Here is a 142,304-nt window from a genome sequence, read left to right on the forward strand (position 1 = left end):
CTAACTCCCTTTTTTATGCACAAGCCCTTTAATTCCATGGTTCTACTGTGAGATACCCTGTGGATACACTCCCAAGAGAACAAGTGTCTTCTCACACACACACACACATACACACACCCGCCCAAGCTGGAAACAAGTTAGTGACTCCGAGCCAGACAAACGGATGCCAGTGCACCACGACCGTGCGATGGTTAAAGCAAGGAGCGGGATCTCTCGGGTGAGGGCACAAGACCTCAGGGACGTAGCAAACGGAAACGCAGCCAGGTGTGTGTCGCTCCCCCTCTTCGTGGAGGAACGACACAGGACCCTGCGCTGTTCTTTTGTCTGCTCGGCCCTCCCCGGGTTTGCTGCTGGTTCTTCCCGGGTTGGCTACCATCCCTTCCACCTCCGTGGAAGGGCGGTTCCCCTTAGCCACTTTCCCCACTTCCGTGGGGGAGCGGCACACCGCCGGCCGGCTCTCTCGGGGGCTGCACAGGTGTTCCTTCAGATAGATGTTCCCCTTAGATGTTCCTGGTGCATGTTGTCTCTCTCCTCCTTTATAGTCCTCTTCACCAATCCCAACTCTGCTACCCACACGCTGAGCACGCTGCTCTCCTCCAATCAGGAGTAGGTCCTACAGTTTATTGGTTGAACTGGAGGCAGCTGTGTAGAAGCTGTTTCTCCCTTCTCAGTGCCATATTGTGGGAGAGCAGATGCATAGAATAAGTCTTAATTCCAGTAACTTAGTCTAGTCCGAGTTGCTCCCCACAGATCCCCCTTTCTTTTTATTTTTGGCATTGATACACGCCTGTCTTCGGTGCCCCACGGCACACACTCTGCTCTGCTTGCTAGAGTTGCCCACAGGTGCTTACAAGCCCTATCAATCAGGCAAACCGAATCCGGGTCCTCTCTTCGCCATGTTGTGAGGAGGTTTTTAGGCGCTGATGCGTGCCTGTGTTCGGTGCCCTGCAGCGCATGCTCTGCTCTGCTAGAACTGCCTGCAGGTGCTTACAAGCCCTATCAGGCAAACCGAATCCAAGCCCTCTCATTGCCATCTTGTGGGGAGACTTATTGATGCTAATTCGTGCCTGTCTTCGGTGACCTGCAGCCGCCCACAGGTGCTTATCGTCTTACTAATCAGGCAGACCGAATCCAAGCTCTCTAATTGCCGTGTTGTGGGGAGGCCTTATTTTTCCCTATTTCTCTACCTCCAGGCATTCCTATTTCTCCTATTTTACTTCTATCTGCCAGCATTCCTATTTCTCTCATTTTACTTCTAAACTTGTTTCTCTTATCCCCGCGGCTTCCCGGCGCCTGCCCCGAGGCTGCTTCTCGGTGCCTCGCCCCAAGGCTGCCTCTCGGCTTCGCGCGCTCCGTGGTCTCCACGCCCTTCGCGCCCGCACCACAGCCTTCGCGCCAGCCCCACGTTCCCTATCTATTCACGCCCCGTGCTCTCTCCCCATTTGTGCCCCGCGCGCTCTCTCTGCGCACAGCGGCTTCCGCGAGTCACACAGCCCAGCTCACGTTTCCGCCACCGGCATTCAGTCCAAGTTCCCTGGGCTAACCTGGCGAATTCAACCTATAGCTTACGTTTCCGCCTTATGGTTTGGCTTCCCGTCTTTTGCTCCCCGGGCTAATCTGACGGATTCCAACCTGGCTTACGTTTCCGCTTCTGGTTTTAACTTTTCGCCCCTTATTCCCCGGGCTGACTCGACGAATCCCAAGGTAGCTTTCGTCTCCGCCTCAGCCTGCCCCCATGGCTTCATCCTCCCTAACATATTTTTCTCTACCCGGTATGTTTCCCTAACTTTTCTTCCAACAATATTCCCCTCTCATTTCTCCTGGCTTCTCCCCACAATCTGTATCCGAGTCTAAGTTTCTTCTAGGTTTCACTTTCACTTTCGATCTTAGAGATTTCTCCCAGCTTCCCCACCATAGTCCATATCCGAGTCTATGCCTAGGCTTTCAATAGCTTCTTCCGGCACCTTTTCCATCCGGCTTTTCCCTAGGCTCTTTGCTAGTCTCTCTTCTCCGGTATTTTCCCACTTCTTCCTGTTTCTTCCCTCCTAAGTTTCCTATCCAAGTCACGGCACCATTATGTCGCTCCCCGTCTTCGTGGAGGAGTGACACTAAACCCTGCCTAGGCTTCCTATCCGAGTCACGGCACCATTATGTTGCTCCCCCTCTTTGTGGAGGAACGACACAGGACCCTGAGCTGTTCTTTTGTCTGCTCGGCCCTCCCCGGGTTTGCTGCTGGTTCTTCCCGGGTTGGCTACCGTCCCTTCCACCTCCGTGGAAGGGCGGTTCCCCTTAGCCACTTTCCCCACTTCCGCGGGGGAGCAGCACACCACCGGCCGGCTCTCTCGGGGGCTGCACAGGTGTTCCTTCAGATAGATGTTCCCCTTAGATGTTCCTGGTGCATGTTGTCTCTCTCCTCCTTTATAGTCCTCTTCACCAATCCCAACTCTGCTACCCACACGCTGAGCACGCTGCTCTCCTCCAATCAGGAGTAGGTCCTACAGTTTATTGGTTGAACTGGAGGCAGCTGTGTAGAAGCTGTTTCTCCCTTCTCAGTGCCATATTGTGGGAGAGCAGATGCATAGAATAAGTCTTAATTCCAGTAACTTAGTCTAGTCCGAGTTGCTCCCCACAGTGTGGAATCATGCAGACGGCGTGCTCAAGCATATACGTTTACATGTGGACATGCACGGCCTTCTTTTCTGGAGGCATGTTCAGGAAACTTCAAGAAGGGTTAGGGACCAGGAAGGCCAGAAAGACTGCTGACCCTCCTTCTAGATCTTTCTGAACTGTTCTCACTTTCTAAATCATGCACAGGTATTTGTTTCATTTGAAGAGTTATGGAAGGAAGGAGACTGGCAGGAAGCAGTCCAGTCTCCCCAGGCCCTGGCCGCTGGGGTGATGCCCCAAGGGCAAGTGATTGTGGGGGGAGGGCTCTTCAGCCTCACTCTCAACCTCCTGCAGGGGGCGCTACTGGGCAGGGCCTTTCTCTCTGGGAGATTGTGTCTTTGTGCCAGAATGGCCCCGAGGACTTGAGGACGCCTTCTGTCCTTGGACCCGGAACTCACGAAGGCAAAGTCTTTTCACCAGAGACGTTCGGCTCACGCCAGCAACCCAACTATTGAACACCTCTGACGAGGCTCGCCACACCAGGCCTAGGGAAGAGCAGTTTGGTCCCTGTCCCCGGGGACAAGGTCAACACCCACGATGCTCACCGCTGCAGGGCTGTGGGGGTGCTGCAAGCCAGAGCAAAGTGGCCCAAGCCACAGGAAGGGGGAGACCCCGAATGGCCCGAGGACAGGTGAGCTTCCTGGAGGAGGCAGTCCCAGGCCGGAGAACAAAGACTGGGAGCAGAAGACACACACGGCCTGTGCCCGGAGGGAAGGAGCAGGAGGTGCGGAACCCAGAACACTGAGGGACGAGGGAGCGGTGGGCAGGAGAGCGCCATGACGTTAACCATGAGGTTGGCGCCACAATGGTGACCGGAGCTGGGCCAGAGAGAGCTGAGCACAGACAGGGGCTGTGCTTAATTCTGTGGGTTGGGGTACAAGGGTCAGAGCTGAGTTCGAGGCTCACGTCGATGACGGGTGGGTAAACACCAACGTCCAAGTCCAAGTGCCCAGGGAGTAGGTGCTGCTACAAGGGGCAGGGAAGCACTTGGACAGCAAAGTCTCCCGGGGCTGGCCTCAGACAGAGGACCATGGGGTGGGCTCAGGGACAGATGCAGAGGGTCTGATGGGGCACCATCTCTCAGCCTCAGCTCCCTCCCTGCCCGCCTAGAACCCGGAGGAGGGCTCCCTCCTCTAGCTGCTGTTTTAGATGGCTTGGGGCAGCTGCCCCTAGAACCCCAGCGCAGTCAGCCATCGTGGCTATCACGTGACAAGTAACAGGCAGTGCAGTCTGCGGGCAGGCATCTGCAGCTTTGCTAAGGCTGCCAATTGGGATGTCAGCCTCTCATCACAGTAACCGGGGTGGCACCCCGGCTCTGCTTGCAATCTGAGCTCCCACTAATGCAACCCTGGGAGGCAGGGGGCTGGCTCAAGTGCTTGGGTCCCTGCCACCCCAGGGCAGGGAGATGTGGATAGAGTTCCAGGCTCTTGGCTTCAGCCCAGCCTAGCCCTCGCTGTTGCAGGCATCTGGGAAGTGAACCAGCAGACAGATCATTTGATCTCCTCTCTCTCTCTCTCTCTCTCTCTCTCTCTGCCTTTCAAATAAAAATGAACAAATAAAAGGCAGTCTACAACTTCGATCAGAGAAGTGACCAGGCATGAATGAGCTTCAATATCAGTCACCTAAAAAAATAAGAGGATGGAGGCTGGCACTGTGGCATAGCGGGTTAAGCCACTGCCTGCAGTGCTGGCATCCCATATGGGCACTGGTTTGAGTCGCGGCTGTTCCACTTCTGATCCAGTTCCCTGCTAATGTGCCTGGGAAAGCAGCAGACGAAGGCCCAAGTACCTGGACCCCTGCACTCATGTAGGAGACCCAGAAGAAGCTCCTGGCTCTATGGCTCCTGGCTTTGGCCTGGCCTAGCCCTGGCCATCATGGCCATTTGGGGAGTAAACCAGTGGATGGAAGATCTCTCTCTCTCTCTCTTTCTGTAACTCTGCCTTTCAAGTCATAAATCTTTTTTTTTTTTTTTTTGACAGGCAGAGTGGACAGTGAGAGAGAGACAGAGAGAAAGGTCTTCCTTTGCCATTGGTTCACCCTCCAATGGCCACCGTGGCAGGCGTGCTGCAGCCGGCGCACCACGCTGATCCGATGGCAGGAGCCAGGTACTTCTCCTGGTCTCCCATGGGGTGCAGGGCCCATGCACTTGGGCCATCCTCTACTGCACTCCCTGGCCACAGCAGAGAGCTGGCCTGGAAGAGGAGCAACCGGGACAGAATCCGGCGTCCCGACCGGGACTAGAACCTGGTGTGCCGGCGCCGCAAGGCGGAGGATTAGCCTAGTGAGCCGCGGCGCTGGCCAACTTGGGCTGTCTTCTGCTGCTTTTCCTAGGCGATTAGCAGGGAGCTAGATCCAAAGTGGAGCAACTGGGGCTTGAACCAGCACCCATATGGGATGCTGGCATTCTAGGTTGTGGCCTAACCCACTGTCCACAACACCAACCTCATTGGATCTGGTTTCTGTCCCTGTTCTGGCCATTTGCTGTCTATGCAATCTGTAACACGTGGCTCCTGTGACTGGCCTTTTCACTTAGCACACACAGTCACCCTTGTAGCGTGGGTCATGATTTGATCTTTTTTATCATCAGATGCTATCCGATTGTGTGACTAGCCCACTTGTCATTGACCCATCTGTCGGCTGGTGGACGTCTGGGCTGTTTTATGAGCATCCACGTGCAAGTTTTCTCATCTCTAGATATGAACCCATCTCATCCTCAGAAAACTTACCAAGTACGTAATGCTGTCATTGCTGAGGCTCGGAGGGCTCCGTTAACCTGCCTGGGATCACACAGCTTGCAACGCTGCAGCACGAGAGCACCCTGCAGTCTTGCAGGCCTGTAAGCGCAGTGCACGTTCAGGGCGGCTGAGTGGCAGGGCCTGGGGCTGCAGAGACTCATGGTGTGGCTGCCTACTGGGAGACGGCGACTCTCGTCTGCTCAGAGCTCTGGGGCTGGGAAACAGGTGGGCAGGGTGGCTGCAGTCGGTCCCCAGGTGGACATAGGTGGTGTCGGCTGCAGGGAACAAGGTGCCACTTCTGAGGGATGGAAGAGCAGACCCGGGGCCAGACAGACTCGAGAAGCTGCAGAGAACTTCCTCTTCAGAGAGGCAAAGAGGACGTTCACTTATTTTTTATTTTTTATTTTTATTTTTATTTTATTTTTTTGACAGGCAGAGTGGACAGTGAGAGAGAGAGACAGAGAAAAAGGTCTTCCTTTGCCGTTGGTTCACCCTCCAATGGCCATTGCGGCCTGCGCGCTGCGGCCGGCGCACCGTGCTGATCCGATGGCAGGAACCAGGTACTTATCCTGGTCTCCCATGGGGTGTAGGGCCCAAGCACTTGGGCCATCCTCCACTGCACTCCCTGGCCACAGCAGAGACCTGGCCTGGAAGAGGGGCAACTGGGACAGAATCCGGCGCCCCAACCAGGACTAGAACCCGGTGTGCCAGCGCTGCTAGGCAGAGGATTAGCCTAGTGAGCCGCGGCGCCGGCCCTATTTTTTATTTTTTAAAAAGATTTATGACTAGGCCGGCGCCGTGGGCTGACACAGGCTGTGCTGTGGGCGGCCCCGCTCACCTCCGCTACCATGCCCCAGACACACGGGTGTTCTAGGCCTTGGTTAGGTGACCTGGCCTGGTCACCTCCCCCTTGCTCTGCCTCTCTCTGGGCCCCTCCAGTCTGCTGTCCACACTCCAGCCCCATCTCACCCTTCCGGTCTTGGCCTGAGGGTCACTCTGCCCCAGCGCGCCTGCTCTCGCTCTTCTAAAGGCCGCTCTGCGTGGTCCCCTCCTGGCCCAGGCCATCTTATTAACTCATAGCTGTATCTTGTTTTTTCCGCTGCCCCACTCCTGGGGTGGTGGCTCTGGGTCAGCTGTCAGCGCATTGCCCAGTGCCTAGCGTGGGGCCTCATGCATGGAGGTTGTGGAAGAAATGAGTGCATCTGTGAATGAATGAATGAATGAATGAGCAAATTCGGGAAAGTGAGGGGGGAAAGAAAAAGAGAGTGGGTGCTGTCAGTGCCTATGAGTGAGTCCCTTCACCAGGCCCCGCCGGAGAGGGCCGTCTTCTGGGAGGGAGCAGGCCACACCCACAGCTGCTGCCTCATATCTGGGCAGTTCTGAGTCACCCAGGGGAGGTGGAACCATGAGGTCGTTCCCGCGGAGTCAGAGCTGAGAGGTGATTCTGGTGGCTGCCAGCTATGCCAAGGAGGCCCAGGAACAGGATAAGCAAAGAAGGAAGCCGGGCGCCAGGGGGAGTCCCGGACCTCGCTGCCTGGCGGAGAATGGAGACAGGCGGGAGGGTCTGTGCCTGAAGAGAAGTTTCCAGAAATTGACCGCAGCAAGCAGGGCTCCATACAGCTCATGTTCCGTGTCAGCATCAGAGGCTGTGCTCACTGGGCGCGGCCATGTGAGCGTTCTCTGCGTGGAGAGGCCTGGACTGCCTTCCCTGGAGCCGACCAGAACCATCTCATGCCTGCTCTGAGCTGCCCCCAGGGCGCTGCCCGGCAGCCACCCGGTCACTGCTGCAGTTGCTGTCTGTTCCGCTGCCCGTGTTGTTTTACGAAAACAAGTGCAGGGTAGGGGAAAAAAGAGAAAGTGCCTGTGTCCGGGCTACATGGCACCATTTTTCTATGCTTTATCCGTTTGTTTCTAAGTTGGAAATCTGTGGCTGGGCTTTGGCCTCAGCTGGACCTCACTGGATCTCAGGGTCTCCTACCGACTTGATGCTAAGGAAAGACAACAGCATGAAAGTAAATGCTGTCTGTTTGATGGAAGTGCACATCAACCTTGTACCTCTCAGAATCAGGGTCACTACAGAAAGGACCCCTTTGTTGTCTGCATAAATACAACCTTGAAGCAGGGCACATGGCTGAATTTTGGTCCCCACCTTACCCTTTGTCGCTCCCCGTCTTCGTGGAGGAACGACACAGGACCCTGCGCTGTTCTTTTTTCTGCTCGGCCCTCCCCGGGTTTGCTGCTGGTTCTTCCCGGGTTGGCTACCGACCCTTCCACCTCCGTGGAAGAGCGGTTCCCCCTAGCCACTTTCCCCACTTCCGCGGGGGAGCGGCACACCGCCGGCCGGCCGGCTCTCTTGGGGGCTGCACAGGTGTTCCTTCAGATAGATGTTCCCCTTAGATGTTCCTGGTGCATGTTGTCTCTCTCCTCCTTTATAGTCCTCTTCCACCAATCCCAACTCTGCTACCCACACGCCGAGTACGCTGCTCTCCTCCAATCAGAAGCAGGATCAGCTCCTGCAGGTTATTGGTCAAACTGGAGGCAGCTGTGTAGAAGCTGTTTCCTCCTCTCCCAGCGCCATATTGTGGGAGAGCAGATGCATAGAATAAGTCTTAATTCCAGTAACTTAGTCTAGTCCGAGTTGCTCCCAGTTGCTCCCCACACCCTTGGCCAGATGTCCTTCTATAGTGTACAAACTGCTCAACTGTACAGTGCTTCCTGGGATGCAACAACCACTTACCATATATAAGTTTCTTGCTCTACTTCTGCACAGTTAATTTTATACACATTTTCAGATTTATAAAAGTAGAAGGTTGGGGCTGGCACTGTGGCTTAGTGGGCCAAGTCACCGCTTGGGGTACCAGCATCCCATATCGGGGCCAGTCTAAGTCCTGGCTGCTCCTCTTCCAATCCAGCTCTCTGCTATGGCCTGGGAAGTCAGTGGAAGATGGCCCAAGTGGTTGGGCCCCTGCACCCACGTGGGACACTTGGAGGAGGCTCCTAACTCCTGGCTTCAGATTGGCCCAGCTCTGGCTGTTGCAGCCATTTGGGGAGTGAACCAGCAGATGGAAGACCTCTCTCTGTCTGTAACTCCACTCTCTTTCTCTTTTAAGATTTATTTATTTATTTGAAAGTCAGAGTTACACAGAGAGAGGAGAGGCAGAGAAAGAGAGAGAGGTCTTCCATCCTCTGGTTCACTCCCCAGTTGGCTGCAACAGCTGGAGCTGTGCCGATCTGAAGCCAGGAGCCAGGAGCCTCCTCCAGGTCTCCCACATGGGTGCAGGGGCCCGAGGGCTTAGGCCATCTTCCACTGCTTTCCCAGGCCATAACAGAGAGCTGGATGGGAAGAGGAGCAGCCAGGACTAGAACTGGCGCCCACATGGGATGCCAGCGCTTCAGGCCAGGGCATTAACCCACTGTGCCACAGCACTGGCCCCGAACTTCACTCTCAAATAAATAAAAGCTCAAAAAAAAGGAGTCTGTCTAGATACAGTATTTCCTATTCATTTAGTCTTTTTTTTTAAAGATTTATTTTATTTATTTGAAAGACAGAGTTACAGAGAGAGGTAGAGACAGAGAGAAAGGTCTTCCGTCCGCTGGTTCACTCCCCAGATGGCCACAATGGCTGGAGCTGTGCCGATCTGAAGCCAGGAGCCAGGAGCTTCTTCCGGGTCTCCCAAGCGGGTGCAGGGCCCAAAGATTTGGGCCATCTTCCACTGCTTTCCCAGGCCAGAGCAGAGAGCTGGATCGGAAGTGGAGCAGCCAGAACCAGTGCCCTTATGGGATGCTGACACTGCAGGTGGCAGCTTTACCTGCTGCGCCACAGGCTTGGCCCCTTGAATGTGTCTTCTGAAGGCGCTGTACACTAAAGTGAACCATGTCAATATGGGGAAGTATGCCCAGTGCAATTGAATTGGCTTTTGATGAGTCAGCTGGCACCAAGTAGAAAAGCTCAAGGTCACCCTAGCCACCTACAGCACCCCCAGAGCAACAGACCCCCAGAGAGCCTTTGGAAGGACTGACGGCGAGGGACTAAGAGTTGGTGGAATTCTTCCGGGGTTGCCCAGCAGTCTGAGGTTCTGCCGCTGTCCTCAAGGGGGCGCCACCTCACTGGGCAAAGCTTCCCGGGGCTCCCGGGAGCAGCCGAGGTCATTTCCTGCTGTGGCATAGCGTGGAAGAACCCTTAAAATCAAGTCTCAGAGGCAGCCCCGGCATGAACATTGTCAAATCCATCTTTAAAGATTTTGCTAGAAGCCCTATGCCGATTCACTTTGGTAAAAATACCAGAAAGAAAATAAGATTAATACATGTTCCTCTTCAGCCTGGGCTTTCCTCCTCCTTCGAGGTTCTGAATCAGTAGAAGAACCGAGCTGTGAGGAACTGAAACCTCCAGGGAGGGAGGGGTCAGTGCTGCGGCACAGCATGGTAAGCTTCCCTCTGAGGCGCCGGCATCCCGTGTGGGCACCGGTTCGAGTCCCGGCTGCTTCACTTACCATCCAGTTCCTTCTGATGCACCTGGGGAGGCAGTGGGAGATGGCCCAAGGTGCTTGGGCCCCTGCACCCACCTAGGAGACCCAGAGGAAGCTCCCAGCTCCCGGCTCCCGGCTTCGGCCTGACCCAGTCCAAGCTGTTACAGCCATTTGGGAAGTGAACCAGCGTGTGGAAGATCTCTGTCTCTCCTCCTCTCTCGGTAACTCTGCCTTTCCAATAAGTAAAAATATAACTCTTTAAAAAAAGAAAGAAATTCCAAGGGAAAGTAAGCCGCACTCGAGGGTGAGCACCGAGGCTCGCTGGTGGGGGTCCCAGGTGGCACTGGCCGCTCCTAACACAGGCAGCATGGCCTCAGGGGCTTCTCTTCAGGAGATGAGTCTTTCCAGAGAGCTCCTTGGCACAAGTCTCCCTGGCTGTAAACAGACTAAGTGTTCACTCTGAAATCAGTCACCAGCAAACTACAGTGAATTAAGGTTTGCCCCGGGCTGAGGAGCCCACCGTCCCTGAGTACTTGTCCACTGGGCAGAGGGTAAACGCCTGGAAAAAACAAGAACAAACAAAACAAACCAAGATTCTATGAGCAGGAAAGAACGGATGTGAGTAGGCACAGGTGAGATCTGCTACTAATAATGAAACATTTCTTGGAGATTTGAAATCAAGGGGTGTAATAGTGATTGGTACAGAAGTGCTACCTGACAAGGGAAAAACCACAGTGTTTTCAGAGGTGTGGAAACGGTAGCCATTTGTTTGGTTTTTGTCAGCGAGTCTAACATGACCACGCTTGGCTGGAGGTAGCCTGGCTCCTCCACTCCTCCTCCTCTGTGAGCAGCAGACGTGGGATGGCAGAGGGACAGGGGTCAGCCACGTGAAGCCTCTGCCTGCCTCCTGCCTGCCAACGTCCCGCTGGCCAGGGCAGGTCTCATGGCCACCATGAGCACGAAGGGGCAGGAGAGTCCACTCTGCCCACTTAGTGGGAAGTACTGCGGAGTCCAGCGGCCGAGGGTGTGGATCCAGGATACATGGCAGTCACCAATGCCATCTTCCGGAGGGGAAAGCAAGTATTAAGTGAGAAAGAAAAACAAGGCACAGGCGTCCAATCTAGGGGTTAGGATGTCAGCTACGGCACCTGTGACCCTCATCAGGGGACCTGGGCTTGATCTCTGGCTCCAGCTCCTGACTCTTGCTTTCTGCTAATGCAGATCCTGGGGCAGAGGCCATGGCTCAGTGACTGGTCGCTGCCATCTGCGTGGAAGACCTGCCTTGAGTTCCCAGCTTCTGGCTTGGAGGCATTTGAGGGGTGAAGCAGCGCGTAGGAGATTTCTGTCTCTTTCTGTTTCTCAAATAAAAAACTCCATAAGTTTTAAAGTGCAAGACAGCTGTAAAATACTTTTTGAAACTTCACTTTAAATAGTCAAAGCTTTCTTTTAGAGCATAAAAGAATTTGGGAACGTTCAGGCATATATAAACATTTAAAAAGTGTGTGTGTGTGTGTGTGTGTGTCCACGTGTGCACACATTGTCAGAGGTCTCGAAGGCAGACTTGTCCAGCTCGGAATGCCACCACAGCCATTTTGACATTAGGCCTCTCTGTTGGGGAAGCAGTTTCCACTTTCATTGTCCCCTCCCCCCTAGAAAGCCCCTGCCTGTACTGAGGAAATAAACAAACCCACTCCCTTGAGAACAAATGGACTATTTAGAGCAGAGACTCAAAGGCAGGCAGTGGAATGGGGAAGTTCAGAGCAAAGAAAACGGAAGGCTTCTGGTGTCTGCGATTGGCGGTTGTTGGCGTGGGGAAGTTGGAGGCAGGCTCATTAGAAATGGGGCATTGTATGTGATTGGCCCTGAGCTCGCAGCAGCGACAGCAAATACGGAAACTGGCCGAGGCCTGACCCTCCTGGCTGATTGCCGTGGAGGCTGAGGCATGGCTTCGGGACCACTGGCTGCAGAGGTGGCGGGCCAGAGATCCACAGTCACCCAGGGCTGGCCGCTGTCCCTTTGTGTGCTCGGTCCCTCAGGGCCCAATTCCCCAGCGTGGCATAAAGAACCCTTCACACCTGGCTCCAGACGACCTCTCTGACCCTGCCTCCTGACATCAGTGCCCACGCTGTCCACAGGACACTTGGCTCCCGTCTCCCAGCCCCGCACGGCTGGGCCTCTGTGCTCCCAGCACACGGCGTGTCTCCCTTGCTCACCCCGGGCCTGCACACCTGTCTGGTGCTTTACACCTGCTGCTCCTTGAGGGGCTCACCCGCCCTCACCCCTGCGCCTTTCCCAAGCTCTTTTCGTCCACCTTAGCCGGTTCTCCCCTGTGCAGAACTGATCATCCCTTTCTCCACATTCACACAACGACTCATGTGCGCATGTACTGCGGAGGGGAGATCTCAGGAGGCTGAAGGATTTGTACCAGTTCCCCACCCTGTGCGGAAAACACCTTGAAGAGAAGCATTGTGCTTTCAGCGTGCCTGGTGCAGGACTTGGCAGGTCGTAACAAAGTAGTGTCGTAACGAAGCAGTGTCGTAACGAAGGTTTTGCAAAAGGAGGGAGGGAGGGAGGGATGGAGGAAACTTCATAGGTAAGGCTGACGGATAAAATGCAGGACACCCAGCTAAATCTGAATTTCAGATGAATAACGAACAATTTTTTAGTATAAATATGTTCTGAATATTGCATTGTAGTTTTATTCTAAAAGGTTGCGAGGGACATACTTACGCTAAAATACCACTTGTCGTCTCTCCATAACAAACTCAACTGAGCCTCCTGCTTTCTTGCTTGCCAAGTACAGCAGCTCTCACCACAGGGCAAGGCCTGCCCAAACTCAGAAGTGGTGTGGCCCTGAGGTCAAGGGCAAACCTCCCCGGAGCACGCTGCGGCCAGTGGACTGAGCGGCGAGCCCGCAGGTTCCGGCTTCTTCCTGGAGATTGCCACGCAGGCTGCCAGTGGCCCAGGCAAGAAGCTGGAGAGTCCCGGAGGGGGAGGAATGCAGGAAAGGGCGGTGAGACGGCAGGGGGAAGGAGACTTGAGGGCCCCCAAGCGTTCTTTTCTAATTTGCAGGTGGGAAGATGGGAGTGCACTCTGTACGGGGAAGGCCTTCTGTGGCGCAGCAGGGCGAGCAGAGAGGCCCAGGACAGGCAGCCCAGGAGCGGGCCCAGGCTGGCCACCGTGGGCTCGGCCTCTCCTTTGGACTCTGCTCCGGTGAGGATGTGTGCAGCAGGCTGAAGGTCTGGGACAGTGCCGTTATGTGGAAATGTGCTCTTTGCCAAGATGATTAGGGACTTTGAGATGAGATACATACCTGTGTGCGCCTGAAATCCACTGATGGGGCCTGGAGTACGCAGCCTGCCTGGTCCTCTGGGCACACACAGGAGACGGCCAAGCCCCGCTTGCCTGCAGCCTCTGCGTAGGTGGCTCAGTGCTGCCAGCGTTGGACAGAGGCTATCCAAAACTGTGCATCAAATTTTTTTTTTAAATAAAAGACTTATTTATTCAAAAGGCAGAGTGATAGAGAGAGTGAGAGCTTCCATCTGCTGGTTCACTCCCCGAGTGGCTGCAACAGCCAGGACTGAGCCAGGCTGAAGCCAGGCGCCAGGAACTCCACCCTGTGGGTGGCAGGCACTTGGGCCACCTTTCGCTGCTTTCCTATGCACATTAGCAGGGAGCTGGATGAGAAGTCAGCGGCTGGACTCCAACAAGCGTGCCAATATGGGATGCCGGTGTTGTCAGCCGTGGCTTAACCTGCTGCACCCCCACAGCAATGCCCCCCGCCCACCCACCCCCCTGCAGATTTTTTTTTGGCAAAGCAAATCAGTGGTCTCCAAGTAGGGTGCTCAACAGAACCCACTGGGCTATGGGAAAAATACTAGAACTATGAGGCTAAAAAAATAAGAAAGCAATTACACTATTCTAATTTGTTAAGATTCAGATTGGCAGCCGGCGCTGCGGCTCAACAGGCTAATCCTCCACCTGCGGTGCCGGCACACTGGGTTCTAGTACCAGTCAGGGCGCCGGGTTCTGTCCCAGTTGCTCCTCTTCCAGTCCAGATCTCTGCTGTGGCCAGGGAGTGCAGTGGAGGATGGCCCAAGTGCTTGGGCCCTGCACCCGCATGGGAGACCAGGAGAAGCACCTGGCTCCTGCCATTGGATCAGCGCGGTGCGCCAGCCGCAGCGCGCCGGCTGCAGCGGCCATTGGAGGGTGAACCAACGGTAAAGGAAGACCTTTCTCTCTGTCTCTCTCTTTCTCACTGTCCACTCTGCCTGTCAAAAAAAAAAAAAAAAAAAAGATTCAGATTGGCACTAGCTATTTCCTTTTGGGTAAGGCAGGTCCTTAAGGGCTCTCCCTTGTGGGGGACCTGGGGTGACCTCACTGTTTATGTACCAGTGGGCAGGGGAGGCTGAGTTTTTCCAGTCCACGGACACTTGAGTCAGCGGATTCACAGCATGATCAGTTCCAACAACACTCATCGCTATGAAATGGAAAGCAGCTTTAAAAGATTAGTATGGAGAGACTGAGGATTAAAGACAATACTGATAGTAGAAGTCTCAGAAAACAAGAAGAAATTTGCAGAGTTTAGGTTACTAGTATGACTGCTGACACTCTCATTCTGTATCAGCACATTGCAAGGTAAAATCTGAGAAGTTGGGCTGGCACTGGGGCACAGCGGGTTAAACCTCTGTCTGCAATGCCAGCATCCCGTATGGGCACTGGTTCGAGTTCCGCCTGCCCCACTTCTGATCCAGCTCTCTGCTAATGTGCCTGGGAAAGCAGCGGAAAATGGGTCCAAGTCCTTAGGCTCCTACTGCATGTGGGGATGCAGATGTAGCTCCTGGCTTCGCCTGGCCCAGCCCTGGCCATTGAGGCCATCTGTGAACCAGCAGATGGAAGACCTCTCTCTCCCTCTCTCTCTCTCCCTCTCTCTCTCCCTCTCTTTGTAACTCTGACTTTCAAATAAATAAACAAATCTTAAAAAAAAAATCTGAATTGTCCCTTGCCCCTCCCCCAAATTAAAATGATCAAGAAAGATGAACTTCTATCTGCTGTCATTAATGATGAAGCTCACATTTATTGTACCTTGTGCCTTGGAATATTAGTTATTCACATTACAGTGTCATCAAAATTAACACATAAAATACCACACTTGTCTTTGACTCATCAATTCAAAATGTCTGTTTAATGGAACATGCATGTGATACATGTGTAAGTATGCATATGTTGGGGATGTAGAATGAAAATTAGGGATTTCTGTGGCCCAGCTGTGTGCTCTCAAAGCTCAGGTTGAGACCCTAATCCCCAGCGTGCCTGCACTGGAGACGGGGATTTAGATGAGTAAGGTTAAAGGAGCTGATGAGGGTCGGGTCCTAATGAACAGGATCAGCGGCTTCCTGGGGAGAGGAAGAGGGAGAGGCTACTCTCTCTATGCACGTGTGCGAGGAGAGGCCCAGGGAGGAGGCTGCCTGCAAGTCCGGAAGGGCGGCCTCAGCAGGACCTCACCATGCCGGCTCCCTGGGCTTGGAGTGCACCCTCTAGACCCATGAGCAATACATTTCGGGTGTTGGAGTCGTCCAGTCTGTGTAATGTTGTTACAGCGTCTGAGCAAGCGAATACAGGCACACACGATCGAACATATTTGGGGACCACTGAGGACTGGGCCGGTGCGGTTGACAGGCAGGGACAGCTCCCATCAGTTCTTGCTTCCCTGCTCGCGTGCATTTGGGGGCCTCCTGCCCTAGGACTCTGTGGCCTGGCCGTGCGCTTTGGCCTGTGGAACAACAGCTCCTGTGTTGCAGGTAGAAAGTGCTTGTGAGTTGGAGCCACCTTTCTTTCTACTGTGGGACCTCCTGGTACTCAGGGAACAAGCCCACCGTGGGCAGGTGGCTGCTGACACTCCCAGCTGAGGCTCAGGATCCTGTGCGAGGCTGTCCCAGACCACCTAGCCGGGACCTGTCTGGCCCGGGTCACCCACCGACTTACAAGAAAAGCACAAATGTGGATTGCTTAAGCCACTAGGTTTGGGGGCGGTTAGTTCCATGTAGTCCTGTGGGGTAGGCACATCTCAGGATCTTTCACCCAGCTCACATGCGCTGTTTCTAACAAACGGATGATCAGCGGATGAACTGACTTTCAGTAGTCCTCCCAGCTTAGTCATTTGCATTTCTAGAGCCCAGAACAGGGCCTGGCACACAGCAGGGCACTTCAAAGAGTTTGTGGAAAAGCAGAATTAAAAGACAAAGGTATTTTGGTGCAAAACAATTCTTTTCTTTTCTTTCTTTCTTTTTTTTTTTTTTTTTTTTGACAGGCAGAGTGGACAGTGAGAGAGAGAGTGAGACAGAGAAAGGTCTTCCTTTTTTGTTAGTTCACTCCACAATGGCCGCTGTGGCCGGTGTACTGTGTCCGGTGCACCGCGCTGATCTGAAGCCAGGAGCCAGGTGCTTCTCCTCGTCTCTCATGTGGGTGCAGGGCCCAGGCACTTGGGCCATCCTCCACTGCACTCCCAGGCCACAGCAGAGAGCTGGACTGGAAGAGGAGCAACCAGGACAGAATCTGGCGCCCCGACCAGGGCTAGAACCCGGGGTGCTGGCGCCGCAGGTGGAGGATTAGCCTATGCATTTTCCATGAACTTTTTAAAGACCCTTCGTATTAGAGGGACAAAACCACTTATTTGTTGACTGGATGAAGGTAATGTAGCAAACGTGTTGAATATTTTCCACGTGTGTTTACACCAATTGTTGTACTTAACCCTTTGTCCAGAATGTGAGATGGGTTCCATTTTAAGATGGGGTAGGCTTTGGGAGGTTGGGTCATTTGCCCCAATTCAGACCCCCAGAGACAACCGCGCAGGGATTGGACCTCTCCCATACCGCCTGCCTCCACGGCTGTCCCTCACATAGCCCGCAGTGCTGCCGTCCTACACGGAATGAAAGTTAGAAATGGAATTGTCAGAGCCCCTCTGTTGCTTACGTCATCCTTAGTTTGCCAGGCCCCTCCGGACATGCAGTGGTGGCTGGGGTCTGCTCACGTACCTCTGAGGGCCAGATTTCTTGTGATGGTGGCAGCTGTGGGCCCTGCTTATCAGGGAGAGGTCACCCGTGGAGGTCATGAGAAGGGAAAGACACACAGCCTGGGAGCTGGTTGCTTTCAGCGCCAGTGCCTGGGAGGGGAGCCAGGGTACTGCTCCAGCTTGGGCTCAGTGAGAACTAACTGATGCCAGTTGCAGTCCCTGGGACCCAGGTGGTGCCCATTAAGCAAAGAAGCAAAGCCAGCTCAGTGGAGGGTCTGTGCCAGGCAGGTCGGCAGCCAATAGCTTTCCCTGGTGGCAGCCTGTGTGAGGCCTACAGTCTGTCTGTGTCCCTCCTGCCCGCCAACCATCGCAGGTGTACAGAAGATGCACAGAACGGACTAGCCAGGTAGGATCTGTGCACGGACCCCACGCTGGACCATGGGGCTTTGCTAGCAACCAGATCCTGTCCAAGGGGCAAGCGGACTCTGGTAGTAGCTGGGGGGTGCTCAGCGCTTTCTTCCAGCCAGTCCGTAAGGGAGGACGCCCTGGCTCCCACGGCTCCCACACTGTTATTTTCCACACAGCACACCATTATTCTGGTTATTTTTTTTTTTTGCACCTTTATTCACTTTATCAACTCTCCCCCACTGGACAACAAGTTCCTTGAAGGTAGACGTCTTGCCTGTTTTTTTTTTCTATGTGCTGTGAGGGTACTTCAGAAAGTTTATGGAAAAATGAAATTAAAAGTATGACTTTCTTTGGTGCAAAAACTTTTGTGAAGTCTATGCATAATTTTCTCACGATATGCATTTTCTATGCATTATGAAAACAATTTTGCATAATAAGCTATATTTTTAAATTGCATTTTCCACACACTTTTTGAATTACCCCCATATCTCCAGCATCCGGTCATACAGATGGTAAATGTAAAATGAAAATATCTTAGATGAATTCTTGAAAATATACATCTTTGTATGTTTTATATATACAATTTGTATATTTTGTATATACATTTTTGTATATTTTGTTATTTAATAAATCAGGAAACTGAAGTTGTAAATGTTGGGTAACTGGCTTATGGTTACACAGCAAATCTTAGGAACTAAACTCTAACCCAGGTTCCACTGACTTTGTACCCTGAGTGAGCTTTCCCCAAACCCTGAAGCAGGGACGCCCCTAGGAGAGGTAATCTGAGCAGGCACAAACGAAGACTGTCCTCTCTTGCAATGTGCAGTAGTGAGTTTTCCACTTGCACTCGTCAGCTTTTCATTCCTTTCACTAAAGTCCGTGGGAGCTGCTTGGGAAGGAAGGGTTCCGGGCTTACAGTTCGGAGGGTCACAGTCCAGGATAGGAGCCCCAGCGGTCAGGCACCTGTGAGGCCAGAGGACGGTGGAGGGCCAGTCCCACGGTGAGCCAGGAGGCAGGGAGGCGCTGGAGGCGCGGGAGGCGTGGGGAGCGTGCTCTGCCTGTGTAGCCAGCCCTATCATGGGAACGATCTCCAGAGGACCTGAGGTCTCCTCCTTCCAGGCACCATAATTAAATCAAGTCTCCAACCTGAACCCATGCATCAGCTGCTTTTTGTTTTTGGACAGGCAGAGTTAGACAGTGAGAGAGAAAGAGACAGAGAGAAAGATCTTCCTTCCGTTGGTTCACCCCCCAAATGGCCGCTATGGCCAGCGCGTTGCGCCGATCGGAAGCCAGGAGCCAGGTGCTTCCTCCTGGTCTCCCATGCGGGTGCAGGACCCAAGCACCTGGGCCATCCTCCACTGCGCTCCCTGGCCACAGCAGAGAGCTAGAGTGGAAGAGGAGCAACCGGGACAGAACCGGTGCCCCGACCAGGACTAGAACCCGGGGTGCAGGCGCTGCAGGTGGAGGATTAGCCTAGTGAGCCACAGCGCCGGCCCATCCAATAGCTGTTAACGTAAGACTTTTGTGTTTAAAGTTTGCATGAGCTTGGGGAACCGAATCTTGTTTAAATCATAACACTATTGCTGTAATAAAATACCTGAGGCAGGGTAGTGTATAAAGAAGTGTACGTAGCCCCCAGTTTTGGAGGTTGGAAGTACAAACAGCGTAGTCCTGGTTCTTCCGAGGGACCCTGGGCGGCATCACGTGGCTGAAGGCATCTTGGTGGGAGTGTGTGCAAAAGGCAGCGATCATGTGCGGAGACCGGAAGCAGAAACAAGCAGGGGCCCTCTTCTGTGACCACTCCCTCTTACGAGAACCACTGAGGGTCACCTTTCCGAGGACAGTGTCTCAGTGACCTAGGCAATACCTACGCGGTCCCACCGCAAAGGTTCCACCACGTCTTAACATCACCACGCTGGAGACTGGGCTTCCGATACAGGAGGCTCTGGGGGACGCACTCAAGCCATACGCAACCATAGCTTAATGCAAAGTCATTTCCTTTCCACTTATCTCTTTGGTCCTGAATGTCTCAAGAAAATAATCTTTCCATGAAACAGCAGGCCTCAGGCTCAGAGCCAGACTCTCAAATTGGGTTTGGCTGGGAGAGGCAGAGAGCTTGAGCAGGGTGGTCTAACGAGATCACGTATGTGGTCGGCGCTGCGGCTCACTAGGCTAATCCTCCACCTGCGGCGCCGGCACACCAGGTTCTAGTCCCGGTCGCGGCACCGGATTCTGTCCCGGTTGCCCCTCTTCCAGGCCAGCTCTCTGCTGTGGCCCGGGAGTGCAGTGGAGGATGGCCCAAGTACTTGGGCCCTGCACCCCATGGGAGACCAGGATAAGTACCTGGCTCCTGCCATCGGATCAGCGTGGTGAGCCGGCCGCAGCTGCAGGGGCCATTGGAGGGTGAACCAACGGCAAAGGAAGACCTTTCTCTCTGTCTCTCTCTCTCACTATCCACTCTGCCTGTAAAAAAAAAAAAAAGAAAGAAAAAAAAAGATCAGATATGTTTTGCTCAGGTAGATGAATTGGAGGCAGGCATCCCAGGGCTGGAAACGCAGTTTCGTGATTATCAGGAACCCAGACTTCTACTCTGTGGCTCTGGCACCATTATGCAGACTCTGTTTTATAGCCCAAGATAGCTGCTGCAGCTCCAGACATTATGTTCACCAGCAAGGGAAATCCCTGCCTGTGTTTTTTAAGGACCTGAAGGATCACTTCTTGGAAGTCGTATGCAGCAATTCGGTTTATATTCCTTCAGTCACCAGGAGGATTGAAGAATGAAGGAACAAAGGGATACCAGTCATTTTGTCCCTAAAGCCTGACTTTCACACGCCCATGGACGCCTTGCACTTGGCAAGGCTGCCAAGCTGGAGGCTTCGCTCGTAAGATCCAAAGTGCTTGGTTGCTGGGCAGGTCGTAAAGTGGGACCTGCCTCATGGCTCTGGGTCCAAGGCTGATGAGGACAGGGAGGCACTGTGTATTGGGCCTTGTGGGGGAAGATAAAATTTCCTTTTCTTTCCAGGGGGTGAGGGGGGTGGGACAGCTCATGTGCTGCTAGCCCGTGACCCTCCCCCACCTGGTGCCACCAAGCCCAGTGAAGGGGGAAGGTTCCCTGTAGACCCTGCAGGAGGGGAGCCTGGTGCTCCATCCTGGTCAGATGATGCCCAGGCCCTGGACGCGCCGATTTTTGGATGGGCCTCAGCAAGCAGGAGAGAGGAGGGCTGGAGAGAGACAGCAGGCAGAGAGCAGGCTGGGGCAGGTGCTTATCACGCATGTGTGTTCCCCAGGTGTACAGGGTGCAGCTGCGCAGGCATCCAGGTGTGATCACTGTCCCTCCCTTAGATGTTCTCCCAGGTTCAGACTCCACCCTTTGGGAGACTCCTCCTTGCTCATTTCCTCCTGGGCCACATCTAAGGGGAGTGTTGAGTTTGCCACACTTAGTGCACAGACTGCCGAGGTCCACTTCCTGCCTGGGCAGTGTTGGGGGTCCATGCGTTGTTTGGGTTGTTTAATGCGTCGACAGTCAAAATCTTTCCTAGTACAGAGTCGTTAATTCTGGTGATCAATGTCCCCATTACTAAACACAACAAGTGCATTCTGTATGGTTTTAGTTGTTTGGTATAGAAGAACAGGCGAGATTAATTGATAATGACACTTTGCATAATGTGAAGTACTTTTCCCCCATAGAATCCCTTTGTTTAGAATATTACGGGTAAGACAGAGAGTCCGAAGGACAAAGTGCTGACTTGCCTAAAGTCACACAGCCAGTCTGAGCAGAGGCAGGACCAGAACCCAGGTCTCCAGATTTACAGCCCTGGAAGCTCTCTCATGCTTGGCTCTAATAGGGAGTGAACAGACACAGCAGTTACCAAAGGCAGCTTTTTCTTCTGGTGCTTTTAATTAGCATATATGAAATACACTGCCAATCTAATTTAATTATAATTAGGTAACCAGAAGGCTGATTATGTTGTAAATTTAGATTAAAGAGCTGTTGTTTTCAATTAGGCTTGATTGTAAAGTGCTTTGACACTTTTCCCGGCCTCAAGAAAAGTTCATTATACAAGTAACGTCCCACTCACTTTCATTTCGCGCCCCCGCCAGGCCTGGGGTGTAGTAACTGGGCTGGCCGAAGTTCCCAGGCCCCCCCGCCCCTGGTCTGGCGCACATTTGGACCTGGTGCATGTCCCATTGGCTGCAAGGGGCACGGATGCTGCTGCGATGTTGAATGGGGTATTTTCAGCTGCATGTAATGGAGGATCCAAGTGAAAATGGCTCAGTCTCAGGGGACTGAAAGTCTCACATAACAAAACGCTCCAGAGGGGTCAGCACTGTGGTGTGGCAGGTGAAGCAACCATCTGCAGCGCCGGCATCCCGTGTGGGCACCAGTTTGAGTCCCGGCTGCTCCACTCCCAATCCAGCTCCCTGCTAATGTGCCTGGGAAAGCAGTGGAAGATGGCCCAATTGCTTGGGTCCCTGCACCCATGTAGGAGACCCGGAGGAATCTCCTGACTCCTGGCTTTGGTCTGGCCAGTATGGCCACTTGAAGAGTGAACCAGCAGATGTAAGACTTCTCTCTCTCTCTCTCTCTCTCTGAGCCTCTGCTTCTCCCTCTCTGTAACTCCATCTTTCAAATAAATAAGTAAATCTTTTAAAAAAATAAAAAATAAAAGCCTAGAGATAGGGCAGATCCAAGGTTGGTTAATTTGTTTTTGAAACATCCTAATGCCCCAGACTTATTCCGTCTTCCTGCCCTGCCAATTCCAGCGCCTGGACTTCCTGCTCAGGTTGTATGATGGTTGTTGCGGCTACAGATTCTCCCATTGCCCAGGAGAGAACATTCCTTCCTTGCATCCTTCGGGCTCCAGGAGACATCTCATGACTCTAATCAGGATCGCAACACAGACCTCTTCTGAAGTCAATCACTATTCCCAGGGAATCACTATGATTGCTTTGCATAAATCAAGATTCATGTAGTAGGCCGGTGCCACGGCTCAATAGGCTAATCCTCCGCCTGTGGCGCTGGCACCCTGGGTTCTAGTCCTGGTTGGGGCGCCTGATTCTATCCCGGTTGCTCCTCTTCCAGTCCAGCTCTCTGCTGTGGCCCGGGAAGGCAGTGGAGGATGGCCCAAGTGCTTGGGCCCTGCACCCGCATGGGAGACCAGGAGAAGCACCTGGCTCCTGGCTTCGGATCAGCGCGGTGCACGGGCTGCAGTGCGCCGGCCACAGCGGCCATTGGAGGATGAACCAATGGAACAAAAGGAAGACCTTTCTCTTTGTCTCTCTCTCTCTCACTGTCCACTCTGATTGTCAAAAAAAAAAAAAAAAAGTTCATGTAGTGAGTTTTTCCTGGATTTCTCACAGTGCCTGATGCCTGCCTGCAAAGTCTGTAGGGAGAGGGAGTGGCTGTAGGCTAGGCTACCGAAAATCCTCATCTGCAACTACTGAGGCCACTCGAGGCAGGTCTGCTTGGACCCAACATGATGAGTCTGCAGTAAGATGACCAAGGGAATCCAGTTGCAAATAACTGATTCTTGACTCTCCATCAGATATCTTCCATCTTGGTAACCCTTGTCATTGGCAAGGTAAGGCACAGTCAGCCAAGGAGAAAGAACGGGTGAAAAAAGGCAAAGAGAAACCCATCTAGAATTTGATGAAGGAGGCGAGTTGAGCTGAAGATGAGAGACGTGCATGTGGCTGTGGCGTGATGAACACATTCACCACTGAGATCTGCCTCTTGGAGGAAGGGTGTCACAGAGCAGGGGACAGACCCCCTGTCAGCTACCCTCCCACGGTCATCCCGGGTCGGTATAGCTCTCTGGGCTGACTCCTGCTGCTCCCTTGGAGCAGGCTGCCTCCAGAAGCGAACATCCTCCTGTTGGCCAGCTGCCTGCGGCTTCCCAGGGCCACGTGCTGCCCTGGTCAGCCCTGCTTCTCTTTCTGCTGCTCTGGGTGGCCCACTTCAGACATGGACAGGCCGTGAGGTCAGATTTCCTATGCTTACATTCCAGCTCCTCTTACCTTGGACATGGGAGTTTCCTTCTCCTCTCTCTGAGCCTCAGCTTCCTCATCTGTCCAGACTCTTCCTCGTAGGTCCTGGTGAGGACTGTGTGAGATAACCTGAGAGAATGCTCAGCACAGTGCCTGTCATGAAGTTAACATGGACTGAGTGCTTGCTATTGTCATTAGCATTGTTAGTGCTCTTAATACTACAAGTATTAAGACCAGACCAGCACTGGTTTTAAGGGCAGTTCTGAGTCTGGAAGAAAGGCAGCACATGCTGGATGCAAAAAGCCCCTGGGGTGGGCAGGTACTTAGCAGGTGCACAGTAGCCATTTCCTACCTTCCCTGACTTAGAATCATACAGCCACCTCAGATGACCTGCCCACTTGCCTTCCGATCAAAAGAATGATGATTAAACTGTCCCCTCAGGGGCATTGTTCCAGGAGACAGGTTCCCATCTCGAATGGCCTCTGCTTCCTCCCAAAATGTGCTCCTCCAAATTTTGGGACAGTTGGACATAAGATAGTTGAACAATGGATCCTCATAGTCACAAGGCTCCTCCATTCTCAGAAAGCTAAAATTACCATAATTGTCCTAATACTCCTGGACAGAATTTTGTTGCCTTTTGAACTTTTTTTTTTCTTTACGTAAGTGACCCGTTGATGTCTAGTGAATGATGGAGATCAGCATCCCAGATTGCCTCACTCCTAATGGTTTCTATCTGTGCCTAAACTTTATTAACTTTATACCTTTAAAAAAAAATCACCTGTATCAGTTCATCCAGTTCGCCATTTCTACTCGTTTGCATAAGACAATGAGGCAAAAACATGCAATTTTCATAAACATATACTGCTGACCAAATAAAGACTGAGATGCTGCCAAAGCTGCCCTATGGGTTGGCGGGAAGCACCCCTGTGCCGATGGTGGGAGTGTCTGGGGTTGCAGTGTGGAAGGCAGTGTGGGTTATGATGCAGGAAAGCGCTGGTTGTGTGTGAAATGAATGAAGCTGAGACTCGTCTGTGTCTGCCTCTTCTTAAACATGACAAGATAGATACCAACTCTTCCCGGGGAATCGGTGTGGCCATAGCAGGCTCCCTGGCCTCTACCAGGACTCATTCATTGACAGTGTTGGTGCCAAGCTCATGAAACATCTTGGTCCAACCACCTGGAATGCCAATGAGAATTTCCTGGATTGACTGGCCATGAAGAACCAGGTGTCTTGTGCTCACTCCTGCCAACCACGGACATGCCCATGACACCTGCCAGTGCTGACTGATGGCAGAGGGCCAGTCCTGCCTTGCAGCCCCATCCAGGGCCTCCCTTGTAGGCCACAGCTGACTGTATTAGGCCCAGGTACCCTCTTCCTCTAAGACTCCATCAGGACTGGACACACAGAGCCACTCAATGCTTTCATCATCTAAAGTACTTGCAGTGGCTTTTTTTTTTTTTTAAAGATTTTATTTATTTATTTGAGAGGTAGAGTTACAGACAGCAAGAGGGAGAGACAGAGAAAAAGGTCTTCCTTCCGTTGGTTTACTCCCCAATGGCTGCAATGGCTGGAGCTGTGCTGACCCGAAGCCAGGAGCCAGGTACTTCTTCCTGGTCTCCCATGCAGGTGCAGGGGCCCAAGCACTTGGGCCATCTTCTATTGCTTTCCCAGACCACAACAGAGAGCTGGATAGGAAGAGAAGCAGCTGGGACTAGAACCAGTACCTGTATGGGATGCCCACGCCGCAGGCAAAAGATTAGCTTACTGCACCACGGCTTTTAGTAGACTTTGGAATTCTCATCTCCATACTTCTCTGACACAATCTTTCACTCCTTCCCACCTTTACAGTTTCCCTCACTATGCTTTCTAGAGCCTTGTTCCATGATCAGTAGATTTTTAAAAAGATTTTATTTATTCATTTATTTAAGAGGTAGAGTTACAGACAAGGAGAGGGAGAGAGATGAGAAGGGTCTTCCATCTGCCAGTTCACTCCCCAAATGGCCACAACGGCCAGAGCTGAGCCAACCCGAAGACAGGAGCTTCTTCCAGGTCTCCCTCCTGGGTTCAGGGGTCCAAGGACTTGGGCCATCTCCTACTGCTTTTCCAGGGCACAGCAGAGAGCTGGATCAGGAGAGGAGCAGCCTGGACTAGAACCGGCACCCTTATGGGATGCTGAGGCCACAGGCGGAGGATTAACCTACTGTGCCACAGTGTCGGCCCCAACCAGTACATTTTAAAATACATTTTTTCTCCAAATATCCCCTCGGGGTCCTTGCCTTCGCTCAGGTATCTTCTGAGCGCAGCCTGTCTGTGCTCTCTCAAGGGAACACTTGTTTCTCATACCCTGCATTCCTTCCAAAGGGAGGTGGTGCTGGTGCCCTCCTTGTTCCCACACCTGCTTTCGTCTCATTCCTCCCCTTTCCTCTTGGCAGTTCCTTAGAGGCTCGCTCCTCACAGGGGCTGTCTCCGGGCCTTCTGGTCATTACCGCCCGCCTGCTCCCAGCTCTGCACCCCCTCCGTGACTGTCTCCGGGCCTTCTGGTCATTACCGCCCGCCTGCTCCCAGCTCCCCCCACCCTGCCGTCACTCTCAGGAAGGCATCTCCACAACCATGTGGGTGGCCCTTGCAGTCCTCTGGCCTCTTACTTCCCTGGCGCCTCACGAGGTCCAATTCTGATATTTGTAGAAGAGTGCCAATAGGCTCATCTGTTTGTCCAAATGGTATAAAGGTCACACACCCAGTAATACATTGTTAACTAACACACATCCCATCCTCCTTTCTTGGCAATATACCTTTAGATGATAACAAAATAAAAAATACCTGTAAAGTTACAGCCAAATACCTAAGATGGCTGAATGTAACTATTACTATATATATATATATATATATATATATATATATATATATGAGCTTTTGATGGGTGGCAAAATCCGGATAATAAAAAGTCATACATAATTCATAAGCCATATTTACTTCAAGAAACTTAATTTTCTCACCTTCTTTTAAGTAAATTACAAATTATGTTGTTATAATCAAGACTTTCACATATTTTGTGTTCTGTGGAGGGTAACTACAAAATTAGACAACATTTCTGGTGACATGGTGGTTCTTGGGATGTTTTTCATTAATTTCCAAATAGAAGAACTATGTTCTGCTCAGATCAGAGCCACTAGAAATTGTTAATTAATTTCTTAAAGCAGTACTTAGATTGTAAATGAACCATGAATTTAATAAATCATGCTCAAGCATTTTGATAGGGATAGACTATAAATGATCAACTTTTGTCACAGAAAACAACAACAAAAATTCATTATGTAAATTGCTTCCACTATCATGAGCTTCACTGTCTCTTAATGTAATATTAAGATTCAAACAGTATTTTTAAGTATTTTTCTTTCAAATTCTTCAAGGTTGGGATCTAAGAAGAAAACTGACAACAGCAGCATCTTATTCAATTTGCTAAAATATTACATTTTGATCTATAATGGTCAAACTAGTTTCTGTAGAAATTCAGGGACTTTTGGAGAAATTGTATATGGATCTTCATGGCCATGCAAACATAATCATGCCAACTTTTTTAAATCTTTCTTAAAGATAAAAATGTAATTTTAAAGAATAAAATAGACAAATTCTGGTTTTCTTTTGTAAGCAACAGTTCACACCAAATTCTTTAGTGCAGACACTAAAGTAATTTCATTTCCCACAAAAGACCCTGATTTACTCATGTCTGAGGGTCTTCTGTTGTTCCAGTTAACTCTTCCAGCGCATGTCATCTATCTTATCTAAATTAAATCGATTGCTTTAGCACAGCAAGTAGCTCCTGGGCCATTTATTAGAACACAAAAATGGACACTTGGCACAACTGGGAAATGATCCTTTGTTATGCAAGAATCTATCACATTGGTGCCAAGCGGAATGGATTTGCAAAGTTAATTAATTTGTTTTCTCTCTCAGTTAAATGTTCTGTGCACAGCCGGTTCACTGCCTTGTGTCACCAGTAGGCACCACCCAGAAACCTTCCTGGCGTCCAGATGTGGTTGCTTTTTGTTCTGAGGACACAGAGTGCAGAGAGGCACTTCCTGGGAGCTCAATGCGGTTGGTCTTGAGGGTGAATGTTGAAGACTACGGTTATGCTGTACCAGCTCTGAGCACTGAATCCCAAATGATAAAGGTGCCTCTTTGCCCTTTGATAAATTGTGTGTGTGTGTGTGTGTGTCTGTGTGTGTGTCTGTGTGTGTGTGTCTCTGTGTGTGTCTGTGTGTCTCTGTGTGTGTATGTCTGTGTGTATGTGTCTGTGTGTGTCTGTGTGTCTGTGTCTGTGTGTGTCTCTGTGTGTGTGTCTGTGTGTGTGTCTGTGTGTGTGTCTGTGTGTGTCTGTGTGTGTGTCTGTGTGTGTGTGTCTGTGTGTCTCTGTGTGTATATGTCTGTGTGTTTATGTGTCTGTGTGTGTGTGTCTGTGTGTGTGTCTCTGTGTGTGTGTGTCTGTGTCTGTGTGTGTGTGTGACTGTGTGTGTGTCTGTGTCTGTGTGTGTGTCTCTGTGTGTGTGTCTGTGTGTGTCTCTCTGTGTGTATGTGTCTGTGTGTGTGTGTCTGTGTGTGTGTGTCTGTGTGTGTCTCTCTGTGTGTATGTGTCTGTGTGTGTGTGTCTGTGTGTGTGACTGTGTGTGTGTCTGTGTGTGTGTATGTCTGTGTGTGTCTCTGTGTGTGTCTGTGTGTGTGTGTGTCTGTGTGTGTATGTCTGTGTGTCTGTGTCTCTGTATGTGTATGTCTGTGTGTGTGTCTCTGTGTGTGTGTGTCTGTGTGTGTGTCTCTGTGTGTCTGTGTGTGTGTGTCTGTGTGTGTTGCAGTACAGAGCTCCCTGAACTGAAGCTCCAGGCCCAGCAGTGGCCTCTTTGAGTGAGGTCTTCACACGTCTAAGACTTTGCCTCCTCTCTCCCTTGGCCAAGCACTCCCACAGTCCCACTAAACTGTCTGTATTTTTGGTTGCAAACAATAGAAACCAAGGCTGGTGCTGTGGCGAGTAGGCTAATCCTCTGCCTGTGGGAGCCAGTTTATATTCCAGTTGCTCCTCTTCCGATCCAGAAGATCAGATAAATTTTAATAAACGTAAGTCTGCTTACAGACTGGGAAAGCAGTGGAAGATGGCCCAAGTGCTTGAGCCCCTGCACCCACATGGGAGACTTGGAAGAAGCTCTTGGATCCTGGCTTCGGATCAGCTCAGCTCTGGCCATCATGGCCATCTGGGGAGTGAACGAGTGGATGGAAGACCTCTCTCTATCCCCTGACCTTGCTTAGCTTCCGAGACCAGATGAGAAGGGGCATGCTCAGAGTGGTATGGCTGTAGACAGAAAACCTCTCTGTCTGTAACTTTACCTCTCAAAAAAAAAAAAAAAAAAAAAAAAAAACCAATTCTATTTAAGGTCCAAGAGGAATTTATTGGAAGGACAATGAATTGCTCACAGTATCATCAAGAAGGTTGGGAAACTTGGCCTGGATCCAGGCAGGATCCATGCAACGCTAGGCCGCTAAGACAGCTGGGGTCCCGCCTGGGGGGGGAGATAGGCTGCTGAGACAGCTGGGGGTCCCGCCGGGGGGGGGGGATAGGCTGCTAAGACAGCTGGGGTCCCACCTGGTGGGGGGATAGGCTGCTAAGACAGCTGGGGTCCCGCCGGGGGGGGGGAGATAGGCCGCTAAGACAGCTGGGGTCCCACCTGGGGGGGGATAGGCCGCTAAGACAGCTGGGGGTCCCGCCTGGGGGGGGATAGGCTGCTAAGACAGCTGGGGTCCCACCTGGTGGGGGGATAGGCTGCTAAGACAGCTGGGGTCCCGCCGTGGGGGGGGAGATAGGCCGCTAAGACAGCTGGGGTCCCACCTGGTGGGGGGATAGGCTGCTAAGACAGCTGGGGTCCCACCTGGGGGGGAATAGGCCGCTAAGACAGCTGGGGGTCCCGCGGGGGGGGATAGGCCGCTAAGACAGCTGGGGGTCCCGCCTGGTGGGGGGATAGGCTGCTAAGACAGCTGGGGTCCCACCTGGTGGGGAGATAGGCCGCTAAGACAGCTGGGGTCCCACCTGGTGGGGGGATAGGCTGCTAAGACAGCTGGGGGTCCCGCGGGGGGGGATAGGCTGCTGAGACAGCTGGGGGTCCCGCGGGGGGGGGATAGGCTGCTGAGACAGCTGGGGGTCCCGCGGGGGGGGGATAGGCCGCTAAGACAGCTGGGGGTCCTGCCGGGGGGGGGCAGTCTGGTTAACATAACGTACTGCTCTGATGCTGCCCTCCCTGTGAGAACCGGGCTCTCAGATATCAGCAGTCATTTCCAGCGATTCCTGCAGCCTTGTAGGACTCAAGTCCCTCGGCAGGAAGATCTGATTTGGCTGAGTATAGGTTGTGTGTCCTTGCTCTGATCGTGGCATGTGGGGAAGGAATGTCTGGCACCCTGACTTCCTGCACAGCACTAGGGAGAGGCTTGCCGCTCACCAAAGCACACAGCGCGTGGATCTGTCCAAGTAGGAAGGGAAACAGACAAATTCTGCCACACCTGCCGCAGGTCTTGTTCCCGGCAGCGTCTGCACTGCCTCTGAAATCGTTAATTTGAACATTCTGCCTTTTGGATAAGAGCAGTCTTGCTAGTGTCCTGCTAAGGACAGGCATCCCTGGCAATAGCTTTTCAACTTCAAGAAGACCACTCGTCCATGAACAATACTAACTTCTCCTTAGCCATCAGCCCTGTTTTTACTTAGCTATCCAGCTTTGGGCTCGTGGCTTATTTAGCCTTTCCATTACTAACTTAACTGGCATTCCACTGCGTGTATCTGGTAAAACTCTGGCTTTGAAGAGAATATGAGCATCCAGGCCAGAATAAGCCACCCCTGGAACCCATTGCTCCCTCCCCCTCAATATTTAATCCATCATCAAGTACTGTTTATCCTAATGTCAAAATAAATCTGCAGCCTACCACTTCTTGCTGTGTCTACAGCCACTCCCCTAGTCTAAGCCACAATCATCACTTGCCTGAAGTGTTGCCATAGCTTCCTAATAGGTCTCTGTTTTCAGTTGTTCTTTTCCTACAGGCCTTTGCCCTTAGCGCAGTTAGATGCCCTTAAAAATTCACTTCTCTGTCTCATTTCCATTCAGATAGAAACACAGAATCCTCAACAGGATTTGCAAGGGAGTGCATAACCCAGCCACGTCCTACCTTTCTGCCTTATGCCATGCCCTCCTCCCTTCACACCACTGGGGATCTTTGCTTTGCTTTCAGTTCCTAGATGATGTCAGTTGCCTTCTGCCATGTTTCTTGTTCCTGGAATGTTCTCTCCCCAACCCGCTGTCTGGCTAACTTCTACTCAGCCTTTCATCTGAGCAGAAGTGTCGTGCAGAGAGCTTTTCCATGACTCCCCCAGGTACAGTGATTTTCTCTGTAACTCTCTCACAGCACCTAGTTCTTTCCTTCATTGTTTTTCATTACTGCAATGACATACCTGAGGTAGGAGTCTAACTTTATAAAGGAGAGAGGTTTATTTCCTTCATGGTTCTGGAGGTTCAAGGGGATGGTGCTAGCATTGGCTCAATCCTGATGAGGACTTCATGGCGGATGGTGTCACAGCAGTGGGAGCATGTGTGGAGGGAAGATATCACGTTGCAAAACAGGAAGCCAAAGATACTGGAGTCCCATGTAATCCTTTCAGGGCCATGGCCCAATCCACCTAAGGACTGACTCCCAGTGCCGCTACCCTGGGGATCAAGCTCCCAACACATGAACTCTTGAGGAACAAACCGCATCCAGGCCATAGCAGTAGTCCTTGTCATGCTTTGGCTCATGTGGTTAGTTGTTTAATGCTTGCTACCTCAAAGAAATGGAAACTCCACAAAGGGCAGAAGTATTTCTGTCTTGTATACTGTTGTAGTCCCAGCAGAGTGCTCAAATACAGAAATATCTGTGAATGACTGAGTGGAAGGGATAGGCCTGCAACAGGCTGTGGGAAGGAAAGCTTATCTTTCTACAGCTTCCTACAGCCTCGATTCATTTCTTTAGCTTCTAAATTTAGCAGGTTTATGAGAGGATGTGTGTCATTATATGTTCCCCTGCTAGGGTGGAGTTTAGGGTTCAGATGCTAAGATGTGTATGAAGGGAAGGACCAAAATCCAATGTCAGTAGAAAGAAATACCAAATAGAGAAGACTCCCCTAAGTAGCTGCAGTTCTCCACTGTAGGCAGTGATCTCGGCATGCAAGTATTGAGCCTTGAATTATTTACATACTTACAATCCTCTCACCTTCGAATCAAGATCATTCCAATAGTTTTGCATTTAGACTTTCAACTGCATTATACATTCACAAATCATTTGTCAGTTCTTTTATTTTTTAAAGATTTATTTATATGAAAGGTAGAGTTATAGAGAGAGGGGGAGAGAGACGGAGAAAGGTCTTCCATCTGCTGGTTCACTCCCCAAATGGCTGCAACAGCCGGGGCAGGGCCAAGCCAAAGCCAGGAGCCAGGAGCTTCTTCTGGGTCTCCCATGTTGTGCAGGGGCCCAAGCACATCGGCCATCCTCTGCTGCTTTCCCAGGCACATTAGCAGGGAGCTGGATTGGAATTTGAGCAGCCAGGACTCACATATAAAACCACATAAAGACTAATTTTTAGTGACAAAGTTTCTAAACCTCCCCATCAAAATTTTAACTACTTAAGACAATCAACCACATTTGCATTTTGTAATTAAATGAACATCAACTATGTCTTTCTTGATTCTAATCAGTATATATACAACTTAGGGTAAACATATTGATTATGGAGGTATTTATGAAGGGGAGGAAGTGAGGAGGTTGGGTGAGGTTAGGTGGTAGCCAGGCTGCAGAGGATTAGTTACCTGGGCCTGTATAGAGCATTGTTGCTTGGCTAGGACCCTGGAAACCTCCCAAGTTGACCTCAATATCTGTTCTTATATCCACCCCTTTCACTCTCAACCAAGCTACTTAAGAAGAGACCGATGCCACTCTGGGTTCTGGGGTGGGCCTTGTTTTCCAGGCATAGCACCATAATCCTGTCCAGTGAAGGGCTCTGGACCCCTGGTCCAGGTGCTATGTGTTTGGTTCAGAACTGGGCCAGTGGGACACTGGACACTGAGAAGTTTGTTCAGGTCTCCTGGGAAGAAATTGTCTCATAACAGAGAGCTGGAATTCATGGGCCCTCTCAGCTGGATACTGCTATTTGTGAAGATAAAGCTGTTGTATGTTCAGTTTTCGTAAATGTTTCACGCATTCTTTAAAGGAGTGTATATTCTGCAGCTGTTGGAGCAATACCCCATACACATAAGATGAATCGTGTTACTCAACTCTTGTAGTCACTTAAAGTCTTCTTCCATCCCTTGATCTGTGTGCTTCCCACGGCTGCTGTAACACACGGCCACAGAGGGTAGCTCAGTGCCACGGAAACGTGTTCTCTCACAGCTCTGCAAGCCGCCAAGCTGGAAGTCCAAGTGTCGGCAGTGTCACACACCCTCTGGAGGCTCCAGGAGAAAGTACATTTGTGTCTCTAGCCTTGGGTGGCTGTCCCCCCACTGCGTGTGTCCCCCCACTCCTGCTTCTGCGGTCACATTCTCAACTCCTCTTGGTGTCTTCCCACGCATCTCCCTCTGTCTTCCAGGGATATTTGTCATTGGAGGTATGGGCCACCCAGACAATCCAGATGAGCTCAACTCAAGATATTTAACTATATCTGCGAACAGTTCTCCCTCAACCCCCCAGATAAATCACATTCACAAGGTCAGGGATTGGGACATGGTTGCATCTTTCCAGGGACCACCTTCAACCCACTGCAGTTTGTCAGGGCTCTATGTGAAAAGTCACCCCCAGTGGCTCCTTTTGTACTTCTGTCATTTTTTTGCTTCATATATTAAACAGCCATGTTATGAGAGACACATGTGTGACTCCTGTAACCTTCCCTGTGTACTGGACCTTTGGCTATGTAGACACTCCCTCCCCCTTTTTATCTCCAGTCATTCCCCACCCTTTCCTGTCCACTTAAGAGTCTGCTGACAATCAGTTGGTTGAAAAAAAAATATAATTTGTCTGCCTTCTTCCATCTCTATTTTGCTAGGTGTGGACTTTTTTTATTTATTTGTTTGTTTGAGAGTTATATATATAGAGACAAAGGTCTTCCTTCGGTTGGTTCACCCCCTAAATGGCTGCCATGGCCGGCGCTGTGCTGATCTGAAGCCAGGAGCCAGGTGCTTTTCCTGGTCTCCCATGGGGTGCAGGGCCCAAGCACCTGGGCCATCCTCCACTGTACTCCCGGGCCACAGCAGAGAGCTGAACTGGAAGAGGAGCAACTGGGACGAGAACCTGGCACCCATATGGGATGCGGCACCACAGGCAGAGGATTAACCAAGTGAGCCACGGCGCCGGGCCGTAGGGGTGGAATTCTAAGGTTTTAATGCTTTTCCCCCTCAGCATTTCATTAATTCTCTTTTACTTAAAGCTGTTTTCACAGCCTCAAATGTCACAAGGCAAGGGAATTGAAAACATGTGCTGACTCAAAAAACTGTCATTGGTTAAATCGAGGCAGCGTGGCCTGAATTAAACTCCCCCGAGTGACTTCCGGAAACCTTCCCCTGAGTACGGTGGGGACGAGGGACGGTGTCGGAGCGCGGAGCCCGCCGTGGACACTGAAGCCCATCAGACTCCCGGATGCAGGGACCCTTCCCCGCGGAGCTTCTAACAGCTGCTCACCGGCAGCTAGGAGTTCCACCCACCTCTCCTACCCTGCTCTGTTAGCTTGCAAATCCAAGTTTACCCGAGGAGTGGACACACTTGCACGAGGCAGAGTCTCCTTCCTCGGCCCTCGGCTCTCCCACACCACCCGCGGCGTCTGGGGACGTCTCATGCTAAGGGTTGGAGTCCGGGTCTCTGTGCACAGGGGTTAAAGAACCAGAACAAACATCCGCGAGCGCCGCATTTTTCTCCGGCCGCCCTGCCGTGATTCGGGTTTTACTCTCGGTTTCGCGGCTCCGGCTCGTGCGGGCTGAGGATCGGGGCCCCACCGTTCATTCTCTGCCACTCGCGGCCCCGTATCTCCGTCTCCACGCAGAGGCCCGGCTGCAAGGCCCCGAGAATAGGAGACAAATACCAGAGACAGGCCGACCAGCCCTGCTTGGCCTCATCTCCCACAGCCCGCCCGGCTGCTCGTCGTCCTGGTAACCAGAACGCGCGTGCGCAGCCGCACTGTCTCGTCACGTGAGGACGGGCCAGGGGCGGGGCATTGAGTTCGGGTCGGAACCCGTGGCGCCACTCGTCTCAGCGGCCGGCCCGCCGAGGCGGGGCCTAGCTCGGGCCTATAGCGTGGAGCTGACTCGCAGCTCCCGCCCCCTTTCGCTCGGCAGTCTCTCCGCTACTCTCCCGCCCCACGTGCCCCGCTGGCCGCTCCCCCAGCGCCCTTTCCAACTGCCTGCTGGAAGCTGCTGTAAAATGTCGTGAGGGCGCCTTCGCTTTACGGTCGCCTCTCCCAGAACGAGCGCCCCGGAGCGCCCACCGCCGTCAGCCTGAGCGAGTCGGCCCGGCGCAGAGCGAGAGGCCCCGCGCTCCGCTGCCCTCCTCGTCGCGCCCTTTCCGGCCCCGGCGATGTGAGGTCGGGGGGGTGGGCTGCGGTGCCCTCTGGCCCAGGGCTGAGACGGGCTGCAGGTGCCTGTGAGGCGGGCGGGTGCCGGGGCCGGCAGGATGGAGGAGAGCATGGAAGAGGAGGAGGGAGGCAGCTACGAGGCGATGATGGACGACCAGAACCACAACAACTGGGAGGCCGCCGTGGACGGCTTCCGGCAGCCCCCGCCGCCCGCGTCGTCGATGCCGGCCCCCGTGCGGGAGCCCCCGGGCGGACACCTGCTGGCGGCGCCCGCCGTCTCCGTGGACAGGAAAGGCTCCAAGGAGGGGCTCCCGCTGGGCCCGCCGCCGCCGCCGGAGCCCAATGGGGTGATCATGATGTTGAAGAGCTGCGACGCGGCCGGCGCCGTGGCCAAGGCGGCCCCCGCCCCCACGCCCAGCTCCACCATCAACATCAACACCTCCACCTCCAAGTTCTGTGAGTCCCGCCGCCCCGCGCCCACCCCGCGTCGGAGCGGCCCCGCTCTCTTTGTTGCAGGCCCGGGGCTGCCCCTCTGCGCCCTGCCCCCTCGGGTGCTGGCTGCAGCCAGCTCCTGGGCGGCCCTGGCTTCTTGAATTACCTGGCCGGCAGAAGCTGCCTGCTAGGCACGCAGCCCCGACTTCTGCAGACGCGAGCCGTGTCGCAGCCGCTGTCTCTCAACCGCCCCCCCCCCACTCCCCTTTAAAAGTTTGACCCCCAGAGGTGAGGGGGTAACGAGGGCTGCGCGGCGCCGTTCGGGACAGGCTCGTGTTTGCAGCCCGAGAGAAGAAATGTGGCAAGTTGTGTTCCCGGGCTTTCAGCCGGCGTGCGTTAGACAAGTCGGGAAATTTCAGAGTTAGCCTGGGCGTGCGTCTCGGGCTTCTCCCTCTGCGTGCACCTCCGTCGTCGCCCAGGGAAGTGGCTGAGTTACTTCCCGTTGCAGCGGGAGCTGCGACGTCCGTTCTGAGCCGAATGCCGTGCAGGGGCACCTCTCGGAGCCTGCACGTCACAGTAAGCCACGGAGCGCGTGTCCAGCTCCGTGAGCGATGGGCTGCAGGCAGGGAGATTTAAGGGCCACGTCTGTGTCGTGATTGGAAGTTGTCCCCGGCTAGGCTGTATGCGTCTGTAGCCAGGGAGAGAAGGTATTCTTGTTCAGAGGGGTTGCTGGTGGGGCTGGGGTGGTAAAATAAGTGTGCCCGCCATAGCCAGGTTTCCTCTGTCGTGAACCGCAGGTTTTCAGTGGCACCTGTAAACTTCATTTCTTGACTTGTATCAAGCTGTACCGGTGCTTGTTCAAGTAGCTGTGCAGACACCTGTAGTTACAACCTTACACAGGTTTGTGTGTGTACAGCACTTACCCATTTCCACTTGCTTTAAAAATACTGCTTTAGTCAAAGACATGGGTAGGTATGGGTTGGTAAGATTTGCATATGGTTTTTCTCGATTTGGCATCCATGAGAATCACATTTGTGTCGCACAGTCTGTGAGTGGAAGGCTATATTCTGAAGCCAGACCTTGTGCGAAGTTAAGGGTGACTCACCTCAATGCGAAGGAAATGGGCTTTAATGCTTAAAATGTATTCAAAGAGTTCAACAGCATAAACAAAACCCAGTGAAGCTGAGCACAAAAGGTTTTGTCAAACAAAAAACTGTCCTTTGAGGAGATTAATTTAGACAAACCTCTGCTAAGCGTGATCAAGAAAAAAATGCAAATAAGAAATGGACTATAACTACAAATATCAAATTAAAAAGTCTTTTATAAATTATAGTAGGCTAATAACTTCTGACACCTAACGAAACGTGTAATTCTTAGAAAACTATTAATTGTGAAAATTGGTATCAGATGAAATAGCTTGTAAACTGAAATGGTAAAGACCTCCCCTTTCAAAAATGCTGAATCTAGGCACTCTGACAAGTGAGTTCTGTCGAAGTTAAATACCACATAATTCTTTTAACAAGTTCTGAAGGATGAGAGAGGATGTCAGGCTCATTTTATGAGGTTAATGAAGTCTTGATTCTAAGACTAGATAAGGACAATAGAAGAAGAGAAAATTATAGGTCTGTTTCAGCTTATTAACATAGAACTGAAAGTCCTACACAGAGTGCTAGCTCATCAGAGCCAACAATGTGTTAAAAGAATTGTGATCCATGGAGTTTGTCCTAGGAATCTAAGCATGGTTCAGCATCTTTCTGTTTATGTAATTCAGCTCATTAATAGACTAAAGGAAAAGAATAATTATCTCAGCTGATGCTGTAAAATCATTTTAACACCTATTTATGGTAAAAACTCTTAGTAAGCTCAGAATACAAGATATCTAGCTAAAAGTCATTACCAAAACCTACCACAAATAGTAATACTTACTGAAGAAATTTGATAGACTTGCTTTAAGGTTGATAACAAGATAAGAGTGCCCCCTGTCACTACTGCTGTTAAAAATGGTAAGGGGGTGGGTTGGGGAGATAGGACAGATGCAGTAAACCTCGTATGTGTGGATGTGATCACTTACCTGGAAAAACCATCAATCCAGAGAACTAGTAAGAGTTCAGCCCGAGGGGCTGGTGCTGTGGTGTAGTAGGTTAAGCATCCTCCTGTGCCGGTTCAAGTCCCAGCTGCTCCACTTCCAATCCAGCTCCCTGCTGATGGCCTGGGAAAGCAGTAGATGGCCTGAGTGCTTGGGCCCCTTGCACTGGGATGGAGACCTGGAGGAAGCTCCTGGCTTCGGATCGGCCCAGCTCCAGCTGTTGTGGCTATTTGGGGAGTAAACCAGTGAATAGAAGAATTCTCTGTGTGTCCTTCTCTCTGTATGTAACTCTTCCCTCTCAAGTAAATAAATAAATCTTTTATAAAAACCAAAAAAAACCCAAAAAGTTCAGCCAGATTACTGGGTTTAAGGTCCATCTACAAAAATTAACAGCATTTACCAAACTAGTGGTAAACAACTAACAAAGATAATCAAAAGTAAGTATAATAATAGCAACAAACTGTAAGCTCTAAGAAATAACCTAAGAATACATAAGATCTTTAACGAGAAACTTTTTTTTGATGATTTATTTATTTGAGAGTCAGGTTAGAGAGTCTTCCATCTGCTGGTTCGCTCCCCTATTGGCCACAATGGCCAAGCCTGGGCCAGGTGGAAGCCAGGAGCTTCATCCAGGTGTGCCATGTGGTCCCAGGGGCCCAGTTACTTCTGCTGCTTTCTTAGTTGTGTTAGCAGGGAAAGAATGTCAGTCTTTTCCATTGTGATGTATACTTTCAATTTTAATGTCATCAAAAGTACATTTGGTTTACTTTTACAGACTTGGCCGGCGCCGCGGCTCACTAGGCTAATCCTCCACCTGCGGCGCCGGCACACCGGGTTCTAGTCCCGGTCGGGACGCCGGATTCTGTCCCGGTTGCTCCTCTTCCAGGCCAGCTCTCTGCTGTGGCCCGGGAGTGCAGTGGAGGATGGCCCAAGTGCTTGGGCCCTGCACCTGCTTGGGAGACCAGGAGAAGCACCTGGCTCCTGGCTTTGGATCAGTGTGGTGCGCCGGCCGCAGTGTGCTGGCTGCAGTGGCCATTGGAGGGTGAACCAACGGCAAAGGAAGACCTTTCTCTGTCTCTCTCTCTCTCACTGTTCACTCTGCCTGTCAAAAAAAAAAAGTACATTTGGTTTACTTTTACAAACTTAATAACTTACATCTAAAACTTATGGCAGGTGGAATAAAGTTTGTAAATAACCAAATCAATGTAAAAGATTTCTTTTGGTAGGGGCTTGCCTTAATCAGAAGGTAAGGTAATGTTTCGCGGCTATTGTAATAAAAACTGGTATAAATTCAGTAATAGAAAAATAGGTCATGGGAACAAATGAGAAGGTAGAGGCTGTGTGTCTGGGAACTTAAGTCAGATGTGGCATAGATCATTGGAGAAAGGAGTCATGTTAGGGGAACGGCTCATTCCATGGAGGAAAGAAAGGCCACCATAAACAGGATGGAGTCTGGATTCAAGACCTGAATGTGAACAGAATAACTGTAAAGTTGATAGAAAATGTCATAGGAGCTCTTTTCTTAGGATAAGGAAGGACTTATCAAAGGTTCAAAAGCTTACAAAGGTAAAACTTTAATGACTTAGATATAGATTTTCATTCAGCTAAAAACAGATGAAAGGATGAGAGAGGACACTTACTACTTCTGCAGTTGACAAGCGATTAATGTCTGCCTAGATAAAGCAGCTGCTCATCAACAGTACGAGCAGCAACCGCTGCGGAAAATGGTGGTGGGGGCCGGCGCTGTGGTGTGGCGAGTAAAGCCGCCGCCTGCAATCCCGGCATCCCATATGGGCACCGGTTCGAGACCTGGCTGCTCCACTTGCAATCCATCTCTCTGCTATGGCCTGGGAAAGCAGTACAAGATGGCCCAAATCCTTGGGCGCCTGCACCTGCATGGGAGACCCGGAAGAAGCTCCTGGTTTTGGATGGGCGCAGTTCCGGCCATTGTGGCCATCTGGGGAGTGAACCAGCAGATGGAAGACCTCTCTCTCTCTCTCTCTCTCTCTCTCTCTCTGCCTCTCTCTGCCTCTCCTCTGTGTAACTGTGACTTTCAAGTAAAATAAACAAATCTTTAAAAAAAAAATGGGTACTTTATAGAATAGGCAATCCTAACAGGCATAAGAAGTGATGAAATTATTATTATTGATCAGACTTGCAAATTAAAAGGAATGGAGTGCCTTTTGCCATTGGTTAAATTGACAAAAATTAGAAAGCTGGAAGTGCCATGTGCAGGTGGGCACATGGGAACATGGGAAACAGCGCCTGCTGTCCGGGATAACAAGTGGACTCTGAGATGTTGAGAGACCCAGAGTCTGAGAGTATCACAAACGGTGACTGCACCTTCATAGCCCTGACGGTGAAGATTTGCCCTAGACCAGGGTAAAAGTAGCTTTTGCTGGCCTTTGTTTTTGGAATAGAGAATAATTTGTTACCTTGATGGATACTTAGCAGGGACAGGGTTGATTTGTTCTGGAGAATAGACCATATCTAAAGCAATAGCAATTACAACAGGAGTCAACACTGTGGTTTTCTTTCTTTCTTTTTTGCTTTATATACGTATGCTATTTGAAAGGCAGAGAGATGATAGAGATCTTTCATCCACCAGTTCACTCCCTAGATGCCAGCAACAGCCAGGGCTGGGCCAGGCCACAGCCAGGTGCCCAGAGCTCAGACTTCATCTCCCACATGGGTGGCAGGAGCCCAAGACCTGCACCATCATCTGTTGCCTCCCAGGGTGTGCACTAGCAGGCAGGTGGAGCCAGGACTAGGAGCTAGGCACTCTGATATGGGATAGAGGCATGCCAAGTTGAGCCTTAACCACTGGGCCAAATGCCTGCTCCACCACATAGTTTTTTAAAGATTTATTTATTTATTTGAAAAGCAGAGTTGAAGAGGTGGAGAGAGGTCTTACATCCACAGGTTCACTCCCAAACGGCTGCAGTGGCCGATCTGAAGCCAGGAGCTTGGAGCCTCCTCCATATGTTGGCACTGCAGGCGGTGGTTTTATCAGCTACACCTCAGTGCTGGCTCCTTTAAGATTTGTTTTGGGGCTAGCGTTGTGTAATAGCGGGTTAGGCCTCTGCCTGTGATGCTAGCATCCCTTATGGGAACCCGTTCAAGTTCCGGCTGCTCCACTTCGGATCCAGCTCCCTGTTAATGTGCCTGGGAAAGCAGCGGAAGATGGCCCAGGTGCTTGGGCTCCTGCACCCACATGGGAGACCCGGAGCTCCTCAGGGCTCCTAGCTTTGGCCATTTGGAGAGTGAGCCCGCAAATGAAGGGTCTCTCTCTGTCTCTCCAACTCTGTGACTGCCTTTCAATTAGAAAAAAAAAGAAAATGGGAGTTGGCGCTGTGGCCTAGTAGTTTAAGTCTCTGCCGGCAGTGCTGGCATCCCATGTGGGCGCCAGTTTGTGTCCTGGCTGCTCCTCTTCCTATCCAGCTCTCTGCCACAGAGCTGGGAAAGCAGTAGAGGATGGCCCAAGCACTCGGGCTGCTGTACCTGTGTGGGAGACCCGGCAGAAGCCCCTGGCGGGTCGGCCCAGCTGGTGAAGTTCTTTGTTGCCCATTTTGGCCACTCAGTGAGACTTCTGTTTGGGTTTTCTGCATTATGCAGGTCAATAATACCTTTGTATACTACCTGATTGTTTTTCCTAAGGATGCCCTGGCTGGCCACCAGCAGAGCAAGCTGGTACCTCTGTGGCCCTGCCGCCTGCTGTAGTGCTCATACTCTTTGTCTGGACACTGAGTGATCATGTTAAAATCAGGGTGCCCCGTGAGTGCAGTGTTGCCCATCTAACTCAGCATGCAAACGTCAACCACTGTAGCATTTTCCCCCAAGATATTAGTGCATCCCTTACCAAATTATTTCTTAATTCCTTGGTGTGAGGGGCCTTCTCAGAGCATAGTTTAGAGTAGATATGTGTGTGGGAGAGGGGGTTGGGTGTGATAAAAACTCTGTTGTCACTGTCTTTGTAACTATGAAATTAATTCCTCCACACATAAGGAGTTCCTGGTGTCTGGACCTCTTTCCTCCCTCCTTCCTTGGCTCTTCCTCCTTTTCTTCTTGCTCATCTTTTTTCTCCTTGTCCATTTCCTCCCTTTATATCCCTTCCCTTGCCTTCCTCTCCTCCATTTTCATCCATGTTAGGTACATCGTTTGCTGAATTTTGACCTGTGTAACTGTCTGGTCTATGATTTGATTTTTGTCCCACTTGAAACTAAAAGTCACCCAGCCTGGTACCGTTACTACAGGATGCTGGCAGAAGCATCACCCAGAGGAGCTACATGAGAATCACTGTATGTGCATCCGTTTCTCTTACCCCCACGTCCCACAAGGGGCTATGACCAAAGTCATTCTCTGTCAGGAAACAGGTTTGTGTTGTAGCTGAAGAGCGCTGAACTCAGGGAATCCTTTGCTTTATGAAAGCAGTGAGCAGACCTACTCTTGTCCAGCGGGAGGTGGACAAGGATTTTAAGATTACCAAGTGCAGAAATGGCCCAGGTTTAGGAATTTTTGGGGGCCAGCACTGTGGTGCAGCAGGTTAAAGCCTAGGCCTGCAACACTGGCATTTCATATGGGCACTGGTTCAAGTCCCAGCTGATCCAGTTCTCTGCCATGGCCTGGGAAAGCAGCGGGGGATGGCCCAATTCCTTGGGCCCCTGCACCCACGTGGGAGACCAGGAAGAAGCTTTTGGCTCCTGGCTTGGGATCTGCCCAGCTCTGGCTGTTGTGACCATTTGGGGAGTAAACCAGTGGTTGGAAAATACCTCTCTTTCTCTCCCTCCCTCCCTACCTACTCTGCCTCTACCTCTCTCTGTAACTGTCTTTCAAATAAATAAATAAATCTTTTGTTTATTTATTTGAAAGAGTTACACAGAGAGAGGAGAGGCAGAGAGAGAGAAAGAGGTCTTATATCCGATGGTTCACAACCCAGATGGCCGCATTGGCTGGAGCTGCGCTGGTCTGGAGCCAGGAGCTTCTTCCAGGTCTCCCATGTAGGTGCAGGGGCCCAAGGACTTGGGCCATCTTGTACTGCTTTTCCAGGCTATAGCAGAGAGCTGGATCGGAAGTGGAGCAGCCAGGTCTTGAACTGGCGCACATACGGGATGCCGGCACTTCAGGCCAGGGCATTAACCTGCTGTGCCACAGCGCCGGCAAAATAAATCTTTAAAAGGAATTTTGGCTGGCGCTGCGGCTCAGTAGGCTAATCCTTCGCTTGCAGCGCCGGAACACCAGGTTCTAGTCCCTGTCGGGGCGCCGGATTCTGTCCCGGTTGCCCCTCTTCCAGGCCAGCTTTCTGCTATGGCCCGGAAGTGCAGTGCAGGATGGCCCAGGTCCTTGGACCCTGCACCCCATGGGAGACCAGGAGAAGCACCTGGCTCCTGGCTTCGGATCAGCACGATGCGCTGGCCGCAGCGCCGGCTGCGGCAGCCATTGGAGGGTGAACCAATGGCAAAGAAAGACCTTTCTCTCTGTCTCTCTCTCTCACTGTCCACTCTGCCTGTCAAAAAAATAACAAAAAATAAAAAAAAAATTTTTGGTCAGGGCCTTTCATTCTTGGTACAGCAGTGGTGTGTAGAAGCGCACCAAGCCCTAGGAGGACTGTGCCCAGCAGTGACCACCACAGCAGTCCAGGTGTAGAGCGTTTCCTCATGCCTCTTTGTAGTCACGACCCCAGCCCCAGGCATCCACAGATCTGCTTTTTGTCACTGTAGGACTTCGCATAAATGGAATCCTATAATTGGTATTATTGTGTACTTGACTTCTTTCCCTTAGTCGTTTTTGAAATTCTTCCTCCCTGTTCTTGGATGTACCAGCAGTTTATTCCTTTTGATGGCTGAGATAGGTAGTCTTCTTTGGATACACTATACGTTGTTTATCCATCTGTTGGTGATCATTTGGGTTGTCTCCAGTGTTAGCTATTCTGATTTTTTAAAAATTTATTTGACAGGTAGAGTTATAGACAGTGAGAGAGAGAGAGAGAGAGAAAGGTCTTCCTTCCGTTGGTTCACCCTCCAATGGCTGCTATGGCTGGCACTGCGCCGATCAGGAGCCAGGAGCCAGGTGCCAGGGGCCAGGTGCCTCTTCCTGATCTCCCATGCAGGTGCAGGGACCCAAGCACTTGGGCCATCCTCCACTGCCCTCCGGGACCACAGCAGAGAGCTGGCCTGGAAGAGGAGCAACCCAGACTGGAACTCGGCACCCATATGAGATGCTGGCGCCACAGGCGGAGGATTAGCCAAGTGAGCCACAGAGCCGGCCCCGGCTATTCTGATTTAAGCTGTTGTTAACAGCCATGTGCAGGGTTTTGCATGGACATGTGAAATGTTGGCAAGTGGAATTCCTTGGTTATATGTTTAACTATGAGGAAATTGCCAAACTATTTTCCAGAGTAGTTGAATCATCTACCAGTAATAAATGACAGTTCCAGTTACCCCACATATTTATGGATTCTTGTACTGGGTAGGGGTTTCATTCTTGATATTGGCAGTCTTTAAACTTTTAGTCTTTCTAGAGGTTAAGTAGTGGTATTTAATGGTGGATTTATTTTGCATTTCCCTTTTACATGAACTGTTGACTTTTTCGTGTGATTACTGGCCTTCCTTATAATTTTATTTGTGACAGTATGATCAAATCTTTCGATTGTGCTTGGGTTGTCTATTTTTTTTTTTTTTTAAGATTTATTTATTTGGGCTGGCACCATGGTTCACTTGGCTAATCCTCTTCCTGCAGTGCCAGCACCCAGGGTTCTAATCCCAGTTGGGGCACCGGATTCTGTCCCAGTTGCTCTTCTTCCAGTCCAGCTCTCTGCTGTGGCCCAGGAAGGCGGTGGAGGATGGCCCAAGTGCTTGGGCCCTGCACCCGCATGGGAGACCAGGAGGAAGCACCTGGCTCCTGGCTTTGGATCCGCGCAGTGCTGGCTGTGGCAGCCATTTGGGGGGTGAACCAATGGAAGGAAGACCTTTCTTTCTCTCACTGTCTAACTCTGCCTGTCAAAAAAAATTAAATTAAAAAAAAAAGAAGTAGCCATTCTAAAGTGAATAATTCAGTGGCATTTAGAACATTCACAGTATTGAACTATCCCTCTATCTAATTTGAAAACATTTTGATTTCCCCAAAATAACATCCCAAACCTGTTAAGCAGTTTTCCCCATTCCTTCCCCTCCCTGCTGACACCCACCAGATACTTCCTGTCTCTCTAGGTGTACCTATTTTAGATGTTTCATGGGAACAGAATCATAATAAAGACATTTATCTTTTAAATAACTGAAAACTAGAAAGTAAGTTATTTGTGTTTCCAAATGGTTGTCGTTTCTTTCCTTTGTTCTTTCTTTTGTGTAGATCTGGGTTTCCATTCTTATTTTGTGTCCACTTAAGGACTGACTTTAGTAGTTCCTGTAGTATAGTGTTGTTGGCCTCTACTTAATTTATCTTTTGTCTACAGAGTCATTATTTTACTTTCATTTTATAAGAATTTTTTTTTCTGGATATAGAATTTTAGACATACAGCTCCCCTTAACACTGTTAAGATTTAGTCTTTCCATTGTTTTTTTTTTTGACTTGCATTGTTTCTTAAAAGAAATGACTGAATAGTCTATTCTTCTCTGTAATGTTTCCTTGTTTTCTAGCTGCTTAAAAAATTTCAGATTTTCAAATAATAAATTATTTATTTTGGGCTTTATTGTGCTTCTTGGATTTGTCAGTTTGGAACATTTTCTTTCTTTCTTTCTTTTTTTTTTTTTTTTTTTTGACAGGCAGAGTGGACAGTGAGAGAGACAGAGAGAAAGGTCTTCCTTTTGCCGGTGGTTTACCCTCCAGTGGCCACCGCGGCCAGTGCGCTGCGGCCGGCACACCGCGCTGATCCAAAGGCTGGAGCCAGGTGCTTCTCCTGGTCTCCCATGGGGTGCAGGGCCCAAGCACTTGGGCCATCCTCCACTGCACTCCCGGGCCACAGCAGAGAGCTGGCCTGGAAGAGGGGCAACTGGGACAGAATCCGGCGTCCCGACCGGGACTAGAACCTGGTATGCCGGCGCCGCTAGGCGGAGGATTATCCTAGTGAGCCACGGCGCCAGCAGAACATTTTCATTTTTTGTTCCTAGACCCTACCTCCCACTGCCAGCTACACATATTTATTTACATATATGTTACGCGTATGTTAATTACCTGTTTCTGTACTGACAGTCACTGAAGGTCTGTTCATTTTCTTTTAAAAGTTTTTTTGTTCTTTGTCTTTCTGTTTGGATTGTTTTGCTGTATTTTCATGATCACTGATCTTTTTCAGTGGGGTGCTAATTCTGCTCCTAGCAGGAGTCCAGCATTTTCGTGCAGGCCGACACTGAGTCCAGGTTTCAGTGAGGTAACAGCAAGCTGTTAGGAATGTGCCTAACTTGAGGTAGTACAGTGAATGAAGAATCTTCAAGAAGTGCTTTCCTGTTGGTAGTTTCAGTGTTATCTAAAGTTGTTTCTTCCTTATTCAGGATCTGATTCCACATGTGTTCCCAGGCTTCTGCCAGTGTAAGATACTGAAGTCTTCCAAGTTGTTAGGAACATAAGTTATCTCCTGTCGTTAAGGTTTGGTACTTGCTCCTCTGGGAAATCTGCTTCTGGCTGGGGATCTAGAGGTGGGAAAGACTACTTGGGGGTGAGGCGTGGAGAGCCTCCCTCCTGAGGTTTCCAGTAATTTGGCAGCGTCTTCAGTCACGTCAGCTTCGCCTCACGTGGGGGAGGGCTCAGAGAGTTTGTCAGGTCAGGTTTCTGACATTGATCCAAAGTGGCCTCATTTTGGGTCTCAGGGTCCAATTGATTTCACAGTCAATGCCTTTACTTTCACTGAGATGTCTAGCCTTTGAGTTTTATATGGTAATTCTGTAACCTTCAGAGTCATCCTGTTTCTCATTTTTGGCTATAACAACCCGGTTTCTATAAGAATTAAGAGATCCACTCATGGCAGTCATACGTACTCTTTGGTCTGCCATTCACTGAGCTATTCATCATATTCTTTTAAGTTTTCCATTTGTTGGATCAGAGCCCACTCCGCAGCCCTTGTGTTTTTCACTTTGCTCGTAACTACCAAAGCAGTTTGCCAAGTTGTTTTCTCCGAGAGCTTTACTCCAGATGGCCACAGGTGATAGCTTAAGTAACTCCATTGCTACATGCTGTGCACTGCTAGAATTATGTTTTCCAGTGGTTGGCAGGGGCATCATTGCCTTTGAATCAACTGGAACAGAAAACCAAAACCAGCTTCCTAGCTTTTGAGAACCTGTTTCCTGTAACTGCTTCATTATCAATACTCTACCAGTTAGAGTTCAGTGTAAGAAACTGCTTTAGGTACCCCAAAGCAAGAATGACCGAATACTGGAAATTGGGTGCTTTATAAATCATTGGAAAGGCCGAAGGTCTGGAAGTCAGCGAGGCTGGGCTGGGCATTTGGCACAGCAGATGAAACCTGCTTGGGATGCCTATGTTCCATATCTGTGGCTGCGTCAAGGCCCTGTTCCACATCCAGTTTCGGCTTCTTGCTAGTGTGCACTCTGGGAGGCAGGGGTAGTGGCTTTAGTGATTCGGTCCCTGCCGTCTATGTGGGAGACCTGGACTGAATTCCTGGCTCTAGGTTTTGGCCAGCCAAGCCCTGGCTATTGTGGGCATTTGGGGGAATGAATCCTTGGATGAGAGCTCTGTCTCTCTCTGCACCTTTCAAATAAAATGAAGAGGAAATAAAGAAGGCACTGAGGTGGTTCTACTAAAGCTTCATTCCAGGGAGCATGCTCCTTCCATTTTTGCTGTTCTTCAATTGTCACAACTGTCCCTCATCACTGAAATTGGTGGCCAAACACCAGGACTATGGCTTGCAGCAAACTTGGAGACGGGCTTTCGTATTCTAACTTTATTTCGCAGAACCACTGGCAACAGTAATATGTTTTTTGGCCTTGATTTGGCCTTCCGAATTGCACTCAAATGCATCTCTTTGGTGGATCCAAATTTGGAAAGTGTAATCATTTAGTTTAACTTTCCATTCTGTATTAGTCACTTTCTATGAAAATAACCCCCAAGGCTTAGGAATTTTCAGAACAACAAATATTTATTTCCTGTTCATCCTACATTGGTGATTGGAAGTTAGCTGTGACTCTTGTGTAGCTGTTTCCCCGATCCTACCATTCTTGGTAGAGGCAAAAAGAGTAGACAGAAACACATGACTGTCAGAGTTTCTACTCAAATGAAGGGTATCAGAATGCTGCACATTTTCATATTCCAAATATATTCACAGAGCAGAATGAGTCCTGCATGTGTTGGGGAGGGAAGCATATGAGATGGGGGTTAAGAATAAGAGGAGAAAAGGCAGTGAATGTGTGAAGGGCTCTGGCACTGACTGATGGTCCAAGCAAACTTAACACACCCAGCACAGCACTAGGATCGTCTTCCTCAGATGAACAGAAGCTTCACAGGATTTTAAATTGAACTCAGTGAAGTGAAGGGATTCTATTTTAAGAATTGACTGCTTTCAAAGTGTGCTAAAAATTGGTATTTATATTGAATGAAAGTGTTAACTGATTTTATTCAGTCCTAAATAAAGCTGTCTTTTGGTTGACGAGGTCCTGTCTGCCTTATTTGCAGAGGGTTGACTCTGACAGGTAGATCGGCTCGTATATTTAGGTCTTAGCACACGCACTGTATGCAGTATCCATGGTGGTGGTTTGGTGCCTTCTTGGTTCCCAGCCTGGCAGAGCTATGCTGGGGCAGTGCCACTGAGACACTGATTCATTGGCCAAACTTCGGGATCTCAGTGGATATCTTTTCTTGACATTTTTTGACATGTATTTCACAGATTGACTTTGAAACTGAAAGAAAGCTATTTTAATATATATGTAAGACCATGTTCCAAATCCCTGAAAATAAATGCTGTTGCTTCCTCTATAAACTATTACTTTGTAATAGACATATGCAGTCACTTTGTAAACTGTTAACTACTGTATACAAATTTATTGTTGGCCGGCGCCACAGCTCAATAGGCTATTCCTCCGCCTGTGGTGCCAGCACCCCGGGTTCTAGTCCTGGTCGGGGCGCCGGATTCTGTCCTATTGCTCCTCTTCCAGTCCAGCTCTCTGCTGTGACCAGGGAGTGCAGTGGAGGATGGCCCAAGTGCTTGGGCCCTGCACCTGGATGGAGACCAGGAGGAAGCATCTGGCTCCTGGCTTCGGATGGGTGCAGCGCGCCGGCCCCAACGCGCTGGCCTTAGCGGCCACTTGGGGTGAACCAACAGAAAAAGGAAGACCTTTCTGTCTCTCTCTCTCTCTCTCTCTCTCACTGTCTGCCTGCCTGTCAAAAAAAAAAAAAAAAAAATTACTGTTGATACTCCTTGGTTGTGTATCTTGGCAGGGCAACTGGCTAATTTTTCTTGCTACTTTTGTGGACATTTGGCTGTTAACCTGTATAGGTCTGTAATACATAGTTGCAGGTGTGCAGATTAGACGTCTGAATGGCATTTTATCCAACAAGTATCTATTAATTGTGTGCCAAGGTAATATTTTAGCCTCTGGTAATGACTGAGACACAGTTTAATGTGGAAGATGGAGAGATAGATAATTATGATACATCATGATTAAATGCTGTATTGCAGTTAAGTATGTACTTGATAGCCTAAAGGAAAGAGAATATTTTTATGGAAATGAATAGATGTGTGGTAGGAGGATAGGTGGTAGTAGGGAAATTGGACTCAGACTTCCTTGTAGAGGAGAGCCTGTGCCAAAGACTCAGAGTTGAAATTATTTTTGGAATGCAGGGTGTGAGGGAGGGAGTGGCAATGACTGAACCTGGATGAATAGAAAGGCCTAGATAGGGGCCAGAGTTGTGGCTTAGGGGATAAAGCACCGTCTTCACATAAACACTGGTCAAGTCGGCTGCTCCACTTCTCATCCGACCCCCTGCTAATTTGCTTGGGAAAACAGTGGAAGATGCCCAAGTTCCTGGGCTCCTGTACCCACATGGGAGACTCTGATGAAGCTCCTGGTTTTTGGCTTCTACCTGGCCCCAGCTGTTTGGAGAGTGAACCAGTGGATGAAAGATCCCCCCACCCCACCCCCCCCTGCCCCGTGCCTCCCTAACTCTGGCTTTCAAATAAATAAAATAAATCTTGAAAAGAAAGGGCTAGATAGTGGAGGTCTCGCCAAGTTAGAGGAAGGTCTTTCTCCTATAGGAGTGGGAGCCACTGAATGGTAGTCAGGGAGTCAACTTGGTAAAACTCATCTCAATGTGTGCATTTAGAGTAGAGAGAGAATGGGGGCCTAGAGACTAGTTAGGGGGTGGTAACTATTATAGTCCAGACAAGCGATGAGGCCTGAACAAACAGAGCTTTGCAAAAGAGGAAGTTTCAGATTTTGGAGATACTGGAGACAGAATCTACAGTTTCAGGGTGAGGGAGAAGGTGAAGACTCAGACTGCTGGTTTGCATGAGTGGGAACTGACATTGCCTTTGATCCAGATACAGAAGGAATGAAGGTGTGGGTGTGTGTCTCTTTCAGAGTGTCTGTGGAACACTGAGGTAGAGAGATGCAGAAACAATTGGTAAATCCTGAGTGTTCTCATTTCCTATGTCTTATAATGTTGGAAATCTTGAAAGAAAAATTCAACTTCAGATTTATTTTTCAGTTTCTGAGGATTTGGGATTCTTTAAACTTTGGCTTTAAAAGCATCAAGAAGACCTTCCTTTTATTATAAGTATACAGGCTTATAATTTAAAAACCCAAATTATATGAAAAGACACATAATGAAAATCAGTGGTTCCCTCTCCCATCCTTTCCCATTCCTGGACTGTTAGTAAAAGTCGGTCATTTGACTGTGATTCATTTAGCTGTTTCTTCTGTTATTTATTAACACATTTCAATTGGTAATGTTGTTATTGCTTAATGTTATCTGTTGACTTCCTGTTATTAAGATGATTTAGTTTTACACCTCTATGTGCCTTGCCTCTCCAGTTCTTTTATGTAACCAGTAAGCCACGTCTGCATTACAGCAATGTAAGTAATCACTGGAGGGCCAGAATTGTACTCAGATCACATTTTTTTCACATAGAACTTTGTTGTTAGCTGCCTTATTTGCAATTGTATAATTTTTGTTGAATTTCTTTTTAAAAAAGATTTATTTGTTTGAATAAAGTCAGAATGAGCAGAGAAAGAAATTGATCTTCCATCACTGGTTCACTCCCCAAATGTCTGCAATAACCAGGGCTGGGCCGGGCTGAAGCCAGGATCCTGGAACTCCATCTGGATCTCCCACATAAGCAGCAGGGGCACAGGCACTCGGCCCATTTTCCGCTACTTTCCCAGGTGCATTAGCAGGGAGTTGGATTGGGAGTGGAGCAGCCAGGACTCCACTGGTGCTCATATGGGATGCTGGCATCACAGGCCGCATCACAACACCGGCCCTGAACTTAACTCTTAAATTTTTTCAACAGGTTCACTAGATTCATCATGTGCTTGTCCCTGATTGTTTTTGAAATGCTAAAACATATCAGTTACAAAATTTTTTTGATCCACCTCTGAAGCTGTTTATTCTCTTGTTCCTGTTTATTCTTTAGTGCTAATGCATGGTTGCCACTCAGTGACTTCACAGATAGATTGCTTCTTTGTGTCTTCATTTTTATTGGCAAGTGTGTGTATAGAATAAATCTAATAGCTTTCTGAGAAAGATTGTGTGGATAATAAAGTTTCAGATCCTGCACATCAAAAAATTTTGCTTTCATAATTGTTTAACAGTTTGAGTACAGAGTTCTTATTTATTTTTATTTTTTTGACAGGCAGAGTGGACAGTGAGAGAGACAGAGAGAAAGGTCTTCCTTTATCGTAGGTTCACCCTCCAATGGCCACTGCAGCCTGCACCGCACTGATCCGAAACCAGGAGCCAGGTGCTTCTCCTGGTCTCCCATCCGGGTGCAGGGCCTGAGCACTTGGGCCGTCCTCCACTGCACTCCCGGGCCACAGCAGAGAGCTGGACTGGAAGAGGAGCAACCGGGACAGAATCTGGCGCCCTGACTGGGACTAGAACTTGGTGTGCCGGCGCCGCAGGCGGAGGATTAGCCTATTGAGCTGCGGCGCCAGCCCAGAGTTCTTATTTTTAAAATTTTTATTTATTTTCATTGTTTATTTGAGAGAGAGAGACAGAGATCTTCCATTCACTGGTTCCCTTCCTAAATGCTGGCTAGTCCAGGCCAAGGTCTGGAGGCCAGAATTCATTTCAGATCTCTGGTCGGGGACAGGGATCCAAGGACGTGAGCTGTTATCTGCTGCCTCCCAGCACACATGTTGGTGGGAAGCTGGGTTGAAGGAGAGGAGCCGAAGCTTGAATCAGGCACTTCGATATAGGATGCAGCACTCCAGGTGGGGACTTAACCATTGTGCCAAACACTCGCCCCTAGAATTCTTTTTTTTTTTTTTTTTTTTTTTTTTGACAGGCAGAGTGGACAGTGAGAGAGAGAGACAGAGAGAGAAAGGTCTTCCTTTGCCGTTGGTTCACCCTCCAATGGCCGCCGCTGCAGCCGGCGCACCACGCTGATCCGATGGCAGGAGCCAGGAGCCAGGTGCTTTTCCTGGTCTCCCATGGGGTGCAGGGCCCAAGCACTTGGGCCATCCTCCACTGCACTCCCTGGCCATAGCAGAGAGCTGGCCTGGAAGAGGGGCAACCGGGACAGAATCCGGCGCCCCAACCGGGACTAGAACCCGGTGTGCCGGCGCCGCAAGGTGGAGGATTAGCCTATTGAGCCACGGCGCCGGCTCCTAGAATTCTTAATAGAAAATGTTTTCCTTGGAATTTTTAATGTAGCTCCATTGATCCAGCTTATGTTTTACAGTGAAGTCAGGTGACCATTCTAACGCTGTCCTTTAGTATGTGACATTTTTTTCCCCCTTGAGAAAATTTCTGGGTATCTTCTTATTTTAATGTGTCAGTGTTTCTCTCCCATTCCATTTCTCTACTCTCCTTACTCTGGAATTGCTAATAGTCAATGTTAAATTTCCTGTTTTTATCTTCTAAATCTGTTAACTATATGAGGACACTTCAAAAAGTTTGTGGAAAATGGAATTGAAAGGTGAGATTATTTTGTTGTAAGAAATTTTGAGGGGCCGCCACGTGGCGTGGCATAATGGCCCATATGGGCGCTGGTTCAAGACCCAGCTGCTCCACTTCCGATCCAGCTCTCTGCTGTGGCCTGGAAAAATAGCAGAGGATGGCCCAAGTCCTTGGGCCCCTGCACTGGTATAGGAGACCGGGAAGAAGCTCCTGGATCCTGGCTTTGGATCAGCACAGCTCTGGCCATTGTAGCCAACTGGGGAGTGAACCGGTGGATAGAAGACCTATCTCTCTCAATCTCTCTCTCTCTCTCTCTCTCTCTCTCTCCCTCCCTCCCTCCATCCCTCCCTCTCCCTCCCCCTCCCCCCTCCCCCCTTCCCTCTCTTTCTCTCTTTCTCTCTCTCTGCCTCTCCTTCTCTCTGTGTAACTCTGACTTTCAAATAAATAAATCTTTTTTTTTTTTTTTTTTTTTAATTTGAAATCGAGTCTGGCATAGTGGTGTAATGGGGTTAAGCTGCCTCCTGCAACACTGGCATCCCATAGGGTGCCGATTCGAGTCTCTCTGCTGCTCCACTTTTGATCCTGGGAAAGCAGTGGAGGACAGCCCAAGTGCTTGGGTCCCTGCACCCAAGTGGGAGACCTGGATGAAGCTCCTTGCTCCTGGCTTTGGCCTGGTGCAGCCCTGGCCATTGTGGCCTCTGGGGATTGAACCAGTGAATGGAAGATCTATCTCTGTATCTCCCTCTCTCTGTAACTCTGCCTTTCAGATAAATAAAATATTTTTAAAAATTTTAAAATCTATTCATATTTTATTTCCTAACACCCATTTTCTGTGAACTTTTTGAAGATCTCATATATGCATGGACTTCAAAATTTTTTTCACCAAAATAAACTCATTTGAAAGAATGTTTATTTTTTTATCTACTTGAAAGAGAGAGAGAAAGAGGTATCTTTCATCCTCTGGATCACTCCCAAGTGCCCACAAGAGCCAGGGCCAGGCTGAAGCCAGATCCTGGAACTCCATTTAGGTTTCCCCACGTGGGTGGGTTCAAGTCCTGGCTGCGGCACTTCTGATCCGACTCTCTGCTAAGGCCTGGGAAAACAGTAGATGATGGCCCAAGTCCTTGGGCCCCTGCACCGCATGGGAGACCCACACCCGCGTAGGAGACCCAGAGGAAGCTCCTAGCTCCTGGCTTCCGAACGGCGAACGGCGCAGCTCCAGCCATTGTAGCTATCTGGGGAGTGAACCAGCAGATGGGAGACTCACCTCTCTCTCCCCCTCTCTCCCTCCCTCCCTCCCTCTCTCTCCCTCTCTCTCCCTCTCTCTCCCCCTCCCTCCCTCCCTCCCTCCCTCTCCCTCTCTCCCTCTCCCTCTCTCTCCCTCTCCCTCCCTCTCCCTCCCTTTCTCCCTGTCTCTCTCTACCTCTCCTCTCTCTGTGTAACCCTGACTTTCAAGTAAATAATCTTAAAAAAAAAAAGGAAAATCTTATCTCTTGGAAGATAATTATTATAGTTTAAACAAAAAGGTTCTTGTGAGAGAACTGCAGGGTGCTCTGTCTTGAATGTAGAAATTTAAAAGGAATGATCTCATTTAATTCCCAATAGAGTAAATTGCAAGAGTATAAAAAGTATTTTCCTTCAGTATTTGCATTTATTTGTATTTAAAAATTGTCATCTGACTGAAAAAAAGTTTTCTTCTAGTCTCTGATTTATCTTTGCTTTAGCATTTCATAGTCTCTCCTGCCTGAGACCATCTGCAAATCTTTGAGGATCCTTAGCTGTCTGTTCATACTTACAAGTAAAAAGGATAATTGGTAGGTTGTACTTACAGGGAACCAGGGTTAGTGTTGGGCTTCACTTAGGCTGATTGGATGCAGAGCTGCTGTTTTCCTGAGGGATTGCCAGACGTTAGGATGTGAATGTCTTTCCTCTTGGACTGTTGAGTTTCTCTGGAGAAGGGTCTTCCATTCTGAGAAAATGGGAGGGGCGGATGGAGCAGTATGTAAAGTTTATTTTTCCTGGTCTGACATTCTGGAATTAAAGAGAAGGAGTAAGGCCAGATGTTTGAGCATTTCTTTTGTTATTTTTTAAAATTTGAGAGACAGAGCATCCATCCCTCCTGTTCAGTTCCCACCCACAGTTGTCATTGCTGGGCCAGGTGAAAGCCAGGAGTTGGGAACTCCATCCAGGTCTCCTCTGTGGGTAGCTAGGACCCAGGTCCTTGAGCCATCACCCGTTGCCTCCCAGGGTGTGCGTTAGCAGAAAGCTGTTATTGGGAACAGAGTGGGACCAGGCATTCTGATATGGGATGTAAATGTCCCAGACACCATCTTATCCCCTGTTTGAGCATTTTTTATGTTTGAATTTTCACTTATTTGCTCCACTAGTTATATGCTTCACACTCCTCATGTACCAGGCTCCAACTCACTTCTCCACACCAAAACCCCTCTCTTCTTTTTTACTGTTTAGTCTGCAACCATCTACTTCCCTCCTGTTTCCAAATCTCTGCCTGTAACACATTCGTTGTATCCCATCCTTAAGTCCTGACCTTGTCAGGGTCTTGCAGGACAAGGTTAGCTCACATATTGTGGGTATCCCTCCCAGGACCCTCCTTATGCTACTGCTTCAAGGATCAAACTTTTCCTGGTCTTACTGCTGAGGAGAGATTGACTTCTTTAAATCTTGCAAGATATCACAGAGTTTAAAAATGATTGAAGACCTGCAATCAGCATAGTTTACACCCGTGTCATCTCAGTTGAGCCAATAGTATTTAGTTTGAATTTTGAATACCTTGAATTTTATGAAGTTTTAGATTAGGTAGAGTCATGATGGATGTCTTGATAGCCTTTGACCTTTTCATATATGTATTATAACACGTTCATTTCAGGAACAGTGTCAGCAGGTTCAAGTGTGATGTAATTATAGAACAGTCTTGTGTGGTAACTTTTTATGTACACATACACACTTATTTTGAAATGTAAAGAATACAGAATTGCTATATTTAGAAATTATAAAGGATATTGCAGATAGGATAGCATATTTGGTTACATTTAAAAATTATACATGGTAAGGGAAATTATGCAGAATTTAAAGCTATATGAAAATATTTGTGGTAAATATGTTGTTTTTTCATGTGGCAATGTGTCCTGAGAATTATTCTTCATTATTTCTTTAAAAAATTTTTATTTATAAAAAGGGTGTGGTAACTATTTTACAGGAACATAGATCTCAGTCTTGCCAGAGACCACTGTGGCTAGGTTTTGTGTGTGTGTTTTTTTTTAAGATAGTGATCATGAAGGAAGTTTTTACTGCTTTATTACATTTCCTCCCTTTGAAAATGTGTGGCTTTTCAAACAGTGAAGCAGTAACAGAATGTATTTCCTAGATGGATTTTACAGCGTTTTGGGTTACAGTGTACTTTTGAGGCAAGGCAAAGCAAAGTCATATAGTTGGTATGTTACAAGCCTTATCTGGACCAAACTGTTTTCTTTCTAGGAGGGTGGAGAGCATAAACCCTTAAGGAATGAGTTAACGAGAACTTATATGTAATAAAAATAAGACCAGCGTGTTTTTGGTTGTTTACTGATCTCACAGTAGACCTGGACATTTCACATTGTCTGTAGAGTTTCAGCTGAATTATGCAAACCACAACCTGAAAACCTAGAGCCCCCCCCCCCCCCCCCCCCCAGGAGAGAGACACCCGAAGCACACAGCTTTTCGAAGGCTGAGGTGTGCTTCACGGGAGTTAGCGTGAGCTGCCCTTTCCAGCTGGCAGTCGGAATGTGCCTAGGTAGGTAGGTGGTGCAGGTTTTGGTTTTTTCTTCCATTAAGGGAAAAGGCATTTAAAATAACTTGCCAACTTCTTTCACTTTTTTATAAAAACTGGCCAGTTCTCTTAGGAGCAACTTTGCATTGCTGTCTGCTTTGCTAGTATCAAGTTATATTCCTTTTGACTAAGTATTTGCTAGTTTTGTTTTTAAAATTTTTTTTTCCATTATTTAAAAAGCTTTTTTCTTTTATTTGAGCGAGTGAGCAAGAGCAAGAGTGAGAAAGTTCTGTCTGCTAGGTCACAGATGCTTGTAATAGAACTTAATCCAGGTCTCCCATGTGAGTGGCAGGAAACAGTTACTTGAACCATCACCTGCTGCCCCTCGGTCTGCATCAGCAGGACGACAGAATTGGAAGTGGAGCCAAGACTTGGACCCCGGGACTCTGCTGTGGGTTGTGGGTTCGCCACTCAGCTTCTTAACCGCTAGACCGGGGTGAACCCTGGGAATTTTCCTTTGTAAGCCCTTCCTCATTTATTTATTAGAATCTACTACCTGATTCTGATTGATTCTCCTCTTCTGCTGTGACCATTCCTTTTCTGCATTACCAGGGGCTTCCCTCCTGTCCCGCAGGTTTTGTTCCTGGCCTTCAGCTTTGTTTTGTCCAGTACTTGAAAGAGTTCAGTCCTCCCGTTGTGCAGGGGGGAGCAGAACATTCTGCCCAGTGGTGATGCTGTGGACAGCAGACTCACCAGAAGGGCACACTGTGGTAACAAGCGGTCGTGACCTTCCTTTAAGGTAACACACACCAGCTGGAGTTAGATAACCCAGAACTCTTCTTTTGTACCCTCTGTCACATATTCTACTTGTAATTAGTTAATCTAAAAATTGTCACATTTCAGACATAATTTAGCCTGCTGAATTTGGCTTCATTTGTTTTTATAATTGCCATTATAATCTCTTTCTTTAAGATTTATCTTATTTATTTGAAAGGCAGAGTTACAGAGAGGAGGAGAGAGATCTCCTGTCTACTGGTTCACTCCCCAAATGGCCGCAAGGAGGAAGAGAGAGATCTCCTATCTACTGGTTCACTCCCCAAGTGGCCGCAAGGAAGCCAGAAACCAGGAAGTTCATCCAGGTCTCCCATGATGGTGTAGGGGCCCAGGGACTTAGGCTGTCCATTACTTTGCCAGGCACATCAGCAGGGAGATGGATTGGAAGTGGAACAACCGGACTTCAATGGTACCTGATTAGGATGCCAGCATTGCTGGTGGTGACTTAATGCATAATGCCACATTATTGGCCCAGCCATTATAATCTTTTTTTTTTTTGAAAGATTTATTTATTTGAAAGTCAGAGTTACACAGAGAGAGGAGAGGCAGAGAAGGAGAGAGGTCTTCCATCCGCTGGTTCACTTCCCAAATGGCTGCAATGGCTGGAGCTGCACCGATCGAAGCCAGGAGCTTCTTCCAGGTCTCCCACGTGGTGCAGGGGCCCAAGGACTTGGACCATCTTCCACTGCTTTCCGAGGCCATAGCAGAGAGCTGGAGCAACCAAGTCTTGAACCGGCGCCCATATGGGATGCCCCCGCTTCAGACCAGGGCATTAACCTGCTGTGCCACAGCGCCAGCCCCTAGCGTCAGCCCCTAGCGCCGGTCCCTGCCGTTATAATCTTAAAAGAATTTATTCTAAATTAAGATGGTTTATTTGGTGAGAGAAAGTGTATGGAAGAATATAATTTTAGTCATTCTTTAGATGTAAAACAATTCCTAGCCACCCTTGTAATATTTTCTTTGATATTGAGTGTATTTTTATACCATCAGTTGACTCTCCAATTAAAGTTGTTGAAAACAGACAACCCATTTATTAGCAGTCGAAGAGGAACACCTGTGAGACTGCCTGTCCTGAGATGCTTGTGGTAGGACTGTTAGGCAGTAGTTCCCGAATTTCCGCAGGCCAAGAATCACCTGGAGGAGGGCTTGTTAAACAGAGTCCTGGGTGCTCCTGCTCCTGGAGTTTCTGAGTCAGCAAGTCTGGTGGGGAGGGGTGCCTAGCAGTTTGCGTTTGGGACAGGTTGCCTGGTGCTGCTGGTGCTGCTCTGGATCTCATGCTTTGAGAGGCATTGATAGAAGGTAATGATCAGTCTTTGCAGTAAACCAAGTGTGAATTAATGCCTATTGTAATTTCTGATCCATTCTCCCCTTAAGAAACAAGTCAGGGGCCGGCGCTGTGTCGCAGTAGGTTAATCCTCTGCCAGCGCTGCTGGCATCCCATGTGGGCTCCGGTTCTAGTCCTGGCTGCTCCTCTTCCATCTGGCTCCCTGCTGTGGTCTGGGAAAGCAGTAGAAGATGGCCCAAGTCCTTGGGCCTCTGCACCCATGTGGGAGGACTGGAAAAAGCTCCTGGCTCTTGGCTTCGAATCAGCACAGCTCCGGCCGTTGCAGCCATTTGGGGAGTGAACCAACAGAGGGAAGACCTTTCTCTCTGTCTCTTTCTCTCACTGTCTGTAACTCTACCTCTCAAATAAATCTTAAAAAAGAAAAAAAAATCAGTTAACAGTAACAAAACAAAACAACTCCAAAGGATTATTTAGTAGGGTAAACCTGATTTGCTTTAGCCTGTATGGAATTAAATATGATTTAAACTTAAAGACAGCTAATAAGTGTATGCTGCCGACTGTCTTTCTGTAAGCGTTTGCTGTGACTCACTACGTCAGCTCACCTTACAGACTTTATTAAGTCTCTGCCGTGCATCGTGTGCTACTTAGTGTTGGAGCTCTGACGGCGACTTCCTCCCCGTGGGACTTCTGTCTAGTTTGGGAGGTATCAACAATAAACACATGTCACGTTTTGATGATTTAGTTGGATTAAAAAACATGTAAGTTAAACATACTTACTCCTGCCTGGAATGAATTATAGATCTTCAGTAGTTTTCCTTTTTATTAGCAACTGATAATACTTTCTAAACCTTAGATATTGGCTATTGCATAAGGTCAGTGAAACTGCTTTTTTAGTAGGATCTAGACTATATGAGTTTGCTATCTTACAGGTATATTGCTAGGTCTAAGCCTTATGGTGTGGTGTCTTGAGGCTTGCATAATGGTTATTGGATTTTCTCTGACGTGAACGTCTGTAGAGGGCATTCTGCCATTCACTCTTTTCCTGTGGTTACACCAGACCTGATTGACTCGTTTATGTTACTGGCCTGGCCCTTGTAGACATTTGGATTTGAAGTGCCTTCTTTAAAATTAGTTCATTCTTTTTTAAAAAATATTTCATTTGAGAGGTAGAGTCACACAGAGAGAGACAGAAAGTTCTTCCAACTACTGGTTCACCCCCAAGATGGCCGCAGCGGCCAGAGCTGAGCTGGTCAGGAGCCCGGAAGCCTCCTCCAGGTCTCCCACATAGGTGTGGGGACCCCAGCACTTGGGCCATCTTCTGCTGCTTTCCCAGTCCATAAACAGAGAGCTGGAGTGGAAGAGGAGCAGCTGGGACACAAACCGGTGCCCACATGGCATGCCAGCACCCAGGCAGAGGCCCAGCCCATTCTTTTCCAACTGGAAAATGTGCTAGATGAAATTTAGTCATTTACTGGCAATTTCATTTTCATTTAGGTTCTATGTGTCAAGGTTGGTTATTTGCTGATATTGCACGTTATGTACAGAGAAGAAATTGAGCTAACTATCTAAAAGGCAGAATTCAAGGAATTCTTTAGCTCACGTGAAATCTGCTTATACTTTTTTTAAAGATTGATTTATTTTATTTGAAAGGCAGAGTTACAAAGAGGCAGCGGCAGAGAGAGAGAGGGAGGGAAGGGGGGGAGAGAGAGAGAGAGAGAGAGAGAGAGAGAGAGAGAGAAGAGGTTTCCATCTGAAACCAGGAGCCACGAGCTTCTTCCAGGTTTCCCATGTGGGTGCAGGGGCCCAAGCACTTGGGCCATCTTCTACAGCTTCCCCAGGCCATAGCAGGGAGCTGATTTGGAAGAGGAGCAGCCAGGACCCAAATCAGCGCCCATATGGATGCCAGCACTGCAGGTGGCGGCTTTACCTGCTACGCCACAGCGCTGGCCTCTGCATATACTCTTTAACCACAGAGAATGTACATTGAGAAGACTTTGTATACCAGTGTTCTTGGTGGAATTATAAGTGATTTTTTTTCCTCTTGGTGATCTGTTTTCTGATATGCACTTAAAACTGAACTCCTTAAATCAAGAAACAAAAATTTGAAAAATACCATCTAAATGATGCAAGTCTCCTAAGATCAGTTCATGTTGGAACTCCTTGTCACCTTTTAAAATTAGTGGGTTAGCTGTTTCTAAGATGGAATGAATTTCTTTTGGTTTTTGAGACTTTTCTGTGGAAAAAGTCCACGGTGATTGTTTCTCTAACAAGAGGATACAGTTTAAACAAGACCATAGACAGGTGCACATGCACACACATACCCCTCCTGAGGCTGTATGTGTCAGATGCGAAATAAACAGCTGATAGTTTGTGTTTTAATTCTTTAAGTTAGGGATTGGGTTTAGATTAGCAAGGAAATAACTAACACCTGGAAGTTTCCCAGATTGCAAGTTTAGTGTTGACTGAGGCTTGTGTGAAGAACCTTGCTAATGTCTGGCTGAGGGTGTATACAGCTGGTGCCCATTTCTGCGGCTGCCCAGGTGAGGTGCCCTTTTCTCCTCTATTGAAGACTGACTGCTCCTCCACTAAGAAAGTTCTGGTAGCTAGCATGTAAGCACAACTGAATTGACTTCCTGTTCATTTTTCAAGTAAAATGTTTGTGGGGCTAGGTGTATATTTTATATTACGTGTGTGTGTGTGTGTGTGTAAACAGAAATAGGCTTTAAGCTTCTCTGCTGTTCTTGATTTTCTCATCTTGGTTTTCAAATTTTTTATAGATTTTAAAATAGAGCATTAAATTTTTGAAAAATTCATTTTCATTTTATTTGAAAGGCAGGGAGATGTGGCGGGGGAGAGAGAGAGAAAGCAAGAGTGTGCAGGAGCAAGAGATCTTCCATCCGCTGGTTCTGCAGAAGTCCGCACCTTCTGGGCCTAGGCCAGGCTGCAGCCAGAACTCAGTCCAGGTCTCCCGTGTGGGAGCAGGCACCTAGCTACTTGAGCCATCATTTGCTGCCTCCCAGTGGGTGTAAATTAGCAGGAAGCTGGAATGGAGAGTGGAACTGGGATTTGAATCGTGCACTCCAGTAAGGGATTCAGGGTGCCAAGCAGTGCCTTGACTGCTGTGCCAAACACCTGCCCGGAAGGCCTTGTGCTCGACCATGAGGGCGTCAGCAGTCACTGCTCTGTAGGGAGTCTCCATGCTGTCCTCAGCGCTGCAGGGCTTCACAGTTGCGCGCGCGTCCTCCCCTGCTGCTGTCCGACTCGGTGCTCTGCTGAGTGGGAAGAAGTGCAGACGTGCTGGGGAAGGCGCAGGGCTCCCCCGCTGCAGCGCATTGAGCTGGGCAGTGCGGGGGCCTGTGGGATTGATGGTCTTGGTGTTTCTCTGCTGACAGCTTTCTTTTTGAGCATGCCACTTACCTTTTTGCAGTCCCGGCTTCGATGTGGCTTAGGTGGTACAGTGACATGGGAGCAGTGATGCAGAGTCACAGAATGGGAATGCAATTTCTGTTTCAGTTTTCCCTGAATCGTTCTGATTACATATGCATTTTGGAGCTAGTGTGTAACACTTGTCGACATCTGCCAATCTCTTAACAGGGAAAACTATCTTCAGACTTTGAACCTTTAGCAGGCAGCTGCGTGTTGTTTGATGTTATGAAATTCTAGAAGTAGCTAGAGCATTTCATAACATTATAATTGTTTTTGTAACGCCTTCTGTTTACTGGCAAGTGCCAGGCCTTTTCTATTTTTTTTTTTTTTGAAGATTTATTTGTTTGAAAAGCAGATTTACACAGAAAGGAAGATAGAGTGAGAGCAAGAGAGAGCAAGAAATCTTTCATATACTGATTCACTCCTCAAATGGTCACAAAAGCCAAGTCTGGGCCAGGCTGAAGCCAGGAGCCCAGAGCTTCTTCTGGTTCTCCCACATGGGTGGTGGAGGCCTAAGGACCTGGGCCATCTTCTGCTGCTTTCCCAGGTGCATTAGCAGAGAGCTGGATGAGAAGTGGAGCAGCCAGTCGTGAACCGGCGCCTATATGGGATGCTAGCATTACAGGCAGTGTACCTGCTGCGCCACAAGGCTGGCCCCACGGCCTTTTCTATTTTTAATAGCCTCCCCCAAACTTTTTTGAGGGGGCTACAAGTATTTTTTAAGTACAGGAAGTGATTCCAGGAAGTACATGTAGAGATGGTGGGGGAATTGAGATGGGGGAGATAAGGAGCCAGGTGAGGTGAGTCACCATTGTGGAGTTTGACTGCAGTGGGTGTCTCACCTAAGAACAGAAGGAGCCTCTGGGTTAGTGATACCAAATCCTGAGTGGCATGGGTTGAAGGTGCCTCCAGGGGCATTGGTTGGCCTGCGGCCACAGCAGGTCCTGGCAGCCACACAGAACATTGAGACATGGTAGTCCCACATGTGGACAGGGCTGACAGGCAGGACACCAAGAGACAAAATAGGCTTTTCCTGAAGTCTTCTTCATCTTCTTGAATTACAGCCCCGTCTTTTGGTGTTCAGGCCAAAAACTTTGGAGTCATCCTCAACACTTTTCTCCCATCTCACATCATCCTGTCAGCAAATGTTGTTGGTTTTGCCTTTAAACAGTTCAGAATCTGACCTCTCCTGTCATCCTTGGTGCCACCACCTGGCTCAACCCTGCTGTCAGCTCCAGTCTCCTCATTTAGTTTATTCTCCACCCAGCAGCTAGAATGATCCATGTACAGCTCACATCAGATTAGGTCACTCCGCTGCTCAGAACCCTGCAGAGGCCCCCAGCTACTCAGAGTGGAAGTAGGAGTCCGCATTGTGTCCTGTCAGGCCCGTCATCTGGCCTCCCGCTTGCTGGCTTGTGTGTCTGGGCACGTACAATCTTTGTGTTTTTACTTTCCTTCTCAGACTCTTCAGTAGGGGTTATGATTCATTCTAAATGAAATTCATGTCTCACAGTTTGCATTCCATTGTTGCCACTATGGCCTGGCTGATTCTTTAAAAATATGTATACATAAATTCACTTTATGGAGTACAGTTGTATTGGTTTTGACAAGTGCATGGTGTGGTGTGTTCACTCCCACAGTTCCCCCACAGAACAGTCCATTGCCCTGGAATCCCCCATACTGCCCCCGTGCAGGTAATCCTCTCACCTTCCAGCCCCTGGCAGCCCCGGTCTGTGTTCCTCTCCGTGGTTTTTGTTTGTGTTGTGTAAGTGGCATTCTTAGAATATGCAGTCTTCTGGGGCTGGTGTTTCCATTTATCAAAATGCATTTAAGATTATACCATGTTGTATGAATTAGTAGTTCATTTCTCAAATATCCATTAAAGCAAATTGTAAGTAAAAAGCAAAAGTAAATTTAGTCAATTCTTTCATTAAATAAAAATGATATAGGTGGTATGCAGATAGGAAAAGAGACATGGATCTGAATGACTAAGGTTTGGAAATCAGTGCCACACAGAACACTGAGATAGAAAGTTACCGGGACAAGTTTTTGTTTTACCCGATGCCTCTGCCAAGAATTCACCATGTGTTTTTGGAGGAGTTGCACTCCTCTCTACCCTCCAGGTAAAATTCGCTGTAAGATGCCTGATCTGGTCGTCACTAGCTCTTGTCTCCTGAGCTAACTGCTTCAGGAGACAGTCTCTCCATGGGTTCTTTGGAAATTCTTTTTTAACGTTCACATTTCATCTCTGGGAAGCAGCTGTCACTCCTGGGTTGTTAGGAGCAGCTGTTATAAATGCTTTGTAAACCTACACGAGTGGAGGAGTGAGAGCCTGTCCCAAGGAGTGGGGTAGGCCTTCGACGTAAGGCTCTGATCCATTCATTGACTTTTGGGGGCTTATCAAGTTGAAGACAGAGGCCAAGAGAAGAGCTCAAGTCGGATCTCAGAGGAGCTGCTGGTACGCTGTCTCTTCTATGACTGCAGAGTTCCCCATAGCCCTTTTGTTAGATGCATTTTCCTGGGGATGTTTGTAACGATTGCCTGGAACCCTTTAGGGTTCCAGGGTGATTTTCAAATCAAGATAGAGTAAACTGCATTGTGTTAGAACCTTCTTGTGGTTCTTGTGCCATTTTGTCACATAATTGTATATCTGAGGGTCAGAACATTTAAAAAAAATATTTATTTGAAAGGCAGAGAGAGAGCGAGCATCTTTTGAATGCTCGACTGATGACAGCAGCTTATAGAGAACTGGGATGGAAACCATTGATATTTGCTTTTTTTGTTGTGATTTTTAAAAATGGGCAGATTCATAGTTAATTCCTTTTAAACTCATGATTAATGGCTGCTTAATATCTCTAACCAGATTGCTTTTTTAGAAAGTTTTAAAATAACTTTTTTGAATTTGAGAAGCAGACAAAAACAGATAGAGCTCCCACCCCCTGCTTCATGCCCCAAACGCCCCCAGTTACCAGGGCTGGATGAGACAAGGAGCTTGGGACACAGTCCAGGTCTCTTTCAAGGGTAGAGGGAATCTACTTACTTGAGCCATCACCACTGTCTCCCAGGGTCTGCTTTGGTGGGAAACTGGAATCAGGAGCCAGAACTGAGAATCAAACCCAGGTACTCCGATGTGGAAGGCAAGCGTCTTAACTGCTAGACTAAATGCCTCCTCCAGGTGGTGGTTGTTGTTGTGTGTGTGTTTTTTTTAAGTTGAAATGGGCTGGTTAGATGATGGAGTGTCAGTGTAAAATCAGAAAAGTCAAAGGATTTGAGAGCGCAGGATTGCTGTGATTTGTGTTTGTTTGTGCCTGGCACACAGTGCTGTTTTTTGCTTTTAGTAATAAGTGTTATAGGAATGTGAGAATAAAAATTTGCTGTAGTTTATGTGTAGCATAAGTAAATATTATTTTACTTTTTTACTTTTAGTAATGAATGTTATAACTATTGAAGATTACAAGAGCACATACTGGCCAAAATTGGATGGTGCCATAGATCAACTTTTAACCCAGAGTCCTGGTGACTATATCCCCATATCCTATGAACAGATATACAGGTAAGTCGAGCTTTAATTTGCCTGGGTTTGAAAGGTTATATTGACATTCAGACAACTTGGTTATGATGTATACATAAGTATAAATGTGTAACACATAATATGTAGGGTCAGGCTGTGTATGTATTTAATGTTTGTTGAGGGGAGGTTTGATTTACACCTTTAGGGTTCCAGGGTGATTTTCAAATCAAGATAGAGTAAACTGCATTGTGTTAGACTTGCAGCTCATCCTGCCGCCTCTGCACATAGGCAGACAGACACCTAGGAGGGCAGCTAAGAAAGCAAGAGTGACTGAAGGGAGATTCTGGTTTAATCTGTTTGTTGACACACATCCTGACTCTGTCTGAATATTTTGTTTCTCAGCTCCCAGTAAATGGAAGCAGCAAATTAGGAACTGGGGTGGGACATGAAGTCAGCACAGTGACAGGGAGAGAAAGTGGCAGCTTTGTTAGGCCACACAACTGATGTACACAGAGGTTGTATTGCAAACAGTTTTTTTTTTTTTTTTTTTTTTTGACAGGCAGAGTGGACAGTGAGAGAGAGACAGAGAGAGAAAGGTCTTCCTTTGCCGTTGGATCACCCTCCAATGGCCGCCGCTGCAGCCGGCACACCGCGCTGATCCGATGGCAGGAGCCAGGAGCCAGGTGCTTTTCCTGGTCTCCCATGGGGTGCAGGGCCCAAGCACCTGGGCCATCCTCCACTGCACTCCCTGGCCATAGCAGAGAGCTGGCCTGGAAGAGGGGCAACCGGGACAGAATCCGGCGCCCCAACCGGGACTAGAACCCGGTGTGCCGGCGCCGCATGGTGGAGGATTAGCCTATTGAGCCACGGCGCCGGCAGCAAACAGTTTTGTGAGTTGGAAATTTCTTCTCCGCTGATTATCACTCTTTTCCTGATTTTGATACTTATTAGGAAAACAATGAGAGAGCACCTGGTTGATAAACTGTTACCATATCAGGCCATAGATTTATCACCCACTATTAGGTTACCTAGTACTGATTAAAAATGTAATAGACCACTCAAAGGAAATCACTTGCCCTGTTTTTAATATCTTTTCTACCTGAACATGATTGGGGGAAGACAAATTTTTATTTAAAAGTCAGGATTGGTCACATTTCAGGCCTGCATTAGTTATTTGAGCAGTGGCTGTGTATCAGAAATGTGCTTTGACTTGAGACTGAGTTAAGTGCTTTATCATTTACTTGGTTTTTGTGTTTTGTTTGTTTTTATTGCAGTTGTGTGTATAAATGTGTATGCCAGCAGCACTCAGAACAGATGTATAGTGATCTGATTAAAAAGATAACTAATCACTTAGAGAGAGTCTCAAAGGAGCTGCAGGTAAAGAACTGATTTTATTGATTTTTGCTTTCTTGAGCTTTTTTCACTGGTTGGAATTTTCCTATCTACTACACATTTAGAAGCTTGTTAATTTGACTATGATATAAATTTGTATGTATTATCTAGATAAATGTTGACCAAATCATCTAAACTTTGACACAGATTATGAGTTTGAAGATTTGACAAGTTATGTGAATTTTAGGTTGAATCTATTTCAGACCTTCACTGCTTGCACTTATTACCGTGTCGCCATTTCTTTTATTCAAAACCTTAATTTTCTCTTAATGTCAATATTTGGTGATTTTTTATAATATAAGAATACATTAGCTTTTTTTCTGAAACTTGTATTATTGTCTTTTGCGTACTTAGTTTCTAATGCTTGTCAATATAAACAACCAAAGTCAACTGTTTGTTGCCAGCCCCTGTAGGTGAGGACATCCTGCTCTAAAGTCTGGAATAGATTGCAGGTCTTTTTTTTTAAGATTTATTTATTTGAAGTCAGAATTACAGGGAGGGAGAGACAGAGCTTCCATTTGCTGGTTCGTTCCGCAGATGGCTGCATTGGCTGGGGCTGGGCCTGGGCCACGTGGAAACCAGGAGCCAGGAGCTTCTTCTGGGTCTCCCACATGGGTGTCAGGGGCCCAAGCATTTGGGCCATCTTCCGCTGCTTTTCCCAGGCCATTGGCAGGGAGCTGAATCCTAAGTGGAGCAGCTGGAACTCGAACTGGTGGCCAAATGAGATGCTGGTGTCTCAGGCGGCAAGAGCGGCTTTATCTGCTACGCCACAATGCCAGACCTGATGGAAGGTCTTTTGCTTCAGGGAGCACCTGGGTTGTTGGTCTCCCTCCCCCTTCAATAAAGCTTCCAGTGCTTAAAGGTCAGCTACTGTCTTTATGCCAGAGCCAGATCTCGTTTTAGTTCTGGTGTACTAACGTGATGTCTAAGAAAACCACTCAGCAGTAGATTACCAGGGCCCACACCACAGTCAGGAGGCGTTCAGCAATTCTGAAATAACCACAAATTCTAGTAAGCACTCGAGTGTGCTCTTACTTGGACACTGTTCCTCATTTACTTTTTGTTCTGAAGTATCTTAGTCTGGTTCACTCCAAATGCTTGTGGCCTTAAGTAGCTTTTTTTTTTTTTTTTAATCACAGTCAAGTATGTTTCACAGTTGTTAGTATAAACTTCTTCAAGTTTTTATCACTAAATACAAAGATTTTATTCATTTAACAAATATATTTAGCGCCTAGGCATCGTGTATAAATTGTAGGTGAAACCTAAGATCTCTGAGTTATATCTTTGAATGATTTTTTTTCCCCTAAAGATTTACTTATTTTGGAAGTCAGAGTTAAAGGGAGACACAGAGAGGAGGGATCTTTGATCCCCTGGTTCACTCCCAGTTAACTCCTGATTCTGCCCTCTCCCTGAGTTCTCACCTGAATTCCGTTTGTTGCCGCCTCCTATGTACTTCCTTGCTCTCTCTGGATGCTGTCAACTTCTGTTTAGCTGTCAGTGCTCTGATCCAGGTCACACAAGTGTTTTACTAAAATGCTTGTCTCAACTGGTAGCTCTGGCTTATTTTATTAATTTGCCTTAATTTATTTAACAAATTTTTGATTGAATATTCAGATTACATTTAATTTGGAGTGTTACAGTGCGGCAGTGATTGGTCAGTCTTGTAAGTTGTGTCATTAACTCCACTTGTGGGTCATGGAAGTATCGCTAGACTACTACCACTGACATTTCAGTGTCTGTTTTTTGTCACCTTGCTAATACAACATTATGAAATTAAATAATATATTAATAGAGGAATGATTCTTATTAAAAATTAAAACAGAAGGAGCCGGCGCCGTGGCTCAATAGGCTAATCCTCCACCTTGCGGCGCCGGCACACCGGGTTCTAGTCCCGGTTGGGGCGCCGGATTCTGTCCCGGTTGCCCCTCTTCCAGGCCAGCTCTCTGCTATGGCCAGGGAGTGCAGTGGAGGATGGCCCAGGTGCTTGGGCCCTGCACCCCATGGGAGACCAGGAAAAGCACCTGGCTCCTGGCTCCTGCCAGGATCAGCGCGGTGCGCCGGCTGCAGCGGCGGCCATTGGAGGGTGAACCAGCGGCAAAAGGAAGACCTTTCTCTCTCTGTCTCTCTCTCTCACTGTCCACTCTGCCTGTCAAAAAAAAAAAAAAAAAAAAAAAAAAAAAAAAATTTAAAAATTAAAACAGAAGGGTGCTACCTATTTGGATGTTAGTAATTTTATAACTATCAGTAAATGTAAAGGTAATATATGAAAGCAGGGAATGTGGTGTATTTTTAGAATCAATGTATGCTTTACTTGGATTTGAGCAGTGTGATCCTATAAAAAAAACTTCCTTCAAAATGATCTCTTTTGTAAGATTATGAAGTCTGTAACTATTTTTTTTTTAAGATTTTATTTATTTATTTGAGAGAATTACAGACAGTGAGAGGGAGAGACATAGAGAAAGGTCTTCTGTCCATTGGTTCACTCCCCAATAGCTGCAACGACCGGAGCTGTGCCGATCCAAAGCCAGGAGCCAGGAGCTTCTTCCTGGTCTCCCATGTGGGTGCAGGAGCTCAAGCTCTTGGGCCATCTTCTACTGCTTTCCTAGGCCACAGCAGAGAGCTGGATTGGAAGAGCAGCAGCCGGGACTAGAACTGGCGCCCATATGGGATGCTGGCGCCGCAGGTGGAGGATTAACCTGTGCCACGGCGCTGGCCCCTGTAACTATTCTTAATAAGGTGTAGTGATCAGAAACAAGGGGACATGGGTGGAGATCTGGTTTCAATGTTACCACTCAGCAGTTGTATGCCTCTTGATTAAACATGCTAATGTCATCTTGTGGATTTTGTCAACATTAAAATGAAGTAGTTTTACTAAAATATCTGTAGTTCCTTATACTAAGTTGTGAGGTGTTCGTTTTTTTCTGCTTCCTGCCTGGCAAATACTTCTTCGTTCTTTCTTGAGTGTTTTTGTCCACCTGTGTGAAGTCTTCCTGGAACTCTTGCCCTTCCCTCACAATGGAACAGAACGGAACAGACTGCTGGCATTTCTTCTGTGGACTCAGCATCTTGGCAATAACAACTCCTTTAGGCCAGTGATCTTGTGTGACTTGCTGATTCCATGTCTGACGGCTTCACAGGCCTGCCTTTGCAGACGGGGCTCCGTCTTGTCTTATCTTTGGTGTCTGGCAGGATCACGGCTCAGCAGATGTTTGTCGGATGAGTGCTCAGCAGCTGAATCTGACCTTTGGCAATAGAAGGAGGGGCATAATCAGCCTCGATGACCACTGGCTTTATGTTCTGTAGGTACTTAGGCGTTTTACTGATTCGTTCAGCATTTCAAGTATGTGGCCTGCTGTAACCACCTCTGTTTTATAGAGACCTTAGGGCAGTTGTCATGGGGATGGAACAAGAGACTGTCAGTTCTCATGAACCAGAGACTGTTGGGGTGGAACATTTTGTTTGTAGCTCTGGTTTTCATAATGAAATGTTGCTATGACCCAAAACAAGAGTGTGGGATGCGTTGTGTTTGGCACATAATCCTAAATTTAGTGTTGGAGGTCATGAATCATTGAGTTGGCTCTACCAGGTATAGCCTGTTGAGAGCATCTTGAAATAGCTTCTGGATGGAACAGTTTTTATGTCAGAGGGACTTAATTTATCTCCATCCCAAAGTGTACCTTGTAGGGGAGACCGAAGAGTATTCGATGAAATAATGGTCCATATTCCCCAGCTACTTTTGGAGTTGACCCAAGAAGTAGAGAATACTACTTTATTCAGAGTTTTTTTAAAAGATTGTTTTAATTTGTTGAACCTAAATATTTCTATATGAAAGCATAATCTGACTTTAAAAGGAAAGACGTTTCTCTCATTTTAGAAAGAATGACTTTTCCAGTACTTTGGTGACTTTAATAAATTTTGTTCTTGTTAAATTAATGGAACCACTTAACACATAGTTCAGCTCACTCAATATTCTCTTTATGTTGTGTTTCACTGGCTGTGTATCTTTGTTTTGACTTGCTGCTGGATCATTTGCAACTGTGATGATTTTTTTTTAAAAGATTTATTTATTTGAAAGGCCGAGTTACAGAGAGGCAGAGGCAGAGAGAGAGAGGTCTTCCATCTAATGGTTCACTTTCCAGATGGGTGCAATGGCCAGAGCTACCCGAATCCAAAGCCAGGAGCTTCTTCAGGTCTCCCATGCTGGTGCAGGGGCCCAAGGACTTGGACCATCTTCTACTGCTTTCCCAGGCCACAGCAGAGAGCTGGCTCAGAAGTAGAGCAGTCAGAATTCAAACTGGCGCCCACATGGGTTGCTGGCACTGTAGGCAGCGGCTTTACCCGCTACACCTCAGTGCCAGCCGATGATATTTTTTTTAATTGCCATTCTCCCCTCCATCCTTAATTCCTCTCTTTAAATGTGGTAATGAACTCTGTATTTCTTTTCCTTTTTTGCCTATCATCTCCAGAGTCTCAAAATGTGAATTTCCAATTCTTTGATATATAGATGAATGACAGTGGATAACTATAAAGAGGAAATTGCTTTATAAGTTCAGTAACTAATATTCTGATTAGTTTTTAGAAAATTTATTGAAGCTTTTGGAAATCGCTCTCCTCCCGTTGTGGGCTCAGCCCCAAACCTCCCTGCCCGTGAATTTGGATGACTTCTTCTGAATGTCTGAATCTGTGCCTCTTCACTCAAATCAGTTTCTTTCTCAGGTTTTAGATTTCATCTTCATCTATGACTCCTATTTGCTTTTGTACCTTGTATTTCCAGGTGATAGTTAACGTGGATAGAATATTAGAAAATTTAGGGGCCAGTGTTGTGGCGTAGCAGGTAAAACTGCCACCTGCAATGCTGGCATCCCGTATGGGCGCCAGTTCAAGTCCCACCTGTTACACTGCCAATTCACCTCCTTGCTGATGCACCTGGAAGAGCAGTGGAAGATGGCCCAAGTCCTTGGGTCCCTTCCACCCATGTGGGAGAAGCTTCTGGCCCAGCTTGGGCCTTTGCCACCATTTGGGTAGTGAGCCAGCAGATGGAAGAGTCAGTCTCTCTCTCTCTATGAATCTGGCATTCAAATTAATAAATAAATCTTAAAAACATTTAAAGTCCTAAAATACATAAATAATAAATTAAAAGACCAGTGCCTTTCTAATTTTTTGAGGTAAATACTAAGAAGAATAACGAATGAAATCCAAAAAAAAAAAAAAAGAAAAAGAAAAAGAAATTAAGTCAGATCTGTTAGTAGCCTTTTTTTTTTTTTTTTTAAATAAAATATTGTATTTATCAGGGCCGGTGCCGTGGCAAAGCAGGTAAAGCCACCGCCTGCAGTGCCAGCATCCCATATGGGCACCAGTTCCAATCCTGGCTGCTCACTTCCAATCCAGCTCTCTGCTATGGCCTGGAAAAGTAATAGAAGATGGCCCAAGACCTTGGGCCCCTGCACCCCCATGGGAGACCGGAAGAGGCTCCTGGCTCCTGGCTTCCGATTGGCGCAACTCCAGCTGTTGTGGCCAATTGGGGAGTGAACCATCAGATGAAAGACCCCCCCCCCCCCGCCTCTCCCTCTTCTCTATAACCCTGACTTTCAAATAAATAAATAAATCTTTTTACTTTATTTTATTTATTTATTTATTTGAGAGGCAGAGTTACAGACAGTGAGAGACAGAGAAAGGTCCTCCCTCTGCTGGTTCACTCCCCAATCGGCCGCAATGGCTGGAGCTGTGCTGATCCAAAGCCAGGTGCCTTCCCCCGGTCTCCCACATGGGTGCAGGGGCCCAAGGACTTGGGTCATCTTCTACTGCTTTCCCAGGCCATAGCAGAGAGCCGGATTGGAAGAGGAGCAGCCGGGACCAGAACTGGCACCCACGTGGTATGCCAGCGCTGCAGGCGGAAGATTAACATGCCACACTATAGTGCTGGCCCCATAAATAAATCTTGAAAAAAAAAAAGATTATATTTATCTATTTGAGGCAGCGTTACAGACAGAGGGAGAGACAAGAGAAAAAAGTCTTCCATCCATCCACTGGTTCACTCCCCCAATGGCCACAATGACCGAGGCTGGGCCACTTTAAAGTGTTAGTAGACTATTAAAAGGCCAAGAGCTGGCGCCACGGCTCATGAGGCTGATCCTCCGCCTGCGGCGCCGGCACACCAGGTTCTAGTCCCGGTCGGGGCGCCGGATTCTGTCCTGGTTGCCCCTCTTCCAGGCCAGCTTTCTGCTGTGGCCAGGGAGTACAGTGGAGGATGGCCCAAGTGCTTGGGCCCTGCACCCCATGGGAGACCAGGAGAAGCACCTGGCTCCTGCCTCCAGATCAGCGAGATGCGCCGGCCACGGCGGCCATTGGAGGATGAACCAACGGCAAAGGAAGGCCTTTCTCTCTCTCTCTCTCTCTCTCTCTCTGTCCACTCTGCCTGTCAAAAAAAAAAAAAAAAAAAAAAAAGGCCAAGAAATACTGAAAACTAAGGGAAGTCAAAATGAAGGTGGAATGATCACAGGCAAGTGGAGGAAGTCAGAGGGATGGCGCCTTGGCTGGGGTACGCTGTGAAGTGGGTGTACAGAGGCGGAGGTGTGAACTTGCTGAGAAAGGGACATACCCAGAATCAGGAGTGATCCAACGAAGATGGATTGTGAGGTGTTACAGCGAGATTGGGAGAAGACTGAAAAGCAGATGGGAGCCCTTACCTGCCCGGAGCTGCCTTTTAGATGTGTGGTAAGAAAGTTTGAGGTGGACTGGGGCAGGAAAGGACGGGAGGGGGGCAGTGGTGGTTATGGTAGCCTGGTTTTCAGGTCTGCTCTCTGACGTGCAATTCCAAAATCCAGCCAAGCTTTGAAGTTAGACTGTGGTTTTTTCCCCTCATAGTTTTGTTACCAGAAGTCATGTGGTAACATAATTTGATCTGAACTCATGTGAGGAACTTAATGGGAACATTCATATATTTTCTTCTACAAATAGCAACCTGTTGTTTGCATCTCTACTGCGTATTTTGTTCTTTAACAGCTTCTAAACCTGAAAACTTTTCTACCATAAAACTTCTAAACTCAAAAAGTTGTAGCCCCAGGACTCTTGGATGAGCGACTGTGGACCTGTTGGTAGGCAATGGAAAGGGAGAAGGGTATGTGTGGGACTCTTGCTTTGTAAAAAACAGAGAGGAATGTTAGTAAAGTGGCACAATCTTACCTATGGCATGATCTATACCCCGGACACCATCCTAGGCTCTAGCCCTTGCCACCATGGCTGGAAACCAGGTGACCCCGTGGCCCAACCACTGGTGTCAGCTCCACCCCCATCCTAAAGGGATTCGCTGCTCCTACTTCCCTGCCCGCCCCCCAGCAGAGTTTAAACAGGACCTGTTCCTGAACACGTGGCTCTCTCTTGATCTCTCTCTCTCTCTGTCTCTTGATCTCTCTCTCTCTTTGCCTCTTGATCTCTCTCTTAACGTTCTCCTTATCTTTTTCCTTCTTTGCCCCTTCCCTCCAGTGTGTCGGGTTTCTCCCAATAAACCCGTTGCCTTACTGTGGTGTTTGGTGTGTTTTGTGGTGGCCTTAGAGTATCCCTTTTACAAACATACCAGGCCCACCAACCATTGAAGTGTGGTCCTAAGTCACGTAGGCTGCAGTTTAAACCCACCGATGCTGTAACAGCTAAGGTATGATGCTGATGAACCTTTAAATATTATAAGAAACTTGGGATTGTTGCTGAGTTCTCAGGAAACGATTCCAGCTGAGCCCGCTGGCATTAATAAACTGCTTGGATCCTCCAAAAAAAAGAAAACAAAAAACAAACAAAGGGTATGTGTGGGTGCCTCGCGGAGGGCCTTCCCACCTCCCTAGTTTAGGGCCTCACTCGCACGGGGCAGGATAGTAGAGGAGGATTCCTAGCTTCTCTCTTGGCCTTGCGTGTCCCCCGAACCATTCCGTTACCATTCTCGGGGTTGTCCTGTCATCCATTTTCTTAGCTTTCCGTCTCATTTGCCTCAAGAGAAAAGGCCATAGTCCTTGACAAGGCTTTCAAGGCTCTTCACACTGAACTCAGATCTTGCGGTAGCATTTTGCTTTTTGAATTTAAACTGTCCCTCTTTTCATCTGGGTGCCTTTTCTCCTTTGGTTTCTTCGGTCACTACTACTTTCCTCCCCCCTTTCTGTTTGTTAGGGTTTGCTCAGCTCTTCATTTTGCTGTTCCTGGCAGGCCTAATTAATCTCGTTGTGGCTGTGGCTGTGGCTGTGGCTGTGGCACTTTATATTGTTACTGTAGTCCTTAATGTAGCACTCTGGCCTGTGTTTAGTTACTCATGAGGATGTCACCTTTGCGACACTGTGAGCTTCTTGTGGGCACAGATCCCGACTCACCGAGCCTGGTTTCTTTTGTTTCAGTCCTCCATGTAAGGGTGCCGGTTAGAGTGCTGTTGACCAGATGTCCCTTCTAGGTGTGTGGTAGGATTGTGCTTTTCTAGCCCACTGAAGCTAGACATGGCCAAAGCTGACTCTTGAATTGTGAGAAGGTGAAGGGAGACTCACAGGTCTGAGGCCTCGATGGGCCCTGCACTTCCCCGTGTTTCCCTTTCCTTGCCTCAGTGCTGCAGATGGTAGGGCTCAGGAACTGGGGTTCCTGAGTGGGGAGAACATGGAACAGGACCTTAGCATAGGCACTGAATGTGAGCCAGAAAGAAAGCTTTACTATATTTTCCCTGAATTTTTAATTCATTTTTTAAAAAGATTTTATTTTATTTTTTTTGCCAGGCAGAGTTAGTGAGAGAGAGAGAGAGTTATAGACGGTGAGAGAGAGAGAAAGAGAAAAGTCTTCCTTTTTCCGTTGGTTCACCCCCCCAAGTGGCTGTTGGCGGCCGTTGCACTGCGCCAATCCGAAGCCAGGAGCCAGGTGCTTCCTCCCGGTCTCCCATGGGGTGCAGGGCCCAAGGACCTGGGCCATCCTCCGCTGCCCTCCCGGGCCACAGCAGAGAGCTGGACTGGAAGAGGAGCAACTGGGACAGAATCCGGCACCCCAACTGGGACTACAACCCGGTGTGCTGGCGCCGCAGGCGGAGGATTAGCCAAGTAAGCCACGGTGCCGGCCCTGTTTAATTCATTTTTAAAATTCATTTTTATTGAGATAAGATTCACATACACCCTTTTGTAATTAGTAAAATGTATTTATATGAGAGTCAGGGAGACAGACTGAAGATCTGTCTGCTAGTTGACTTGCACACGTGGCAGCTGGGGCTGGGCTGGGCAGATTGGGAGCTGGAGACTCAATCCAGATCTCCCACATAGGTGGCAGTGATCCCGTTTCTCAGGCTGCCCCCAGGGCCTGCATTAGCAGGAAGCTGGAGTCAGGAGCTGGGCATCGAACCCAGGTACTCTGATGTGGGACATGGACGTCTTAACTAGAATTAACTGCTGAGCTAAATGCTTGCTCCTACTCACCCTCTTAAATGTACAGTTTAGTGGCTTCTTAGTATAGTCATAGGCTGTGCAGCCATCATCACTACCTGCAGAACATTTTTTTTTTTTTTTTTTTGATGGACAGAAAGCAATCACTTTAATAGCATAGCAACGCTTGAGGAGGAGCCACAGATGTAACACACATTGGTCTTCCATTTGCACAATTCTGCTGAGGTTGGCGGGGAGGGGCACTCACTGACAATTTACAGACATTTTCACATTGAGAACTTAATAGAGACTTCAAATGTCAAAAGTCGGAGACAGTGAGTTACAATGTGATTGTTTCCTTTTTCAGCCTCCTCTGAGTTAGGTCAGGAGGCTGCTTCCTGTGGGGCTGAGGGGGGTGCTGGCTGCCCTAGGACGGGTACTCATACTCCTCGGCACTGTGCCGGCCAATATCCGTCCAGCCCATGTAGTCGCGGTCACTTATCCTGTGGCTGGGGTCCGGGCTCCCTGCAGAACATTTTAGTTGTTCTGAAAAGGAACCCCCCAGGTCCATTAGCTGTCGCTTCCTGTTCTCTCCCATCACACCCCATCACACCCCATCACACCCCATCACACCCCATCACACCCCATCACACCCCATCGACCACTGATGCGCTTTGTGGATTTACCTTTTCTGGACATCCAATGCAAATGGCACAATACAGTTTTGTATCTGTCTTGACTGACTTGCATGATGGTTTCAACGGTTCATTCAAGTTACAGCATCATTAATACTCAATTCTTTCTTAATAGCTGAATAGTAATCTTCTGGGGGGATATAGCACGTTTTGTTTATCTAAGTTGTGTTTTCTTTAAAAGATTTATTTTATTTATTTGGAAGAGTTACAGAGAGAGGTAGAGACGGAGAGAGAAAGGTCTTCCATCCGCTGGTTCACTCTGCAGATGGCCGCAAGGGCTGGAGCTGCGCCGATCTGAAGCCAGGAACCAGGAGCTTCTTCCGGGTCTCCCACATGGGTGCAGGGGCCCAAGGATTTGGGCCATGTTGTACTGCTTTCCCAGGCCATAGCAGAGAGCTGGATCAGAAGTGGAACAGCCAGGACTAGAACTGGTGCCCATATGAGATGCTGGTGCTTCAGGCCAGGGCTTTAACCTGCTGCACCAGAGCGCTGACTCCTAAGTTGTGTTATTTTAATTCACTAATAATTTTTTTCCTTTTTAACTGATAACATTAAGCATTTGAATCGACATTTAGAGTATTCTGTTTTGCCCACCACAATGCAGAGAACTGAATTGAAGGCATATAAAATCCTTTACTCTTAATACTGTCTTAAATGACCTTGCCAGGTATTGATTTTTTTTTTTGTGTGTATGACTGAATCTTTTCTACTAAGGAACGATTCAGTGAGGCATTTTCTCCCTGATACAATTTATTGGATATGTTAATGTGCTTTATTAAGAATGTAGTTTCACTTTTACCAAATAAAAATATTCTATTTTGATATAGTAGCTTTATAGTTCAGTAACACATTGGTGGGTGAGTTCCTTCCAGAAACACTGTTGAAGCAGACATTTGGTTGCAAATCAGGATAGTGACATTCCAGTGAGAGGAACAAGCCTCATGATGCTCAGCCGAGTTCAGCTCTCCAGGAGGAAGGACCATAGAGACACAGGAGGAGAGGAAGATGCTGTAGATTTTATTTTCAAACAGAACTGAATTTATTGGGGTTGGTGCTGTGGCTCAACATGTTAACGCCCTGGCCTGAAGCGCCAGCATCCCATAGGGGTGCCGGTTCGAGACCTGGCTGCTCCACTTCTGATCCAATCCTCTGCTATGGCCTGGGAAAGCATTAGAGGATGGCCCAAGTCCTTTGGCCCCTGTACCTGTGTGGGAGACCTAGAAGAAGCTCCTGGCTCCTGGCTTCAGATCGGCAAAGCTCCAGCCGTTATGGCCAATTGGAAATGGAACCATCAGATGGGAGACTTCTCTCTCTTTGCCTCTCCTCTCTCTGTGTAACTCTGACTTTCAAATAAATAAATAAATCTTAAAAAAAAAGAACTGAATTTATAATAGTTTGAGTATTTGTCAACTATTTTTAATTTAAAAGAATTTGAATTATATTTAAACTATTCCTTTTAATAAAATTTAATTTTGATAACTTATGGTAAATATACCTCGGTTTTAAGCTAAATCTATCACTTGTCTCTCAAACTAATTAATAATGGAAGTTATTGGAGACTAAATCATAATCAATCATAGTTAGCTCTGATTCTGTCTTCACAGGCACCAGATAACATTTTTAAAGATTACCCATAAAGTGAGCCAGAGTCCTGGTGTTTAAGACCAGGGCAGGGATTGCTTTGCTATTTGTTTTATGACCAGTGGGTGGCAGCATAACTCAACTGGTTATTTGAAATGTTATATGTTTGTATTAAAGGCTCTTAACTTTTATCTGTTGAATTACAAAGTGTGTTTTTAAAAAACTTCCCTCCTCCAAATATGCTGTTTACTCCTTGATATAATAAAAAGGATTTTAGATAATGACAGAATTCCATGATCTTTTCTTCAGAGAGTTTAAATAAAAATCACTAATTGGTCAATAGCTCTTCATATGTATATTTTACTGAACGTTTCTCTGAGAAATTATTTGGAGATTTATTTATTTATTTGAAAGTCAGAGTTAGAGAGAGGAAGGGAGAGAGATCCTCTATCTGCTTGTTTACTCCTCAGATGGTTGCAATGGCTTGGGCTGGGCCCGGCGGAAGCCAGGAGCTTCATCTGTGCCTCCCACATGGGTGTCAGGGCCCAAGCACTGGGGCCATCCTCTACTGACTTCCCAGGCCATTAGCAGGGAGGTGGATTGGAAGTGAAGCAACTAGCATATGAGCTGGTGCCCATTTGGGATGCCAGCATCGCAGGAGGAAACCTCACCTGCTATACCTCAGCGGCAGCCTCTGGAGATCTATGGTTTAATTGAAACTGAACTGAAAGCACTTGTTCTGGCTGGTGCCGCGGCTCACTAGGCTAATCCTCCGCCTTGCGGCACCAGCACCCCGGGTTCTAGTCCCGGTCAGGGCGCCGGATTCTGTCCCGGTTGCCCCTCTTCCAGGCCAGCTCTTTGCTGTGGCCCGGGAGTGCAGTGGAGGATGGCCCAGGTACTTGGGCCCTGCACCCCATGGGAGACCAGGAAAAGCACCTGGCTCCTGGCTCCTGCCTTCGGATCAGCGCGGTGCGCCAGCCGCAGCACGCCAGCCGCGGCGGCCATTGGAGGGTGAACCAACGGCAAAAGGAAGACCTTTCTCTCTGTCCCTCTCTCTCTCACTGTTCACTCTGCCTGTCAAAAAAAAAATAAATAAATAAAAACAAAACAAAAAAACAAAAAACACTTGTTCTTGGGAAAGTAGTTCTTATCTCAGAATTTGCCAGTGAGACATCCTAGCTTTCATTCTTTAGGCTCTCATTGAGACTGTAATTTAGATAAAGTTTATTTATCAAATAAAGCAGAACTGTGTCTGCTCTTCATTTGCCTCATTGGGGCTTAACATAACGTGAGGCCCCAAATAGAACTGCTTATAAGTTGGTAAAAAGCATATGCTTGCTTTATAGCAAATATTGCTAGAAGTGTCTACATGTTCTAGTAAAAACAGCATCCTGAACTTGGAAGCTAGAATCTGTCATGAGCAGGGGAGTAAAGTCACTTAATAATGGCTAGTTATTTGCATTTGTTTATTATCACAGTATGCAAAGTATAGTTACTAATTGTATTCTTCTTAAGATACATTGTGTGCTTTGAAACATCTCTGTATTTCATTTGGAAAAGGGGGAGGTGTCCTTTTAAAAAATAAGCAAATAGTGACCAGTTGTAGTCTTTACTGAGTATCAAAAGATTCGCTGTTTAGAAAAATGAGCGTGCATCCTGGCCTGTCTGGTTTTTGGCTATTTTCTCCCTTCACTGCTCCTTGACTCTGTGTAATTGCTCAGTGTCCCCTGGCTTGTCAGGAAAAACTGGGACTGGAGCCGAGGGGATCTCGTGGGTGTGTGGATAAAGGATTCCAGGATCACAGAAGCTAGACTGTAATTCAGTTTACTATTCAAGCCCCAGGAGTATTAAAAGATGAGAAGAGTTTCAGTTTTAGAAATAAATTCAGCAATTTTTTATATAATCGTAGTAGAAATTATATATATATTTGGAAGACAGGGAAACAGACACACAAAGAGGCATCTCTCTTCCTCTGGATCACTCCTCAGATGCCCTCAACAGCTCGGTGGGACTGGATTAGAAAAAAGCCGGGAGCCAGGAACTCTAGGTCTCTTATGTGGGTGACAGGGACCCAAGTACTTGGGACATCATCTGTTACCTCCCAGGAACGCGCAGGGAGCTGCATCAGAAGGACCAGGTTGCCAGGACTGAGCCAGGCACTCCTGTATAGGATACCGTGTCTCAGATGGTGCTTAAGCCACTGCACCATAACACCCAGCCCTGTGGAGGTATTGAGAGCTGGAATATGATACATGCCAGATAATCTATTATAAATTATAAGGATGGCTTTTGTCACTCTTTACCTCTGATTTTTTTTTTTTTTTTTAAGATTTTACTTATTTATCATAGAGGTAGAATTATAGAGAGTGAGAGGGAGAGACATAGAGAAAGGTCTTGCATCCGCTGGTTCACTCCCCAAATGGCCACAACAGCCAGAGCTGAGCTGATCTGAAGCCGGGAGCCAGGAATTTCTTTTGGGTCTCTCATGTGGGTGTAGGGGCCCAAGCCTTTGGGCCATCTTCTGCTTTCCCAGGCCACAGCAGAGAGCTGGACTGGAAGAGCAGCAGCCGGGACTAGAACGGGCGCCCATATGGGATGCCAGCACCGCGGGTAGAGGATTAACCTACTATGCCGAAGCGCCGGCCCCTTTTTATTTTTAAAATTTTTTAAAAATCTTAAAATCCCTTGAAATTCATTTATCTTCTATGTAACCTATTATTTTTGGATATTATTTTGCTATGGAAATAATATCTGCACAGCAAGAACGAGAATGGGATGTCAGATGTATTCTTTTTGGGAAGAAATTCCATGTTTATGTAGCATTGTTACCACCCTCAGGTGTCATGGGTGTGCTGCTGAGGCCTCAACAGAGGGACGCAGTGTGGCACTGCTTTGTAAGTCATGGAATAGGCTAGTGAGACTTAACCATGAAGGATACTAGATGTTTCTGCTAAATCGGTCATGAAGAGGCAATTTTTTTGGTAAAGATTTATTTATTTATTTGAAAGACAGGGTTACACAGAGAGAAGGAGAGACGCAGGGGCCGGGGAGGGGGAGAGAGGGAGAAGTCTTCCATCCATTGGTTCACTCCCCAATTGGCTGCAACGGCCAGAGCTGCGCCGTTCCGTAGCCAGGAGCCAGGAGCTGAAGAGGCCAATTTTTTAAAGAGAATTCTTACTTATATTTGGAAAACAGCATTAAGGATCCTTGAGATCCATTTGGTGTAATACAGGAATAAATGCCAAAAGATCATGAAGAAACTGTTTAAAAAAATTGAGCATTCCATTTGACTCTTTTGTCTGCTAAAATTCCCCATCTTTTTTGTTCATATTGTCTACTTTTTCTGTTAGGTCATTGTAAATATTAAGCAGAGTTATTTTAAAATCTTTAAAACAGTTTCATCATGTGGGCCACTTTTGCATCAGGACATGTTGAATATTTGTCTTTTTAAAAAATTTATTTATTTTTACCTTATTTGAAAGTCAGTGAGGTAGTGTCCATCTGCTGGTTTACCCCCTGAAAGTCTACAGCAGCTGGTGCTTAGCCAGGCAGAACCCAGAAGCCTGGAACTGTCGTGTGAGTAACAAGGACTCAGTACTTGAGCCCTCATCTGCTGCTTCCTAGGGTGCACTCGAGCAGGAAGCTGGGTGGGAAGCAGAGCTGGGGCTCAAAGCAGGCGCTCTGACGTGGGAGATGGATGTCCCAGGTGTTGTCTTAACTTCTGTCCAAACCAAAGGCCTGTCCCAGCTGTTTGATTCTTGACAGTGGGTGTGCTTTCTTGCTTTTGTGGGATTTCTTAGTTTTTGGCTGTGGGACATTGTATATAAAAAGTAGAGACTGACATAAATATGAGTAATATTTATGCCTAGGAATGAATATATCTTCTGCAGGGCTATTAGTATGAGGAGTTGAGCTAATCGTACAGTGGGTGAGTTGGGTTGTGAGTTACTGTTGCATCGGGCTGATACTGGCAGTGCTAGGCTGCGTTGCTCTGTTCTCAATGCGACTGGGATACGTTCTTTTCAGTGCTTCTTCTCTGCCCTCAGCTCTTAGCAGGCCTTGTCCAGGTGGGAATTGTGGTGGGGGGTCTTTCTTTGTGATGTCTCTCCATTAGCAGTGCATAGCTGTTACTTGCTTGGTGTGAGAGGCAGGGCAGGTTTTGTATGTGTTTTTGAGGGGTTTCTCTCACTCTTGCCTTAGTCATAGGTATTGCCTGTGCCCCGAGCCTTGGGGTGGGGCATTCTCCCTATGCCAGTTACAGAGAATCTTTTCCTCCTCAGTTGAAGGTCTGCCCAGGGGTTAGCGACCTTTAAGGGGTAGATAATAAATATCTGCTTCCTGTGGTGAGCAGATGTTGCCTTGTAACTGGAAAAAGGAGGGGGATGCTTAATTCACTTTGTGTGTGTGTGTGTGTGTGCATGTATATAACTCTTTATTGTAACCAGTGTTTGTGTGTATGACTCTATGTTGTAGTCACAGTGTTTGTGTGTGTGTGTATAACTCTGTTGTACCCACAGTGTTTGTGTTTGTATAATGCTATGTTGTAGACACAGTATTTGTGTGTGTGTATAACCCTATGTTGTAGCCACAGTGTTTGTGTGTGTGTGTATAACTCTGTTGTAGCCACAGTGTGTGTGTGTATGTATAACTCTATGTTGTAGCCACAGTGTGTGTGTGTGTATAACTTTGTGGTAGCCACAGTGTGTGTGTGTGTGTGTGTGTGTGTATAACTCTTGTAGCCACAGCTGGAGCCTGGATCCTCTGCACAGATACTCTGGTTTGAATCTTTACAAGATGGTCTGTGAATTCCTGATGGGAAGACTTGGTAAACCACAGTCTCTTTCCAGAGGTCAGGGGTCAGATAGCTGTTAAGTTTTGAAGATGGCGTCAAAGATGGCCATGGCAAAGTTGTTGGTAAACACAGTCTCTTTCCAGAGGTCAGGGGTCAGATAGCTGTTAAGTTTTGAAGATGGCGTCAAAGATGGCCATGGCAAAGTTGCCTGGGGTGGCAGTGTGGTCCCTGGCTGAAGTGAAGCCGTCATCAATGCCAGCCATCAACAGCAGCTCCCTAGGTTCAGAGGCCTAGATGATACCGGTGCCTCTGGTCACTTGTAAGGCGTGGTGTGAGGTTTGCTGATCTTGTTCCCTCAGTAGCCTCTCTGCTTGGGCACAGTGAAGAACATGGCCAGGATGATGGCCCCTTGGATGGTGGTGGCTACCTCCTTGGAACATTTCACGCTCAGGCGACATGGCCATGGTAGTCCCCAACGGCAACAAATGCCTTGAACCTGGTCCGCCGGCCAGTGCATATCTGCTTTTGCACTGGCAGAATCTTCTAAAACCTCCTCTTTGAGGTAGGCCCCCAGGTAAAACCACTGATCTCAGAATCCTTGTTGGGAAGAGGGAAGAGATAGCTCTCCTCCAAGGACTTGATCTTCTTCGTGTCCTTGACCAAGTGACCCAGCTTGGTGGCAGGGAACCACTCCTTGGTCTTGGCCTTGGCTACGATTGCTGTCCCGGTGCTGCTGCCAGAGCTTCTGCAGAAGGTGCCGTGGCCTCCCACCTTTGGTCCTCTCGGCCTCCTTATGCATGGGTGTCATCTGCTGTTTGGTGTCTCTGGGAGAGGAAGCTGCCTTGTAACTCTGATGGGCCTTGGGCGTGAGCAAGTTTCCTGCCCTTGGCTCAGCGGTGGTATAGTTTTGCTTTGAATGGTGCAGAAACCTGGGCATGAGTAGATTCTCTGCCTTGCTAATAATAGCTGACCTTTTCTTTTTTTGACAGGCAGAGTGGACAGTGAGAGAGAGACAGAGAGAAAGGTCTTCCTTTTGCCGTTGGTTCACCCTCCAATGGCTGCCACGGCTGGCGCGCTGCGACCTGCGCACCGTGCTGATCCGAAGGCAGGAGCTAGGTACTTATCCTGGTCTGCCATGGGGTGCAGGGCCCAAGGACTTGGGCCATCCTCCACTGCACTCCCTGGCCATAGCAGAGAGCTGGCCTGGAAGAGGGGCAACCGGGACAGAATCCGGCGCCCCGACCGGGACTAGAACCCGGTGTGCCGGCGCCGCAAGGCGGAGGATTAGCCTATTGAGCCACGGTGCTGGCCAGCTGACCTTTTCGTGTCACAGAAGGGCTGGAGGATTACCTGCCCGTTTTTCAGCATTAGATAGATTTTACCTTGGGACAGAGAAGAGTAACCGGGGTGCAGGTAGGTTTCTTAGGCCTTCCCTGCACAGTGGCTTTTGCTTTGAGTTTGAGTAGGTTCCAGGCAGACGGTCTTTGTGTTTTGAACTGTCAGCTAGTCAACATGTTTTTACTCATGGTGGACCCAAGTGTAGCATGCGTGGACTTGTTCAGGTACTCCTGCCCCATCTGCATCCCTTGACACACCCAGCACGTCTGTGCCGTGGAGACAGGTTCTTCTTCAGCCTTCTCTTTCCAACCCAGTGGAAGATTATGGGAAAGGAGTAGCTGGGCCTTCCCCTGGGTGGAAGCTTCCTAGAATCCTGTACTGTTGGTCACACTTGGCCTTTAATGACTCATTACAGCTTCTCTTGTTTTCTTGCCTACTTTTTTATTTTTAATGTTTATTTGTGAAAGAGTGATAGAGGGAGGAAGAGAGAGAGAGAGAGAGCTTTCATCTGCTGATTCATTCCCCAAGTGGCCACAAGAGATGGGACGGCACCAGGCCAAAGCCAGGGACCAGGAGCTCCATCCTGGTCTCCCAGTGAGTGTCAGGGACCCAAGCACTTGGGCTATTTCTGATGCCTTCCCAGGTGCATTAGCAGGAAGCTGGGCCAGAAGCACTTTGATATGGGGTACTGGCATCAGAAGCTGTGGCTTAGCTTGCTGTGCTGGCCCCTCTTAACCTGCCTTTTTTTTTTTCCATAGAAAGCTTTTATTTAATAAATACAAATTTCATAACTACAACTTTGGAGTATAGCGATTCTTCCCCCCATACTTGCCCTCCCCGCCATTCCCGTCCCACCTCCTACTCCCTCCCCCATCCCATTCTTCATTAAGATTCATTTTTAATTATCTTTATATATAGAAGATCAACTCTAAGTAAAGATTTCAACAGTTTGCACCAACACAGACACACAAGGTATAAAGTACTGTTTGAAGACTAGTATTACCGTTAATTCTCATAGTACAACACATTAAGGATCGAGGTCCTACATGGGGAGCAAGTGCACAGTGACTCCTGTTGATTAACAATTGACACTCTTATTTATGAGTCAGTAATCACCTGAGACTCTTGTCATGAGCTGCCAAGGCTCTGGAAGCCTCTTGAGTTCACCAGCTCTGACCTTATTTAGACAGGGCCATAATCAAAGTGGAAGTTCTCTCGTCCCTTCAGAGAAAGGTACCTCCTCCTTTGATGGCCTGTTCTTTCCACTGGGATCTCACTTGCAGAGATCTTTCATTTGGGTCATTTTTTGCCACAGTGTCTTGGCTTTCCATGCCTGAAATGCTCTCATGGGCTCTTTAGCCAGATCCGAATGCCTTAAGGGCTGATTCTGAGGAGCTGTTATGGCCACCAATACCAAAGGTGACGTAGTGTAGCCTTTCTTTCCTTAGAGGGGCGGTTTACTCTTTGGAATTCATGTCTCTTGGCCATTATAAATGTAAGGTAAACAGATGCCTGTGTGCTCAGAAAAACTGTTTAGGCTAACTATAAAGGTGTAAATGTGATTCTCTTGACGCTTTCTGCATTCTAAGCTAAGTGGAACGTCACAGCTACATTTTAATGACTTTATAATCACTGAATTTCGTACTAGTTAAGAAGCTGTTGACTTTAGAAGAAAAGTTCACCTTTACCCTAACACTCGGGTGATGCATCATATTTTTACTAATGTCAGTATAGTTGTTTCTTGTGCAGTCAACACCTTCTGTTGTGTGTGTGGGTGCCGACTGTTCAGCTTTCTCTCGACTCCTGCAGGCTCTCTGTTCTCAGTGTTTTGGAGAAGCCTCAGGTGGATGTGAGGGCCAGCTGAGCCCGCTGTTCACGGAGCCCCTGCAGTTCTCATTTGTACCTCTGGGAAGTGGCTGAGGCAGGGCCTTGGAATGCGGCGGGAGGTTCTGCAGTCCCTGACAGACCCCTCATGAGATCTGGAGAGCAGTGTTCTCTGAGGTCCACTGGCCCGTGGAAGTGTCAGGTCGTTCCTGAAGCTGGAATCTATCTTTTGACCGAGGAGCACAGTATATCTTATGTTTAAGCTGAGCCCCAGGGCTCATCTGGTTTAGAAATGACCCTGCAATCCTGGGCAGCAAACAGCAGAGCAGAGCCTAAGTATTGGTGAACAGAGACTGGTGGACAGTGACAGTCCAGACCCTTATGACGTTTACATTGTAGGACGAAGCTTGGCCTGGGAGAGATGTTGACACATAGTTGAACGATAAAAGCAGGTTACAGAATAATCTGTATTTGTTTAAAAACAGACAATGAATTTACAAGAATATGTGTTCTTTAAGTATGTTCTCTAAGCAGTTTATGGACTTCTGAGGGTTCCTGAAACCTTTTCAGTTCCAGGGTTCCTGAAAATCCAAACTGATTTTCTGGTGTTGTTAAGATGCTGTTTTCATGATGTTGACATTTTCTCTGGTGCTGCGGCAGCAGCAGGGCTAAACTGCTGATGCTTTAGCATGAAGCGTTACTTCCACACACTTGCGGTGAACACAAAAAACAGAAGCCTTGCTTCACTTAAGAATGTCCCAGCCGAAGCAGTGAAAATATTACTTATATTAAATTGTGACTGAGCATTGATTTAAAAATATTTTGTGTGGAGAGGGGGGAAACTGCATACCAAGGCACAGTGGCTATTTGGGAAGCACATTTTGTCTGGTTGAGTTTTCATCCAAAGTTCCCCACCCCGAATGAAACACGTTATTTTTAATTGAATGACTGACAGACTGATTTAGAGATTTGACATTGGCTCAAAAATGAGTGAAATAAGCCCGTCTCTTCAAGGAAAACAACTGATAGTATTTGTTGCTGATAAAATGTGAGCTTTGTAGTGGAAATTCAAATTTTGGAATATTTGGATCTGCCACTAAGACACATACTTAAAGACTCTTCAGATGAGATATTCTGGGTCCATATAATGAAATGTGTCTTTAAAAAATTATTGGAAAGAGAGCAAGATAGAGTGTGAGCTCTCTTCTGGTCACTCCTCTAATGCGTACAATGGCTAGGTTAGACCAGGGCCAAAGCCAGGAGCCGGGCATACTGTCTAGATCTCCCTTGTGCTTGGCAGGAACCCAAATACTTAAGCCATTATCAGTGCCTGCCTCTCAGGACCTGCACTGGTGGGAAGCTGGAGTTGGGAGCCAGAGCTAAGAATTGGAAGTAGGCAGTCCAGTGTGGGATGCTGGCACCGTAACTGCTAGGCTAAACACCAGCTCCTGATGTTTCTTCTTAATCCTGTAGGATCAGGGCCCCACCCTGTGACTCCATGTAGCCTTAACTACTTTCTTCTCGATACAGCAGAATGGGGGAGGGATGGGTCTTCATGAATTTTAGGACATGCACTTTCAGTAGAAGACACAATAAAGCTAGAAGTGTTTTCTTTTGATGGCTTTATGACATGCGGTTTTATAACAAGAAATTAAATGTGAGACATGTATTATACTGCTCTCCAAGCTGTGATATCTATGGACCATTTGGGCTGTTGCTTTCTGGCTAGTAATGTTTATGACTGGTTAGCTACAGGAGCGTTTACAATCAAGTTAGCATAGAACTCAGAAGGTTACTGTGCCTAAGGTAATTATACAGATTCATTAGCCAGGCTAATAACATGTTAAGCCTGTGCCACTTTCTTGGATTCCCTTTGCCCCCATTCCAGGCCCAAATGTAGTTTGGTTCACACAGAAAGGGTTGATATCATTCAGTGATAACTTTTTAAAAAAAGATTATTTGTTTATTTGAATGTCAGGAGTTACAGAGAGAGTGAGAGAGCGAGCTTCCATCTACTTGTTCTCTCCCCAAATGGCTGCCACAGCCAGGGCTGACCATGCTGAAGCCAGGAGCCTGCAACTCCATCGGAGTCTCCCAAGTGGTTGCAGGGACTCTAGCACTTGGACTATCTTCCGCTGCTTTTCCCAAGCCACCAGTAAGGATTTGGATCAGAAATGGAGCAGCTGGGACATGAACTGACACACATATGGGATGCCAGTGTTGCAGGAGGCGGTTTTACTTGCTATGCCACTATGCTGTTCTCCAGTGATTTTTTTTTTTTTTTTTTTTTTTTTTGACAGGCAGAGTGGACAGTGAGAGAGACAGAGAGAAAGGTCTTCCTTTTTGCCGTTGGTTCACCCTCCAATGGCCGCTACGGCCGGCGCACTGCGGCCGGCGCATCGCGCTGATCTGAAGCCAGGAGCCAGGTGTTTTTCCTGGTCTCCCATGCGGGTGCAGGGCCCAAGGACTTGGGCCATCCTCCACTGCACTCCTGGGCCATAGCAGAGAGCTGGCCTGGAAGAGGGGCAACCGGGACAGAATCCGGCGCCCCAACCGGGACTAGAACCCGGGGTGCTGGCGCCGCAAGGCGGAGGATTAACCTATTGAGCCACAGCGCCGGCCAGTGAAAATTTTTTAATCACATCATTTGTCTTACATTTTGAATGCACCTGGCCAGCGCCGCAGCTCACTTAGCTAATCCTCCGTCTGTGGCACCGGTATTCTATATGGGTGCTGGGTTCTAGTTCCGGTGGCTCCTCTTCCAGGCCAGCTCTCTGCTGTGGCCTGGGAAGTCAGTGGAGGATGGCCCAGGTGCTTGGGCCCTGCACCCGCATGGGAGACCAGGAGGAAGACCTGGCTCCTGGCTTCGGATTGGCACAGTGCGCTGGCTGCAGCGTGCCGGCCGTAGCGGCCACTTGAGGGGTGAACCAACAGAAAAGGAAGACCTTTCTCGTCTCTGTCTCTGTCTCTCTCTAACTCTGCCTGTCAAAAATAAATAAATAAAAACATTTTGAATGCACCTTTTTACTCATGAAGAGAGCAAGCCTGTAAGGTTACATAGTTTTCAACAGTAGCTAAACTAAACCTCAGTTTTATGTAGCAGATTTTTGGAACTAAGAAGTCTTAAAGCCTCTGGGTATAAGTGTCCTTTTCTTTCTTGTCACTCTCCTGTGGACTTTGGATTCCTTTTCATTCTACTTGCGTTGTGGGTTGGGGTGGAAGGGCGTCTGCTTGGTTTACGGGAGTGATCACACGTATGTTCTTTCTCACAGGCCAGCCCTCCAGATCTGTATATTGAAAGATTTAATATAGCGCTTGGACAGTACATGGGAGCATTGCAGAGCATTGTGCCTCTTTTCATATATATGGTAAGGCAGAGGGGTTTCCTCCTTCCTAGTCCCTGGGGGAGTGTGGGTCTGGGCACACACGCATGCAGAGTTAAGCGTGTTCTGTTTTTCTTTTACTGTATTTTGTGTGATTTCCATTCTTTGAGGTGGAAAGTATTTCATTAATGTGTCATGGTTATTGGTATAGAATTATCTACTTCCCTCTTCTTTAAAATTCCCTAAGTAAAAATTGCTGAATAGACAAGTAACAATCAGCCAACGTATTTGTCATGTGGCTGGCACTTTGCTTGGTCCTGGGAAAACAAAGATATGTAAGATCTCTTGTCATCAGAAAATAGAATATCTAAAAATAGCCATGTGATAAGTGCAAGTAAGTCATTCCACGGAAAGTGGAGCTTGCATTGTAGTGCTGTCTCCTCCGTCTGCCGTTAAATGGCATTACAGTAGGCAGTTTGGGTAGGTGGGTTAGTAATAACAAGTCTACATTGTCTTGACTTGGATTCTAAGTAAAAAACCGAATAGTTAATTTGTACAAAAGTACATAAATATGACAGGAAAGTGATTCACACATTCCTGTATTGCCAGTGTTGCTTTCTTAAACTTTATGCTAATGTCCTGGGGTTCTTATTATCTAAGAATAAATGAACTTCAGACTTCTTCCACCTAGCAGAATCCCTAAGGGATTTTAGGTTGTGAAAGGAAGCTTGGCTCCAACTTGCTGTATAGATCAAGAATGTGACTTTGCCTTCTAGTTATTCGTGAAAATTTGTTATGTAAATTATTTTTATTGTCCAGAAGATAGAAATTCTTTGTAATTTGTCACTGCATTGTTGGGAAAGTGTATTACTTAAAGGAAATAGTTTGAATTCCCAAACTATGAAGAGCATAATCAGCAGAATGTCCTTTGTAGTCACAGAAACCAAAGAGAAGTTTTTTGAGTATTGTCAAAATTAGTATTTTTATTAGAAGTCTGTCTCTATGAATATTTTAAGAAATCAGATCATTAAACCAGAAAATAACTTGTCTAACACTCTAAACTACTTTATTAGATTCTTTTTGGAAGACACAGAGATCAGGTGCATGTGCTTGGTTTAGAATATTGGAACTAATATTACTGTCCCTGAGAGAAAGTTGAATGTCTCCTGTTAACTGAAGAGCTGGAATCACGTTAGCGTTCAAGTGCTGATGCTCTCGCACTGTTTCTGTTTGATGTGTCCTGGTTGCTTACTGAAGTGTAGGAAGGGCTCCTTGAACTGCTGTGCACGAAGGTTTTAAATACTAACATTGCTGACAGCAGGAGAGGAAAAGCATTATAAATGCAGAAGCATTTCCACTGGAAGTTGAACAGTTGTCTTTTATTCTTTAGTAAAAGGCGAAAGATTTATACGATCTGAAGAGAAACCAGAGTGTTGTCTTTTATTCTTATATACAAACTGCAAAGTCTCAAAAAGATGTCTAATTACTTCAAAGACTTAAAGTTATACTGCCAAATCAACTGTTGCTCTAAAAGTTGATTTTTAAAAAAAAAATCTTTATTTTTGATTTATTTTGATCAAGAAAAAAATCTCAATTGTGAAAGTAGCTTTATAGTTGATATTTTTAGTTATTTAAAAATAAACTTTCACTAGATACTTACTTCCAAAATAGGAAAGAAATTCTTAGAAATGAAATAAGGCAGGCAGTTAATTTAATCTATTGCTGTAAAATTCTTTAATAGAAAACTTGTATTTAATAAATATAAATTTCATAGGTACAGCTTTAGGAATATAGCAGTTCTTACCCCCATACCTGTCCTCCCACCCCGACTCCCGTCCCACCTCCTGCTCCCTCTCCCATCCCATTCTTCATTAAGATTCATTTTTAATTATCTTTATATACGGAAGATCAACTCTATACTAAGTAAAGATTTCAACAGTTTGCATCCACACAGACACACAAAGTATAAAGAACTGTTTGAAGACAAGTTTTATTGTTAATTCTCATAGTACAACTCATTAAGGACAGAGGTCCTACATGGGGAGAAAGTGTACAGTGACTCCTGTTATTGATTTTTTTTTTTAAGATTTATTTATTTATTTGAAAGTCAGAGTTACACAGAGAGAAGGAGAGGCAGAGAGAAAGGTCTTTCATCCGCTGGTTCACTCCCCAACTGGCTGCAATGACTGGAGCTGTGCCAATCCGAAGCCAGGAGCCAGGAGCTTCCTCCAGGTCTCCCACATGGGTGCAGGGGATCAAGGACTTGGGTCATCTTCCACTGCTTTCCCAGGCCACAGTAGAGAGCTGGATTGGAAGTAGAGCAGCCGGGACATGAACCCACACCCATATGGGATGCTGGCACTACAGGTGGCAGCTTTACCTGCTGTGCCACAGCGCCGGCCCCCTGTTGTTGATTTAACAATTGACACTCTTATTTATGATATCAGTGATCACTTGAGGCTCTTGTCATGAGCTGCCAAGGCTATGGAATCCTCTTGAGTCCACAAACTCCATCAGTATTTAGACAGGGCCATAATTAAAGTGGAAGTTCTCTCCTCCCTTCAGAGAAAGGTGCCTCCTTCTTTGATGGCCCCTTCTTTCCACAGGGATCTCACTCACAGAGATCCTTCATGTAGGTCATTTTTTTGTCTTTCCATGCCTGAATTGCTTTCATGGGCTTTTTAGCCAGATCTGAATGCCTTAATTAAGGGCTGATTCTGAGGCCAGAGTGCTGTTTAGGGCATTTGTCATTCTCTGAGTCTGCTGTGTGGCCTGCTTCCCATGTTGGATCATTCTCTCCTTTTTAATTCTATCTATTGTTATTAGCAGACACTTGGTCTTATTTATATGATCCCTTTTATAAAATTCTTATTGCAGGAAATTAAATAGGAAAGCTGCTATGAAAGACTAATAAGAGGTGATATTCTAATAATGTGAAGGCTGAGGTAATTAAAGTATTTGTCTTCAGTGCAAGGATAGGCAGAACAGGGAACCTAGACCAAGGTAAATGTGAGAGTTTAATGGAAAAAAAAAATGTGACATTTCATACCAGTAAACAGATTATTCCATAGCTGGTATTAAGATAGCTGAAGTCATTTTGGAATAGAGGATAATGGTGCCTCATCACTGCTTATTCTTCATAAATTCTGAATGGAGTAAGTCTTTATAAGAACTAGAAGAAATTATGCACACTCCTGGAGTGAGAAAAGGCCTTTCTAAATGAGACCTAAATCTAGAAGCCATGAGGAAAATATTAGACTGTGACAACATAAAATTCAGCAAAGTAACTATACACCAAAAGTAGGTGGGGAAATTTGCAGTAAATTTGCAAAACATAAGGCAGAGATTTGCTTTGATAAATAATGTGTTCATGAATTAATTAGAAAAAAGGCATCCCATTTTTATGTTGAAAAATGAATAAAGGCTGTGAATAGATTACAGAAAATATACTGAGATATAAATGGGAACAGATATTCAACATCATAAATAAAAAAGTGCAATTAGTGAAATTGGAAAAGATTGATAATCAGTTCTATGGACTCTCTAAAGGAAACAAACACCTCACACTTTTGGTGATAAAACCTTTGGGAGACTATCTGGCATTGTTTCAAGTTTAAAATGCACGAGCTGAATGGAGTGTCTTTAGGAATCCATCATATAAATAAATACAAGTATATGCAAATAATATGCATATGTATAAAAGATTTATGCACTGGTTTTTGAATAGAACATTGGAAAAATCTGTATTACCAGTGTGTTTGGAGGACTATTAAGTAATTAATGGAAAGGGCCAGCACTGTGGCGCAGTGGGTTAACGCCTTGACCTGAAGTACCGGCATCCCATATGGGCGCCGGTTCGAGTCCTGGCTGCTCCACTTCCAAGCCAGCTCTCTGCTATAGCCTGGGAAAGCAGTACAAGATGGCCCAAGTCCTTGGGCCCCTGCACCCTCGTGGGAGACCTGGAAGAAGCTCCTGTCTCCTGGCTTCGGATCGCCACAGTTCTAGCCGTTGTGGCCATCTGGGGAGTGAACCAGCAGATGGAAGACTCTCTCTCTCTGCCTCTCCTCTCTCTGTGTAACTCTGACTTCCAAATAAATAAAATAAAATAAATATTTTAAAAAATAATTAATGGAAGATAGAGTAGAAAAACATACAGTTAAATATAATGGCATGCCTCCATGTTCTTTTAGAGAAAGATCTTCTAAGATACAACACTGGGTGAAAAAGCAAGTTACAGAGCTTGTGTCAGCAGTAGTTCAGGAGCCAGTGTGTATGGGAGGCGGGCAGTGGAGAAGTGTATGCACGTATGCAGGGTACATATTAGAAATAATATACAGTAGTGCTTCCAGGGGACATGGGGCCTCTCCACAGTGGGGGACTTCTTTTTGTTGTGCATCCTTTTGCTTTTATTTTTAACCACGTGAATCTTACTTTCATAATTTTTTTAAAGAAAAAGTGTTCAGAATGAAGAGCAAATCAGTGAGCAGCTTGCTCACATTCCTTCTGTGTTTCCCACTCTTACATGTTGAGTTAACAATGAAGATGATTTGCTAGTCGCACCAGGCAGAAGGCCCACAGCCACACGAAACGGGGAACGTGGCTCAGAGTGCTTTGAGAGTAAGGAAAAGGTTCGTCTGCTGTAATAAGACTGCAGGCACAGGCAGTTTCCAGGGCTGTGTGAATCCGTGGTTCAGCAGAGATACCAAGGTCCCATGTTCTTTTTCTGTCCACAGGGTTCTCTTTACTGTCCACAACATGTTTCATTATGATGATAAGCGTTTCTCTCAGCCTAGGTTTCTCTCAGTCTGATTGGGCTACCTTGTGTGTGTGTCTGTGAACCAGAGATGTCCCTACAGAGTACCCCTGGTGAATGTGTACATACATGGGAGCCAACACCACTGACAAAGTCGCTGATAAATGGGGGATGCCTTTCATTAGTGTTTCCAGATATTGTCTTTAGATGATGAGACAGTTATTTTAAAATAATTACTTATTGATAAGGCAGAACGACAGGGAGAGTCAGAGAGAAACTGTCCATCTGCTGTTCATTCCCTAAATGGTGACAATAGCCAGGTCTGGGCCAGACCAAAGCCAGGAGCCAAGAACTCCATCTGGGTCTCCCATGTGACTGTCAGAGGCCCAAGTATTTGAATCATCATCTGCTGTCTTCGCAGGCGAATTAGCAGGAAGCTAGATGTGAAATGGAGCAGCTAGCACTCCTGGCACTCTGATTTGGTGTGCCAGTGCCATAGGCAGCAGTCCTGTGATAACAATATTTTGCAAAGGTGTGTCCATGGTCTGGTTCCATCATGTATATACAGTCCTATCTAGTAATGTTGGATATCTTCCAGTGTTCTTTTGAAGGTCTGTAGTTAACAGCATTTTATCTTTTTATGCTTTCAACTCCATGCACAATATATAACTCAGAGTGGCAAGATTTCTGTTGTTTGATATTGGAGTTTTGTGTCTTATATATTGCCTTTATACATTGTCTTCTAAAATAATATTTACTGCTTCAGTTTGTTAGACTAAATATTTTCCCAACTGATACATGGAAAAAAAAATTTTTTTTTTTTTTTTTTTTTCAGAATAAATTTTACATCGAAACCAAGCTTAACAGAGACCTGAAAGATGACCTTATAAAGCTGTTTACGGAACATGTTGCAGAAAAGCACATTTGCAGCCTGATGCGTAAGTAACTTAACTTGCTTTGGGCTGTGAAAACACTGACAATGATTTTCTTCTTTTTCATTTGTTCTGAGAGCATTGTCACATAAGCCCTGATGTTGCTATCCTCTGGAAGTAGTAAACCCACTCTATACTGTAGGGAAAAACAGCGAGGAATTGTAAATATGACTTGAAGTCTGCCCAGTGAACTAGGAGCAGCATAGCCAGGTTATTGGACAGGGCGTTTGTGTCTGGCCTCATGCTTGTCCCCTGCTCCTGGCCCTGCCCACTTGGGAGGTTTGCTCTTAACTCTGTTGGCCAGTTACTCTAGAACAGTTTTCTATCTTTGAAGTGGAAGTACAGACTTCTCTCTTAGTTTCACTCATTACTGCAGAAACCATTTTCTACTTTGGCTCTGTCATTTACAAACTATGTATTTTAGACAAGCTTTCTAGCCTCTAGATCTGCATGGGTTCTTCTGTGATTTAGATTTATAAAATATGCAACATAGCTGCTTAGATAAATGTAAAGTAAGCAGATGGAAGTACCAGGCTCAGTTAGTTTCTCCTTTCTCCCCATTCCCAGCTTCCATGCTCCCTCCTGGTAGATGGCATTTCATCCTCTTTTCCTAAAGGAATATGCCTCTCCGAGTGACATTTAGGTGCCACCCCTGTAACCTAGAGGGTTAGTTTCCTTTTTATTTATTTATTTATTTATTTATTTATTTATTTATTTATTTTTTTGACAGGCAGAGTGGATAGTGAGAGAGAGAGAGAGAGAGAAAGGTCTTCCTTTTGCCGTTGGCTCACCCTCCAATGGCCGCCATGGCTGGTGCGCTGCAGCCGGGGCTCCACAGTGATCCGAAGCCAGGAGCCAGGTGCTTCTCCTGGTCTCCCATGGGGTGCAGGGCCCAAGCACTTGGGCCATCCTCCACTGCACTCCCGGGCCACAGCAGAGAGCTGGACTGGAAGAGGAGCAACCAGGACAGAATCCGGCATCCCGACCGGGACTAGAACCCGGTGTGCCGGTGCTGCAAGGCGGAGGATTAGCCTAGTGAGCTGTGGTGCCGGCCAAAATATGAGCTTTTAAAGGAAACTAAACCTCGGCCGGCGCCGCGGCTCAATAGGCTAATCCTCCACCTAGTGGCGCCAGCACACCGGGTTCTAGTCCGGGTCGAGGCGCCGGATTCTTTCCCGGTTGCTCCTCTTCCAGGCCAGCTCTCTGCTGTGGCCCGGGAGTGCAGTGGAGGATGGCCCAAGTGCTTGGGCCCTGCACCCCATGGGAGACCAGGAGAAGCACCTGGCTCCTGGCTTCGGATCAGCGCGGTGCGCCAGCCTCAGTGGCCATTGGAAGGTGAACCAATGGTAAAGGAAGACCTTTCTCTTTGTCTCTCTCTCCCTCACTGTCCACTCTGCCTGTCAATAAAAAAAAAAAAAAGCTCATATTTTATGCAGTGTGTCATCAAGTCAGTTTTTAGGAATTTAGCACATATTTGGATTTTTAGTCTGCTGGGATTTTTTTGTTTGTTTTTGTTTTGCTTTCTTACTAGCCTTGATTAGTTTCTACCACTTGAACTTTTGCCAAGATTAACAAAAGAGTTGTTCTAGGCTTGACCACAAACTGTTTTCATTTTAAATGAAGGAAAGCAATTGTTGAATATTGATTCAGTTTATTTTAGAAGGGAAGAGTTTTCAAATAATAGTGTAGACAAAAAGAATATATATGTTTTATTAATATGTTTCCAAAAGATTCCAGAATTAGAACAGAGGCTTAGAATCTTGGGGATATTACATGCTTTTCTTTTCTGTTATGATGTATTCTGGCTATTGATTATGACCATTTAAGTATGTCCTCTGATGTTAACATCGTCTTTTTGCTTTCATTGTGAAATAGAGCGCAACCATTTTGAAGTCATCTTTGTTTAATGTCTTGACCAGTGTCAGATGGAAAAGCTGTTTACTTTGTAAATATGTTCTTACACTTGTCAGTTATTTGGAAATCAGGCTTATTGGACATTTATAGGGCATATTCAAAAGACAACATAGGAACCCAGATCTGATGAGAAAAGAACAAATTCTTTTTTTTTTTTTTTAATTGTATAATCTGTGACTGTCAATAAAATTTACACTTAAAAGTAAAGATACAAGGGCCGGTGCTGTGGCTCAATGGGCAAAGCCTCTGTAGTGCTGGCATCCCATATGGGTGCCAGTTCGAGTCCCAGCTGCTCCATTTCCGATCCAGCTCTCTGCTTATGGCCTGGGAGAGCAGCAGAAGATGGCCCAAGTGCTTGGGCCCCTGCACACATGTGGGAGACCAGTAGGGAGCTCCTGGCTTCTGGCTTTGGATTGGCCTAGCTCTGGCCATTGCAGCCATTTGGGGAGTGAGCTAGCAGAAGGAAGACCTCTCTCTCTCTCTCTCTCTCTCTCTCTCTCTCTGCCTTTCATATAAATAAACAAATCTTAAAAAAAAGGTAAAGATACCTTTCCCCCCAATAAACTGCAACGGTCTTCTCAGGTGTTTGTTGAGCAGTTACTGAGCATTGTACTTAGAACGAGGAAAACAAAGTGACCGCAGCCTCACTGGCCTGGACTCTCTATACCAGCAGAGTCTGTAGATGTTCACAGCTGTGTGATTGATCATCAAAAAGATCTTTTAAAACACACACACACACACACACACACACACGTTTCTTATTAACTGCTTAATTCTCTTCACCCCCTATAAGATGAGTATAATCAATATTTCAGAAACTGAGGCAAAAGGAGGCTAAAATTAATTTAAGCCAGAATAACATAGCTATTGAGGATTGGTGCCTTGTCTGTAGTTACACATTTTCCTATCTCTTGCCCCCTTACTCTAATAAAACAAATAATAACACTCAGTCTCAGTGATTTTCTAAAATCTGATCAGTAACTTTCTTCCTTGGGCTTCAGAGCCGTTTGGAAATGCTGCCATTCCTTTCATTACTGCTGTGTAACAGACCGTCCAGAAGCATACTGGCTGCGACCAGCAGGCTCTTATTTCGCTCTGCAGTTTGGGGAGGTCTCCTGGGGCAGTGTGTCTCCTCTGCTCACCACTGCTGACGTGGCCATGGCAGGGGCGGAAGCTTTTGCTGTGACTGCCTCTCATGGCTGGTGAGTTGGTGCTGGCATTTGGTTCCTTTCATTTTTCTTCTAAGAGCGAGTGCCCCAAGAAGCAGGCAGTGGAAACTGCCAGTTCCTTAGATCCTGGGTCCAGAAACTGACGCAGTGTTATTGTTGCTGGATTCTGTTGGACAGTCACAGAACCCAGATTCCAGGGGAGAGGCCTGGCCCCTGCCTCTCAGTGGGAGACCTGTTGAAAGAATTTCAGAATCCTGCCTTAGAACTAGAAGAACAGGGCAGAATGAAACTGTCTGCTGGTAAAGAATTGAAACTCCAGGGCTGGCGCCATGGCTCACCTGGTTAATCCTCTGCCTGTGGCACTGGCATCCCATATGGGTGCCAGGTTCTAGTCCCGGCTACTCCTCTTCCACTCCCGCTCTCTGCTGTGGCCTGGGAAGGCAGAGGAGGATGGCCCAACTGCTTGGGCCCCTGCACCCGCATGGGAGACCAGGAAGAAGCACCTGGCTCCTGGCTTTGGATCGGCACAGCACCGGCTGTTGCGGCCATTTGGGGGGTGAACCAACGGAAGGAAGACCTTTCTCTCTGTCTGTCTCTCTCACTGTCTATAACTCTGCCTGTCAAATAAATTAAAAAAAAAAATTGAAACTCAAATGCCCATATTGTCCATGAATAGCAGGCTTCATGAATGAAGAAGGTGTCTTGTCACTAGAGATAAAGCTGATTTTCTGTCAGCTCCCATGGTGTGATCATGTTCATACATGTAGATGAGGGACCTCCAAAGTTCGTGGAAAATGTATCTTGTGAAAAAACTATATATGGCTTTCATAATCTTTTATACCAAAATAAACTCATCTTTTAATTCCATTTCTCCATGAACTTTTTTTTTTTTTTAAAGACAAGGAGAGACAGAGATCATTCATCTGCTGGTTAACTCCCCAAATGCCTGCAATGCTGGAACTGACTAGGCCCAAGTCAGGAGCCCAGAACTCCAACCGGGTCTCCCACATGGGCAGCCTGGGCCCAGGCACTTGGACTCTCCTCCACTGCTTTTCCAGACACATTAGCAGGGAGCTAGATGGGAAGCAGAGCAGCCAGGATTAGAAGCAGTGCTCCTGTATAGGATGCTGGCATTGGAGTCAGGGGCTTAACATGTTGCACCACAATGATGGCCCGGAACTGGTTTTTATTTTTTAAAGATTTATTTTTACTTATTTGAAAGACAGAGCAAGAGAGAGAGAGAGAAGGGGAAAGAAGAGACTTTTCAGCCACTGGTTCACTACCCAAATGGACTGCCACAGCCAGGGCTGTGCCAGGCTGAAGCCAGGGAGCCAGGAACTCCATCTGAGTCTCCCACTTGGGTGACAGGGGCCCAGGTACTTGGGCGCCATCATCTATCTTCGAGGTTCATCAGCAGGAAGCTGGATCTGGAGTGGAACAACAGCCAGGACTTGAACCAGTGCTCTGATATGTAAGGTACCCATGTTGCAGTCAGTGGCTTAACCCACTGTGCCAAAACACCAGGCCCTCCACAAACTTTTTTGAAGTGGCCTGATATAGAAAAGTACCTAGCACTGCTAAATACTCAGTAAATATTTTATTTTGCCTTTCAAGCTCATCCCCCAAATTCCAACTTACTTTTCCTTAAGAGGCTGCAGGGGGCCAGGATGGTGGTAACCAGGAAGTATTAAGTTTTTTTTTGGCCGCCGCGGCCGGCGTGCTGCGACCGGCGCATCGCGCTGATCCGAAGGCAGGAGCCAGGTGCTTATCCTGGTCTCCCATGGGGTACAGGGCCCAAGCACTTGGGCCATCCTCCACTGCACTCCCGGGCCATAGCAGAGAGCTGGCCTGGAAGAGGAGCAACCGGGACAGAATCCGGTGCCCCGACCGGGACTAGAACCCGATGTGCTGGCGCCGCAAGGCAGAGGATTAGCCTATTGAGCCACGGCGCCGGCCGGAAGTATTAAGTTTTAGATACTGTTTTCCTGAGAGTTTACATGGAAAGATGTTAATGAAATGTTGCAAAACCTTCTCAACTCTAATCTTTTGCTATTGAATGTAATTACTTTCAATTAATTCATCCCAGATCAGTCTGTCTACATTTTGTGTGTATTTTTATCTTTGATATTTATCATTTATTCATAGCTTTTTAATTTGACAGAGGTGATTACAGTTGTGGTAGAGGGTGTTTGTAAATGTATATGCTTAACCACATGGTAAATATTGGTTGAACATGCAGAGTTAGTGGGAACCAGGCTAATGGAAGGCCTCAGTGCCAGTCACAAAAGGCGGGGCGGGGGGTGGAGTAGTAAAGAGAGGTTGCATTTGTTTGTGCTAACTTCAGACCCTGTCAGAGACTTTCTGAACTTAACATTTGTAAGTTCAAGTTTTAAACATTGCAGTTTAAATGCTTACCATATGCCCTCTTTAAAATTTATGTATGTCATTCAAAATTGTAACCATCTACCAACGATAAGACTGGAAAGGTAAACTTGAACAGTGTACCTCGGAGGGTCTTCATCATGTGAGTCCAAATGTAGCTCACAGTCTTCTAAACTGTAGACGTGCTTCCGGGCCGGCCACTTCGGTGGCGTTTCCACTTTTGGAAAGGCATGCACAGAGGAAATTGGTTTTAATATTTTACAAGCCTGATTTAGAGTAAAATACCAAAGATTTTGGGGTTTTGGTTTGTTTTCTTAGTACATTGCAGATCTTTGGAAGATGAATTAAAAATTAACTTTTAGGTCAGTAGTATCTTCTATCCATTCAATAATAGAATTCATGTATAACTGTTAGTGATGAGCATCCCTCATCTGGAAAGCTTTGAAATCCACACGCTTTGAGCGTCTGCTGGAGCTCAAAAAGCTTTGGATTTCAAATTTTGGATTTTCAGATGAGGGATGCTCAATTGTAAAATGTATTCAGATATTCCAAAATCTGAAACGCTTCTGATTCCAAGCATTTCAGATAAGGGATACTCAACCTGTAACACATGTCTTTCAGAAAAATGCTAAAAGCCTCAACTGTGGTGATTTGAGGGAAGAAGAAATGTTTGAGTTTATTGCGTGACATTTTATTCCTCTAATGGAAGCGCTTTCAATTCACTCTGTGCCATGAATGCCATTGCTTTTAGAGGATTTACTACTCAGGTCCCCCATGAGTCAGTTCGTTTCCATTAGTGTTCCAGCACGCTTTCATGTATTTCCCCGTTAGCTTGAGCTATTGCATTTGATTTTTAAAAGATTTGTTTGTTATTTATTTAAGTTTTTTTTTTGAAAGGCGAGATAGAGAAAAGCTGGAGATGGGGGAGTGAGGGAGGCAGGAAAGTGTCTTCTACCTGCTGGTTCATTCCCCAAATGCCTGCAAAGCTGGGCCTGGACCAGGCTGAAGCCAAGAGCCAAGAACTCCATCTGGTCTCCCACATGGGTGGAAGGAATCCAAAAACTCGACCCCTCGCCCGCTATATTCCCAGGCGCATTAGGAGGAAGCTGACTAGTCAGGACTTGAACTGGCGCTCTATACAGGTTGTGGGGTTGGGAGTGAGGGGTAAACTCCCAGTTTGTTTTCTTGGGCTGTTCTTGTTTGCACTGTTTGCCTTCAGTCTTTGGGAGAAACTTTAACGAGTGTTCCATGCTTTTTCATCTTTCTCCTCTTCTCCAGCTTTGCTTCTCGAAGCCCAGTCAACACCATTTCAGGTCACACCTTCAACCATGGCAAATATTGTGAAAGGCCTGTATACGCTGAGACCAGGTAACACTCATCATCTCTCGTGGGTTTTATGACATGACAGTCGTATCGAAGCAGCAGTGATTCGTGTGTGTTCTGTGAAGACTAATGATATTTCGACCTGATATAGAAAAAAATATGGAGGAGATACTCGTCATTGAGAAATATAAACTGAAAATTTGAAAATTCACTGGGAGCTTTTTTTTGTTAGTGAAACCATCTAGTTGGTTTTGTTTGTTTGTTTTTTGCTGCCCTTGGGAGGGAAATACAAGAAATAATTTGTAGGATACACTGTATATAAGATTGAATGTGGTAGTTGGTATAATCTCTGTCTATCCCACACTGCAAATGTGCAGTCATGAACATTCACAACTCCATTAGGCCTATTATGACTCAGAGGGACTCTGAAGTGTTGCTAAAATTGAGTCATTTCATGAGGATGTTTTGAGGAGAGAGAATCACAAGAGCAGAATAAGAAATCACGGATCACAATATTCAAAGAAATGGTTTATAAATTATTTTAATATCTCTCTATTAGAACAAAAACTGTGATAGATTTAAAGGAATCTCAAAGTGCCTTTGTGTATATTTCCTGGTTATAAGCCAGAACCTTCGACTTGTCTAGTTAATTGAAAAAATGTATGGGAGAGAGATTGGAGAAGTTCTCAGGGTAGAACATTGTTACAGTCTACAAACACGAAAGATGCTTTCTGGCACTAAGTACCTTTTTGCAAAATTTTTTTGTATGAGAATTAAATTGAAATAAAACATGAAAACAGCTTACCATAGTATTTGATAACATAATAAGCATGCAAACATTAAATGCTATTATTACTATCCATTTGAGTTTAATGATTATTTTAATTAATTGATGGATAGATTGGTTGTTTAATTGTGTTAAAAGTTCACTTGATAAAATAGAAATCAGTTTATTGGGTAAACTTTTTTTTTTTTTTTTTTTTGACAGGCAGAGTTAGACAGTGAGAGACAGAGAGAAAGGTCTTCCCTCCGTTGGTTTACCCCCCAAATGGCTGCCATGGCCAGTGCGCTGTGCTGATCTGAAGCCAGGAGCCAGGTGCTTCTCCTGGTCTCCCATGCGGGTACAGGGCCCAAGCACTTGGGCCATCCTCCACTGCACTCCCGGGCCACAGCAGAGAGCTGGTGTGGAAGAGGAGCCTCTGGGACTAGAACCCGGGGTGCCGGCACCACAGGCAGAGGATTAGCCTAGTGAGCTGTGGCGCCGGCCTGGGTAAACTGATTTGAGAAATCTTTTTTTGGTCAGGCTACTTTGAACTAGTGATTTCTAGAGCATTCAGTTTATTAATTAAGTTTGGATCAGGTCTTGAGATATATTTATCATTTTTAACAGAAATTTCTTCTGTGAGGTAATTGATTATATAAAATAGCAAAAAATATTTTGCATGTTTCCAATAAACTAGTTTCTTAGAATTTTGAATTTTACTTTAATACATTGTGATGAAAATGACTAATTTTTTTTGGTGCTAGGTTATGAATAGTTTTTTTATTTTATGTTGGAAGGCATTCAGATGCAGTATGACAAATCTGACTCCCAAATAGGCAGCTGTATCATATAGCAAAATAAAAACATCACCAAGGGTAGGAAAAAGTATAGATACGTGTTTACCTAAATGCTATCTTACCTTGGTTCAAGTTCTGGTAATAAGATTTACACCACTTGTGAGGAGAATTCTGTAGTTGAGAATTGTCCTTTTGAAAAGGTGAATTTGATTAGACTAACCTTTTGCTGCCCTAGGCATTTTCAGAGATACTTTCAAGCATATTTTGACATTTATGTCTCTTGTCAGTACCCACTGTGTTCCTGGTTTATTAAAGCAGTTTTATTCACCTAGCGCATTATGGTTGGAATATTTTCAGAGTTGAATTTTAAATGTAAAAATGTCTTCCGTTGCAGTAGATCTCAAGTGCTGGTCTTTGTGTGACTGCGTTTGAATTGTCTCAGAGTTTTTTTAAATTATAGATTCGTGGGCCTTACCTCTTGGAGACTTTGATGATGTTTTTGTCATCAAACAGATTTTTGGTGTGTTTCTGGTTTTTAGTGGTTCAGTTAGAAATGCGTAAAAGACACATCATTTCCTTGTTTCTTCACCTTTGTTTTAATGGCTGTAGAGCCCCATAAGGTGACAGAAAGGTTTGACTTCTGCCAGCCCTGCCCCGTGGGCTGTGGTGTCAGCCTGGCACCGAGGTTCTTTGTGAAGCCATGCTTGAGCTGAGTTGTCAGGAGGCACTGTGTCGAGAACGGTTTGCTGTGAGCTGTGCAGAGCGAGGGAACTGGCCGGTGCATCACCTGTCGTGCTTGTGTAGGTGCCGGCTTCTAATCTGTTCTCTTGGTGGTCATCTGTGTATGTCCACTTTTTTACTTACACACACAGCATCACTTAACATCACACAGCATCGAATGTGCATTTTCAGATTTTGAATTTTTATTCGATTGCACTGTTTTTAAACAGTGGGTTTACTGAATTATAAACAATATTTATATTTGTACAGTTTTTGTTATGTGCAGCCCAAATATTTTCCAAGAGAGAAAACTTGAAAAGGCTAGATTAAAACAATGCAGAAGGGACAGTAGTCCTAGCTGAGGACCCCCAGCAAGGAAGGGGAGTGCTGGTTTCATCCTGCTCTCCACACACATGGGCATTGTTTATATTTTTCATTTATTTTAGTTCGAATTTTCTTGAGTACTAACAAGGTGACTTAATTCTGTTCACTTTTTTTCTTGTGAATTATCCAGTCTTGTCCATCACTCATTTACCTGGACTTTCTGGATTGTAGATTCTTTATAATAAATGTGCTAGTTTGTTTTTGTCATATCTGGTTCAGATATTTTCCTGTGACTTCTCTTTGCCTATTTCTTTTGTAAATATTATTACCTTCATCTTACTCTTAATAATTTGATAGCCACTTAATTCTCTTTACTGTTGTATCTATTTAATTTAACATAGAAAAGATTTTTTAAATATTATTTATTTATTCAAAAGTCAGCGTTACAGAAAAGAGATATAGAGGCAGAGAGAGAGAGAGAGAGAAAGAGAGGTATTCCATCTCATGGTTCACTCCCCAAATTGCCTGCATTGGCCAGGCTGGGCCAGGCTGATGCCAGGAGCTTCATCCGGGTGTCCCACATGGGTACAGGGACCCAAGGACTTGGGCAATCCTCCACTATTCTTCCAGGAACATTAAGAGAGAACTGGATTGGAAGTTTAGCATCCGGGACTAGAACTGGCACCCATATGGCACTTGTATGGGCCTGCAGTGCTGGCACCAGCCCCAAAACTTTTATTTCTAAAAAATACTAACCAGTTATCTCCACCCCACTTAAATGTTCAGCCCCTTCCTGCCAACCTCTTTGTGTTGCCTCTTTTTTTTTTATACTTCTTATTACCTGTTCTGGTCTGTTTTCGGACCATTATAATGTTTTCATTAATGGCTGAGAGGGCTGGTGTTTCCACCAGTCCCCTTTTTATCAAGACCCCTCCTACTCAGAACTCTTTGGTAATCTCATTCATATTTTCCTCCGTATTTAGAATGTTCAACAAGATTGAAAAATTCCTACAGATTTTCACTATTCTGTTAAACCAGTGAAATGTAAAAAAGCCAGTTTTCTTTATACAGTAAATTCTTTTCAGAAAGAAAAAATAACTTGTTTTATGCTAGATTTGGAATGCTTTAATTCCCCCCACTTTATAGATTTGGTTTAATAAATATTTTTGTTCCTTGAATAAAACTTCTATTTTGTGTGTCATTTAGTTTGCATGGTTTCTCTGATGAATCTTTTTCTTCCCTCACAGAGTGGGTTCAGATGGCTCCAACTCTTTTTTCTAAATTTATTCCCAACATCCTCCCTCCAGCGGTGGAATCTGAACTCTCCGAATATGCTGCTCAAGACCAGAAGCTGCAAAGAGAACTCATTCAGAATGGTTTTACAAGGCAAGTTGGCTTTTCCTCAGCGACAAAGCGTCCGTTCCCTGCCCCAGGGCGACTTGACTGACAGGGAGGGATGCCAAGTCCTAGGAATGGAAAGCGGTCGTCCAGGAGGCTGTGCGGCTGCTGCTGGGAGAGCTCAGCTCACTGGCTCCTTGTCCTGGCTTTGGTGTTTGGACGCGCCCCTTCAGCCCCTGGGTTTTGCAGAAAGGGTTTCTCAGGGTCAGCACGTAGGGCGGGCGACCTCTGAGAGCTTCCCCAGTGTGGGTTCTCTCATACGAGGCCTGCGATGATGTGCTTTGCAGGCTAAACTAGCAGAGTGGCTGTGAGTTCTATGTTTCATGTTTTTGCTTTCTGCATACTTACCTAGAACATTTTCTTCCTTTGCTCCCTTGCTTTTGTTATACACATTTTACTAATTTTTGCAATTTTTTATCATGGTCACATTCCAGAAAATCTTGCAAAGTTCAACTATAATAAGTTTTTTTTAAACTATAATGAATATAAAATTCTTGTGATTCTCTGTAGGAAAAAACCTATTATCACCAGATCTTTAAGGATGCAGTAATATTGTATATTTTCAGAATCTGGACTCTTGGCACTTGTACATATCTTTACCTTTTTGAGTCCTTGGCATCAAGGAGAGAAGTTGTGGGAAGGAAACTACGTGGGTTGTTTTAGGTATACCTGTATCCACATGTGGTAGGGGAGTGTTGACTCACATGCCTGGCTGGGGCTAGGGATGGACATTTGTCTCTCAAAGTTTCTGAAACCAAATTAAATTTCAGGAAAGCTGGCCTTGACCAGGTTCAGGTCAGTAAGTCTCCAGTTTCAGCGCAGTAAGGAAGCAGGTGGTTTTTTTTTTCTTGGCCCAAAGATTAGCATTTATTCCTTTTTTGTTGTGGCAGCTGTGTTTGTGTGGGGGCACTGAATAATCCACTGATAGCTCTTCTGGAAGGGCTCAGAGAAGCTGTGTAGGCAGGCCTGGGATTTCTGCTTTCTTGTGGTTAGGGAGAGGAAGGACCCCTTGGAAATCATAGAATGTAAGTAGCTAGTTTTCCTGTAGAAATAGAGGGTATTCTTTTCATATACAGAATGAGGCCATTCAATTTATGAGGCTGTGTTAATTTTACTTATTCAGTTTAGAAGACTAATATATGGTTCAAAAATAAAAGTAAAAGTACACATTGAGAACTTTTGTTCCCACCTGTCTCCATGTCTCTACCCTCTTGAGTAACCATTAAGTAATTATTTCTGGTCTTTTGCTATTACACACAGTCTTACAGTGAATAACCTTGAATATGCATAATTGTTGCACGTCTGTCTCAGAGGTGGAGTGATGGGGTCCAGAGTAAATGTAGTTGTGATTTTGATCAGTATTGCCCAGTTACCCTCCAGGGAGGATTGTGGCATTTTGCATATCCACAAACAAAGCTTAAAAATGTGTGTTCTTCATGGCCTTGCTTGTACAGAATGTTGTGGCACTTGGATTTTTGCCAGTCAATCAGATATTAAAATAATCAAATTAGTTTAATTTTCATTTCTCTTTTTATGAATGAGGCTGAGTGTGTTTTCCCATTTGCTTTTCTTTTTGGACAAACTGCCTGTGTATGTCCTTTGTTCATTTCCTATTTGTTTTTACTATCTTTTTTTCCTTCCCTGGTTCTGTCCACAATTAGGCAGGCCCTTGTTGGGTTGGCCCCTGATGATGGCACTGCTCTTGGCAGAGTCCCAAGGCAGGACAGAGCGTTGCTTGGCAAGAGAGAGGGAGCACATGCATCTGTGCTGGGTCCGTGTGGTCTATTAGAAAGCCACCAGGGTTTCCAGGGGGCTCCACCCGAAGGACCCAGTCCAGTCCAGTTACCCCCCAAAGGCTCACCTCCAAACACCATCACTGGGCTAAGTTCCCGTACTCTCAGTACCATTAACATAAGACTTATCACATGGGCCTCTGGGGGATGTACAGAATCCAAACACAGCAGTAAGTGAGTGATGTTTTTAGGCTTGCCATAATTTTGAAGTCTTTTATGCTTTTACTGATATTTTATATGAATGTTTGCTTTTAATTTTAGAGCTGAGTTTACTATAGATATTTCTGAGAGGCAGTGTGGGAATGTAGCTTTGCGCCTTTCTGGGCATCTTGAGTATACCTTCAGAACAGAGTGTGTTTGAACACAGTCAGTGACATTGTCCAAATCCTGTTGGAACTGGAGGGAGAGAACAGGGGACAGGACTGCTCGGTGTGTGGTAGCTCTTTTGTCAGGTTTGCTTTGGATGAGGTGAGCAAGTGACTCCATGAGTAGCCTTAGGCAACATTGCCTTTGTAGTGAAGGGCTGACAGGGCACTGGCTGGTTGGCCAGCCAAGGCCAACTCAGTCGCATTGAACAAGTGCCTGGGTTTCTTGGTGTAAACTGAGTTTTGGTGCTCTTAGTGGAATTCTGTTACACAGCTTCTGGCTGAGATTTAAATGTTAAGCAGTATTCTAAGAGGTGATAAAATGTTTTACTTTGTAAGCTCCCTACTGGGTGATTTTTATAATTACATCATATTGTTATTATAGATTTACTGTGAGGGTTGAACCTGCCTCATAAACTGCTCTGACAGGTGCTTTGCAGAGAAGAATGTCAACACTGCTGTTCTGTGCCCACTGCTGAGCTCAGCCTTCGCAGTCAGAGGGATGTGTGCGCAGCATCCTTGGTGGCTGTGGAACTGCCTGTCCTCCCTGGTGCTTGAGGCTCCCTCCCTCTGCCCTGTCGGCCTTCCTCCCTTCTTGGCTGGATGGCGTCCACTGGTAGGAAAGAAAAAAACTGGAGACTGAAACACAGGCTGTTTAATAAGAATGGTATTAACCGACTGCTCTGATAGGTGTGCTCATTTCATGGTTCCTGCCTCGCCAGCCACACAAGTCCTGTTCAGTGTTGGACACTGCGTATTTATTTAGGAGGCTTTTCTCTGAGGTAGAGATCCTGAACAGGCAAACAGTGGCTTTTATGTGAGTGACTCAAAGTAAGTCCCTGAAGTAATGGGTGGTGTTGTCAGAACATCCTGTCTTGCTGCTGGTGGCAGATCTCATTTGAGGGGGTGGGGCTTTATTGAAAGGTGATCTTTGGGCATGGGTAGGCTTATTTTGAAACTAGAATTAGCAGGTAAACAACATTTTACTTCTAAGCCATACCTGCAAAATTGAATGGATTGAAGAGAGTGACAGTTGGATATCATCATATCACGGTAAGGAGCTTCTGAAATTCAGGACCTCAGCTCGGCCTCCTGAAGACAAGCTTATGGTCCCCTTCGGAGGGGACCAGGTAGCTTTCACCATGTTAGAGATGAAGTGCTCCATCTGAGCCGGGGTTACCCACATCTGAGGAACAAGACACGCCTGTGGACTTTCTCACTTGGTAGCAGGGTCTGGTTTTGAGGGCTGGCCTTCTGTACTTGTAGGATCACAGAACAGCTTTGGCAGCCTCTCAGGTACTTGTGAAGAAGTGGGTAAAGCTGTCACCTACAGCGCCAGCATCCCATATGGGCTACAAGTCAAGTCTGGAACTGGAACTGGTGCCCAGATGGGATGCTAAGCTCACTGTGCCACAATGCTGGCCCCTCAGTAATTTTTTAATTCACCAAATATTTATTGAGTGTCTAGTAACGTGGGAGGCACTTGGTGAACAAATTCCTGTTTTCATGGAAGTTACATTGTGTTGTTGGGAGATAGATAGTAAGAGTAAAGTATAATTTCTGGTAGTGAGTGCTGTTAAGAAAATTAAACAAAAAGGCATTGAGAGTGAGTGGCCTGGGCACAGTGAGTGCTGTCCTGGCTAACTTGGTAATGGGCCTTCTAAGAAGGAGTCATTTCAGCCTGGTTGAGGGCACCTAGAAGATGATGATATGGTAAAGTGGCTGCCTGGGGGAGGCAGGCGTTGTAGGCAAAGATAGTATTCAAAGGTGCCAACCTGTCCAGGGACAGGTGAGAGCTAGGGAGGCTACTGTATTATGCACAGGGGTGGAGTGGTGGAAATGAGGTTGGCGATGGAGGCAAGAGCCATGTGCCAGGGCTGGGAGAAACTGTAAGGGGAAGCCACACAAGGGCTTTAATTGGAGCTGTGAACTGATCTTATGCTACAGTAGAAGATCACTCAGGCTCTTGACTAATACTCAGACTTGTGCAGTTGGGTCAAGGAGGGATGTTAATGGCTAGGATTCGGCTTGTAGCAGTGGAGTTGGTGAGAAGTGTTTGCAGGCAGTATGCCCCCGAGTGAGGGAAAGAGAGGAATCAAGGATGACTTTGGATTTTGGCCTGAGTCCTTGGGTCAGTGGTGGGGCCCTTTATTGAGATGGAAGACTAAGGAAGGAGTGGCGTCGGCATTGTTCTCTGGCCATGGAATATTTGCAGTGTGTCTAGACCTTCCAAGGGGAGATGATGCGGCAGTTGGACCTGCAGATCTGCGGCACTGGGAAGAAATCAGAGCTGGAAATACAACCTGGAAACCACAGGCTTGGGAGAGCATTTAAAGTCGCAGGGTGACAACCTCCATCCTAGACTAGAGAAGAATGTGTATGGAGAGGAAGAGATGGCCCAGGTGGAGTGCTGGGCAGAGCAGCATGCAAGGCTGAGATGGGACAGCAGGTGAGGGCAGGTCCCAGAAGCCTCCGGAGGAAAAGTGGCTCAGAAAGGGAGCGCTCAACTGCATTCATGCTGCTGAGAGACCGGGAAGGCAGAGCTTGTGAACTGGTCATTGCTGCTCATTGCGTGAGCATTAGCAATTGGATTCCGGGTGAGGAGCCAGAAAGGCAACACTAGGAGTTACAGGTAGTACAGAACCTTATCAGGACCCATCTTTCCTGGTTCGGTTAATACATGTAAGGGTTCATGTTCCGCCACTCACAAAAAGTGTTAAGGTACATCAAGGTTCTGAGATTTTTTTAAAGACTTTAAGCAGTTTTTGGTTTCACTGAGCTTGTAAGTTATCTTCTCCTGTGGAATTACGCAGGGCCCCACAGTGCTGACCGCAGAACTCAGAGTCATTTTGAGAAGATTAGTGTAAACCGAGTTCTGTGTCTCATTGTAAACATGGGTGTAGATGACCCTTCTCCCATTTACTAGCTTTCTGTATTTGAAAGACTGTACCATTTAGCTAACACGACTCTGCTTAGGTTTAATGTCTATTTTAAAACGGTTTGCTGGGTTAGAACTAAAATATCAGCTGCGCTTCTGTTGTCTGTGCTGTCAGCTCCCTCTGCTGCTTTGGTGCGTGAAGAGTCAGATTGTCAGCTCTGTGACTGCTGCCTTTCTCGTTTCTAGAGGTGACCAGTCCCGGAAGAGAGCTGGGGACGAGTTGGCCTATAGTAAGTAATGGCGTCCTGTCGTCGCTCCGTGCTCTGTGGTGCGTGTGCGGAGTCTGGGGCCCGTGGCGTTCTCAGAGGCACCGTGATGCTCAGCCAGGCCGCCCTTCTAGCTGTGACAGCCCTGCAGTCCAGTTGGTGGCGCTGGTTCTCTGGCAGATGCCGAGAGGCCACCGGGTGCTTTAGTCTCACCCACAAGGGTCATGACCAGTCTCACTTCCCGATAATCCTGACACCTTTCCACATGGTTTTGAGGTTCATTTTTTTTTTCCAAGTGCTCTTGAGAAGGGTGAGAAATGAGTGCCAAGCAGGTAGACCCCGGCCATTCTCAAGTGCCATCTGCCATGCATCCTTCTGTGTGGTGTTTTTTTCAGACAGCTCGTCAGCATGTGCAAGTTCCCGGGGGTACAGATAGTGATGGCGTGAATGTTCTTCCCTTCCTGAAAAGAGGACACACTGGAGACTGTATTCAGAGCACAGCAGAGCCTGCGACACTCCGGAGCTCGGGCACAACGCTGTTCTTGGAAGAGGATGCTGGACTTCTTACTTTGGTTTGCAATTTTAAATAACAAAAAAACTAACAAAAAGCAAAAACATAAAAACACTTGCTGCTAGACTTGGGGGTGATTTTGAAATGGGACAATCTTTTAATGAGTTTACTACAGAGTCTGTAAGTAGCAAGCATCTTGGAAAGTGACCCTTGCTAAGTGAAATCTGACAGCCAAATTCTGTAGCTTCCTCCAAAAATATGAGCGGAAGAATCTTTTTCTTTTTCTTTTTTTTTTTTTAGCACTTGTTTTGTTCATGTGTGGATTTGGTATTTCGGCAGATTGATTTCCCATGTCAAGATACCTTTTGCTTTAAAACCAAACAGGTCATTACAATACAGTATTTTTCACCCATAACCAAAACAACTGCCTTTAAAAGAGTTGGTCTTTGTTTAGCATTAGAAAGTCTCGTAAGAGGAAAATGCTAACTCTGCTCCCCCCCATCAGGTCACAGTTTTTGCCTACTCTGTGCCTTGAGCTTTGTGCACTTTGCAACTGCGTGACCATGTTGTCACGCTTCCTGGAGAAGTTCTGGTGTCCCAGACAAACCCACCGACTCGTCAAGTGAGACTGTGGCAAGATGCTCCTTCAGTGGGAGGATGGAGGGGTGTTCCGCAGCGGTCAGGCTTCCCAGTGCTTCGCCAGGACATGCTTGTGTTGCTGTGGGGACCAACTCTTATAGAGCATTTCCTTTCCCTCTGTCACTTAGCAGGATTTCATTCGCTGCTGCTGTGGCGTTGGCCGTACCCTAGTCTGGGGGGACGGGGCTTCATGAAAGCTCCCCTCTTAATATTGTTGAGAATTATCCAACCATCAGAGCCATTTCCTGTGATCTGTGGGAAGCAGAAGTAGTTACCAAATCCAAATATAACCAGTGGTGTGGGGCTCCTGCTCATTTGTGTTTTAAATGGGTGACGTAAGTACTAAAGAGTCTGCGGCCTGCGTCTTTCATGTGTTGTGTTGAGTCTAACAGGGAAGAAGCAGCACTGCTGTTTCAGGGCCGCCTTCCAGCTGTGGCAAAGCTGTCTTCTGTTCCCCACACTCAGTGCTAGTCCAGTCTTCCCAAAAGTCTCTGGGGCTGTTCTAGTGGTTTTTGAAAGACAAAGGAAAATAGAAAGACGTGGAAAGGGAGGAAGATGCTGTTCTCAGTGTTTTTGAATCTCGGTTGAACACGGGCTTCACTCCTGTGGGCTACATCAGGCTAGTAATATTGACCTCTTGAGGGAGCTTGGGACGAGGGTGGGTGTAACCGGGGGCACTGTCAACACTTGAGACTGTGGGTTGTTCACAGACCTGCCTCTGTCCACTCAGCTTGGTGTTCTTTGGGAGGTGGCGCAGTGAGAGAATTAGAACTGGGATATTGAAAAGAAATGGGTCCTCTAATAATAGAAAACCTTGATTTGTGAAACTACCACACAGAGAAGCCCACAGTGAAGGTTGTCCGATGTACGTGCTTACAACCAGAGCTGGTGGAGTTTGTGGAAGACTTGAATTGTACTCAAGTATGTGAGCATCCTGGGTTGTTTTGATGGACACTGAACTACTTGGAGAACACAGACAGGTTCTCACTGTCACCTGTTCAGCCTGATTTGCTGCACCAGTAACATCCTAGTGTGGAGGAGGAGTTTCATTTTATCATGAAGTCCAAATTTTACTTTCTCAATGGAAGGCTTGCTGCAGACTTAGAAATAACACCCGAACTGAATTCTCTCCTGAGTGAATATTGTTCTGAAAGAAGTAAAGTGGGAATGTTTCTTTAAGTGTAGATGAATCCTTCAGTATGTTCATACCCAAATGCTTTTTTCTGGGAGAGAGCATTCTTTTTTTTTTTTTTTTTGGCCAATAACAGAAGAACTTTCCCTATAAGGCATTGTATTATATGAACTGGCATTAAAATCTTTGGATGTTTTTGCATCAAGTGAATAGAGAAATATGTTCTTTTTATTGTTTGTATTAACAAAAAGTAGACAATGTACGGTTTGCGAAATTTAACTTTTCTAAGTGTTTGTACAGTGGCTATGAGAAGAGCTGTGGCTTGGTCCCACAAAGCTGTGGTTGGAAAAGGCACCTCTCCCCGCACTGTGTCTTGCTTGTTACACACCTTGACCCCACGAGGTACTTGACAGTATAAAGAGCCCATTTTTTAAAAAAAATTATTTTAAATTTAAAATGACCTTGCTTATTTATTGGGTTTCTTGGTAAAATTCTTAGTTTATAACACGAAGAGATGAAATTGCGTCCCCAGTTGCATTGACGAAGCACTGTTTGCCAGAGGTGTTGTCTTCCCGTGTTGACTTGTGTTCTTGTTGCCAGCACGGTAGGCAGTTACCCATTCCCGTTAGATGCTGTCTTCTGTATGCAATCATTGAAGGTCTAGATTATTGAAGCCAAAAAATTGTGCATGCAAGTGGATTGGTTAGTTGACACATGTAATTGATTTGGCTAAACTGACTGATCTGTGTATGTGCAACCTGAAACTGAACTGTTCAGAAGAAAACCAGGTCAATCATCATGAAATAATGACACATGGAATGCTTGTTTGAGAGATGGTATGAATTTTAAAGGTTGGCCTTAAGCTTCAGCCGTGGTGTCATCTCATGGCCTCTGCTGTCACAGCTGTACCCAACCCGACAGGAATTACTGGAAGCAAAACCTGTTGGGACTCTTAGCCTGACAGTTCACAGGCAGGGTTAATGGTAACAAACACAAGCCTGGATTCATGTGTTGTGCACTATTTTGTGGCAAATTTATTTCCGTCCCTTTTAAAGTTTGCAGCGGTTACACTCCCTTCATGGGGGTCTAGGACGAATATTAATTTGTGGGCAGATGAGATTGCAGGAGAATGATGTCTGTGGCCATGAACACTGCCTCGCGTTGCCAGTGGTCACACCTGTTCCTCCCCTTGCGGCACACCAGGCTTTCTTTCCAGTTGCAGATTTGCACACATAAGTAGTTCCTCAGGAAGAGTTTGCACTTGGATCACCTTGCAGTATTTGTACTGACCAAACAAGGGATCTGAAGGTTTTTCAGCACAAAAGGATGACTGCAGAGCTGTGGTCTGTACACCTACTAGCAGAGGTAATGGTGATCTGGCAAGCAAAATTGGTTTCTGCAATTATGGAGTGAGCAGGAGCACTTGTAGCATAGTATTTAAATAATTCTGTTTAATCTCCCTGTAAACGACCACCCTTCCAGATTTTGTTTTATTATTGAGGCTGACTGTATTTTCTTATTCTTTCTTCTTCCCCTCCCCCCGCCACCATGGCAGTTAATTATTTTTATGATTATTATGCAGGAGGCATTGCCCTTGAGCTAAATGCTTAATCAGCTATTATTAAAGTAATGGAGTATTGTTTTATGAATATACACTAATCTGAGAAATTAAAAAACTTTATAACTAAAAAGCAAAACAAAAAAACCTATGTTAGCTATCCACTCATTGTTCTGGGTGTTTGATGTGATTTTTTAAATGGTGTCTCATTGAGCTTTTTAGGAATTTTTGTTTTAATCCAAGTCTAGGCCTCTTAAGGGGACATCAGAATTCAAGGTTAGATGTGAGTCCTTGACTGACACCTCTGAGAGATTTATAGGACCTTTCTGGTTGTGATTACGGTTTTCAGTGAACTTGCAGGAGATGAAGTTGCCTTTTCTCAGAGGTTAGAATGAGGTCATGAGAGCTGGTGCAGAAATGCTCTCCTGTTAAATTTCCTGTTGGGATTTGCCTTCGTTTCTGGCCACTAGAGTTTGTGAAAGGAGCCCTGTTTGTTTCCAAGGGAAGTGATTCCTCTTCTGTCCCCAGTGTTCATCACAGCCACCGACACCTTCCCTCCTCCACTAGCCAAGAGAGGCCTGTCAGGACCCCTTTGCAGAGCTGAGTGGCCCACAGGGGCATCCACCATTTCTGCTTATGTGGACGGAGTGGCCTCGGGAGAGCTCACCAGACTCCATCCCTACAACCTTCCCTGCTGGTTGGAAGTTATCTTCATTACTGGTTGGACTTGCATTGTTTAGAAACATGTTAATGGCTTACTTCTGGAAAATTTATAGTGTGGCTCTGGGGTTAAGAATTCTGTGGTTTGGAAAAAAATAAATATTTTTTATTGATTCTCACATGTCATTTCCATGTTGTGACTATGTACTAAATACAATAAGACTGTGGGTATATTCTCTTTGGAGGGTGTTTTCTTGTTTGTTTGCTTGTTTGTTTTTTTCTTTTCCAAAGATGTATGTATTTGTTTGAAAGGCAGAGAGAGAGAGAGAGGTCTTCCATCTGCTGGCTCACTCCCCAAATGGCCACAGTGGCCAGGAGCCTGGAGATTTTTTTTTTACAGAGGGCAGTAAACTTCTCTCAGTAGTCCCATTTGTCACTATGACAACCATGCCGTTGAGGAGAAGTAATTTAATGTGCAGTTGTAGGGAGCTACAGCTAGAAGTGGGAATGCTTTTGAATGATCTGGAGATCAAATGCAGGCAAGAGGCTTTGCCACCCATCAGCACAGCCAGAACAAGGCGAAGCAGTGAAGTCTGATCCCGGGGTGTGTGTGTCACAAGGCCTGGGGAGCTCAGAACAGGGTGTTCTCAACATCAGCTCTTCACTCAGACAAGAAGGAAACAAAATGGTGGATGAAACTCTCACTGACCTGTGGTACAAGCCACTGGCTTTGGCTCTGACCTCTGGCTCTTGGTAGATTTTCAATCACTCCTTCTGTATTAGGATGTACTATCAGTCTTAAACATTGGGGGTAAGGAAGTAAATCTTGTCTGGATGTCCTTGGCCTTGTTATGTTGTAAGTCTTGTCCCTGGCCTTGATCCATGGTTCACTGGAACTTTGTTAGAATACAGAACATTGGATATATTTGGGATGTTTCCTAATGATAGCCACACTCGGCACGGCTGTCGCCGCAGTCGGTCAGGCTGCGTCCATCTTGACCTCTGGAGTGATGAAAGCAGGCTGTGTGTGTGTAGCCATATATGGAGTTACGTAGCCTATTGACACACACAGTGTATATACATAGATATTCAAATATGTAATTTCTCTTCTTAAACTAGTATAATTTTTTAATAGTCCTTTAGTCAAAACTGTCTAATGTGGGGTTTTTGCATTGATTGTACTGTGCCTTTTCTGTAACTCTTTGTGTTTTCTTGCTGTGAAATTAGTAATATACCCTCGTTTTTAAAAACCTTATTTGACAATTTTATTTTCTCTGCTGTCTCTTTAGATGTGTCCTTTCCTAGAGCGGTCTCTGAATGCCAACTCTCACCACCAACCACCCCCCCCCCCACACTTTTTTTTTTTTTTTAACCTAAATGCTCTGTTGTGATAATGTCTCCATTTTGGTGGCCACAGACAGCACCAAGCAGAGACTTTGTCTTTTCTTTTGCTTTGCATTTAAATCACCTTCTCTTTTTGCCCCCAGCCAGGAAGGGTGCTGTTTAAACACTGTCCCATCTTTTAGCAAATCTTTTCTGTTTTTCACTGTGCATAGAACACTTTGCTAAAACCACTCTGTGTGTGTTTGTGTGCATTTGTTCCATCTACTGTCCTTTCTCTTAGTAACCCAAATTCTAAAACAGGTAGGAGTGTCACACATGAAACCTGAGAGTAGAGGTTTGTCTCAGCTGAAGTAGCTGTGTGTCTTGAGTAGCTTTTTTTAATGTCTCCCAGTGTTTCCCTGTATTAATGTTAAGCCCTCCTTCCCCCAGTTACTCATGATAGAGAACCAGAAGGTTGTAACAGTTCCAAGTACTGCCCCTGAGTGTCTAATAATATACCTCAGTATATATAAATAAAGGAAGGACAGAATGACTATATATACATATATAATCAATATTATGAGCATTTTCAGTATACCTATCTATAATTAATAGATCAGGCTGAAGATCAAATTATTAAAACTACTGGGGACATAGATTGAAGTAGTACGGTTAATCAGTTTAGTCTGGTGGATATAGTACATGTGTGGAGTGTATACAAAGATAACACCTTGTACCTTTCAGTAGGGAAACAAGCATTATTTGCAAACCAAGTCTAACAATGTATTTGAAATTAGAAGATGATGGCCAAATCAGATTTATTATAGGAATGCTAGGTTTGTCTATTAATAGAAAATCAATAATATGACTCATGTTAACAGATGAAATTTTCAGATTATCTGTAAAGCTAAAGAATGTATAAGGCAAATTAGAAAATGTAGTTTATCAAAGTTGCTGGGACAAAAGTCATTGTGCAAATGTCAGCTTCACTCTCATGTGCCAGCTACAAGCAGTAATGAGTTTAAAATTTAATAAGAAATATCATTTACAGTAGGAAAAGGAAGCAAAGTATATTAGAATAAATCTTAATAAAAAGTTTTAGCCTTTAATAAATAGACAGTTTAAAAAACCAAAACTTTATAGACCTAAATAAATGGAGAGGATGTTGTGGCTAACATTCTTTCAAATAAATAAATAAAATCTTTTTTTTTTTTTTTTAATGTCAGAGTTACACAGAGAGAGGAGAGGCGGGGTGGGGGGAGGGAGGGAGAGAGGTCTTTCATCCAATGGTTCATTCCCCAATTGGCCGCAACAGCTGGAGCTGTGCTGATCAAAAGCCAGGAGCCAGGAGTTTCTTCTGGGTCTCCCATGTGGGTGCAGGGGCCCAAGGACTTGGGCCATCTTCTGCTTTCCCAGGCCATAGAAGAGTGAGATTGGAAGTGGAGCAGCCGGGTTTCGAACCAGCGCCCATATGGGATGCCAGCATTGCAGCCAGTGTCTTTACCCACTACACCACAGCACTGGCCCCGAATGCAGGCATTTTTTAGAGCCCACTGTCTATACTTAGAAAATACTTGTGTGTATTTGTAGTAGGAATCGTGTGCAGGAATTTTTGTAGCAGCATTATCTGTGATAAACAAAAAGAAGGGACCTTGCCAGGGAGCCAAATGCCTGGCTCTAGTACAGTGAGTTCACGAGGATTCTGTGCAGAGGAATCCCATAGGGCAGTCAAGGCATCATACAGCTGTGGGCGGCAGCGTGGACGAATCTCAGAATAATTGAAAAACAAGCCAATCTCATGGGGCTGGCACTGTGGCACAGCAGATTAAAGCCCTGGCCTGAAGCACCGGCATCCCATGTGGGCGCCGGTTCGAGTCCCAGCTGTTCCTCTTCCTATCCAGCTCTCTGCTGTGGCCTAGGGAAAGTAGTAGAAGATGGGCTGGCACCGCGGCTCACTAGGCTAATCCTCTGCCTGCGGCGCTGGCACACCAGGTTCTAGTCCTGGTTGGGGCGCCGGATTCTGTCCCGGTTGCTCCTCTTCCAGTGCAGCTCTCTGCTGTGGCCCAGGAGTGCAGTGGAGGATGACCCAAGTGCTTGGGCCCTGCGCCCGGATGGGAGACCAGGAGGAAGCACCTGGCTCCTGGCTTCGGATCAGCACATTGTGCCGGCCGCAGTGGCCATTGGAGGGTGAACCAACGGAAGGAAGACCTTTCTCTCTATCTCTCTCTCTCTCACTGTCTACTCTGCCTGTCCAAAAAAAGAAAGTAGTAGAAGATGGCCCAAGTGCTTGGGCTCTTGCACCAAGTGCATGGGAGACCTAGAAGAAGTTCCTGGCTTCAGATCGGTGCAGCTCTGGGTGTTGCGGCCATCTGGGGAGTGAACCAGCAGATGGAAGGTCTCTCTCTCTCTCTCTCTCTCTCTCTGTCTCTACCTCTCTAACTCCGTCTTTCAAATAAATAAAATAAATCTTTAAAAAAAAAAAAAGAAAAAGAAAAAAACAAGCCAATCTCTGTAAAGTTGAGAAACAAGGCAAGACTCCATGTGTGCTGGTCAAACCACGAAGAGAAGAGACTCTCGAACACAACACTGAGGCCATCATTTCCTTTGGGGGGGCCGAGAGAGCAGCACAGGGCCTCACACATACTTGATGACAAGAACGGTGTGATCACAGTAAACGTGCCTGTCCTCTGAGTACAAGTCCAAAGACTGTTTTAGTATAATTCTAAAACTCATAGGAAGTATAAAAATAAAGTCTTTGAAAGGAAAGTGTAGAACTCGCTCTATCAAAAAAAAATCACATTTTTGAAGGGCAGTTAAAACTTGTTTTGTTACTCTGGTGTGAACTTAGACAACTTTAATGGAAGATAGTTTAAAAATAGAAATGAATTCAAATACTTTTAAGAATTTAGAATGCATTAAAAGTGCTTTTGAATTCACTCTGGTCATGATGGATTATTCAGGGAAAGGTGCTAGTATCATTGGAGAAAATTAAATTGATTCCTATCATACCTTGCACCAAAAGAAACTTCAGATGGACTAAAACATCAAAGAACATATTGTGAAAACCAGGAGACCGTGTGCTTTTCTTGGGCTGAAGAGGTTTGTTATAAGAATATAGGCATTGGCAAGGAACAGAAAACCATGTCTGACCAAGGCACCTAACTTTGGATTCCACAGAACGTGCCCCCTGCAGCATATGTGGGGTGTGTGTGTGTGTGTCTGTATGTGTGTGTGTGTGTATACATATATATTTTTAAATGTTTAAATTTGAATCTGTGCTACTAAACTAACATACATAGGCAGAAGACAGAAAATTTAAAAGTATTTTTTGTGGTAAAAAGCACTCCTTTTTTTCTTTCTGAAAAGTTTCCTTTAGTGAGAGGCGTATTATTAAAAATGCTTTGTGATTTTTGGACCTCCTGGTTTTAACACCATAAAAACAACTCAGTTCTGGTCACAAGGTAAGTTTAGTCTAATGCTTGGTTTTAATGGCTGTTGTAGCTGAAAAGCTACTTCATTAAGATTTGTGGATCCAAATGGCTAAACTTGAAAAAAGCTTCAGTTACTTCCATGGATTTTGCAAAAGTGTTTGTTGTATAATCTTTATAATAAATTTCCATCTTTCCCAATGGTAATAACTTCTTGTTGAGTAATTAGAAATGTTACTTTTTTTTGCCGTCATTAACAAATGGGCTCCGTACCTCCTGGAACTTACTTTGGATTTCATTTTCCCAAGTTTAAATGTGTAGTTTTAAGAGGTTTTATGAGTGATGGTTTTGACAACACGTTTTCTTTATGAAGCTGGACACCTGTCAGATGCCTTTCAGATGCAGTTAACATCAGTTTCCCTTCAGAACCTAGCTACTTCCTTCCTCGCTGTTAGTATGTCGGCTTTACTTTGAAGGGTCACATCAAGTCTGTTCATTTCTTTGGAAAATACCTCCTAGATTGCAAATTACCCCAGACACTTGTCACCACAGGAAAAGGGTGGCAAACTCAAACATTTGTCTTTCTGTCAATGAAAGATACATACATCTGCAAATTTGACAGTATTTTTGAGAATATTTTTGTGAGATAATGAACACATCTCTCTTGGGATTTCTATTTCCTCATCTCATTGGAAACTATTGCAAAAATGCTCTTAAGATAGTAAAACCTCAAAGTCCAGTAGGCTTCCAGGGTTGCACAAGCCACAACATTCTAGAAGAGAAACAGTAACTGTGTGTCCCTCCGCGTGGTGGTGCACTCGTGTGTGCTGCCCGACCCCGTAACATGTGGCCTGTGTGTGGGAAGCATTGGTAAGGCCTCTTAAACTCTGTGATGATCTTGTTCACCCCACCAGAGACCACAGGGTTAACCTGCCAGGGAGGTTGATTACCTCATGGAAATCTTAGGGGCGGGGCGGGGTTGATGGATATCATGGAGGACATGGATCCGCTCCCCTTTTCTGCTCTGCCAGCCTCGGTGTCCTAGCTTCGACCTTGCATCGCAGCCTCAGGTCTTCACTTGGCTGCTGTGGTTGTCAGACGCGACGGCGATGAGCTGAAGCAGCTGCCGCCAGCCTGGCTCCCTGGCTTTGGGGGAAGTTGGAATACATGAATATCCTTAAACTGGTACTGGAAAGGAGAACGGGGCCACTGTGGTTTTTTTTTTTTTTAAGATTATATTTAAAAGAGTTACACGGGGCAGGGTGGGGGGAGAAAGAGATCTTCCATCTACTGGTTCACTCCCAGGTGGCTGCAACGGCTGGAACTGCGCCGATCAGGAGCCAGGAACCTCCTCCAGGTCTCCCACGTGGGTGCAGGGGCCCAAGGACTTGGGCCACAGAAGGAAGCTGGATTGGAAGTGGAGCAGCCGGGTCTTGAACTGGCGCCCATATGGGATACTGACACTGCAGGCAACAGCTTTACCTGCTACGTCACAGCGCCGGCCCCGCCACTGTGGATTTAATAGATCTAAATAGGTCTCACCTGCTGGGCTCCTGGAACGGGAGAGACAGCGAAACAAAGCCGGGCCTCCGAGGGTGGACTGGAGGAATGGGTGTCGGTAGCACACTGCACGGGACTGTGTGCTAATTGGGAGCCTCTGGGAGACAGCAAAACTGGTCCCGTGTCAGCGTTTGCACCCAAACACGTTGTTCCAGCTCTCCTTCCAGGCTGAGCCAGTGTGGCTTTTATGTCACGGTTCTGCTGGAACAATTCTAGAATCCACAGACACTCCTGGGGAGCTAAAATGTAACACACAGAGCTTGAGTTAGCAGGACATGGGCCAGCGGCAGCCAAGCCCCTGGCTGGGAAGAGTTCTCTCTTGGGCATGTCTGGTTACACCCACGACAGAGCTGCACAGGGTAGGGCAACCTTGGGGACTGAAATAACGATGCCAGTTGACAGTGTTTGAGTCTGTCAACGAAAGAATACTGCTGATAGCCAGGGGAGAGAAGAGGAATAGATGTTGCCTGTGTCTAGAATAATGGCTGCTGTTTCTTGGACTCCTGTCTATGTGGCTGGGACATTACATACTTTAGGAACAACATGGGGGCCGGCGCTGTGGCGGAGTGAGCAAAGCCAACACCTGCAGCGCCAGCATCCCGTATGAGTGCCAGTTCGTGTCATGGCTGCTCCATTTCCAATCCAGTTTTCTGCTAATGGCCTGGGAAGAGCAGCAGAAGATGGTCCAGATAAAGCTCCTGGCTTCTGCCTGGCCATTCCGGCCATCTGGGCGAGGGCGGGGAACCAGCTAATGGAAGATCTCTGCCTCTCTCACTGTAACTTACTGGTCTACTCTACAGCTGTGGGGGTGGGCATTCTCCCAGGTGGCCCCTGGTGTTCACGCCCGAGTGCTCCCTCCCCTGCTGCACCTGGGGCTTGGCTCTAGTGAAGAGAACACAGTGGACGGGATGGGCCGTCACTTCCAAGACTGGGTCACAGTAGATGCTGCCCTTTCTGCCCACGCGCTTGTCCTCATGGCAGGGGCCGCGTGTGCGGGAGTCGAGGGTGGCACCAGCCAACAGCCGGCGAGGAGCTGAGGGCCTCCATCTAGCTGAATCCTGCCCGCAGCCACCGTGAGTGCCCCTGGGGGTGGCCGCCCAGCTGAGCTTTCAGATGATTGTGGCCCTGGCCAGTGCCTCGACTATAGCCCCATGAGAGACCCTGAAACAGATGACAGCTGTGCGCAGGCGCCTGGCCTAGAAGGGGAGACAACAAACGGGCCATGTGTTACACTGACCGCGAACTGTTGCAGACGGGATTTCTTGGTAGGAATTGAAAGAGCTTTCCCTGCCCGCCCTCTGCCCCCACTACTGCGGCAGCTCTGCTGCAGGTAAACACGTTCTGTCCTTGGACCTGTTCCGTTAGAGGCAGGGCCACCTTTTTTTTGTTTGTTTTTACGAAAAGATTTGAAAGGCAGAGAGCGCTTCCATTCACTGGCTTACTCCCCAGATGACTGCCACGGCTGGCGCTGGGCCAGGCCGGAGCCAGGAGCTTCATCTGAATCTCCCATGTGACTGCAGGGGCCCAGGGACTTGGGCCATCCTCCACTGCTTTTCCCAGGCCATTAGCAGGGAGCTGGATGAGAAGTGGAGCAGCCAGGACTCAACTGGCACCCACGTGGGATGTTGACGCCACAGGCAGCTTTGCAGGCTGAGTCATGATGTAGGCCCTACTGGGCCTTAACACCTAATCACACCTCCCCACAGGTGTGAAGCCACGCCCGCAGCTTCAGGGGGAGAAGCAGCCTCCTCCAGCTGGGTTCCACGAGAGGAGCCCAGCAGAAAGGGGTTTGGGTCATTTCTTTCACTTTCCCCAAGGGTGGCCCACAACTTAGATGCCTTGGGTATATGGTTTCGGGGATACAGGTTCTCTCCTGCCACAGGCATCCTAGAAAAAGGATTTTCTTTGCCAGGCAGCCTAAGCAGCTGGCCGTGGAGGACAGGGATTTCCCCCTGTGTCACATGGGCCTGCTAGGGACAGCTCAGTACCTGTCTGCAGCTGCTCACCAGCCCATGGCTCTGCCCAGCTAATGATGAGGTGGCCTTAGTTAGCTCGAGTGCACAAAATCGCACCCAGGATTCCTGCACTTTGCAGGGGTCTCCTGAAGTGGGAGGGGCCCTGGGAAAGGTGGGGCTCTGGAAAAGCCATCTTCCACAGCGTCAGCTGGCACCCGTGGGCTCTTTCCAGGCTCCCTTTCCGTCTTTTCCTGGCAGCCTCCCACTGGGTGGCCTCAAGGATGACCCAAGGGGTGCAAAGGTAAAGAGGTTTCATGCTGCCCGGCCAGGGTGGGAGGTGTCTCAGCTCTGTTCCCTGGGCAGAGTATCAGGGCGGAAGTGATCTGTGCGCATGCCCTGGAGGACCAAGTGCAGTGGTGTCTGCAGCAGGTGCAGTCACGGTGGTACTGCAGACTTCCCGCCCTGTGTCTGTGTCCTGCTGCAGTGTCGTTGGATGTGGGTTTGTTTCCGGGACCAAGAGAAGGGTGACCCTCACACAGCTGGGGGCCCCAGTACCTCAGAGTTGGAGGGGGAGCTCTCGGAGGCGTCACTCAAGGAGCACCTTGCCCAGCTGCTCCCTGGGGAGTCCACCGTGCGGACTCCAGGCCCCACGTGCACGTGGACCCTCTCATGAGCCCACTTTGTTCTCGGTGACTTCGCTGCTCCCTCCCTTCAGAAATCTTGGGTTGGACAAGCGTGTCTTTGCGGGGAAGGCTTCTCTCCGCGTGGTTGCTGCCGCCTCTCCTAACCTAGAGCTGCAGTTCCTTAGCCCTGGGGGGCTGGCCACTCAAGCAACACCTGTCCTTCAGTGTGAAATCAAAGGGAGCTCCTGCATAGGGGGAGTTTTCAGGGAGCTGTTTGCAGCCCGCGGGCCCTGGCAGCACGGGCGTGATGCCGGGTATTCGAGCACATCTCCAGATGTTTGTAGAGAGACTTGCACCTCCCAGGCCGTCATCCGTCATCTGCCCTCGCATTTAGCCAGGCACAAGCCGTGTTCTCTGGGTGCAGCGGCAAACCTGGGCCCTGAGTTATCCGAGCACGGCCAGTCTCAGCTGTGTTCTTTACTGTTGCTGTCCTATGCTGAAAGCAAGCGGCCTACCGGAGCCTCAGCTTTCCCTGTGTCAATGGCGTAAGTCCACCGCTCATGCTGTGAGGATGGAGGGAGAAGCTGTGTGGGCTCGCCCCACACACAGTGGGCATGGCTCCAGGCACCGGTCCCCCGAGCGTCTGAGCCCCACAGCTGCACCCAGGGGCACAGCTGGTCAGTCCAAGCCTCCAGTTCCCTGTGGCTGCTGACCTGCTGCCAGCCAGAAGCAGCCAAGTTTGGGGAGGCTGCTGTTCTGTGGAGTAGGACCGTGCCATAGGGTTGGTGCTTAGCTTCCTGTGTGTGTGAGACGTGTTGTACTCCCAGAAGCTCAAAGACTTCAGAGCTGGGACTCACCTACTTGGCATCATCTGAGTTTGGATTTGCTTATCAAGAGCCTGTTGCAGCCCCTTTGACCTGGCCGGTGGTGTGGAGCGTGGACTTTGAGAAGAAGCGTCCACGACCTGGGGCAGGAGAGAAGCAGGTGAGCGAATGGCTTCTCCCTTTGGGGTCAAAGACCCGAGGGTGACACACAATACTGTTTCTGATTGCCCGTCTTGCCCGTGAGATGCAGTTCGGTAGAGCAGCAGTAATATTTAAGCCCAAGTCTTGCTTATCCTCACTCAGGGTGGCGAAGAAGAGACGCAGGCTGCAAGTGTTGTGGAGAGAAGTGGGCATGGAGATGGGAAGAGAGGTGGAGCGGGCGTGGCGTCTCAGACCAGAGGGGGTGCTGGGTTTTGTTAAGGCGAGGCAGAATAGACGCCTTGGGCCCATGGCGCTGGTGACGGTTCCCAGGGCGGAAGCTAAGACCGAAGGAGGCCAGGAGTCTGCCCGAGTGCTTTTGGGTTTTAGACAAGCAGCTGATTGGGAATTCCTAGAGCCAGCTGGAAAGAAAGTGGAAGTCCACAGCCTTCAATCCTGTAGGCTTGGGGAGGAAGGGATAAATCTTACTGACACAAGGATTGCAAGTTATAAGCATAGTCAGAATGGGGACAGAGAGCCATTACAGCGAGACCTGCCACGGACAGGACCCACTGACCAGTGCCCAGCGGGCGGCAGCTGTGTCTCCCACTGCATAGTAATGAGCGTGCTGGCTCACGTACTGTCTGCAAATGCCCTGAGAGCCTTCCCTCCAGGAGGGGAAGCTCAGCCTCCCTCGAGAGTGGGCTGGACGTGGTGTGCGGCTGCTCGCACACTGGGTCTGGAAGGGAACAGAGTGATCGCACAGTGGAGAAACCGGTAGCACCTGAACCCCGGGGTCAAGGTTAACACCAGCAGGGATGAGTCCTGGTGACAGCCGGTGTCCCCTGACACTGCGCACCAAGAAGGACACTTCCTTAGTCCACCCATGAGAAGACACCCGACCTGCCCCACTGAGGACAAGACCCCTGGCCGTGCCGAGGTCATGGAAGACAAGGGTGGAGCCAAAAGCTGCCCAGGTGAGGGGGCCAGGTGAGGTCCTAGGTGAGCTCCCGGAATGGATAAAGGCTGTTTGTGGGAACCGATGAAAATCCAGGCGAGATCTGTGGCTGGCTTAGTGGCGTGGCACCGAAGAGAATTTCATGTTTTGATAAACGGACCCTCGTTATGTAAAGAAGCTGGCAGAGTTACAGAAACTGCATTATCTTTGTATCCTTCTGTAAATCTAAAAGAAAATTGTAGTTTCTTTTTTAGTCCCATGGGTTTCTCAGAGGGTTCTACACGGGTCCTCACAGGAGCCTGGACGTCTGGTTCCTCTCCCAGAAGCTGTCGGGGAGTAGCAGTCGCTGCAGGGTGGGCTTTCAGCGCGGTGGTCAAGTCGCCACTTGGGATGCCCACGTGCCGTAGTAGAATGCCCTGTTCCAGGCTTGGCTGCTGAGTCTAGTTTCCAGCTTTCTGCTATGGCATGTCCTGGGAAGCATCCAGTGATGGCTCAAGTACGTGTGTCCCCGCCATCCACGTGGGAGACCTGGCTAGGTCCCGGCTCCCACCTGGACAAGCCCTGGTTATTGCACACATCTGGGGAATGAGTGGAAGATGCCCCCTCCTTCTTGCCTTCTCTCCCTCCCTCCCCTTCAATAAAAATAAAAATAAATGTTTTTAACAGCTTGGTTGGAGATGATTTGGATGTTTGCCTTCGAATTGGAGGGTCTGAACTTAGCCGGCCGGTGTGCGCTCGCCTGTGTGGAGTTCACAGTGCGCTCTCACTGACATTGCCGGTACGTTGGCGCCTTCCCACAGGGACTGGAGAACTGATGCTGGCATCACTGTGGTGGGCAGGTCACGGTGGCTGTCGGGGAAGCTTGGAAGAGGGGCAGGTGCAGCCTGGGCAGCCAACCTCACGCCCCTCCCTCCTGGGGTCCCCAAGATGACCTGGTTACAGACAGACTCTCCCAAGGGTCCACAGCTCCAGAGTTTCCACTCCTGCTGCAAACCAGGCTAAATCCGGCTAATCCAGGGTAGCCGTGTGAAGTGGGGAATCGCTGCAGGACCGCAGGCAGTGCGGAGGTGGAAGGCGCCAGGCTCATCTGCTCTACACAGACATCGGAAGCAAACGCAGGCATGAAAGGGCCTTCTCCTGGGAGGGCAGCTTGTCAGGGCGCCAGGGAGCCCCAGAGAGAGGAAAAGCCAAGTGCGAGACAGGCGCTCTGGGGACGACTGGCTGCAAAAGCATTTTAAGAGCCCAGACCGGGGGTCAGAGTAGGCCCTGGGCAGGTCAAACCGGGCAGACCCGCCGTGGGTCAGGCCCAGGGCTCAGGATTGGCCCTGTGGGCAGGAGACACAGAGGATGTGAAAATCAGAGAGGTAAAGGGAGCAAGCTGGTGGCAGAGCTGGGCCGCTGAGCAGGGACCGGGAGAGGCTGTGTGGCGCAGTTGCGAGAACGTAAGCTCCAGAGGCGGGGCACGTCGGGTGTGTGAGCTCCAGGTCCTGCGAGTTGTGTCCCGTGCTGGTGACATCGGCTTTCGGGGAGTTAGTTTCCTCTGCTACAAAACCCGAGTATTCTGGCCTTCACTTCCATGTCTCCTGCACTCAGGTCTCAGAACACCCACAGCCAGCACTCGTGGCTGTCCTGCCCCTGGCACTCAGGTCTCAGGACACCCACAGCCAGCACTCCTGGCTGTCCTGCCCCTGGTACTGTCGCTGGTGCCCCTGTGCTCCGCCCGTGTCCCACTGCCTCTGAGTCCCCAGCAGGTGGGAGAGCTGGAGCTCCCTGATGAGAAGCTGGTGTCCGCGGCCACCCCAGCTGTGACCCAGCCTTGCTTCTTGCAGGCCACACCCCTCAGGGCTTGGAGCAAGGACTGCGTGGTGTAGCCAGACGCAGGGGCTAGCACAGAGCAGGCACCCGAGACGTGCACAGGTGCACAGGAACCCGAGTTCAGCCTCCTTGTGTGCACGTCACTGCCAGCAGGGCTGGGCCTGCCGTGGTCCCTGGTGGGCGGTGGCCCCAGCGTGTGGGAGGTGTCCCTGGAGGGCGAGGTGCCCGGGGGGGGGGGGGGAGGATGGGGCTGTCCCGAGCAGGGCCCTAGGCTCCCTGAGCTGCAGTGACTGCCCTGCCCACCAAACCTGGGACACAGCTGAGTGGCTAAGCATTTGCTGGTGGGAGGGAGAACGATGCAGGCCAAGGTCAGACGTTGAAGGGAGGCTGAACTCCATGTTGCTGGGAGAGCTTGGCCTAGACTCTGGATCAGACCGGGGATTTCGCTCCATTCACCAGACAGGCACCAACCGCCCTGGCCTCCAGCCTTCATTTGTAACACAGAGGATTCCTCCCTCTGATCCCCGGTGCTGTTGGATGCTTGCCCTCCCCAAGGCTTCAGCTGGGCCTTGCACCTGGGACCACGCCCCCTCCACCCACCCCTTTCCGCCTCCACCTAAGGGGCAAAGATCCGTGTTGTCACTTGCAGGCTACATGCCCGACTGAGACCCTCGGAGGGTCTCCTGAGTGCTCTTGCCTCCCATGTAACGCCCAGTCTTAGGAGGGGTCTCACTCCTAGGTTCCCCACTGTGGAATGTTTCTGGAACAAGATGGCGGCTTCCCGGTTTCTCTCCTCAGCATTTTCTGTCCTGAAGCAGAGGGGAGATGATCTAGGTGGGTCCCCCATCCAGGGCTCCTCAGGCAGAGTGCCCCGGGATACGGTCCCTCAGGCCAGCCCAGCCCTGCCCTGGCACTGCCTGGTTGCTGGCAGGTCTGGAAGCCCGGTCTACACTGGCTAATGAGCTGCCAAACGCTCCAGCCATGGCTGTGAATTGCTCTGGCCCGGTTCCTGACAGGTGAGAAATGCATTTCCCACCTCCCGGCCCAGTGGGCCCACGGCTCCTGCCCACACGGGCTGTGTCCCCCCGGGCAGGGCCAGGGCTGCTGACAGACGGGTGGCATTCAGGGAGGGTGGAGCCAAGCCACCGGGACGGACCGGCCTTTTGGACCTCTGGCCCCACGCAGTGGGCAGTGATGGCCAGGGCGGGCAGGGGCCAGAGCGGCTGGCTTGACATGGGCCACGGGATATGCTGGGAGGAGCCGCCTGCAGCCATGTTGCGAGCAGGACCCCGTGTCGCAGCCCTGTTTCTGTCCCCGAATGAGGCTCTCCCTGCGTGAGGCCCGGCTGTGCCCAGCGCGGCACCAGGCCCTCCCCGCTTTGCCTCGCCCAGCCCCGCTCACCCTGGGAGACGGCACTGCTGTTAGCTGCTGCTCTCCCACGTGGGGTCGGCTACTGGGTCCTGGCTAGTGCCGTCTGACCCGGGGCCTTCTGCTAAGTTGGTGGCACCAGAGGGCCAGGCTCCCTGCCCCTGGGGTCGTCACCTCTCACTGCACTGTCCACCTGGGTCCAGCCACAGCTTCACGGCTCACAATGGGGTTGGCCTGCTTGGACGACCATGGGGGGCCTCCCTGGCTGTCCCAGCACTGTTGAAACATGGAGGAGTGAGAGCTAGAGATGACTATTGGGTCATCTTGGGCTGCTGGTCATGTGGTAGCGTCACTCAGATCCTGTGCGGGGGCGGGTGTCACCCTACTAGAAATGGGTCAGGAACAGCACTGGGGACAATGACAGTGGCTACAATTACAGTGAGCCGAAATGACTTTTTTCTTTAAAGGAAAGCAGTTACCCCTTAGTAAGTGTTAAAAAAAAAAAAAAAGAAAAGCAACCATTACTCTCACAATGTGTAGCAAGGCCTTTCAACTCGCTCTTGGGGCTAAAATGAGATTCTTGTCTGCTTTCAACCCTGCAGTCCCTGAGCGGCTCCTGGTGCAGGGGAGAGGTTCTCCGGGGCCACACAGGCGCCCACACCTCTTCAGGTTGCTCCTAGGCCTGTCCAGGCTGCGGGCCGGAAGGGCCGCCCCCGGGGAGAGGTGGTGGCTGTCGCTGGTGGGTGTTTTTGCTGTGCACCATGGACGTGGTGGCTCCAAGAGGGAGCTACTAACCTGTCCCACCCAGTTTACAGATGCACCAAGTGGAGCCCAGAGGAATTCAGCGACGTTCGAAGTCCCCAGTACCTGTGCCTAGAGCGGGGCCCAACTCGGGGCTCACCCCAAAGGCTCAGGTCTTGGTTGATCTAGGGATGGCACCGTGGGAGGGGCTCTGAGACCCCGCCCGCTTTAGCTTCATGCTCCAGCTGACTCATACACGTGGACTGGACAAGGTCTCTGGTTCTAATTTCCACATTGTCTAGTTCAAGACTAATTTTTTTTAAAAAAGATTTATTTATTTATATGAAAGTCAGAACTACACAGAGAGAGGAGAGGCAGAGAGAGATCCTCCATCTATTGGTCCACTCCCCAGTTGGCAGCAATGGCCAGAGCTGTGCCGATCCGAAGCCAGGAGCCAGGAGCTTCTTCCGGGTCTCCCACGCAGGTGCAGGGGCCCAAGGACTTGGGCCATCTTCTACTGCTTTCCCAGGCCGCAGCAGAGAGCTGGATCAGAAGAGGAGCAGCTGGGACTAGAAGCGGCACCCATATGGGATGCCAGCACTTCAGGCCAGGGCTTTAACTTCAAGGCCACAGCGCCGGTCCCTTGAGACTAATTTTTTTAAAAATATTTATTTGTTTTCAGTTTTATTTGAAAGACAGAGTGATCTTCCATCTGCTGGTTCATTCTCCAAATGCCCACAATACCAGGAGCCTGGAACTCAATCTAGGTCTACCTGAGTGTGGTGGACACTTGAACACTTGAACTACCATCTGCTGCCTCCCAGGAATCCCACTAATAGGAAGCTGGATCAGAGTGGAAGGACTGGGACTTGAACCCAGACCCTTGGGTATAGGAAGCAGTGACATCACCACTGTGCCAAACACCTGCACCAAAGTGAGGACTCTTAAGTCATCTTTTACCTTTTCTCATCTTTAGGCTAAAATCAGAGTCCCAGTTCGGTGGACCTTTTTCTTCAATTCTGCCGCTCTGCCCTGGGCTCCCACTGTGCTGCGGGACTGGGGTGGGGCACCGATGGATCCCTGAGTGCTCCCTGTCCTCCTGCAGTCTCACATGATGGGCGCCTTGGTGGCCGCCGGGAAGAGCTGGTGCTTGCATTGAGGGTCCAGAGAGCAGTGGCCGCAGGTCCCTGCTACAGTTCCTGCCACGTGACGAGGGAGCCTGGGAGGGGCCTGGCAGGCAGAGCTGTCGCCCCAAGCGCCACTTGGCAAGGAGCTACACCGGCTCAGAGAGGTTAGGTGACTCGTCCTGGGTCACACAGCTGGGAAGAAGCAAGCTGGGCTTTATGTGTTCTGCTGAACTCAGTACTCAGTGTCAGACCCAGCAGACCGCGGTGGACGGGCCGTTCCAGTGTAGTCTCAAAGGCAGCGGTTCTCAAAGTGTGGTCCCAGGACCAGCGGCTTCGCATCCTATCAGAGCTCACTGGAAATGCAAATCCTTGGGCCCCACCCCAGAGCAACCGAATCAGAAACTCGGGGTGTTGCATCCGGCATCTGGACCCTAACAAACCTGCCAGTGACCAGAGCAGAGGCTCACGTGTCCACACACAGCCGGGAAGGCCGTCAGAGCCATGGATTTGAGCTCCAGGGGGACGAGGCATGCGGCCCCAACGCCCCCGCCCAGCCCAGCAGTCTCCCTCCTGCCCTGGCCACGCTGGGACGTACGCCTGGACAGCACCCTCCTGGGCAGACCTCGCCCAGCTGGGATGGGCCAGGACGGGGTGGTCGGCAGAGGCTGGGCACCCTGCCCCCTGTGGGGTGCTTCTGAGAGTCCTCCCAGTCACCGGCCCCGCGGGAGGCATCCTGGACAGGGCCGCCAGCCACTGGCTCTGGAAGGGACGCGTCTCCCGGCTGCCAGCCTCCGGTGACAGAAATCAGGCCCCAGTGACAGCGTCTGCAGAGCGTGGAGCTCCAGGGTCCCCCAGAGGGGAGGGGAGGGAGCAGATGGAGAGACTGAAAGACAAGCCCGGGTGGGGTGGGGGGTGCTGCTGCCCCGTGGCCCGCAGGAGCTGGAGAAGCCGGAGCTCACCTGGCTCCTGGGCCTCACAGTAGGGACCCTGGGACTTGGTGCTGATCAGCTTTTACCCGCCAGCCCCTCAGGCCGGCCCATGCGGCGGGGTCGGCTGGGGATCCTGTTCCAGTGCAGGTCCCGACCCTGGGGTGGTGCCCACAGGTGCCCTTTTCAGCCCAGCTTGCCGGTCGATTTGCCTAATGAGCCCCGCGTCTCCGGAGCCCGTTTCCTGACAGACCTGCTCTTGCTGAAGCTATTTCATCAGCAGAAAACCGCTAATGACCAGCATTTCATCTGAGATTTTCTAGAATTTATGCCAACTTTTCATGTAAGATATTCCAGTTGATTTGAAATTTGGCAAAATGATTTTTGGTGACTGGGCTGCTTCAGGTGTCTACACAGGCGTCTCAGTCGGCCCCGGGGTGGGGGAAACAGGATCACATGGCTAGGTCTTCGGGTGAGCCCCCCAACTGTCCCAGGATCTCCCCAATTCCTCAGGCTCTGCCCTCCCCTCTTAGACATTTCGGGGAATGTGTTGTTTGAAAACTGCATCTTTTATGCAAATGATGCATGTGACATTTCTGAAACATGAGGCTCAGAGAAGTTAAGCAACTTGCCAGAAGCTGCACAGGGCACAGGGACACACAGAGGAGGGAGGTGGAAGCGCCTCCCACGGACCTCCCCTCCTCCCCCCGCGACTGGAGGGGGAAGGGAAGGGTCAGGTTCTCAAATCAGGGTTGAGAAAACCTGCGCAGAAAACCAGGCCTGGGGGCTCACTCGCGCCAGTATCCCGGTCACGTGGCTGCGAGGCCCCTGAGACGGGGGACTGATGGAGGCAGGGAGGTGGGGGTCCCCCTGCGGACCCGCTCGCTGCCCCGCAACCGGAGCAGGAGGAAAGAGGCGGGAGCGGGCAAGGGTAGGGTGGGGGGCGCATCGGTGCCTTCTCCTTCCTGGGACGCCATGGCCGGTTCCGGGTCCAGCCTGGGGACACACAGGACCGTGACTGGACACACGGCGAAGTCCCGCCCCGGGAACGTTTGGCACCTGCTGAATGGAGGCCATGGGCTTGAGGAGGTGGCTCTTGGAGCAAGGATCCCGAGCTGCGGGGCGGGCGGTGCGCGGGAAGTGAGAGCCGCAGCGGGGCCGCGCTAACGAAACCCCCGAGGGCGAGGGGCGGCTGCCCGGGGTCTCCTCCTGGCCTGGAGGCCCGGGGCGCTGGCGAGGGCTCCCTTCCTGCCTGGCGGAGAGCAGAGCGCTGCGCCCCAGTGCGGTGTGCGAGCTGCCTTACCCTGGTGCGGGAGGGGGGTGAGAGAGAGAGGGGTGGGGGAGGGAGAAAAGGAGAAAGGGAGGGGGAGGGGGAGGGGGTAGGGCTTGCCCTGGGCCCTCCTCTTACACCTCAGGGACCCTCCTTGCTACCACAGAGGCCCCAACTCCGAGACGGCCACACTGGGGCTCCCACAGGTCAATCTGTGGGAACACAGACATTCACTCCACAGCTGGGGCCAGCGTTCGTGGTGGGCTGGGTTCAGCCGCAGCCTGGGACGCCGGCATCCCATAGGAGCTCCTTGTTGGAATCCCGGCTGCTCCACTTCTGATCCAGCTCCCTGCCGAAGCCTGCGAAAGCCGAGGAAGAGGGCCCTAGTGCTTGGGCCCCTGCACCACCGACGCGCGACACCCAGAGGGAGTCCCTGGCTCCTGGCTTCCTGTTGGCCCACTTGGGGAGTGAACCAGCAGATGAAAGATCTCTATCTCAAACGAATCAATAATTTTTTTTTTTCTTAAAGAAGCCCACCCTCGGTCAGGACGTGGGCTGCTAACAGCTGCCCTGTTTGTCAGCTGAGTCGTCTGGGTCACGTGCCAGGCCGCCTCTCAGTTCCCCACGCGCCCCTCCTGTCCCCTGGGGAGACTGTGCCTTCACCCCTGCCTCTGGGTCTGCTGTGAAGACATAGATGACTGTGAGGGAGCTGTGTGAGCCGGGAGGCCCCTGGGAGATGGCCCATGGTGAGAGAGGAGAGTCGGGAGTGACTCTAGGAACCCGCTCAGACCTCGGGCCGGCTGCAGGTGGGAGGGCTGGGGAGGGGGCCCGGCTTGAGGTTTCAGGGGCAGCCCTGGCGAGGACCAGGTGGAGCTGGGGGAGATGAGGGGTTGCTGCGGTCGGCAGGTGTCCTGGTGCTGGGGCCTGCCTGGCTTTCTCCAAGTTTCTGAATTGTCAGGATAGGGTGGAAACTGCGCTTGTTCTGCTAGCAGACAAATCAAAGAATTAAAAACCCTAGCAGGGGCCAGCACTGTGCGAAGCTGGTAAAGCCGCTACCTGCAGTGCCGGCATCCCATATGGGCGCCGGTTCGAGTCCTGGCCACTCCACTTCCTATCCAGCTCTCTGCCATGGCCTGGGAAAGCAGTAGAAGGTAACACCCCCGTGGGAGACTTGGCTCCTGGCTTTGGATTGGTGCAGCTCCGGCAGGCAGCCATCTGAGGAGTGAACCAATGGATGGAAGAACCCCCTCCCCAGCCTCTGCCTCTCTGTACTCTGCCTTTCAAATAAATAAATAAATCTTAAAAAGGCATGAACATTTAAATTTAAAAAATTCTAAAAATAAACAAACCCTAGCAAACCAAACCAGCCACAATTTTCTTTTTTCTTTCTTTCTTTCTTTCTTTCTGTCTTTATTTTATTTATTTAATTGAGAGGTAGAGTTACAGAGAGGGAGAGACAGACAGAAAGATCTTGCATCCACTGGTTCACTCCCCAAATGGCTGCAGTGGCCAGAGCTGGGCCGTTCTGAAGCCAGGAGCCAGGAGCTTCTTCAAGGTCTCCCACGTAGGTGGCAGAGGCCCAAGGACTTGGACCATCTTCTACTGCTTTCTCAGGCTCATTAGCAAGGATCTGGATTGGAAGAGGTGCAGCCAGGACTAGAATTGGCACCCATATGGGATGCTGGCGCTACAGGTGGAGGCTTAGCCCACTGCACCACAGCACCGGCCCCCACAATTCTCTTTTCTATAAAAAAATTTTAAATTCATTTGAAAGAGCAACAGAAACAGAGTGGCAGAGAGAGAGAGAGAGAGAGAGGCTGATTTTCCATCCTCTGGTTCACTCCACAAGTGTCTACAAACAGCAGGGGCTGGGCCAGGTAGAAGCCAGCAGGCTGACATTCAGTCTAGGTCTTCCCACGGGTGGCAGGGGCCTAAGCACTTGAGCCATCACTGCTGCTTCCCAGGGTGGGCACTAGCAGGGAGCTGGGTTGGAAGGTGGAGGTGGGATGCGCTCCCAGGCACTTGGATATGGAATCCGGGCATCCCAAGAGGTGGCTTAACCCCTGCTGCGCCACAGTGCTTATCCCGCGGCAGATTCCCATGTAAACTACCAGGGCTGTTGGGGCGGTAGATGGGGAGTTGGCTTGGGAAGGATAAAGGGGCTAGAGAGAGATGGGGTGGGGTGGGGCAGGCCCAGCGCTCCTGGCTTCCGGTGCGTGAAAGCCCAAGATGCCGCTAACTATGCTGCAAGGCACAGGGAAGCCCCACGACAAAGCAGTGCGTGGCCCAGCCGGCAGTGGTGCGGGGAGTGGGAAATCCTCGCGGATGCGGGGGGGGGGTGATTGCTTCCTGCTCCGGGCTGGCCTGTGGGTGGTAGCAGGCACCTGTGCCCACGCACACTCTGACGCTCATCTGTCGGAGGTTGTCTGTCAACACATTCAGGCCGACTGCACGCCGCCTGCCCCTGCTCGGAAGGTGAGGCTCCTGCTAGTGTGACCCCTCGCTGCTCCACTTCCTGTTTATTCCCAGCCTTCCTGGCAGTGACAAAATGACCTTAGATTACATCTCAAGTGCTTTATTCCATGTGTGGCCAATTGGGCTCTTCTAGGACAGAAGCAAACAAACGTGTTCATCTCGTTTATGCTGCGAGCTTCCCATTTGGAGCCCAGTTTCCTGTCCTCCCCCTCCCTCCCCCGCGGAACCGCCGGAGCCCCTCGCTCCGAGAAGGGCGGGCTGCAGGCAGGTGCACACGGGCCCTTGTGTCCTGGGCTCAGGGCCTTAACAGCTTCCAGGGCTACTTCTCCATGAACCAGCACTCTGGAGAGTGTTTCTGCCGGCTGTTATTTGATTAGTCTCTCCAAGGGCATCTTAATTTGTCTTTCCCAGGCACGTACTGCAGCCAGACGGGTTGAGAAATTACATCTCTGGGCCTGCTATAATAAGACAATTACTCCAGCAGCGTCCCTCGGCCCAGCGGCGAGTCCTGAGCCTGGTCACAGCCCTAATTTCCCTCTGCGATGAGAAAACACGGACGTGGCGAGGAGCTCGGAGGAGCAGCGTCCAGAGACAGCGCCGGGCAGGGCCTGGCCTGGGGTCCACGTGTGTCCCCTTTATTCAGGGAGACCTGGGTGGGGGGGATGAGATGAACTCTGGGATCCCAAGATTGGAACTGGGAGCCTGGTTCTAGTTCAAGTGCATGGCCCTGGGACAGTGAGTGAATCTTCTGGGACTCAATTTTTCTTTTCTGTAAAATGGGCATGATTAACACTCACCCATATGTTTGATAGGCGCTGGCAGTTCCACGGGCACTCAATGCTGCCTCCACTGTGGGAGCTCTGAGAGGGACGGAAAGCTAGGAGTCCTGCCCTCACCCACCTGGGTCGTCCCGTGACCACCCTGGGCCGATCCAAGGGATTGCGGCTCCCTCCCCCCACCCCGACTGCAGGCGCTCCTTATTCTGGCAGCTGCGCCCTGGCGTGTCTCCTGGCAGATGCTCTTCTTCAGACCCCCGGGGTCTGCCCGGGTCCCAGGTCCTCCTCTGACTCCATCGCTCCAGCCTGGGCCCGCCAATCTCCTTCCAGCTGCCGTCTGCCTCCATGCACCAGGGCTGTTTTGCTCAAGTGCAACCAAAGAGCCCTGTCATCCACAGGGGGAGAGAGCGAGAGCGAGAGCGAAAGAGAGAGAGAGAGCCTGCCATGCAGGAGGCACCTGTCTCAGAGCCTGGCGTGTGCTGTCTCTGTGCAGGGGCAGAGCTTGTCACGCAGAGGAGACAGCCTGAGCCAGGCAGCGCGGCAGGGGGCCGTCCTCCTGCGGGCAGGGGGAGGGCTCTGCCTCCCTGCGTGGTCGTCTCTCCTCCAAGGCGGGGACCACTGCCTGTCACTCCGCGTTCCTGTCTTCACTCCCATCTGAACCCTTAGAGTGGGTGGGGGAGAGAGCTCTGGGGAGGGCCTGGCAGGGGGTGCTGACCCTGGGCTCCAGGGCCTGGGGCACCTGCCCGCTGCCCTCAGGCTGCCACCTGGTCCCCCCACTGCGGGGCCTGCCTGCCTGCCAGAAGCCGTGATGATTTTCAGCTGCGGCTCCTTAGGTGGAGATGAAGCCCTGCCTGCCCGCCCGGACCTCAGGAGAGGCAGGACTCAGCGGGGCCCACTGGAGGCAAACGTGTCAGCGAGGAGCGAACGCTCATTGAGCTGCATTAAAGGTGCAAAGCCGCTGCCGGATCATCACCTCCTCATCTTAAGAAAAGAAACCTGTTTTTTTGAGAAACAAAATTGCACAGAAAACTGGAAAAAGGATATAACCAACACGCATATTGCCACCACTTAAATGTACAGCTGTGGACGTCCCATTTTCTCCACACTTAAAAAAAAGAAACATTAGCAACAGACACGCAGTCCAGGCTGTGCAATTCCTGTTTGCTCCCTCACACCCCAGGGCGAAGCTCGGTAGGAGGCCGCCCTGGACGCTTCCAGTCTAAGGTGTTTGTTCCCTTGCACGAGGGGATTCACCAAGCTTCTTGGGGAAAATGGAGTGGTCTGGAGGTGAAGACATCCAAATCCCACATCCGGCTGCCTGCGTTCGATTCCTGGCTCTGGCTTCTGGCTGCAGCCTGGGAGGCAGCAGTAACAGGGCCCCTGCCATCCCCATGGGAGACCTGGATGGAGTTCCTGGCCCCTGGCTTGGCCCTGGCCCAGCCCAGCCCTGGTTGTTGCAACGATTTGGGGTATGAATCAATAGATAGGAGCTTTTTGTCTATTTCTTCCCTTCCCCCCACTGCTCTGTTTCTCAGAAAAAGAGAGATACACTTATTTTTGGTGCAAAAAGATCTTGAAATCCGGGGTTCTTATCCCCGACCAGCCATGGTGTGGCCCTCGAGCCAGAGAGCAGAAGCCATAGTCCTGGTTCTCAGTGAACTGCTTCTGTGGTGTTCAGGGCCTCTCTTCTCAGCCTAGGGATTATCGCCTCCTACCCCTTCCTTCGGATGACTGTCAGCACCCGGCTTCCTGGTCTAGTTCATTTCTGCAGGAACTAGCTGGAACAGTGGCTGTTTGCAGCGATAGCCTCCACTCCTGTTGCATTCCCGTGCTTTCTCTGAGAGCACACTGACTTGTCACCGTGCCGACTGCGGGTGCACAGAAGAGTGAGGCGCCCTGCGGAGCACCTGTCCCGGGCACCGGGAGCCCCATCTTCCCTGCCTGCCGAACAAATCCCTTTGACTCCTGTTTTTGCCACCCCACTCCCTCGGCGGCCACCCCCCACCCCCGTCAGTTCTGGCATCAGAATAAGCGTCGTAAATCAATGATTTGATCCCACAGGTTCGAGAGCCCTGGGACCTCACCCTGGCCCAGCTCCCCCTGTGCAGACAAAATGACAGGGAAATCCACAAGGAGGGAGGTTGTCACCAGAGAAGGTCGTCTGTGTTGCTGAGGTTTCCAAAGGGCAGCATTAGCATCTGCCTCGCCCAGGCGATCCATCGGGAGCCAGGGGAGCTGATGGCTTGTCTCTTCCTCCTGAGACAAAGAGCCTCATCAGGCGGCCGACATAAGCAGCTGCTTCCCCGTGCAGGGAGCCGGAGGGACTTAGCGCACAGACCATCGGATTGTGTGTGAGGGTGCTCCGGGCCTCAGGTGGGGGTGGGGTGGACACGGATACCTTGGCTTTGAATGAGGCAGGCACGCAGGGACCCGCACACTTCCTGTCCCTTTTCACTCTGAGAGGAGGAAAGGGGACTTTGAGATAAGGAGCCTTGCCAGAGATAAAGAGAGCTCTTTCATCCTGGTACAAACCAACAAGCAAGCAGTCTATTCGTCAGAGCACAACGCACTTCTAAAGGTGCCAGAACTAGCAACAGTGCAGAACAGAAGCCGACACCGGACAGCACTGACGGGAGACACAGGAGGCAAGTGCACTGCCCCTCTCGGTGACTGATCAGCGAAGGGTCTTTGGCGAAGGAGCGGTGAGCAATGCGTTCACCTGGCTTGGCCCAGCTCCACCGACAGCAGCAGACACACATCCTTCTCCCGTGCAGCTGGGGCGTTCACCGCGTGGACCACGGGCTGGACCACAAAACAAATTTCAACACGTGCAAACAGGTCAGAATCCCTTCTGCTTGCAATGAGGAAACAAGAGAGCCAGGGAATCTCCAGCTATTTGGAAACGGAGCAGTACAACTGTAAAGAATTCGTGGACCACAGAGGAAGTCACAGGGAGAACCAGACAGTGACAGAAATCGGATGACACAGGTGCCCTGGCATGCTCAGAAGTGGAGTGCCCGGCCGTCCCTGTGTGCGGGGCTGGGTCAGGCTCGTTGCTGGAAGGCCCCTGTCCTGAGATCTCTGGGCACGCCAGCTCGGCTGGTCGCCCTCTGCAATGTTTCGGTTTGGACTATAAGTCACGTGGTCACTGGATGGCCAGGGCATCTCTCTTTTATAGAGATCGCTCTGTGGTTTGCTGGAAATGTGTGGTTCCATCCCAAGCTCCACCACAAATAAACTGTGCGATGTTGGCAAGTATTCCACCTCGCTGGGCCTCAGGTGTGCCATCTCCCAAATAGGTGCTGATATATCTACTCTGCAAGTTTGTTTTTTAATGAGAAATAAATGAGATGATAAATCTGTAGTGCCTGGTCAAAAGTGCTTAGTAGGCTGGCACTGCGGCTCACTAGGTTAATCCTCCGCCTGTGGCACCAGTACCCCGGGTTCTAGTCCCAGTTGGGGATTCTGTCCCGGTTGCTCCTCTTCCAGTCCAGCTCTCTGCTGTGGCCCCAGGAGTGCAGTGGAGGATGGCCCAAGTGCTTGGGCCCTGCACCCCATGGGAGACCAGGAGAAGCACCTGGCTCCTGACTTTGGATTGGCGCAACGCGCTGGCCGTGGCAGCCATTTGGGGGATGAACCAATGGAAGGAAGACCTTTCTCTCTGTCTCTCTCTCTCTCTCACTGTCTAATTCTGCCTGTCCAAAATAAATAAATAAATAAATAATAAAAAATAAAAAGCGCTTAGTAAATGATGTCTATGATTATTAGCAGCTCATTAAAAACAGAAGGTTTGCTTGTCCAGCTATAGGGCAGGAAGGAACCTTGGAAATGGCTGGTGCACTTAACACTGTCATTACTATCATCATCAAAATAGCTCAGATTCGTAGAGCATCCGAATGAGCCGACTTTTGATGCATCTTGGGAAGAAAGCAAGTCCAGAGAGAGGTGGTGATTTCGCCATAGTCACACAGCGATGTATTAGAAGTACATGTGGGCCAGCGCCATGGCTCAATAGGCTAATCCTCCACCTTGTGGCGCCGGCACACCGGGTTCTAGTCCTGGTCGGGACACCGGATTCTGTCCCGGTTGCCCCTCTTCCAGGCCAGCTCTCTGCTGTGGCCAGGGAGTGCAGTGGAGGATGGCCCAAGTGCTTGGCCCCTGCACCCGCATGGGAGACCAGGAAAAACACCTGGCTCCTGGCTTCGGATCAGCGCGATGCGCCGGCCCAGTGCGCCGGCCGCGGCGGCCATTGGAGGGTGAACCAACGGCAAAAGGAAGACCTTTCTCTCTGTCTCTCTCTCTCTCACTGTCCACTCTGCCTGTCAAAAAAAAAAAAAAAAGTATATGTGGCATCAGCCTGTGTTTTTTTTTTTTTTTTAAGATTTTATTTATTTATTTGAGAGGTAGAGTTACAGAGAGAAAGACAGAGAGAAAGGCCTTCCATCTGCTGGTTCCCTCCCGAAATGGCTGCAACTGCTGGAGCTGGCTGATCCAAAGCCAGGAGCCAGGAGCTTCTTCCAGGTCTCCCACATGGATGCAGGAACCCAAGCACTGGGGCCATCTTCTGCTGCTCTCCCAGGCCATAGCAGAGAGCTGGATCAGAAGAGGAGCAGCCAGGACTAGAACTGGTGCCCATATGGGATGCCGGCGCCACAGGCAGAGGCTTAGCCCACTGTGCCACAGCGCCGGCCCCAAGCCTGCAGTGTTCTTGAGCTCCATGTTCTTTCCACAATATCTTGGGGGTCTCCTAGTTTGGGGGAGGATCAGAGAGCAGAGATCTGAGCCCTTCATGAGCCTCCCCTTGTTCAGGGTGACTGTGGGACCAGGGTGGCCTGGCAGCCACTCCCACGGTGCCTGGGGATGGAGCAGGGAGAGTCTGGAACCCTGGCAGGCGGGGTACTTCTCACCTCAGGCAGCTGACTTGTCCAAGCCCTGCTCTCTCTGGGCAATGGGCCAGTGGCCCGCAGGTTCCTTCTTGCTGCGGTGAGGGTGGAAGGCACTGGGCCCCTTCCTCCTCCAGCTGGGACTGTGTGCCCTCCCTCAGTGAGGTGTCCATTCAGCTGACTTGCCCAGAGGCCGGTGCTGGCCACACGACGATGACGATGATGTTCCCAGG

General features: G+C 48.4%; 1 protein-coding gene across 7 annotated transcripts; it reads left to right on the forward strand.

Moving 5' to 3' along the window:
- Window positions 1-34,682: 34,682 nt before the first annotated feature.
- On the forward strand, window positions 34,683-116,060 carry CACUL1 (CDK2 associated cullin domain 1). Of its 7 annotated transcripts, none has more exons than XM_051824216.3 (9): window positions 34,683-35,344; window positions 65,204-65,330; window positions 66,563-66,665; window positions 89,554-89,649; window positions 95,193-95,295; window positions 102,033-102,122; window positions 105,929-106,067; window positions 111,362-111,405; window positions 111,777-116,060. In XM_051824216.3, the coding sequence occupies exons 1-9, from the start codon at window positions 34,987-34,989 to the stop codon at window positions 111,815-111,817; spliced, it is 1,101 nt and encodes a 366-aa protein (XP_051680176.1). In that variant the 5' UTR covers window positions 34,683-34,986; the 3' UTR covers window positions 111,818-116,060. The 7 variants fall into 7 exon arrangements, with proteins under 7 accessions (XP_051680176.1, XP_051680175.1, XP_089170375.1 ...); XM_051824215.3 differs by having other exon boundaries at window positions 34,692-35,344; window positions 111,781-116,060; XM_089314249.1 differs by lacking the exon at window positions 34,683-35,344 and adding an exon at window positions 56,232-56,256.
- Window positions 116,061-142,304: the final 26,244 nt, after the last annotated feature.

The sequence above is a fragment of the Oryctolagus cuniculus genome, chromosome 15 (genome assembly GCF_051225735.1).
Source record: "Oryctolagus cuniculus isolate XC-2025 breed Fujian yellow rabbit chromosome 15, ASM5122573v1, whole genome shotgun sequence".
NCBI classification, from domain to species: Eukaryota; Metazoa; Chordata; class Mammalia; order Lagomorpha; family Leporidae; genus Oryctolagus; species Oryctolagus cuniculus.

What these genes read in the sequence shown, in the direction of transcription:
- CACUL1 (XM_051824215.3), top strand. Translation starts at nt 34,987, where the DNA reads ATGGAGGAGAGCATGGAAGAGGAGGAGGGAGGCAGCTACGAGGCGATG. An exon ending in TGCCTCTTTTCATATATATG is followed by an intron (nt 89,650 to 95,192) that starts GTAAGGCAGAGG and finishes TTTTTTTTTCAG; the next exon opens with AATAAATTTTACATCGAAAC. An exon ending in TGGGGACGAGTTGGCCTATA is followed by an intron (nt 111,406 to 111,780) that starts GTAAGTAATGGC and finishes TTTTTCAGACAG; the next exon opens with CTCGTCAGCATGTGCAAGTT.